Below are 144,179 nucleotides of genomic sequence, written 5' to 3'. Positions count from 1 at the left end.
ATGAGGCATCACTTAGGGGTACAGAGGGTGCAACCCGGGGCAGAATGAGTGAGGTGGGGACAAAGGGAGAGCAAATAAAAGGTGGACAGCAAATACTTATTGCATACCTCCTTGGTGCCAGGCACTGTTCTTTTTGCCGAGAATATAGTAGGAACCAAAACAAAGTCCTTATCTTCCTAGAACTCACATGCTAGTGGGGAGAGGCAGATAAACAAGATGGTGAAATATATAGTATGTCAGGTACATCCTGGTAAGTGCTACAAGAAAGAGCAGGGAAGGGAGGTCAGATTCGGGGTGCACAGGCAGGTGCCGCAATGTTAGGAGAGTAGTCAGGAAAGGCCTCTGAGGGGGAGACATTTGACTAACGACCTGAAAGAGCTGCAGAGACAAACCCTTTGAGTGTCTGGAGGAAGAGTTTTCTAAGCCAAGGGAGCAGCCGGTGCAAAGGCACAGAGGCCAGATCATGTCTGGTGTTATTAAGGGACATTAAAGAGCCTGGTTTGACAACCCCGTGGTGAGTGAGGGCAGAGAGGGAGGAGGCGAAAAGGGGGCAGGGGAAAAGGGGGCAGGTCAGGTAGGGCCTTGTAGGACGTGTATGGACTTTGGCCTTTACCCAGAGTGAGCTGGATCCACTGGAAGGTCTTGAGCACATGTCAGCTTACACTTTAGCAGGCAAACTCTGGCCGCCGTGATGAGAACAGGCTCCGGGGAGCAAGGGCAGGCACAGGTCGGCCAGAAGTCCATTCCCACGATGCAGGAAAGAGATGGCAATGGGACGGGCCCAGGTGGGAGCAGCAGGGGTGGGGAGCAGTGTTCAAATTCTACATGTATGTTGAAAGTAGACCCTCTGGATTTGCAAATGGATTGGGTGCGGGGTGTGTGAGAAAGGGTGGAGAAAGGCTCCAAGATTGTGGCCTGAATATCTGGAAGGACAGCGATGCCACTGGCTGAGGTGGAGGAATGGGAGGAAGCAGCTTGGGAGGAAGATCAGGAGTGGAATCTGAGCAGGTTAAGTTTGAGCTGCCCTTTAGGGATCTCCCTTCCCTCTTCCTGCTCAAAGGTGCTCCGGCCCATGGTACTGAGGATGCCCAGAGGTCACTGCTCACCTGTCCACACTGGGCAGGGCACAGCCCCACAGCCCCTTAGCTGCCATGCTGTGCCAAGAGTGGGGCTTGGGACCCTCTGGTGGGTTTTGGGCTTTCGAGTCCCCAATGCACCATGAGGCCATTCCTGCCAGCACCCTGCAGAGCTCCAGAACTGGTCTCCCGGTCACCATTCCCACCTCTGCACCCCACCCCAGGCTGGGTCTACCTTCCACTCATCCTGCTGTCCCTGCATTTGTAATCTTTTGAATCCAGATGCCGGGAGGCCCTTCTGAAACTTTCCTGGACATTGTGCAGAGCCTGTGCCCTGCACGAATGCAGAAGAGGAGAAAATACAGGGAGAAAACACACCCAGATCTCTGGCCACATGAAAGAGAGGGGAGACTTAGATTCCCAAAGCTCGGAACCGGCTCAGTGTAATCGAGCTTCAACTTGGCGGCACGAGCCCTATTTTGGACGGGGTGGTTATGCCATAAAAAGCTCAAGGTGGGAAGACGGGGTGACAGTTTTCTTTCCATTTAATTGATGTAACGTTTAGGATTAATTTCAGCTGCATGTGACAGAAAACCTAAAAAAAGCAATGGTTAGATACAGTGAAAGCTTTATTTTTCCCTCTCTTAAGAGGGAGGCGATCCAGGCTTGGCATGACAGCTTTCCTGTCCTTTCCTCTGGCCCCAGCGCCCTTCTGGCTGGGAGCCAGAACATCCCTAGACTGTTGTCCTCGCAGTCCAAGTGGTGACTGTACATCCAGACAACACAGGCACATTCTGTGCTGCAGAGTGGAAGAGGCAGTGATGGGCTGCCCCTGCCTCGGGAGCCTCCCAGGAGAACCACACATCGGCTCTCATCTTGTCCGAGCTAAGACACTGACCACAGCTGCTGTGGAGCCAGGAAACGTCCTACATCCCAACACTTGGCTAAATGAATTATGAATGAGGCGGGATGTGGGTTAGGACAGGCAGCTAGCAGCCTGCCTGGCATTAGCCTAAGTTCTGGTGGTCTACGTTGGGCCGGATATGGGTCGCTTGTTCCTTAAACACACCTGCAGAGAAGGAATGAGATCAAATCTGTCCTCCGAAGGAGCCCACCCCGGAGCTGGAGGAAAGCGATGTATGCAGAAGGCAGCTAGCATTTCTCGAGCACTTTCCCAGGCGTAGGCTGTGCATGTAATGAGTTTTGTGGTGGGCGGCTGGTGAGGCTGGAAGGAAAGAATGAATGAAGATAGTGTGAGCAGAGTTGGAAAAGGAGCCTGGGGCCCCTGGAATCTTCCTTCTGTGTTCCCGGGGGTGGCCCCCAAGAGAATGTGACCTGGGGTGTGAGGTCCCCGGCTGCTCTGGCCAGGGCTCACAGACACCCACAGGCAGAGAGTGGCCGCCAGGGTTCTGGTCTGAGGTCCACGTCCTGCCACAGGGAAGAAAACTGGACGGGAGAGCTTCCTGGGCACCCTGACCCAGGGGTCAGCTCTTTCAGGGCCTCAGACCAGTCCCAACTTCCCCAAGCCTCAGTTCCTTCAACTGTGAAACGGAAATCATGACAATACCCCACTGTGAGGACCGAAACGAGCTACTGTATATAACAATACCCAAGAAATGACCCGAGCACAAACGCTCATATTCCTAGATGAGCATCATTCTTTCTTTCCTTCTGAACAGTCTCAAAGCTTAGAACCCAACCCCCTCTCCCACCCAATATTCATCATTTGCAGACTTTTCTGTGCCACAGCCATAACCCCGGAAATGTCTCTGATGGCCGTGAATTTTCTAGACAGACAGTAGCCTTGCCACAGTGCAATCCTCTCGGGCCTAACTGCTGTGCTGTGGCATGAAGGGTTGGAACGACACGTGGAGAGGGGCCCACTAGGGCCAGCAATGTGAGAGCCCTTGTGTGACGTCATCTAGCCCTTCTGGACTAAAGACTAAGGAAAAACTAGAGGCCGAGTGTCGTTTTTAATCTGATTCATATAGGTAAATTGTATATTTGGGCCTGGGGGTGTTGAGGTGGGGAAGGTTAGCTTTCAAACCACTTCGGTGCTATTTTGTGTAAAATTATTTGCTAAGACGTGTTAGCTCAGTCCCCAGAGATTCTGGGCGGATCTCAGGCAATGCCAGTGGGGGGATCTTCCGCCAGAGATGGAGCCTTGCTGGGACCGGGGACTGGAGCCTTGTCCATCCGGGCACAGAGTTTCATAAAACCAAGCGCACAGGGAGAAACGCTAAACCCAAACTATGTGAGATAAAAGGCTTAAAAAAACAAGTATTTCCAATATCTGTCACAGACCAATACTTTTATAAAACACAATAAAAACTAATTACCTAAAAAATTGAAATTAATAATGACATAAAAATGCAAATCCCAAATATTTATCATTAGACTCGGTGTACATAAAATGACACTGTTAACATCCCCGGAAGGAACTACCTGCTTGCTCTCAACGTTTGAACTTACCTTGTAGAGGCCCAAGGACCCACAGCAGCCCAGAGGCTGCATTTTCAGCGGCGTTTCCTTGAACCACCTGCACTTTCTACCTTCTAAAGGGAAGTTATAATTTGTTTTTGTTTTAAGGCAACCAGAATAATTATTAATTATATATTGTGGAGAAGTCACTACTTCTCTAAAATTCCATGTCTTAGCTCATCAGTTTATTTTCTAATATTATTTTCAGTTTGTTCTCCAAGGATGTGAAGCACTTGCAAATATGTGGTCCAATTTTGTTTTGATGATATACTTCCAAGGTTCACAGAGGCATGTGATAGTTCTTATTTTACTGATGGTATAACCGGACCAAGAAAGGTCATTTGATGATGATGATGGTGGTGATGATGATGGTAATGATGATGGTGATGATGATGATGATGATGGTGGTGATGATGATGGTAATGATGATGGTGGTGATGATGGTGGTAATGATGATGGTGGTGATGATGATGGTAATGATGATGGTGGTGATGATGATGATGATGGTGGTGATGATGATGATGATGATGGTGGTGATGATGATGGTAATGATGATGGTGGTGATGATGATGGTAATGATGATGGTGGTGATGATGATGGTAATGATGATGGTGGTGATGATGATGGTAATGATGATGGTGGTGATGATGGTGGTAATGATGATGGTGGTGATGATGATGGTAATGATGATGGTGGTGATGATGGTGGTAATGATGATGGTGGTGATGATGATGGTAATGGTGATGGTGGTGATGATGGTGGTAATGATGATGGTGGTGATGATGATGGTAATGATGATGGTGGTGATGATGATGGTAATGATGATGGTGGTGATGATGATAATGATGATGGTGGTGATGATGATGGTGATGATGATGGTGGTGATGATGATGATAATGATGATGGTGGTGATGATGATAATGATGATGGTGGTGATGATGACGGTAATGATGATGGTGATGATGATGATAATGATGATGGAGGTGCCGATGGGGTTGATGGTGATGATAGTGATGATGGTGATGATGATAGTTACAATGGTAATGATGGTAATGATGGTGAAGAAGATGGTATTGATGGGCAGGAGGAGGTACAGAGGAGGGGCTCTCACTGCAGCACATTCTTGAGGCGGCTGACACCAGAACAGGCCCACCCCCACCTTGCTGGGCTTACCAAATGCCCTAGGAAGTGCCTGGTGAATGAATCACAGGAGCTTTATCCCAAACAACATTAACCAGTCAGCTGTGAGCCTCCTTCACTGAGCAAAGCCCTGACAAACAGGCCAGCCTGCCACTAGAAGAATTACTCCTGCCAGGGGAAGACACTGTCTAGGGCCTGTGGCTTCTCCAGATGCAGGAGGTTTTGCCCAATTGTCTCACTGGACACAGGTAAATGCCTGGCTTCACTAAGCTGGCATCTTCCAGCATCATCAAGGCACCTCGTCAGGCAGGACTGAATGAAATCGGACTTCTCCCCACATTTTAAACACTCAAGGAGCTCTGTACACAAATTGGGGTGGGGTGGAATCCCTAAACATCCTCCTGTGTACAGCATGTGGAATGGGAGCCAACGAGACAGGTGTTTTACACCTCTAACGAGAGATGGATACCCCATTACACAGATGCTGTGGGGAAATAATTTGCTTTTCTAAATCTATCAAGACGTAATTTTCGCTTTTACTCTCTGTGTGATAAAGGGCATAAAAATCTAGGCTTTCCTCCACCTCCCCTGAACGTTCTATTATTCGTATTTTAAAGTCATTATTAAAAGCCAGTTCGTCCCTGGATCCGAGGGCCAGGTAGATGTGGTCTCTACCTCTGTTAGGGGTAACAGTCACTGACTTCAGTGGCTTCGTCTCATAGGGTTTCATTTTCTCCAACAAGCGATTGAAGTAGGTGGTCCTGAGGGGCAGTGGCACCGTCAGTGTCACAGATTTCTTTTATCCTCTGTCTTCTATTCTGCTTTCCCCTGATGGTCTCTTCTGATCAAAAGATGGCCTCTGTGCCCCAGCCTAACATCCCTGTGCCAGGAAAATAGAAGGAAACCACAAGGAGAACATGCAATAGAAAGTCCGGTAGACTTTCACAGACGTCCCGCTGCCCAGCGCTGCGGGGCATGGCCACCCCTGGACTGCAGGGGAAGTCGGGGAGTGCAGTTCTGTAGTGGGGAATATTGCTGCCCTCTAGGAAAAAAAAATATCCTTTGTTAATAAAGAAGAAAGGGAGTGAATAGTGGGGAGGAAACTGGTAGTGTCTGCTCCAGTCTCTTCTTGTTCATTTTGGGCAATGGGGTTACTTCATTATTTTCCCAGCAGGACACCTAATAATAATGACCACTTATTAAATAACTATTATAACTATTGATGTGTATTTTTACCTTCAATCCTTGTGATGACTCTGAAGGTAGATTATTACCATCCTGTTTTATATAATATATGAAGAAAAGGAGGCTGAGCTTGTCCGAGGCTGCACCCAGGGAATAGGTAGCAAGGTCTAAATTCTAACCCTGATGTCTGTCCCTAAAATCTACCTTTCCACGATAACTCAATGTACATCTTGATCACTGCCTAAGAGGAAGGGCTGGTGCTAAGAGATTTTCACACTGAAGATTCTTCTTCCAAATCCAGCATCCTTGGTAATTTAGTTGTTCCTCTGATACTTTGTCTCAGGACTCAGCTCGTCAATATAAACAATGTAGTATCCAGACTCGGACGGCCTCTGCTTCATTTTGGACTCTGAAAACAGTTTTATAGCAAAAGTCCTATAAAAACAAGTGCTGCAAGGCTCAGCTTTCTCTCTTTCTCTGGGTCCAGTGAAGGACATTCATCAGTCAAGATTCTTAGTTCCAAGCAAGAGAGATGGACTCTGGACAATTAAGCAGAAAAGAAATAAAAGGATATCTGTAGGGCACTTATAATGCTAGGGGTTTCTGTTTGTTTATTCTGTTTGTATAAAAGCTATAAATCCCCCCCAAAAATAAATTAAATAAATAAATAAAAGGATACAGGATCGCCGAATTGCAGGGAGAGGTGGGCAACCAGACTTGAGATTTTAAAGCTTTGCGAACAATACCCAAATCAATGAGAAAATCTCTGCAGGGGTCCTGCCCCACCAAGCCCCAGGGAAAGCCTCCAGAGCCACGCTTCTGTTGCCCCTTCAGCACCGAGAGTTCAACTTTGGGAACTTCTAAAGGTGTCAACATGTGCTCTCACCATGTGATCCAACAATCACGCTCCTGGAATTTACCCAAGTGAATTGAAAACTTATGCCCGCACAAAAATTTATACCTGAATGGTTATAGCAGCTTTATTCATAATTGCCACATTTGAAAGCAATCGATACGTCTTTTAGTAGGGGAATAGCTAAACACCTGTGCAATGAAATATTATTCAGTGATATGAAGAAATGAGCTATCAATCCATGAAAATACACAGAGAAACCTTAAATGCATATTGCTAAGTTTAAAAAGCCAGTCTGAAAAGGCTACATACTATATGATTCCAACTATATGACATTCTGGAAACGGCAAAACTATAGACTGTAGAAGGATCAGTGGTCACCAAGGTTCCCTGGGGAAGGGTGAACCAGCAGAGGATTTTTAGGGCAGTGAAACTATTCTGTCTGAGACTGCAATGGTAAATACACATCATCATGCCTTTGTCACAACCACTAGAACTATACAACACAACAATGAATGCTAATGTAAACTATGGACTTTAGTTAATAATAGTGTATCAATACTGGTTCATTAATTGTACCAAATGTACCACACTGATGCAAGATGTTAGTCATAGAGGAAACTGTGTGGGTGGAGTGTACATTGGAACTCTCTGTACTTGTGGAATATTGTTCTGGAAAAATGGTCTGGTCTCTCTAATAGACTGATGATATTTTAGAAAGTGGGGGTGAGGAGATGTTACAGGACAAAAGAGACTTAAGAGAGCGACAAAAGAGACTAAAGAGAGTGACAAAAGTCACTCATTGAACACCCCATGCACAAGGACTCTCATTCACTTATTTTAGGTCTGGTAAACCAGGAGGGAATCCATAAACTTCAGAGCCGCAAGCTGGGAGCTTGTTTAGGAATTTTCTTCATCACTTCATCACTTCATCACTCAATATAGGTTATGGAACAGTGGTATTCAGCATCTACTGACTGTGTTGGGTCTGGAGAAAACAGATGAATAAGATATTATTTCCCCTTTTTTAAAAGATCTTGTAGTCTGGTGATTTAATTTAGACCAGATTGAGGACAGAAATATGTGTACTATTGATGGAAAAATAGCAGAGCTGTCCAAGACCAACTATAATGCTATTATTTCTGATTACATACAAAATTCTGAATCAACAAATTTCTACCTGCTTTGGTCTAGCAAGCAAACCAAAAGGATGGAGTAAATATTCTAACTTTTTAACCACAAAAATTTATAACAACAGAAATTTTGGGTTTTTTTTTTTTTTTGAGACATGGTCTCTCTCTATTGCCCAGACTAGAGTGCAGTGGCATGATCATAACTCATTGTTCCCTCAAACTCCTGGGCTCAAGCAATCCTCCTGCCTTCAGCCTCCTGAGTAGCTGGGACTACAGGCACACATCACCATGTCATTTTAAATTTTTAAAAATTAAAAAAAATTTTTTTGTAGAGATAGGGTCTTGCCATGTCACCCAGGCTGCTCTCAAACTGTTGGACTCCAACTCCCCCCTTGGCCCCCCAAAGTGTTGGAATTACAGGAATGAGCCACCACACCTGACCTTATAACAACGAAAATATTTCAAAGGAGAAAATTCCATTAATAATAACTTAAGACATACACTATTTTAATTTTTCTGTTTAATTTAGTCTTTGTTTTATGTGTGTATAATCTTTATAAAGCTTAACCAGAGAATACATATAAAAGAAAAATTCTGAACTATTTGGTCCAAGCCTCCCCTCTTAAGCATTTTTCCATATCTCTTTATAGACTGTATGCATATTTTAATGGCTATAGAATATCAAATCATTCTAATACCATATTTTGCTTACTCACTTAATATTTATTATTTAGGTTGTTTTGAATGTTTGACTATTATAAAAAAAATGCTACAATAAACACCTTCATGAATTTAACTTTTTTCCTTCTGGATTATTTCTTAGCAAAAGCACCCAGGAATATTCCCATTTCAAAAGAGGGATTCTTTTTATGTTTCCTACCAAGTTGATTTCCAGAAGGATACCAATTATCATTACTATGAATATAACGGTTTCAACAGAACTTCATCAGATTTGGGCATTACCACCTACATTTTTGGGGTTAATTTATAAAATATATTTATAATATAATACCTTTTTTCTTTGCCTTTTTAAGATTACAAGTGGGGTTGACCTCTTTGTTTGTGAGTTGGCTTCCCCTGTATGAAATACAAATGTCTTTCATACATTGCATCTATTATCTCTTTGGATTTTAATAATGTTTTCTATTATGTATATCAGTTGCTTTCAATCACAGTGCAATTTTTAGGAAAACTCTTTAATAACATTTTCTAGCAATTTATAGCCAACAAGGCTAAAGAGGACAAATGAGTCCCATTGGCTTTTAATATGCTTAAGCAAAACAGCGAGAGCTGATTAATAACTGCCAAAATGTTAATAATTTCACATGCTATATGAAATGCAGAGTAGATCACAGTGAAACATATAGCTCCATCTACTGTAAATACTTTGAATTGGATATCTCCAGGTTTTGTCTTTATGGATTTACTTTCATGATGAATTTAGTAGTTCTGTGAATGATGTCAGGCTCAGAGCCTGTTGGTAGATGCTGAGAAATATAAATGGAATTAACAGAACGTTGCTGCCCTCAGGGAGCTCCTAGTGGGACAGTTTGAAGGCAGCCCCTAGTCTGGGCTGACGTTTGGTGAGCTGCTGACTTTATGCTGCCTCCGAAGAGCCAAGGTTTTAGGGTGTAAAAGAGTTACCTCATTTTACCTAAAACCACTATCATTGGAGTGGGATAAAATTAAGTGATGAGAGGGGGAAAGACTTTTGGAAATTGAAGGCAATGAAATGGCATGTCGGAGGTGACGGCTCCATGACAGACCTGGGCATTCATTTATGGCAGTTGTGCCTAACACAGGCCAGACATCATTTTCCAAACTGTGAGACTCTTCAAGGAACTGTTGTCTGACAGATAAAAAGGGCACGCAAGAAAAACCATATCCTGTGACAAGAGCTTAAATAAACGCATATGCAGAGTGCCTTGGAAATAGAGAGGAAGAAACCCTTCCTACTGCAGAGGGTAGGGTCTGGAGCAGTGGAGCATCGGGGTGCAGAATGGTGCGACTCCCCAAAGGAGGAGACACTTGAGATAAATACTGAAGAAGGTAGGATTTCTAAGGGCACAGAAGGAGGAAGGGCATTTCAGGCAAGAGGAACAGCATGAACAACTGCATAGAGGTGTGAAATTTCATCGTGTTTGGGAAACAGAGCAGCCCAGTGTGGCGAAAGTGTAGTAAGGTGGCAGAGCAAGAAGTTACATAAGCGGGGACTGTCTTCTGAAAACCTTGAACTCTAGGTGGAAATTTTGTAGACACTGGGGAGCCATTGAGAGGTTTGACCCAAGGCAGGACAGGAGAACCATCACCAGGAAGCAAAGTGGAAGGTGGATCGTAGCAGGTTCAGACTGCAGGAAATAGAGAAATAGAGGACCAGAACCAGGGCAGTAACGGTGTAAAGAGGAGAAAACAGAATCACAAGAGCAAGTTCAAATTCACCTGTGGAATGTACAGCACTGGGCCACTAACTGGACTTTGGTGGCACCTTTAACCAAGACAGGACATTTGGGAGAAGAAGTGATCAGGTGATTATGATCCACCTGTTGATACACTAAATTGCACAAGAAGAGTGCTCTGTGCTCTGTCCACTGGGCATGGTGGCACCTGCCTGTAGTCCCAGCTACTATGGAGGCTGAGGCAGGAGGATCACTTGAGCCCAGGAGTTCAAGGCTGTAGTATGCCTTGATTGCACCTGTGAATAGCCATTGCACTCTAGCCTGGGCAACATAGCAAGAGCCCTTCTCTAAGAAAAAAAAAAAAAAAGTCCTATCCATGTTATCTGTCAATGCTGCATTACTACTCTTGTTATTATTTATCTCAAAAACTAAGTCATCTTGCCTGTAATCCCAGCTACTCAGGAGGCTGAGGCAGGAGAACTGCTTGAGCCCACGGGTTTGAGACCAACCTGGGCAACATAGTAAGACCCCATCTCTAAAAAAAAATAATTAAAAAAATGAAAAAACTAAGTCATCTTCTGATTTTTTTTTTAGGTGTTCATCTTCTCAGATAACCTTTAAGAAAGTTATAAAATTAGATTTCTTCATATTAAGCAAACTACCAGAGATACTAGAAAAATTGGTTTATTGCATTTGTGATCATTAACCCTTAAAACAAAACCTCTGTAACTTATGTCTAAGATTCCCCTAGAGACTGTGGATACAATGGCGAATAAATCTCAGTGTCTGGGACACTCAGATTCCAGTGGGAGGGCAGGACACGGAGGTAAACGAGGTGCAGTGAAATCCCACCATTCCTCTGGACTCTGAGCTTCCCAAACTCAGACACTGAGACTTATTCTCCGTCGTATCCCCAGTCTCTAGGGGAGTCTTAGAACATGGTCGGTACTCCAAAGACATTTGCTGAAGAATGAATAAGTTAATGAATGGAGGATGGATGGAATAATAAAAAGTATTAAATCCTTTTCTAAAAACCTTTCTTTTGAATTAAATGTAAGGTGTTTCAGACTTGGAAAGTGGCTAAATGATCCAGCCATAGGATGAGCAGAACGCACCCTTGACAAACACTCAGAGTTCCGGGAAGCCACAAGGAGCGAGGGTGAATCAGCATCATACCCGGGGGCAGCTCAAGATAAGCTGCTCACCTTCTCCCTCTCCAGAGCGGCTTTCTCAACTATAGACTCATCAAAGAGATTTTGGTTGAAGGATAGTTTGGCTAAGTAGATACCATGGGAAGTCTCAAAATTGAAGTTCAACTTAAGCGTAGGTTCAAATATTCATTCTGAAAAATGTGTAGTAAGGACTGCGGGTGGGTTTTATATTTTGCAAACCAAGAAGATAGGCAACCTTTCAGAAGAGGGGATAGGATGCAAAGTCCAGGTTAGCCTCTTATCAGGTAAGGTGGAAGCTTGGTAGCTTCCTGCTTGCCTTGGCCAATCTTAAAAAACAAATGATAATTTACAAAAGTAAAATGTATCTTCCTATTAATACTGTTTCCTAATGGTTGATTGAAATAACAGGAAAGCTGCTAGTGTTTGAGGCCAGTTTGTACATGTAGATCATAGAAGAGCAACCAAACCAATTATAAAATGTGTCCTTTAGGGCATAAATGTAGGGTTCATGTTTTTGTGAACAAGTCTCTAGAAATAGATTTGTAAGGCAGAGGTTGACAGAAAGGTTAAATTGCAGGTAAAATAACAAACCCAGTGTTATCTTGTGAAAAAACGACTACAAACTGTATTCAAGTGTGGTGAAACTTTCATTATGTGCCAGGCACTGTGGCCAGAATCTCAGAAAACAAAGTTCACTATGAAAGACACGGTGCTGGCCTTCAAGGAGCAAACAGTAGCGGCGGGGAAAGAGGGTGAACCAAGATCCAGGAGGGCAAGGAGGGTGAGCAGGACTTTCCACAGCAGTCCCAGCTCCTGGCAAACGCAGTGCCTGTGAATACCAGGGCTTCAGGGAGTATCTGCTTGGATGAAACATGGCCCAGTGCAGCAATGGCTGAGGAACTCCAGATTTGGTTCACAGTGGTACTATCCATCGTGAGTCCTTGGGGTGCAGGACAGAGAAGGACTTCCCCTACTGGGGTCCATAGCCGGCCATCCAAATCAGCATTACTTGGGGGCTTCATATACCCACAGAGTCCCAGGTCCTGCCCCAGACCCACTCAATCAGAATCTCTGGGATTTGTCTTAAGAATCTGCCCTTTTAACATATTCAGTTTGCTAGTATTTTGTCGAGGATTTTGGCATCTATATATGTGAGGGATACTACTGGTCTATAGTTTTCTATTTTTGTTGTGTCCTTTCCTGGCTTTGGTATCAGGGTGATGCTGGCTTTGTAGAATGAATAAGGAGAATTCCCTCCTTCTTGATCTTTTGGAAAAGTTTTAGTAGGATGGGTACCAGTTCTCTTTGTACCTCTGATAGAATTTGGCGGTGAATCCCTCTGGTCCTGGGCTTTTTTTGCTATTGTTTTGGGGAGATTTTTTATTACTGATTCCATTTCACTACTTGTTACTGGTCTGTTGAGGTTTTTTTATTTCTTCCTGATTCAAGCGCGGGAGGTTATATGTTTCCAGGAATTTATCCATTTCTTCTAGGTTTTCTGGTTTGTGGGTGTAGAGATATTTATGGTAGTCTCAGATGATCTTTGTATTTCTGTGGTATAAGTTGTAATGTTTCCTTCTTCATTTCTGATTGAGTTTATTTGAATTTTCTGTCTTCTTTTCTTGGTTAATCTAGCTAGTGTTCTATCTATTTTGTTTATTTTTTCGAAGAACCAACTTTTTGTTTCATTGACCTTATTTTTTTTTGTTTTGTTTTTTTGCTTTTTGGTCTCAATTTTGTTTAGTTCTGCTCTGATCTTTATTATTTCCTTTATTCTGGTAGCTTTGAGTTTGGTTTGTTCTTGTTTTTCTAGCTCCTTGAGGTATGACATTAAGTTGTTAATTTGTGATCTTTCAAACTTTTTGATATAGGTGTTTAACACTATAAACTCCCCTCTTAGCATTGCTTTTGCTGTGTCTCAGAGGTGTTGATAAGTTGTGTCACTCGTTTTGTTCATTTCAAAACATTTTTTAATTTCCTTCTAGATTTTGTCATTGACCCAGGGATCATTCAGGAGTAGATTTGTTTAATTTCCATGTATTTGTATAGTTTTGAGAATTCCTCTTGGAAATGATTTCTAGTTTTATTCCACTGTAGTCTGAGAGGATACTTGATATGATTTTGATTTTTTAAAATTTATTGAGACTTGTTTTGTGGCCTAACATATGGTTCTATCTCGGAAAATATTCCATGAGCTGATGAGAAGAATGTTGCTCTTCTTGTTTAGTTGATTTCAATTATTCATGCCACATGTCTCTATTATTAGTGGTAACTACAGTGTATTAAATGCTTATTATTTTCTCATTATCTTACTATTAGAAAAGAAAACTTTTATCGGAGGGATGCAAGTCTTTTTAAACTATCAGGCCCAGAGAGACATTAAAATGAGACAGCAATCATGTCCTATTCCCTGCTTTGAGCCAAGTATTCATCTCTTAAAACTGCTTGCTGTTGCCATAAGTAGCTATAAATCCACCTAATAATGCCGTACCGGACACTATATCCCACACCCTATAGCTTAACAATGTATAGACAACCACTGATCAAAGTTATTTCTGTAAACCAATGAGAATTCCTGACAAACAACTTTCTGTCAGGCCACTCCCTATTCGCTTTTGGTTTTTGCCTTTAAAAACTTGCTTGTAACAAAGGCCAAACGGAGCTCATATCCAAGGTTACTGTGTCTGGGTCTTCTGGGCAGCTGTCCTTACTTTGGCTCAAGTAAACTCTTTAAATCATATTTTGTGCTTCAGCCTCTTCCTTTTAGGTCAAGAACTGAGTCTTTCAACTGCACGCAATGGGTATTACTATTCCCACTTTACGAAGGTGACAGCTGAAGCTCAGTAAGGCAATCTAGTAAGAGACAGAGCTGGAATAAGATTCCGACTGCAGAGTCTGACTCTTTCCCACCATATATACTATCTCATGACCACAGTTTATGGAAAACGATTATTTATAATCATTTTACTTGCAATGACAGAAAAGCAATACAAATAGCTTTAAAAATAATGGGGATGGGAATGGGCGAAGCTGTATTTAAGGATACCTTAGGTCAAGGACTTAAACGTGTTGTAGTGCAGAAAATAAGTCCCCAAAATGTGGCGCTTGGGCATGCTGAGTGTTTCTGAAAATTGCAAGGCCTCAGAAGTAAGCTTCAGAATCAAGTTTCCTCTAACCTAGTCTTTTCACTCCCCCACCAAACACAGGTAGGGACTCTTGAATTTCCCTATCTCAGCAAGAAAGCTTCTTACCAAAAGAAACACAATTGCTTTTAACCCTCCCCTGTTATCTCATTATCTACTGCAGAAAACAAGACTGAAAACACACGAGATAAAGTTGATTAGTCTCTCTCTCTCTCCCCGCCCCTTTTCCTCCTCTATTCCCAGTCTCCGTATCTCATCTCTCTCTCTCTCGGTTTCTTGGCTTCGTTTGCTTCTACGGCAATGGGCTCTCTTCATGCTTAGGGAACACGGCTGCCAGCAGCTTCCAGGTTGCTGCCTTGTGCGGGAGCTGGTGTGCTGTGCGACTGGCCTGGAAACTACATGGAGAGAAGGTATTTCTAGCTAAACTTTAAACAGACGGTAGTATCTTCCTACTAGTGCTGTGATGAGAGAATATATGTTTAAGTTATATGGAATCATACAAAACCTTAGGTTGCCTTCCTTCCTTCCTTTTCTCTTTGCTATGTGCTAGACTTTGGAGACAGAGAGATGAGTGAGACACGAACTCTACCATCTGTGCCCTTGAGGAACTCTGCTTAGTGGGGAAGTAGGATTGCGAGTGAGGCCAGGGAGGCAGGGACATGAGTAAACACAATGGGGCCAGGCGTGGTGGCTCATGCCTGTAATCCCAACACTTTGTGAGGCTGAGGTGGGAGGATAGCTTGAGGCCAGGAGTTCAAGACCATCCTGGGCAACACTGAAAGACCCCATCTCCAAAAAAAATTTTTTTTAAAAATTAGCCAGGTGTGGCGGTGCGTACTTATAGTACTAGCTACAGGTGGATCGCCAAAGCAGGAGGATCGCTTGAGCACAGGACTTCAACACTGTGGTGAGCTATGATCACACCACTGCTCTCCAGCCTGGGCAACAGAGTGAGACCCTGTCTCAAAAAAAAAAAAAAAAAAAAAGAAAAGAAAAGAAAGAGCAAACACTATTAAACAGAATGGACTCAGTGCTACAATCAGGGCTGAAGTTGCTGTGAGAAAACCAAGGAGGAAGCATCAGCTGTCTTTGGAGGCGAGGAGAATGGGAAGGTGACATGATGAGGTGGTACTCGGGTGAAGTTTGAAGGACAAGTAGCTGTGCAGACAGAGACAAGGGGAGAAGTCTTCCCAGCAAATACCAGTAGAATAACTACGTTAACCCAAGTCAAAACATAGAGACCAACACATCCTGTCTCTGGAAAGGAGTGTGCCTTCCTAGCAGCATGAGGAGATCAGGGTTGGCAGAACATGGAAAGCAGAGAGATTGCAAAAACAGAATGTGAGGCCAGAAATCCAAGTGGAAGTTGGGTTGCGGAGGGCCTTGAATGCCGTGCTAGAAAGTTTGGATGGGGTGCAATTGAAGATTTTAAGCAGTGGAACCATTCAATCAGATTTGTGTGTTAGAAAATTTGGTCTAGAAGCAATGTGGTCCAAGAAATGGAAAGAGGTGATACTAGATATGGAAAGAGTTGAGTCTCAAGGTTAAGGAGATTTCAGGGAACTTATGCCAAATAGTCTCTTTTTTCCTCTGAATCGTTAGGCGGGAGGGAAGGTCATAACTGGACAGTGAATAAGCAAGGGAGGTGCTTCCACCAGCGCTGAGGTTCGGATGCCATTCCTGGGGCCAGTTACGCATCTCCTGAGAATCCAGTCATGGCGGACGCTTTGTACTGTGCTGGGGGACTCACCTGTGTCCTCACAAAGTTCATACGTTGAAACCCTAACACCCAGCACCCCGGAATGTGACTGTATTTGGAGACAGGTCCTTTAAAGAGGCAATTAAGGTAAAACGAGGCCATTAGGGTGGGCCCTACCCAATATGACTGGTGTCCTTATAAGAAGAGGAAATTTGGACGAACAGAGATGCCAGGGAAGTATGAGCACAAAGAAGAAGCCATCTGAAAGCCAAGGAGAGAGGCCTCAGAAGAAATCAAACCTGCTGACATCTTGATCTTGAACTTCTGGCCTTTGAGAACTATGAGAAAATACATATATTTTGTTTAAGTCATCAAGTCTGGTGTTTTGTTGTGGCAACTTGAGCAAACAAACTAATACAGCCCATCAAAGTACTCCCACACGCTGCACATGCAGAGGGAGCTACCCTGGCGGTTGCCTCATTCTGATTGCCTGGCTCATGTCACATGGGGAAAATGCTAGAAACTGTATGGAAGAAAGTCAGGAGTGTGAGAACCTAGAGGCAGAAATCAAAAAAAGCTTCACATGTCTAGGAAAACAGGGGCTGGTGAATGGTAGTAAAGAGTGGAGGAATAAATGATAAAGCTATTAATACTTAAAGTCAATTTAAAAGTGTATAGTTCTGTTTAACTACATTTAAAAAATCTGGCAAACTTGATTTTTGTAATCACAAGTGCCTTTAAAAATTGGTTTATAGGAAGTATTAATGCTGCATGAATGTTGTTTACTGGGTAACAATTGAATATAAACTAAGATTACACTATTCTCTTTTCAAATGAGAAAGAGCTGATCATAAGATCTGAGAAAATTATTATATTCCAATTAGGGAAAAGTTGCTCAAAAACTGTGACACTGATAGGATTCCCACACGGTTGTAATCTTTTGTTTTATTTTCCGCTGTGGGAGTGAAAAGATCCTGAATCTCTATAGGAGAGCTATTCAGAGGACTGGGATAAGCAGAGAGTAGTTTTAGATAACTTTTGCTGGTAAAATACTGCACAGTCTGAAGGTCAGGGTTCTTTGGTTCTAAATGGTGTAAGCCTCAGCGATTCAGTACTGACGTGAGGGCAGAGGCTTCGGATGGAAGTAGAATTCTGAGTCGCGTTACGGAAAGTTCAGCACTTGTTCCTGAGGCCACATCAGAAGAATGAGGACAAGTGGTTTGAGGAGAAGGAAAGAGGAATTGGCCGAGAAATGAGGAGGCTGGCAGAGTCCTGACTCAAAGTACCGGTGTCTTACTTCTGAGCAGAAGTACAGAGCTTTTAAAGGTTCTGATCAATCCCATCTTTGGCTGAGACAATCTCATGACCTCCGCCCAGATTCTTCCCATCTTCTCGGTTAAGACAAGCTAGTGACTTCTGCCTGCATTAATCCCATCTTTGGCTAAAATGATCTGTGACCTCTGCCCAGACAATTCCCTTGAGCCATCTCCTCTGAGACAAAGAACAAAAGACATTCCTCCCTCCTTCTGACCGCTGGTCTGAGGCAGGGATGCAGGTCCTAGTTCTCCAAAAGGAGTGGGGGATGCTTTAAAGAGACAAAACATTTTTGCCGTTTTTTTCAAGCCATTTCTTCTGTTACATATTACCCCCCATCAATATTTACCCTTCCATATCCATGGGAGGAGGGGCAACTACTGTTACAGTCACTCTGAAAAAAAGATGCCAAGAAATATTGAGTTAATTTTACTCAAGTCTAAAGAGTGGCATGATACACTTTGTGATCTGGAACAGTAAAAAATGCATTAAATGTGTCTGATTGCTATATTTTTCCTACATTTCATTTCTAACCGAAAATGCTATTTGAATAGTTTAAGGTTCATGTTTAGCTGTTTTAATTATTTTGTTAAAAACAGAACAAAATGATAACAAAAGAAGTTTAACCCTGTGGCAAAGACTGTTAATTTTTTTTTTTAAACTCACTGCTACACTAACAAGACTGTTAATCTTAATCATAGTTAAGAAGACTGTTTGGTCAGATCTCAAAGCTCTAACGGCTGGCAATGTTCTACCCTAATTGAACCTTCTACTTTCTAGAAAATAAAGCGTCTTGGTGGCCTTGAAACCATAGCTATGAAAAAGGAGAGCAAACCATTCACACTTTTACCTCTCAAATTTCTCTGATTCAGCCACTTCTCTTTCCCATTAAGACCATCCTCAAAGCCACTGCATCTTTTTCATTATTGCAAACAAACATTTCAATTTTGATCTTCTCCATTTTCCACAGTGGCTGGAGTTAACTTGTACAAATGTAAATCTGATCACAGTATCTTTTGCTTAAAGCCTTTCAATGGCTTCAATGGCAGCTTTTAGATGAAACAATGAATCCTTAACATGATACACCAGTTTCTTTGTGTTTTGGTGCTATTTTCCTGTCTCTCCTCATCTCTCCCTACCTTGGATAAATACTGAACGTCTTTTTCAGCTCCTTACTTCTGGACTTTGGGAGTCCTGTTCCTTCTACCTGGAACACCCCTTACCCTTTACCTGGCTACTAGTACTTTAGGTCTCAGCTTATAGGCAGGTTCCTTACTTAGGAAGACTTTCCTTGACCCCCAAGGTCTAACTTAGGATCCCCGAATTATGTGGCCCCGTGTCTATCCATATGCATTCAGTAGTATAGCAGTCGTCAAACGTCATTGATACTATTTGTTATTCATTCCTGCTGGACTATAAATTCCATGAGCATAGGGACCACAGCTATTCTTTTCAACTTTATAGCTCTCGCATCTAAAACAGTGTCCTATACAAAGAAACTGCTCAATGAATATTTATTAAATAAATGAATGAGAAAAAATATCGTAACAGCTGACACTCTAAAGAAAGGAACTGTCTTGGGGGAAACACTCTAATAGAGCTGATTAGGGTGGGTAAGTCTTTGGTAGTTATGGATGTCAGCAAGCTCTAAGGCCTGTCCAAGGAAGAGGCCATCACTCAATATTCTAATAAAAAAGGTGAATTTATTGTTTGCTTAAGAAAGGGAGAGCTGTACCGTTTTGTTTGTTTGTTTGTTTGGTTGGGTGTTTTTTGATACAGGGTCTCGCTTTGTTGCCTGGGCATGGAAGCAGTGGCATCATCATAGCTCACTGCAACCTTAAAACTCCTAAGCTCCAGTGATCCTCCTGCCTTAGCCTCCCGAGTAGCTGGGATTATAGGCACATGCCACCACACCAGGCTAATTTTTCTATTTTTTTTGGTAGAGATGGGGGTCTCACTATGTTGCTCAGGCTGGTCTTGAACTCCTGATCTCAAGCAATCCTCCTGCTTCGGCCTCCCAAAGTGCTAGGATACAGGTGTGAACCATTGCGTCTGGCCAAGAGCTGTACTTTCAAGGCTTAATCTTTCTAATCAAAGCAAAATGCTGATCATAAATAGGCATTATGGAAGTTAAGAGTTCAGGGACTGGTGGACTTTCAGAAACAGGAGTGTGTAAGGATGGCTCAATCATTAGCTATGGGAGCATGATGGACTGGGACTTGTTAAGCAGCTGTGTCAGAATGCAGGAGATGTCGCTGGCTGGATTTCAGAAGCATGTGTACTGGCTGGAGTTAATCCATCCAGACTGTTTCAGGGGGTTACTTGTTACAGCGAAAGAACAATTGGTTGTTCTGGGAGGGTGGAAGGTGAGGACTTTTATTTTCAGAACCCAAGAGATGAAAAACAAAAACCAACCAAACAGAAAAAACACCAAAGAGGGGAGAGGGAGGCAGAGAAATCAGGTGAAGACACAGAGAAACTCTACAGTGACAGGATCCAGAAGACATTTTGAGGACAACGATGACTTCTGTTTAACTGATATGAGGCAAACCCTTCTCTTTCTCTCTATTCTGCCTGCCTCCCTTCTTCCTAACAGTGTCTTGCATTTTTGGCAAGTGTTGTCATGCTTAGAGAGAATGAGCTTTTGGGGGAAATGAAGGAAGACTGGGTTCCATGTCCGAGTCATGTGATGTGAGTCAAAGATGGTTGGTGCATTAGTTGCCCAGAGACTAGGGTGACCCTGAAAGTAAATGAGCTCCACTGGGGAGTCGTATATTTTGTTTTAAAGTCAGGATTATTGAGGTACAATTTAAATTCAGTAAAATTTAATGTATAGTTTAATGAGTTTCAACAAACATTTACAGTGTGTAACCACCACCACTATCAGGATATAGACCACCCCTAAAAGATATCTCCATCCATGATCCCTTTTATGGTCAATTCTCTACCCCTCACCTTTATTCCCTAAAACTAAGGATCTGATTTTTTCCCCTACCATTTTGCTTTTTTCAGAATGTTGTAGAAATGGAATCTTATGGTATGTAGCCTTTTATGTCTGGCTTATGTCATTTGGCTTACAAGATTCCACAATGTTGTTGCATATAGCAGTAGTTCATTCCTTTTTAATGGCTGCATGGTGCTCCAATGCATGGATATATCACAAGTTGTTTTTCCATTCACCGATTGATAGATATTGGGGTTGTTTCCAGTTTTGGGCTATTGTGAATACAGTTGCTATAAACATTCACATATAGGACTTTGTGTGGACATTTGTTGTCATTTCTTTCCTTTTTTTTTTTTTTTTTTTGAGATAAGTTCTTGCTCTGTCACCCAGGCTGAAGTGCATGGCTCCATCATATCTTACTGTAACCTCAAATTCCTGGGCTCATGTGAGCTTTCTGACAAGTAGCTGGGACTACAGGTGCACACCAACACACCTGGCTAATTTCTTTTCTGTAGCAACAAGGTCTGGCTATGTTGTCCAGGCTGGCCTCAAAATTCTGGCTTCATGCGATCCTTCTGCCTTGGCCTCCCAAAGTGCTGGGATTACAGGCATGTACCACTGTGCCCAGACTGTTTTCACTTTTTTTTAGCTAAGTATCCAGGAGTGGGATTGCTAGATGTGATGGTTAATATTAGGGGTCAACCTGACTAGATTCAGGGATGCCTAAATGGCTGGTGAAGCATTGTTTCAGGATGTGTCTGTAAGGGTGTTTCCAGAGGAGATTGACATGTGAGCCAGTGGGCTGAGAGAGGAAGACTTGCACTTAATGTGGGTGGACACCATCCAGGCAGCTGGGGGCATGGCTAGAACAAAGCAGGTGGAAGAGGGGGAATTTCAGCTTGTTTGGCTTTCATTTTTCCTGCTCTCTCCCTTCTGGAGCAGGATTCTGTCCTGCCCTTGGACATTAGACTCCAGGTTCTTCAGCCTCTGGACTCTGGGACTTGTACCAGTGGCCTCCTGGGGGCTCTCAGGCCTTCAGCCTGACTGGGGACTGCACTGTTAGTTTCCCTGGTTTTGAGTCTTTTGGACTTGGACTGAGACATGCTACCCGCTTCTCTCATCATCCATCCTTCAGATGGCTTATTGTGGGACTTCACTTTTGTGATCGTATGAGCCAGTTCTCCCTAATAAATTCCCTTCCATATATGTGTATCCTATTGGTTCTGTCCCTCTGGAGAACTCTGACTTATATGCTAGGCTGTATGGAAAGTATATTTCAAAAAACTTTCCAGCTATTTTCCAAAGTGGTTATACCATTTGCATTCCTGTCCACAATGTAGGAGAGTTCGAGTGCTCTGTATCAGCACTTGATAAGGTCAGTGCTTTTAATTTTAGCTATTCTAATAGGTATACATTGTGGTTATAATTTACATTTTTCTAACAATTAACAATGTTGAGCAACTTTTTATATGTGTATTTGTTATTTGTATATTTTCATTGGTAAGGTATCTATTCTAATCTTTTGTTCACCTTTTTTAGGGTTATTTTTCTTTTGTATTGAGTTGTAAGAGTTCTTTGTATATTCTTGATAAAAATCATTGATCAGATATGCATTTTGAAAATATCTTCTCCAAGTCTGTGGTTTGTTTTTTTATGTCCTTAGCAGGATATTTTTCAAAGAGCAGAAGTTTTAAATTTTGAGGTTACAATTTGTCAATTTTCAAATTTTCTTGTTCATACTTTTTGTTACTATCAAAGAAATCTTTGTCTAACCCAAGGTTACAAAGGTTTTCTTCTATCATTTCATTTAGAAATCTTACAATTTTAGGTTTTACATTTATGTCTATAATCCATTTTGAGTTAATTTTTGTATATACCATTTTTTTAACTTGTCAACTTATACATTTCTACAAAACCAAAACCAAAAATGTCTGCTGGGATTTTGATTGGAATTGCATAACATCTAAAGCTCAATTTTGGTAGAACTGACATCTTTATGATACTGAATCTTTGCTCCATGAACATGGTATACCTCTTCATTTATTTAGGCCTTCTTCACTTTCTCTCATCACTTGTTCTTTAGTTTTCATCATAAATATTGCACATATTTTGTTAGATTTATCCTAAAGTATTTCATGTGTTCTGATGCCATTGTGATATTTTAAAATTTCAATCTCTATTTATTGCTAGTATATAGAAATATGATTGATTTTTGTGTATTGACCATACATGCAGTGATCTTGGTAAACTCTATATATTAGTTCTACTAGCTCTCCTGCAGATTCTGTAGTGTTTTCTACAGTTGTACTTCTTTTTATTGCTTTTAATTTTCACTTCTTATTTGAAAACAATTCCAAACATAAAAGTCACAAAAAATAAAATAAAGAACTTTCTTATATATGCCCTTCACCCAGAAATCCCCTTTGCTTTTGCCACCTATACTGATAATATCTTTCAGGGCAAAAAGATCCAAACCAGCATTACACATTGCACTCTGTTGTTTGTTATGTATATTCAGTCTTTCAGTCTGAAACTGTTTATTAGTTCTTATTTGACTTTAATACTATAAAATTTTTTAAAATTGCAGTTTTGTAGACTAATTTGGGTCTGTCTGATGTTTCCTCATGATAAGATTCAGATGCATTTTGGGCAGAAATACTACAGAAGTGATGCTGTAGAACCTGATGCTGGTTTGTTTCATTGCTAGTGATATTGATGATGAATGATAAATCTGGATGGTTCTGGAGGTTCATTTCCTTCCCTCTTTTGGTAGCAGAGCTGAGAGCTGGCTGAGCTGGAACAAGCAGCTCTATGGAAAGACAAGATCTCGGGCCAATGTTAACATTCCTGGTGGGCAAGGCTGTTCCTGGGGCCCTCTGCATATAGACTTTGGCTGTCAGTATGCCTACTCCTTTTCACTGTTTGTGGGGTTTCCCTTAATGTATTTCCAATTCCTTAGAGAAACTAGGAATTCCTTAAGCCCAGTTAGGCCAAAGTATGTAACACAGTATGGGGCTAAGACTGTGTCTGTTGCACACCATGCTGCTGGCTGAGGCAGGTCCTGTTCTGCTGGAACCTTGGCCATGGTACACACACATCTATGCTCAGCCTATGCTGTGTAATAATAAAAGTTCAGGGAACAGGATGCACGCTGCCACTCTCTGCATGTAAGTTTCCCCCAATAAACTCCATGTTATAGCTGTACCATGTGACACTAGTGGGATGTGTCTATGACGCCTCACATGACAGTTAACTTTGATTACTTGAGAGAGGTGGTATCTGCTAGATTTCTCTTTTGTAAAATTTTCATTTGTTAAATAAGAATTTCATGGGGAGATGCTTTGAACCTATGTAAATATCTCATTCCTCGTCCAACTTTTACCCACTAGATTTAGCAAGCATTGATATTTCTTATCTGATGATTGCAAAATGGTGATTTTCTAATTCCATCATTTCTTCTAAATTTGTTAGTGCATTCTAAGGAAGAACTTTTTCTTTTCATTTATTCATTTCTTTAAAAAAAAATCAGTGTTGACTCGGATTCTATTTTATTCCATTGGATATAACCTGTCCTGGTTTATTCTGATGTCCAAATTGTTCCAGATTTGGCCAGTGAAAGCTTCTTCCAGCTGATTGGTTTGTCCTTTTAAAATGTCTCCACCATTCTTTGGGCATTTCCATACTTTCTGGCACAAAAAGATATTCTAGGCTCATCTTATACTTCCTCTGTCCCAATCCTGAAATCAACCATTTCTCCAAAGAGCCTTGATTATTTCTAGTGGAGAATGGTAGGTAGATCTGAGCGTGAGGTGTTCTCTTGGCTTTTGTGGTGTTGCTGCTCCAAGACCCTCTCAGTGGACAAAGGAAATTTATGTATGTACATAGATATACATGTACATATAGACACACACATTTTTACATTTATATTTATTTCTACATGTATTGAAAACCATGAAATCCTATCAATACCTCCAATTCCAATCCAACCACACAAATTTCTTCTTGCTTTTCCTTTCTGTATCTATAACCCCCTCTCCAGTAATGAGAAATCTGGCTCCCATTACTCTCAATATAGTTTTCCTTTGTACAGACCTGTGTGTAACCAGCCGCCTGAACTTGTAGGGCTGCTGCCTCACCTTCCTTGGTTAGGCTCCCACCCCTCACTGAGCTGACTTCCCAGATGAATATGGGAGTGCATATATTCTTCTATGGAGATGGAAAAGCAGACAGAAACAGTAGAGACAGAGCAATCACAATCACAGAGGAGGGGCACAGAGAGTAACTTTTGGTTTCCTGGAAGCTTTCCAACTACTGGCTCTAGTCTTTTGCTAACATATGACTATATACCTGGCTTTTGTGAGAAGCTCCTACATCACTATGATAAATTCTCTTCTTTTGGTTAAGCTAGTTCAGGTTTGTTTCTGTTACTCGCAAACAGAGTGCCTTAAATAAAAGTATATTTGTATCCTGGCTTGTTTTACAAAAAATAAAACAAATTGTAGAAATAATCGGGGCTAAGGGAAAATAAAAATTAGCCACAGAAAATGCATACCACATGGTACTGTACAGTTGCTTAACATAGGCTGAAATACTAGCTCTAAGATTTCTAGTGATCCCAACAAAGTGTGAAACAGTATCCCTTACAAGATTTTATGTCTACAGATTTAAAACAAACCAGTAACTAGAGCATGAATAGATAGCCCACTGGAACAAATACAGAGTTCAGAAGTGAACTATTCAATAAATGGCCAACTGTGTAGCCATCTGAAAAAAAAATTAATTTGGATCCATACCTCACCCCATATAATTAATCAATTCAAAATGAATCAACTTTTAATTGTAAAAGACTGAAAGTCTACATGTCCATCAATAGAGAACTGGTAAATTATGGTATGTATATCCCTGTAATAAAATGCTATGGGAACTGAAAAGAATAGCAAGGAGCTCTGTATATATAGCTACAGACATTTTCTGGATATGTTAGGTTAAAAAACACACCAAGATATAGTACATGAGTATGAAATGCTGGCAGTTTTGTAAACCAGGAACACAAAGAATATATGTCAGTCTTGGCTTGTATATGCATACACATTTTGAAGACTGAGCTAGAAACACTAGTCACCTGTTTGGGACATGAGGATACGTGTGGCGGAGGGCTTTTTTCCACTGTGTATCTTTTATATGCTTGCTGATGGACGAACTATATGTATATATTACTTATTTTAAAAATAAAAATTAATATAAATCAGACAAACCTGCTGATGGAGAAGGCCAGCTAGTCTTGACAGGTTGTGTAAGAACAGGAGGGGCTGAAAGGTTTATCCTCGCACAAATTTCCACTGCCCACGTAGCCCAGTGCCACCCCCCACACTGAGATGCCATTCTTGTAGGGAAAGATTATCTCCAGAGCCTGGCCTGACGTCACACCCTATAATCCCAGCTACTCAGGAGGCTGAGGCAGGAGGATCATCTGAAGTGATCACTTGGATAACAGGAGTTCGAGGCTGCAGTGAGCTATGATCATACCACCACACTCCAGCCTGGGTGACAGAGCTGAGACCAGGTCTCTAAAAACACATACACACACACCACAAAAAGATTATATCCAGAAAACCTTTACATGTATTCCTGGGGAGATTTATTTTTCAAAGTGCTTGACATATAAGAAACAGTATTTTTTTTTTTTAACATGTAGGTGTGCCAGGAGCATTCTACTTCCTAATTTTGCCCATGAATATGCTATGTTTAGGTGAAACTTCCAATTCATAGTAAATATGTGATCAAAATTTGAGCACAGTAATGACTGAGCACACCCAGCCCCCAAGCCAGACGACCTGGGTTCAAATCTCAGTTGTTCGCTTATCAGCTGTTAGTCTGCTGGAAGTTACTCAGTTTCTTCATCTGGTAAAATGGGAAGCAATTACAACAGCGACCTCACAGCATCCAGGTAAGGATCACAGGCACACAAGCCCCAGACCAGTCTGTCCAATAGCAATACAATGCAGGCCACGGATATTTCAAATTTTGTATTTACTTAAAAAAAAAAAAAAAAAAAGAAACGAGTATTTATCTTAACATATCAAAAATATTATCGCTTCAACATGTAATCAATATAATAAATTATTAGTGAGGGGTTTAACCTTCGTATTTGGTAAAGAACACATACATCTCAATTCTCACTAGCCCTATTTTAAGTGTTCAGCAGCCGCGTGGGGCGGGTAGCAGCGGCACAGCACAGGGCAGAACGCACGGTGTGCTAAGTGCTAACTCCTAGGGGCAGACAGAAACGTGGTAACTACTGCCGTACCTCACCTGGAGTAAATCGGTCTGTCAGAGGTGTCCAGTGGAAGAGATAACTACATTTTGGGATAAGTCAAGACGATTTTCTTTAATACGGACACTTCCTTCACTTCCATCCATGTTTTATTAATAATGCACAGCTACAAGGTTCCGACCTATGCAAATGAACAATGTACATAAATAGGGCGGCTGTCTATCCCAGGTGGTGGAGGGGCAGTGGATGTTTATTATTATTTCCTCAAATGCGGAGGCCCCCTGGAGAGGGAGGCGGTCAAAGGGAGCTGAACTCTCCAGGGAACAATTAAGGTCGTGGGGAAGGGCCACGTTTGGGGCGCGGTGGGTGCCAGAAAGTGCAACAATGGAGACAGGAGCATTTCGAAAGCCAGGAGAGTCTGCCAGGCTTAGCCAGCACCCTAGCCCCGGCATGCTGGTTCCAGAAGGCTGCAAAAGCCCCGAGCCGCAAGGCGTGGAACTCCAGGGTCCCGTCCCGGCGCTGGGCCGCAAACGCCGCCTCGGCCTCCACAGCCTGTGTCCGCTGTCTCCCCGCTCCTGAGTGGCTAGAGGGCCGGGATTAACCTTTCACCGCCGCGCTCTGTCCAATCACAGGCTCCCTCTCATGCCGCCGCGGGGCGAGCGGAGCGTGGGGGCGCGGAGGGGCGGCGCGGGCGCCGGTGGGATTCTCCAAGCGGCTGTGCGCCGTTGCCGCGGGCCGTGCGCGGGCTGCGGGCCAGCCGGGCGCTGCGCAGTCTCCGCAGGCACCGGCAGGAGGGGTCGAGGCGGAGGCGCGGCGCGGCGCGGCGCAGGCTGCTCCAGGCCCAGGTGAATGGAGTAACCTGACAGCGGGGACGAGGCGACGGCGAGCGGCAGGAAATGGCGGCGGCGGCGGCGGCGCCGGGCGGCACTGGGAGGCCTGGGCTGTGACGCGCGCGCCGGAGCGGGGTCTGATGGTTCTCGAAGGCCCGCGGCGCCCCGTGCTGCAGGTGAGGCGGGCTCCCTTGGAGTCGCTTTGTGTCCCGGGCGGGGAGCTGCTCTGTCCGGCCGCGCTCCCGCGTCTGCCCCGAGGCCTGCGTGCCGGCCCTGGGCCCGATCGCGCGTTGGGGCCTGGCCGGCGCTGCCAGATGGCGCGGCCTTGCCGGGCCTCGTTGTCCCCGGGCAGTGCCGCGCGGCCTGCGGATCGGGCGTCTGCGGGTCCGGGCTGTGCCCCGGGGCCCCGATCCTGGCGCCTGCCCCCAAATCAGCCTTTGGAGAGAGTTTCTGCGGCCGCGTTGGCGTGGGCGGGGTATTCGGCCGCCTTCCCACCCCAAGTCGAGCCGGGTCCTCGCGGCTCACCCCCCGGCCCCAGGAGTATAGGGTTTTTGACAGGTCCAGCTGCACGCCAAAGTGGTGCGGAGCTAGCCAAGGTGGAAACGGGTGCCCGGCGACTCGGAAGCATCCGGGGGCCCTGCTCTGATGTTGGGGTCGCTGCGCGGGGGGCGGGAGGGGACGAAGCCGGGGCTCCCGTGCTGGCAGGAGAGCGCGAGTCTCCAGTCCCTCCCAGGAACGATTGTGTGTTTATTGGCTGGTGACCAGATCTGTACCCCAGGGGGCGGGTGGCCGAGGCCATCTTTTTGCCCCTCCTCTCAGATGTTTTTGTGCTGAAATGCCTGGACCCTGCCAAGGAAACTTTCTTAACGGGTTTTTGATTTTGGAGAAATCAGTATATGTTTTCAGTTAGCGTATCAGATTTATGTAGATTGTGTGGAAAAGCTGAGCTGCCCCGATGGCTTTGCCTGCAGGACAGATTTCGCAAACCACTTAATGTATCCTTAGTATCCTGAAGATTTGCAAAAACCTAGAGATGCGTGGGGAGTCCTGACTGTCTAGTGTTCAGTCAGTGCTTTTGTGAAGAGAGTTGTGGTTAAAGGCGTACGTTACTGATGTGCACGATAAGCCTAAGTATTCTTACTACTTTCAGGTTTTAAAAAGCATTCATCTGGTTAGAGCATCACTTAGAAGTCTATGCTTCTGTCTTTGAATATTCTGAATCTTTGCAATCCTGATTGTCAGTTGTCTTCGTGGTACTTGCTTTCAAGGGCATCAGGCTCAGTCAATGGAAAAGGGCTCAAGTTAGGAGTTAAGTAACTTCGAAAATATTGTTTAAAATGTACTTTAAAAAGTTTAAATTGAAAATGTATTGGTAAACATTAAATTTTCCAAATAAAAATACCCATCCTAACTAAAAGCTCAAATAACTTATTAAAAGATGGATTCTGGATGAGCCTCCTAGCAAATAGTAATTTTTAATATTATTAATATCTAATTAGGCTCCGGAGTGTTCAGTTTATTTTGCTGTGTTTTCTTTAAAGCTAGCTGTGGCACGTGTATGCTATATGTAATATATGTTATATACATACACTTATATACATATGTAATTATTTCAGAACATATTTTGTACAACTCTGTAGATTCAAAACACTATTAAAGATTGTTTTTAGTATGGTCACTATAAACATTGATCACAGTAACATAGATTTATAAATTTAGTCATGGCACCAAAATGTTTTAAGAAAAGATGAGTTAGTCAATTTTGAGGAGAAAAGATCTTTTCCTGCAGTTATTTTAGTAAGTGCTTGCTTTACTTTTTATGTTACCGTCTCATCATGAAAGGTGAAGTTCTGACTACTGTGTTATGCCTGTGTCTGAGTTGTTAGAGCTGGGTGGTTTTGCTATTGCTGGGCTTTATCGTCTTGGTTTTAGAAGACATTTTATTATGATGTGGCTCATTATTCTTATTTGATAGTGATTTTGTGGTGTTATATAATGGATATTACAGTACTTGTGATGCTGCCTTCTAGGGAGGATGACTTTTGTGGCATTGAGATATTTTATTCTCTGCCCATCTGACATGTGATTTGCTTGTTTCATTTGAGAAAGTCAGTATTTCATAGACATTCTCTCACTTGTGACCTTAACGTTGTTTCCACTTGTGGCAAAGGAGATAAGGGAAACATTTTATTGAGTGCCCCCCTATTATGTTCTAAGATGTTTCAGGTTCTTTTACAGGCATTCTCATTCAGTCCTCACTGTGACCCTGAGACAAACTCAATATTGTCCTTATTTTACAGGCAAGGAAACTAAGACTCTGATTATAACCCTGAGTTATGAATCTAGAAGTGGCAGCAGAGCCAGGATTGAATCATGGTTTGATTTCAGAGTCCTTGCATTCATGTTCTTTACATTGCATTGCATTGCTGTTCCAAGTGGATTGTAGGAGCAAAGTCTGCATAACGCATAGTAAGTCCTCAGTAAATTCTTGTGGAATAAATGAAGCTCTGTCTAACCTTAAATGTTCAGGTGACCTCTGGTTATCTGAGTATTTCACATTTTTTTTTTTCCGGGTGGTAAAATATACATAACATTTATCATTTTGACCATTTTTAAGTGTACAATTAAGGGGCATTAAGTACATTCACATTGTTTTGCAGTAGTTACCACTATCCATCTTCATAATTGTTCATTTTCCCCAACTGAAACTCTGTCCATTAAACACTAACTCCCCATTCCACCCTACCCCCACCGCTAGGCACCCACCATTCTACTTTACATCTCTATGGATTTGACTACACTAGGAACCTCATATAAGTGGAATCATACAATGTTTGTTCTGTGTCTGGCTTATTTCACCTAGCATAGTGTCTTCAGGGTTTCTCCCTGTTGTAGATGTGGTAGAATTTCCTTCCTTTTTAAGGGAAAGGTATTCCATTGTATTTATACACCACATTTTCTTTTATCCATCCGCCGATGGCCATTTATTTGGGTTGCTTCTGTCTTTTGGCTACTGTGAATAATGCTACCGTGAACATAAGTATATCCATTTGAGTCTCACCTTTCCCTTCTATTGGGTATATACCCAGAAATGGTTAGATTGTTTTTTGATCAGCAAAACACTAGACTCGGGATTTATTGTAATATGAGTTTTCTCAGGGTTCTTCTAAACAGTGGTAATTTTCTACAAACAGTTCCTCTGTGTCGATAAAGGATCATAATCTTCTTGAAGCCCAGGATTTACTCATTTTTATGGTCTTGGTTCCTATCACAGTATCTGGCAAGTGGGTATTCAAGTAACTAAATTCATTCAGTTGATCAATATGGAGTGATGTGCTTTGTTGAATGCCAGAGGAAGATATTGATAATGCCTGTGTTCAAGTTGTGTAAATAGAAAGTTGGAACCAAGAGATTCCTTTTGTTTACCTTGTGCTGTGCTTTTTGGACATTTAGCTCATCCTGAACGCTCAGTGGTTGCATATGTGTTACACTACTCTTATTCACAGGTTTCTTTTCAATATTTTGTTATGCACTTATGACTTGCCAAAGTAGATTGTAATCTTCTGAGGCAGCATTATTTCCTTGGTATTCTACCTCCTTTTCCTGTGGGGCTTGGACCTTTTAGTTCTTAATTTCTAATTCTTTGATGTTAACCAAATCGTTTGCATGATAAAGCTGGTTTTCAGTTCTTGCTAATTTCTGCTGAAGAGACTTTAGTATTAGTACATTGTATGCAGAGACAACCATGATTTAATAATTTATAATCTGTCTACTTTGGGAAAGGGTTTGAAATGGTCTTATAATAATAGAAAGGTATTCAAGAGGACTATGAAAATAATGGTAAAGGTTGGTTGGGGGTGGAGTGTGGAGGGAGAGAATTAGTTGAGAAGCTTAGGACAGGGATAACTCAGTGCCTGCGTGTAACTAAAGTTGGCATTGATTAATGACAGGAAGTATACCAATTAGGAGAAGCAGATATTTCTCATGTATGAAGGATAATTAATCATTTGGATTCTTAAGTAAAATAACATTAACAATTTATGGAGAAAATGTTTTACATTTTACAAACGATAAAGGTACATTTTTCACATGCCATTTTAGAGAAACTGGATAAAAGCCTAAGGTATAAAAGAAAAGCTGTGGTAATATAGGTGTACACCATTCCAGTGATTTGATTCATTAGAGTTTAGTTAATTTGCCTCTCAGGTGGTATCCTTCAAATGTCGCTTGTCTCATTCAGGCTTTTGACAGATGCCAAATAACAATCCATTCACGAATGAGCTCTCTTCTGGACATTCAGGATTTTCCAAATAGTGATTCTCTGCCAGTCTTTAGGAATGTGTGTTGGTCTGAAAAGTAGGACTGCGTGTAAGGTGGTGTGAACTCAATAAATGAATGAACGCAGAGAGAAAAGCATTATTTTTGAGGCATATCTTATGAAATTGAAATTTTCAGTCATGTAAGAAGGCCTTTGTTAAAATAAATTCTGAGTACAAAATGGCTTTCTCATCTAAAATTACCAATGAATTGTTGGTATTCCTTTAACATATAGTTACTGTATTACACATTTTAAATAAGTGACTAAGAAGATGCCCCAAAACATTGTCTGAGGATGTCAGTAGGGCTGTAACTAGAAATAAGACATGACAGGCTTAAATTTGGCCGTAGGGTTTTGATTTTTGAGATATTAAAATGCTCTTGGGTGTGTTAAGGTTTATAGACTAGTAAGGATTAAGTTTTTCATGCTACCAGACATAGTGCCGGTCATATAGGAGGCACTCAGATTTGTTGAGTGAATAAAGTAGTTTATACTACTTTTTGAAGTGTTCAGAAGCTAACAGAGTTGTATGGAGAATAATATTGCTTACATATTAAGGCTTTTAAAAAGATCATTACTATTTTGATTTTGGATAAGTTATGTTGGTTGGTCCTTCTCCATTTGTGAGGTGTGTATGATTATGTGCGTAGAAACATTGCAGACTGAGGAAAGTGTTAAGAATCATGGAAGGAAATTGCTGTAAAAATTGGGAGTTTTACTGGTATTGCAGACTTTCTAATTGTTGAAGCAGGCTAACCTGATTGTTGTGATAGTCCTTTCTTGAAGTGACAGCTCAATGTATGCAATAAAGTAGGGATTTTTTAAAACACATTTGAAAAATCCTTTTTGAGGTTTAGAAAATAAGGGCAATTAACCATTTTCAGAATTAAAAGAAATACTGTACTTATAAAACTTGAATAATGAGAGAAGGATCTCCATTTACAAACCGATCTTTGAAATAATATAGGAAGGTTCTTTGATTAAGAAGTTAGATCAGTAACCCTATTCAAAGGGAAGAAGGAGGGCAGTAGACATAGTGAATCATCTGAGATATTTTGAGATTCCAGGATTTCTGCTTTCCCTCTTTTAGTAACAGCCTGGGGAACAAGATTAATGGGATGACCCTGCAGCCTCTCTGCCTCTTATGCATCCTGCTGCACAGCCATCACTTGTGGGTGGCACCGATTCTTGGTATTGTTGAGCTTTTTACACTTTGCAAATTTAAATATTAATATTTTATTGTAGCATTGTAGGGATGCTTAAGAGCACGTGTTTGGTGTCAGAGAGACTAGAGTTCAAATCCTGATGCTTCCACTTTGTAGCTGAGGAACCCTGGGCCCAGGGCAACCTCTCTGAGTCACAGCCTCCTTATCTGTAAACTGTCATCATAATAGTGTGTACCTTTTGAGGTTTCGAAGAAGAAAGGAGTCTCCTAACACATTGACTGCCATGTGAACTGTATTTAACTCATGCTAGTTTTGAGCCCAGGGCCTCGTGAAGCATACATAACTCACACGTCTTCTCACCCTGGGAGCTGCACAGTGGGCAGGCAACTCACGCTGCCATGCTGTAGCATGCATGTTACGTGATGGGTGGCCCATGGGCAGAACCCTGCAGTTGCTTGGTGAAAATCTTACTTGTTGGTGTTCTTATTATTACAATTAATATTGTCAATTTAATTGCATGTAACTCAAGCACAGAAAACAATAAAAAATAACAAATTTTTCATTAAATTAGAAAGGATCATTTTTTTTTCTACGCTTTTATTCTATTTTTGTGATAAAACACTGTGACTCTGAGGAAAAAATTTTTTCCTAGTGTGGCAGTGGGTTAAACTCTCAGCCCAGTTCTGGCACCTAACAAGCATTTGATAAAATTTAGATGAAATTATTTTTCCTTTAAATATGTACTCTAGAAAAAACTTTGCTATATTCTTAATGTGATTAGATTATATTGTGATTTTTCCCCCAAAATTATTAATGTTGAAATATATATCTGGTTTTATAATGGAAAATGAAAAGGAAAAGAGAGCTTGAGGCCAGCACGTCACAGACAAGTTTTCTATGAGGAGTATCCATACTGGTTTAGCTGTCTTAGTGGGGTCTCTATAACAGTGAAAGCAAGGGTAATAGTGCCTTAAATATCTTTCAGCTTTCCTTAAATAACCCATTATTTATCTGTTATCCTTGAAACTATACTTCAAACCAGCATAAGCTTTTTACATATGTCATGTCTTTGGTATATGTAGACTAATGGTTCTTACTTTTTGGAGACTACTGATTTGATGAAAGATATGAATCTTATCCCCAGAAAAATACACATGTACATACTCGTAATTTTACAAAAGATTATAGGAAGTATAGGGACCCCTCCAGAATCCCATGTAAAGGTGCTTGATTTAGGCTGTGTCTACACATGCAAAGACAAGCACTGTAATAGGTTAGTTTAGGAACAATACAATTCCAGATAACTGACGCAGACATGATTATGGAACTGAATGAACAGTATAAAACAGAAGAAATCTGTGTTCTAGTTTGGCTTTACTTCTCACTAGTGATTAAAGGCCAATCGCTCTCGACTTTCTAGATGTAGTTTTAATTTTCTCACTAGTAAAATGAGAACTTTTCCTCAGAAAATTTACTGAGTCTCCAAGATATTTTATAGTCAGTGATCTTTGAAATACCCACATAATTTAGAGACGTCTCCACTTCAAACTGAGACTATGAGACATGGAAAGGAGAGACTGCATTAAGGTTTTTCCCTAATGACCATAGGAAAGGAGATGATGGAATTGTAAGATGTTCTGAGCAGGAGATATAAGACCAAAAACCTTGGGAAATAAGGCTTGAAAACTAAAGTCAGGTTCTGCCTAGACTGGATGGCGTTGAGTCTTTTCACCTTCTATCCCCACATCTAGTACAGCTTAGTAAACATGTTTTAATGAATGAGAATCTGACAGAAACTCTTTGAGGTTTTGGCTCTGATCTATGTAGAGAAGAGCAAGTAACCCATTGAGAGGCCTCTGGCACGGTCAGTGAGGAAAGAAGTGTCTGATGGGCATCTTCGTATTTTAATTTTAAAAGTTTATTATATTTTGCATGTAACTCTGTACTAAGAGTACCTATTTTTTTTTTTTTCAGGCTCATGTATATAGTACAGCTAGCTAAACATTAAAAAAGAAAAAAAACCCAATTTCTAAATCTTTATATATACCTGTTAACATATAGTAAACTCAACTAATTTATTAATCATAGACCAAACATAATTTTGAGTGTTTTACGGACAGTAAAGAATTGTGTCGATTAAAAATACTAATATGTGAACAAATAACAGAACAATCTAAATTAGCATTTAAATGCAGGATGTAAGTGAAAATTAACATTCAACTGGAGTTAAAGCAAGCTGAAATTTCTTAATGCTATTAGTATCTTAAGAGGAGTAATTCTTTATTGCTTATGTAATATATGGACTTTAATTTCCATCTCTTCTTCAATAAAATATGTGAAATAAAGCATTGTCAAACATTGCTTTCCTTTTGGGATATGTTTATAAAAAAAGTTTTTGTGGACATATAACACATTTCTGAAGGAGAATATTATTTTTACAGAGACTATAGTGCTAAGTCTTTGTAAACCTCTAGCTTTTTTGTTGCTGAACATTAGATGTCCAGGAATTTTTTTTTTTTTTTCCTTAATGTATGAGTTGAGTCCATACTTTGGCCAAGAGTGTGGAGACAAATAATTTTCTTAAATCCTTTTTAGCATAGTTTAGTATCTTGGACGTTAAAAAAAAGAAATATATATATACATATATATATATAGTGTGTGTATATATTCATATATAATAGATATAAAATAATTACAATAAACTATATAAATAAAATGTGTAATATATAAAATATGTACAGCACACTTAGACACACATTTGAAATCTGTGTCTTGTCTAAGCAGTAAATGCTCTGGCAAATGTTTACCTGTGTTGTTTATATTGTTTGAAGAAAAAGTTACATAGTACGTTATAATTTCTGTAGTATAACCTTACCTAGTTTATTTCATTTTTTGTGAGATCCCTTTATGTTACTAATCTCTCTTAAGGTAGCACTTTTCATTTCACTAGAGAAATAAGTCATTCTATAGATTCAATCCAGGATTGTACATCGCATTTAGCTGTCATATCTCTTTACACTTTTAATCTGAAAGAGTTTTTCAGCTTTTGTCTTTTGTGATACTGACATTTTGGAAGATTACATGTCAGTTGTTTTGGAAAATGAACCTCAGATTTGGTTTTTATGTATACTATGATTGGATTCAGGTTTTACAGTTTTAGCAGGAAAACTACATGAGGTATATATCAGTTTGTCCCAGTATTGATTATTTTTTAAAGAGAGTCTCTGTCTCCCACCCAGGCTGGAGTACAGTGTCGTGATCATGGCTCACTGCAACCTGGAATTCCTAGGCTCAAGTGATCTTCCCACCTCAGCCTCCCAAGTAGCTGGGACTACAGGCGCACACCATTATGCCTGGCTAATTTTTTTCATTTTTTTAGAGACAAGGTCTCTCTGTGTTGACCAGCTGTTCTCTGACTCCTGGACTCGAGATCCTCCCACCTCAGCCTCCCATGGTGCTGGGGTTACAGGCTCTAGCTCTCCTGCTTGCCCTAATATTGAGGATCTTAACTTTGTTGTTGGGGTTAAGTTGGTATCTGTCAGGTTTTCAGGTTTTTCCACTGTGTAAAAATACCAATTTTCATTTATAATTAGTCGGTATCTGTGCAGATATACTTTCAGACTACATAAATATTCTTCTATAATCTTCATCCAGTGGTTTCAGCATCCATGAATGATTCTTGCTTCAGTTACTAATGTGGTGGTTAAAAATGGTGACTGTTCTGTCATTCCTTCTACGTTTATTGGTTGACATTGAATAGAGTTTTACCTGAATTTTAAAACTAACAAAATACAATTTCTAAAATGAAAAAGTTGATAAATATTATCTGAGTCTTTGGGTTTTCCCAGTTAAACCTGTAACTTTTTTCTTTTTCTTTTTTTTTTTTCTTTTTTAGACTAATCAAGTGCACTAGTGAGAAGGGGGGAAAGTAGTGGAACAAGGGGTTCAATCTGTAACTGACTGTGAACAATCAAGTGAAATAACTCACTACCTTCGAACCAGCCTACACCTGTAACTTTTAAGAACTTTAAATTGTTTCTGAAACATTTTCAAGGTTAGTTTCCATTAATGTAGAAGAGAATTTTGTAGTGATTCGCAGTCATCTGAGAAGGACTAGGATGGGAATAGGTATAGTTGGATGATAGCAAAATTATCTTTATACAAACTGATGCCTCTAGCTCTGACAATTTCTAGTGAGCCCACAATTATTCTTTGGAGCTTGGGGTGCCAAGGATGGGATCGTTAAGTTTTTAAAATAATATGAGTTGTTTAATGTATTTTATTTTATTTTATTTTTTTTTAAGACAGAGTCTCACTCTGTTGCCCAGGCTAGAGTGAGTGCCATGGCGTCAGCCTAGCTCACAGCAACCTCAAACTCCTGGGCTTAAGCAATCTTCCTGCCTCAGCCTTCCGAGTAGCTGGGACTACAGGCATGCGCCACCATGCCCGGCTAATTTTTTTGTATACATATTTTAGTTGTCCATATAATTTCTTTCTATTTTTAGTAGAGACGGGGTCTCACTCTTGCTCAGGCTGGTCTCGAACTCCTGACCTTGAGCGATCCACCCGCCTCGGCCTCCCAGAGTGCTAGGATTACAGGCGTGAGCCACCGCGCCCGGCCTAATGTATTTTATTAATTTTTTTTTTTTGGTAGAGATGAGGGTCTCATTATGTTGCTCAGGCTGGTCTTGAAATCCTGGCCTCAAGCCATCATTCTACCTCAGCGTCCTGTCGAAAAGGTCTAACTTGAAGAACTGGATGCTGTGATACATGCCTGTAATCCCAGCTTTGTGGGAGGCTGAGGCTGGAGGATCACTTGAGGCCAGGAGTTGGAGCCTAGTCTGGAGTTTTATATTTGACCTACAAAAAGCTGTTTTTGACTCAATAGATGTTAATTTAAGGTTAGATCAATAAGGCTTATTCTCAACTTAGAATTAATTGATGAAAATGTAGTTATGAATATTTCTTCACCTACATTCCAGACTACCTGGTCATTATGAATTTACAATAAGTTGAAAAACAAATTAAATCACAAACTATGATATATAATGTGAATATGAATGTAAGTAAAGTTTGAAGTTATCTTTTCTTTCAAAGGTCTTTTGAGGGAAATGGCAATAACAGCTAATATGGGGCAGTAATGTAACTAAGTCCTGATTTGGGTGGTGTAGACAGCCCATGTGTGCTGAATGAAAGGGAAGCCAAGTGGTAGGGGCTTTTAGGGAAAGCTTAGGGGTGGGGTGTGTGAGAGCTAGGGGCCAGGAGCAGAAGCACATCTCTTGGTACACACTTGGTTTGGTGTATAGGGAAGGCAGATAACATGAACTGTTGCACAGAAGCTCTGATGTGGTGCTTTAACCCCTGCCTGGAACTTTTAATATGTTTGCTTTCCTGTCTCAACATTTATTAAAACATCCATCTTACTCAGCAGTCTCTTAGGTTCAATTTTGTCTGTGGATTGATCTCTCTTTGGTATTTAAATATTCATGTTATATGGTCTTAAAATAGCTTGTTGTATAAAAAACTGTGGCTCCTTTTTCCTCATGGATGTTCTTACTTGATGTAAAAGATAGGCAGAAGATAGTCATGAATTGAATAAAATTTTCACATGTTGCACAGTGCTGAGAGTCAAGTATTAATACATGTCTGTAGACCCAGCTATTCAGGAGGCTGAGGCGGCAGGGTTGCTTGAGCCCAGGAGTTCGAGGCTGCAGTGCCCTATGATGGTGCCTGTGAATAGCCACTGCACTCTAGCCTGGACAGCACAGTGAGACTCTGTCTCAAAAAGCATAAAGTACAGAAACTTGGAATCAAATATTAACCTTAAAACTCACCTTGAAAGCTAGTGGTATATTAAATATTTATGTCTCTTGAAACAAAACTACAGGGTAAATGTCATTATAGGCAACTTGAAGGGGATGGTTGGGTATCTGTGTTATTTTGATGTGTTGGAATGTCTTCTGTCTGAGAAGTACTCCAAGTAAGTGGACCATTGGCTGGCAGCCTAGAGATACTTTTTATGTGGAGATTTTGGTAGGTGGAATTTGGTAAAATGGTATTTGACTTGTGTTCAACTTCAATGTTGGACAAATCTAATTTTAGGCATGATTATATTGAAATATAAACATAATACATTTATGTTACAGATTTAGAGAAACCCAGAAATTTGTTTGGTTCATAGAGTAGTGCATGAAATGGAGACTAATAAATTTGTGGTTTAAATTATAGATACTGTGATATCATAAAATATATATTTGGTCTTCTACCTCTTTTCTGGGTATGTAACTCCTAAAATCTTCAGAATCTCCAAAGTGGTATCTTTTTGTATGCTAATGTGACTGATAGCTGACAGCTATCAGGTAGCTTCAGGATGGGGGATGATCATTGGAAAGACCAAGGCAGGATTGGAAGGTTTCCATGCCCCCACCCCCATCCTCTGGTGGGGCAGTGAGGGGCTGAAGGTAAGTTGAATCACTAAGGTCAATGGCATAATCAATCATTACCTATGTAATGAAGCCTCTATAAAAACCCAAAAGGTCAGGGTCTGAGAGCTCCAGGTAGCTGAACATGTGGGTGTTCTTACAGCATGGCTCGTCCAGAAAGGACATGGACCCAGGCATGGAAGCTCCACACCCCTCCCCCTGTACCTTGCCCTGTGCATATCTTCATCTGTATCCTTTGTAATATCCCTTATAATAAACTGGTAAACATAAGTAAATGTTTCCCTGAGTTCTGTGAGCTGCTTTAGGAAATTAATCGAACAGGAGGAGAGGATTATGGGAAACCCAATTTAGAAGCACAGGCAGAATAATCTAGGGCTTGTAATTGGCATTGAAATGGAGGACAGTCTTGGACTGAGCCCACAATCTGTGGGATCTGATGCTACCTCTAGGCAGGTAGTACTGGAATTGAATTAGAAGATATCCACCAGCTGGTGTCTGCTGCAAAATTGATTGCTTGCTGTTGGTGTAGAGAAATCGCCACGTTTGGTCACAGAAGTCTTGTGTGTTGTATGAGAGCAGAGGAAAAAGAGTTCATTTTTTTTCCCCCACTCATATACCTGGGTAAATTTTACCACATTTAGTGGCTTAAGAGGGGAGGAGATTTTTATTACTTAATTTGTGTCTTCATACAATTATCCTCAGTGTAAAAGTTTTCCAGTTCTAGAAGGAATACATGTTCAAGTTACAGGGAATTTTAAAAGGCAGAAACATTTGAAAGAAAAAGAAATTACTCATTGTAGTAATCCCATCATCAATTTTTGGGTGAATTTTCTTTCTTCCCTCCTTCCTCCTTCCTCACTCTTCCGTTGTTATCCTTTGCTTAGTTTTTAACTAAGACATGATCATGGTTTTATTATAAATAAGAATGTTCTGCTTTTTTCATTTAATACCATAACAAAGCATTTTTGTTCATTATAAACTGCCGTCATTTTAAATGGCTGAATTGAATTGCGTCATGTAAAATGAACCATGGTTTACCAAACCATCCCCTCATTCATTGTTAGACGTGGAGGGGGAATTTCTTTGCTATCATAAATGGTAATGGTGAAGGGATCATTTCTGTATGAAGTTTTTTTGTTTGTGGTATTACTGTAAGCTAAATTAATGTGCAGGGATTTTTAAATTAATAACGACAGATATGACAAAAGTAAAAATGTAAACATTTCTCTTATGTTTTCTTTTTCTTTTAGCGGTCTAAATTTATCAGTGTTTAAATTTTTGAAATTATTATCCCTTTTCTCTTCTTTTTAGTCTCTCAATTTTTGGTTTGTTTGACCTTAGTCTATTCATAATCTATGTTCACTAAGTAATAGTCGATAAATCCTTGAAGTATTTATTTTATATACTATGGATATTTTGGATATTTTTCTATCTTTTTATTTTCTCTTGTATTTTGTATTTTCAATGCATCCACTTGATTGTTATCATTTCTTGTCCATCTTTGAAACATTTCATTGTCTAAGAAACAGCTTAGTGAAATAATGTTTTCAGTGATGTCTGTGTAGCCTGTAAATAGTACATAGTATTTTTTATTTTGCCTTTAAAGAGAACTAGTGAATACAAAGCTATTTATTAATAATTTTATTTCATGTTGTATACCATATTTTGTGATTTAAGTTGTTTGATTTTCATCTTCACGTAAATTCATAATTACTAAGTTGTTTGGTATGTAGGGGAGGAAAACTTTTTCTCTACCCTTATAGGTTCTATCCCTGAGGTTTGTGAATTAAACCGATAAAAGATTAACAGGAGAAAAGGCTTACAAATTGTATTGATGTTAATATTTTTACGTGGGAGGGCTCAGCAGTGGAGGAAGTCTTCAAAGAAAAGAAGTAAGACCCCAAAGAAACACTTAGATCAGAGGCTCATATATTATACTAACAAAGGGTGATAGGTAATGAAATGACAAAAGAAAGGGGGTTTGGGTTTCCAGGGCAGAAAAATTGTGGGAAGGCTGTAGTTACCATAGAGGAAACTAATGGTAGGGAAGGGTTATTTAGTAAGGTTTTTCATGCAGAAAGTCCTGGTGCCACCTGTCTGCTGTGGTAAGAGTTGTTCTCTTCCTGATGTAGAAGGGGGGGATTTATGCCTTACTTTTCGGTAGAAGATGGGAGAGCAGAGAACTTTAACCGAATCTGTTGATTCTTAATTGCCTTCAGCTCAAAATAATTAGTATACGAAAATGGTATATTGGGAGATAGCATGTCTTGATCCTCTTCAGGAGTTTGTGGTTCTTCAAGTTAATCTGGCTAAAAATACTTGTATACTTTATATGAAAATGCATTTTCTGTGCTGAATCTTAGGATTAATAAAGCATTTAGGTTTTATCGAAGGGGGATTTCTTAAAATTTCCAGAGTTTAAGAATTATTTGTAAACAGTGGTTCTAGGTAGAGGTGGTAGTGTGGTTTTTAAAAACTACCAATTATTGAGCATTTTCTTGTTTTGAACACTTTATTTTCTCTCTACTAACTTTAAGTTGTCCTAAGGCGGAGGATTGATTGCATGAGGTCAGGAGTTTGAGACCAGGTTGGGGAATGTAGTGAGACCTCGTCACTACAAAAAATAATACAGTTTAGTGGGGCATCACATATGGAAGCAACATTCTTCAGGTGTCAGGCAGGTGGGAGCAGGGAGGAGGGGATAGGTAAACGCACACTTAATGGGTGTGGTATGTGCCGTCTGGGGAATGGGCACACTGGTAGCTCTGACTTGGGTGGTGCAAAGGTAATTTGTGTAACCAAAGCGTTTGTACCCTTGTAATACTCTGAAATTAATAATAAAAATGAACAGAATGAATATAAAAACCTGGATAATCATAACAGATACACACACACACACACACACACACAAAATTTAGCTGGGCATGGTGGCACATGCCTGTAGTCCCAGCTACTCAGGAGGCTGAGGCAGGAGGATTGCTTGAGCCCAGGAGTTTGAGGCTGCAGTGAGCTGTGATCATGCTATTGCTCTCCAGCCTGGGTGACAGAGCAAGACTCTGTCTCTAAAAAAAAAAAAAACAAACTTAAAAAAGAGAGAGACTGCTTTCTGTATGCCCAGTTGCCTTACTCAGTGCCTCCTACATAGGAGAGTATTCATGAGGAGGGAGTGACTGTATATTATTAACGGTATTTGAGGCGAGAGCATCAGCTCTGCTTACGAAGTTAGCTAAAAACATGAGCTATAATCTGTGTAAGGGGGGTAGGTCGGAGTTGCTTTCAAACAACTTGGATCCTTTATGTGGCTTCATTTTTAACGTAGCTAAGTGTTTGCCTACTTGGCTACATCTTCATTTTTAAAATTCCTCTCCCCAATGTAGTTGAACAGCATATTTTAGGATTTCTCTAGTATTTAAATTCCAAGAAACGGAATTTTGCTATTTGGCATGAATACTATTTGAGAAATGGGTTATGTTTAAAAAATAAAAAAGCCAGTGTTTGGGAAATATAATGAACAAAATCTGTCAACCCAGAAATTCTCTCCATGAGAGTGGAGAAAGAAAACAGTTTTATATTAATAATTGAATAAGGATTATATCAGACTGCTTTGCACATCACAGGCAGTCACTAAAGAGTTGGCAAAGACAGAAAGAAATTGTACTCTTTTCTGTAGCTAAGTGGTTACAATCCCTAATATCCATGTTTTCAATATAAAATTGCTAATTTTATCTTATTTTTATGACTAGAGGTAGGTTTTACAATTTGGAGTCAGGTGACAAATTAGGAAATTAGGAGATTGTGTATTGTCTCCCTTGATTACATTTCAGTGATGGCTTTCAGGGTTTTTTTTTTTTTTTTAGGAAATATTGTCAAGTTATAAGACTAGAGACTTAGATTTACATACATTGAAAGGGAAGGAGAAAGAAATTCTGAAAAAAGAAAAGGGGGAAGGGTCTCTTTCATTTTGTTTTCAACAGGGAGAATTTTGCCCCATATAAATCTGTTATTTTGTATCTGTTCCATGGCTGCCTTTAGTGATTTAGGTTTGGCTGCAGTTAAAATTCTCATAGCACTTTTGTTACTAGGAACTTAGAGCCCTTCAGATCTTTTTTGTTTTCTGTGTTAGCTTGCCAGTATTTTTGATAGTGTTTTAATGTCACAATGTTTATATTTTTTTCCTCTTGGTTTCCCTGGGACTTTATGGAAATTGTGCACTTCGGGCTTTATGAGAGTAGGAATGAAATCTGGACAGTGGTATTTGTAAAATAAATAGTATCAAAATCTGTGACTCATGATAAAATGGATGAATTGGGAGTTTTCTGTTACCGGTTTTGAAAATTCAAACCAGGAAGCTCTAGGTGCTCTCATTACTACTAGCCTGTGGAAGAATATAGCCTACTACTACTGCATTTAGACCTTAATGCAGGTTAAGTTTGCTGGTTTGAACCCAAACTTGATTGAGTGTCTGATATGTGGTGGCATGTCTATTTCAGAGTTACCTTAAAGGTGCCTATGAAACAGGATTTCACAGGTTTGTAATTTAAGTCATGGACATCAATTAAAATTAGAAAATGACTTAGTGGCTTTGTGTTGTCAGCATAAAAGCTGCCATTGTACTTGGCATATTATTACCTTTCTAATGTATATACAGAATTATCTAGGGAAATAATTTGGATACCTTAGCAATAATTTTGTAATAGTTAAGTTCATTGAATTTTAAATAATTGTCATTTATTATTTTGGTTATTTGTTACCAGAAAAGGTGACTCTGAATCAGGAACAATCTAGAGTGTGATGATGTGTGTGATGTTTCATCTTGTTTAGGTAGCAGTATAGAATGGAATTAAAAATCAGATGAAGTCTGAGGTAGCCTGAGAAAACACAGACTCTGACATATTGGGAGATGGGAAGATATCGTCATGTAACACATGATACTGACTTACCTTAGAGTTTGTTAAGTATTTTTAAAGTCATATTTTACCAGGGGAAAATGTAATTTAATGCCAAGAGTTTTCCCTTATATCTAATCAGATTGTACTAAGTTTTTTTTTAGTTGTATAAGAACATAATATACTCATTTTAAAGGGCAGCTCTTTTAGTTTTAGACCATGTATTTTCTTTTTCCTTTTTCTTTCTTTCTTTCTTTTTTTTTTTTTTTTTTTGAGACAGAGTCTCACTCTGGTGCCCGGGCTAGAGTACAGTGGCGTCAGCCCAGCTCACAGCAACCTCAAACTCCTGGGCTCAAACGATCCTCCTGCCTCAGCCTCCCCAATAGCAGGGACTACAGGCATGTGCCACAGCACTCAGCTAATTTTTCTATTTTTCAGTAGAAGTGGGATCTTGCTCTTGCTCAGGCTGGTCTTGAACCCCTGAGCTCAAGAAGTTCTCCTGCCTCAGTCCCCCGGAGTGCTAGGATTATAGGCGTGAGCCACCATGCCCAACCTGCGTTTTCTTGTTTCCCAATAGATAAATGCATTATTTTATGAGGGATTTTATTCTGATAAGTTGAATATGAAAATTTTGTCAAGTAGCGAATTTCTTAAAGTTGGTTTTTAAAAATGAGTTATCTCTTCTAAAATATTCTCTCTGATTGCTTTTAGGTTACCTAGGGTATGAATTAATACAGACTTGGAAACTCTGAAAGAACTTAGAATCAGCATTTTGAGGTAAATATGTACATACTAAAGTAGTGTTAAGGTTGACCCTTCAGTTTTATTAACTTCTTAGTAAAACAAATTTGTGTACGAAATGAGAAAGTGTAACCTCCATGTGAATGTCTCTTAAAAGACTGGAGTATTCATAGTAGGTGAAAGGAGACCTCTGATGGTTTGTTCTTCCTGAGCTTATGGTAGTGGATGCATCACAGCAAGCTAATGAGCACAAACTAAACCTGGTGTCAAATCTAACAAAATCACCCTTTTTGATTAAATCAATCTTTTCATATCTATGCTTTATGCCTTCTTAGTTTTTGGTTTATAATCTCTTTTAGAGAGCCATCCCAAATTAAAATTTTTCCCCAACATTAATATTGTTAACTATGTTCTTGAATTCTTATATTCACAAATGAATTCTATAAAAGTTTGTAGTATAGGTTTAACTGTTCTTTGAGTTTGTGTTTTTAATTCCATTTTGAGAAATTGGAATTGCTGAGGGATTTTATACATGTATTAGAGCCTTATTACTAGGTTATTTGGATTTCTCAGCCAAGTACTTCTTCTGGTGACCTTTATTTCTTTTGTCTATGTAAATTTGGGAAATAACATGTGATTTTTTTTTTCATTTTTCTATAAAGCACTATCGTTAGAATTTATTTACTTTGACTACAAGGAAATCAAACAAAGTAAACCATTTTGAAATCTTTTCTTGAAATTTTCCGTAGCTTTTTATTTCCCCAGATCTCTGGGAATTAAACATGCTGTTGTTGTAGCTCATTCTCTTGTTCTTTGTTTTAGGATAAGATTGGTGTCCTAAAATAACCCAAATGTCTATTGTTTAAAATTTAATAAAAAATAATGGCCTTTTATTCAACTCTTCATATCAATAGGGCTCTCTTGTTTATATTCAGTTTACAGGAATCTTAAACTTGGCTATTTTTGCATTTATTTTTAGAGCAGAAGCTTGGGCATGCTGTGATTTTCCAATGAACTGCTGTCACAATGTCAAAATGCAGTTCAGACAACAGCAACACAGAGATCTCAAACATTAAAACGGTAAATCTGTGATTTATCATATGTAGAAAGAGGAAGAGAGTTTATTCTTTTTTTCTTGTCTATTACTAAATTATAGTCATGGGTCACTTAACATCGGGCATACATCCTGAGGATACATTCTGAGAAAGGCATCCCTAGGTGATTTCATTGTGCAAACATCATAGGGTGCACTTACACACACCTGGGCTATATGGTATGGCCTGTTGCTCCCAGGTGACAAACCTGTGTAGCACGTTACTGTACTGAATACTGCAGGCAGTTGTAACATTGTGCTATTTGTGTATCTACTCATATCTAAACAGAAAAGGTAGTGTAAAACTATAGTGCTATAATCTTGTGGGACTACTGTTGTATATGTACTCCATTGTTGACCAAAATGTCGTCATTCAGTGCACGGCTATATTTCTAAGTGAATAATTTGTGGAAGCTATGAAACAACCTTACTAATTTTATGTGTGTAAATTGTTTGATGAGAAATTTAAAACCTGTAGTTGAAAAACAGTCAAATGGAGTTATTCTTTTGGCTCTGCCAAAGCAGTTAACTATAAGCATCTATGAAACTATTGAACTTTTACTTACCAGCAGAGATTCAGAGCTTTTCCTTAAGGCCAAGTTAAAAAAAGTCTACTTAAACATGCCAAAGAAAGTTAAAATTGGCAAAATTATAGGTTCTTCTGTTTTCACATTATTATATTACCTCTTGGATTTGCTTTCCCTAAATAGAAAGTATGTTACTGGGGCTAGCCACTGTCTACTAAATGAATGAAAATTAATTTATATATTATAACCTTATGGAAAATATAATTGGAAGGGCTAAATTGGTGTCTTTTATTTCCTTGTTTATTTATTTATTTCCTTTAATTCTCTCTCTTGTCAGAGCTCGTAGGAGTGGGGTTGATGTGTGTTTGCAAACCAAATAGAAATACATCTTGACCTATCCATGATTCTGTTGTGGACATTATTGTGTGGACACTAATGAATTTCAGATTCAGGTTATGAAATTGTTAATTTAAATATATTTCATATATATAGGACATTGTAGCTGGAAATTTAAGAGATGCAAAGAATGAGACACACATCTTGTTCTTACGGAGCATGTGTTCCAGTAAAAGAATAAGGTGTTTATGTATGTGTCTGTGTGAACATATGTAATATGATATAAATTATGAAAGACAGATGGAAGCTGTTTGAGGTTTTTTTGTCAGGTGAGTGCATTGTTTACCATGTCCTGGATATGGTTTGGTACAGTGGGTAATACGAGTAAGTAAGACATACAGTTCCTATACTCAAGGAATCCTATTAATAGTTTAATTGGTCATATTTAAATGAGAATGGAGATTTAAGAGAAATTATCTAAATAGAAATTGTTTAAAAATTATAGAAGTATACTTTATTTTATGAATATTAGGCAATATACCCCAAGCCTCCATAGTATGACTGTTGAGGTCAGTTGGGTTTAGCACATAGGTTGAAAATGCAGCATTAAACACTTTTAGGTGGCCAATTAGGGAGGATGTATAATAGGTCATAGGCATTCAGCCAGCAGAGATTTCTCTTCACTTGTGGAAATTCTGGTGAATGGTGATGAGGCAGTGATAGGATAGCATTCTAAGCTAGGTGAATGAGCCAAGTGAAAGAATAGAGGTGACTCAGGTCAGGCCATCTTGTATAGGGGACAGTAATGGTCAGAGCAGCATTTGAGACCAGATATCACAGAGAGATGTGATTTGATTAATTTCCTATTTTAATATTGAATTTTTTAAAACTTTTTAAATTGACACATAATTATACATATTTATGGGGTACATAGTGATGTTGTGATACATACAATGCACAGTGATTAGGTCAGGGTGATTAGCATATCCATCATCTCAAAGATTTATCATTTCTTTGTGTTAGAAACAGTCAATATCTCCTTCTAGCTGCTTGAAACTGTTGTTAACTATAGCCATCCTACAGTGCTACAGAACTGCGATCCCCAACCCCTGGGCCATGCATGGGTACCGGTTGGTGGCCTGTTATGAACTGGGCCGCACAGCAAGAGGTGAGGGGCAGGTGAGCAAGTGCCCCACCCACTGTCCGTGGAAAAATTGTCTTCCATGCAATTGGTCCTGGTGCCAAAAAGGTTTGGGACTGCTGCTGTAGAACACCAGAACTTATTCCTTCTATCTAGCTGTAATTTTGTATCCTTTAGCAAAGTTCTCCCTATTCTCTTCTTCTCCCTACTCCTCCTAGCCTCCAGTATCCTCTCTTCTACTTTTTACTTCTGTGAAATCAACTTTATTTTAGCTTCCACATGAGTGAGCACATGCAGTGTTAAACTTTCTGTGCCTGACTTATTTCACTTAATATAGTGTCCTCCAGTTTCTTCCATGTTGCTGTGAATGACAGGATTGTGTTCATTTTTGTGGCTAAATAATATTCCACTGTGTAGATATACCACATTTTCTTTATCCATTCATCTGTTGTTGGACACATAGGTTGAGTCCATATCTTGGCTGTTGTGAATAATGTTGCAGTAAATGTAGGGGTGCTGCTGCCCCCTCAGTATACTGATTTCCTTTTCTTTGGATAAATGCCCAGTAGTGGGATTGCTGGATCAAATGGTAGTTTTATTATATGGTAGTTTTTTGAGGAACCTCCATACTGTTCTCCATAGTGGCTGTACTAGTTTACATTCCCACCAACAGTGTATAAAATTTCCCTTTTCTCTGCATACTCACCAGCATTTATTGTTTTCTGTCTTTTTGATAATAGCCATCCTAATTGAGGTGAGATGGTACCACACTGTGGTTTTGATTTGCATTTCCCTGATGATTAGTGATGTTGAGCATTTTTTCAGCTATCTGTTGGCCATTTGTATGTATTTTTTTGAGAAATATCTGCTCAAATCATTTGCCTGTATTTTACTCAGAGGGTTTGGTTTTTTGCTGATTTGTTTGAGTTCCTTGTATATTTGGATATTAATCTCCTCTCAGAGCAATAGTTTGCAAATATTTTCTCCCATTCTGTAGGTTGGCTTTTTACTCTGTTGATTATTTCCTTTGCTGTGCAGAAGCTTTTTAGCTTGATGTAATCCCATTTGTCTAAATTTGCTTTTGTTGCCTCTGCTTACTCAAAAAATCTTTGCCCAGACCACCAGACCAGTGTCCTGGAGCAGATCCCCAATGTTTTCTTCTAGTAGTTTTATGCTTTTGGGTCTTAGGTTTAGGTCTTTGATCCATTTTGAATTGATTTTTGTATAGGTTGAGGATTAGGGGCCTAGTTTTATTCTTCCAGGTATGGAAATCTAGTTTTCCCAGCACCATATATTTAAGAGACTGTCCTTTCCCCAGTGTATATTCTTGGTGCTTTTGCTGAAAATCAGTTGGCTGTAGATACCTGGATTAATTTCTGGGTTTTGTATTCTGTTCCATTGTCTGTATTTCTGTTTTTATGCCAGTACAATACCGTTTTGGTTACTACAACTTTGTAGCATATTCTGAATTCATAATGTGATGCTCCCAACTTTGTTCTTTTTGCTCAGGATTGCTTTGGCTATTTGGGGTCTTTGTGGTTCCAGACAAGTTTTAGAATTTTCTTTTTTAATTCTGTGTCATTGATATTTTGATAGGGATTGCATTGAATCTACAGTTTGCTTTGAGTAGTATCAAATTGCTTCTTTATGAATTCCCTTCTGATAGTTTGTATTATTTTCTTTTTTGCAAAAGCTGATAGAATCCTTATCTTTTGACAGTTAAGCATTTAATTTCTGTATTCTCTTATTTTTGACAGTTCTTTTTACAATGAATGTGTATCTATTTTCCCTTTATTTAGAGCCTAAATGCTGATAAATACATACCTTTCATTTCAATGTTTAATGTTTTCTTTACTTTTATTCTCAAATTGATACCTAGAAGCCAACCACCTATCATTTTTTCCCAAACTCTGTGCAAGTTTTAGTGTGGAATAGGGAAAGTTATAAGACATGTCTTGTTTTGTAAGAAAGAAATTATCTCTGTTTTGAGATGCCAGGAACATAGCCCCGGCAATGAGTGAATTTGTGACTCCTCCTTTCCCAAGCTCTTCATCTGCTGGTTTATAAGAATAGGCTTGTCACACCTGGATGAAGTTGGTGTCTTAAGGTGACACTGGGCATGAGGAACAGTGGAAGTCTAGGACTTCTTTTCTTTTCTTTCCTTTAACATTTTTTTTTAGAGACTGCATCTCCCTCTGTGGCCCAGGCTGGAGTGCAGTGGCATGATCACAGCTCACTGTAACCTAGAACTCCCAGGCTCAGGCTATCTTCCCGCCTCAGCCTCCTGAGTAGCTGGGACTCCAGGCATGCACCACCAGGCCTGGCTATTTTTTAAATCTTTTATAGAAATGGAATTTTCACCATGTTGTCCAGGCTGGTCCTCAAACTCCTGGGTTTAAGCAATGCTCCCACCTTAGCCTCCCAAAGGGCTGGGATTATAGACGAGGCCCGGCCAGGGCCTTCTTTTCCAAATAGAATTTGGGTGTGCTTTGTTAGTCTTGGGTCAGCTTCCCTGGCCTTCCTGATTTCCCTTGGGCTCTTACTATCTTGTACAGAGGGAAAACTGCCCAGATTTCCCCCCACTTTGATTGTTTCTCAAATAAGCATCTTTGCAGTTTTAGAAAGGATTTCTTGATAGCCAAAAGTGAAAAAAATACTCATAAGGACAACTAAGGAGAAAATTTCTAAGTTTCAGATGTTTAGAAGCTTCTAGATAGAGAAGCTTCCCTGGTTTCTTGCAGTGTGGAAATGATGATAGACTCTTGACTTTTCTCCTACAAAGCTTTGTCGTGATCTGGCAGCAACACTTCATTATCTCCATATTTCTGGTCTGATTGTCTTTTTCTCTGTTTAGTCCCCGACTTTCTTTTCCTTTTTCCTTTCCTTTCCTTCCTTTTCCCCTTTCTTTTCTGTTCATTTCTTTCTTCTTTTTTACCTAGACCTTTTTCAGGAAGAGATAATGGTGATTTAGAGTATCATTTCATTTTCTTTTATTCATGAGTTGCAGAAAATTTAACTCAAGCTAGCTTGGACAGTGAAGGAATTTGTCGGCTTAGGTAGTTGGAAAGTCTGTTGTTAGGCTGGGCTTTGAGATTGGTTGATCCAGTGGTTCATTGATGTCTATAAGGACCCAGTTTCTTTATTTTTGCCATCCCATATGTAGACTAGTTTCATCCTAAGGCTAGGTCTTTTCATGGTTGTAGGGTAATTTCAGCAACAAATGGGGCTGATCATTTCTTGAGCATGTTCTGAGGGAAAGAAAGAATTTCTCTCAACCATCAAATGAAAGTCCTAAACTTCTTACTGTTGAATTAGCATGAACCAGTTCCTCTGGCCAAGGGAGAGCTGTGCACCCATCGATTTAGATCTGGATGACTGGCTCACAGCAGAAATAAGAAACGGAATCCTTGATGACTGTAGTGAGCTACCATTTGGCTGGGACCAAGCTGAGTTGGACACAGCTGTTACCCATGGAAGAGGTGGAGAGTGGATGTTTGAGAGAGAGGCAGAGAGTCAGCTGTTGTTGTGTCTTTGAACACATAAAGGATGAAATGTTTATTTGTATTTAAGTAGGAAATGAAGAAAAAGGTTTGTGTTGCAAGAATAAGAATAGGACGAAGGATATGTGCTTTATAAACGTTTGCTCCACTGGCTTTGTCAGCACATGTGCACGTGTGCTCGCTTGCTCGCTTTCTCTGTGGGATTCTTTTTCTGAACCATTTAAGTTGCATACATCATGGACATTTACCCCTAAATACTTTAGTGTATATTTCCTAAGAATAAGAATATTCTCATAGTGCAGTTATGAACTTCAGAAAATTTTAGCATTGCTATTATCTAGAGTTTTGAAAATGGACTAATGTTCTTTATAAGTGAGATTAGTATCTCTTCAGAGATACCTGCACTTGCATGTTCATTGCAGCATTATTCACAGTAGCCAAAATATTGAAACAACGTCAGTGTCCATCTGCCCAGCTGCCCATCAATAGAGAAATTGATAAATTGTAATACACACACACAGGAATATTTTTCAGCCCTAAAAAATGATGGAAATCCTGCCATTTGTGATAAGATGGATAAACCTGGAGGATATTATGCTAAGGGAAATAAGCTAGCCACAGAAAGATAAACTCTGCATAATGTCACTTATATATGGAATCTAAAAAAGTAGAATTCTTACAAGCAGAGAATAGAATGCTGGTTACAAGGCAGGAGAAAGGAAAATTGGGACATGTTGGTTAAAGGGTACCAAGTTTCAGTTATGTAGGGTGAATAAGTTCTAGAGATCCAATGTACAGCATGGGGTCTGTAGTTAATAATATTGTGTTATATACTTGAATTTGCTAAGAGAGTAGATCGTAAGTGTTCCCACCACACCAAAAAAATGATATGTATGTAAAGGGATGGATATATTAATTAGCTTGACCATAACAGATCACTATATATATGTGTATCAGAGCATCACACTGTATGCCTTCACTATCGCCAATCTCAACTTTAAAAAATGTCTTCTATGGCATTGTTTTCCTCCAGTACAGGATCTAGTCTGATATCAAGTATTGTGTTTGTCATGTCTTTTTAAAAATTTTCCTTAATCTAGAACATTTTCATAGTTTTTCTTTGTATTTTACGACATTGAATTGTTGAAGAATATATTCCCCCCCTTTAAAAAATAGGACATTCCTCATTTGTTTTTTAGATTATTTTTCTGGAGTTATTAGTTATTGTTAATAGTGTTATCCATATAAGAAGAAACAGTGATGATCTTAGGGAGGGGTGCTGCTAGTTCCTGGATATACCTGGTTGTACTGTAGTTATAAATTTAACATGTCAGGAGATTCAAAAGGTTTGGTTGTCAAGGCAGGGGGAGATGGATTGGTTATTTATTAATACATCACTGCCCTCTTTTCTCCTTTGTTTTCTATTTCTATCCACCAGCAGGATTTATGTTTGTTTCCTGATGCCTTCCACCATGTCTTTGATAAATCTGGGTGAAAAGGGAGGGGTCAGGCTTTGATTAGTGTTTGGGTTGGGTGAAAAGGGAGGGGTCAGGCTTCAGGGTGAATAATCTAATCGTAGACAGTCCGCAGTCTGTAGCCAGGAGGGAGAATTATAGAGGTATTGTAAGAGTGGTGGTGGTGAGGGGGGCAGTTCAGTGCAAGAGCTTGCAGATCTTAACCTAGGGCCTTCAGAGTGGCCTGTTAATCTAAGGAAATTAGGCAAAATAGACGTCCACATAGTATTCTTGGCCATTGTGTTGAGAAAAAAATTTGCCTGATGGGCCTGCAAGTCCTGGGGGCCTGAGGAATTTGGAAAAGTGGCTACTAGTTATGGGGTAAAAGGAATGGCTATTGGGGCTTTGGTTCAGTAGAGAATGAGCAGATTATTTCTCATGAAGAACACAGTTCTCTTTGATCCAGGCAAAATAATGGCTTGATAGTTTCTCATAAACTTTGCTTGCCACCTTCCTCTGAGAAGGAGTATGAGAGTGATTGTGCTCCCTGGTCCATAGACTTGCTGTCTTGCCGAGGTCCTTAGCTCCTGCAGTGGTGTGCCCTTGCACAAATTACTTGAGATAGCACTTTGTAGTAGCTGGATGTTGAATTCTTGTCCACTGAATTAATTTCTGTAATTAGAGTTCAGTATTGTGCTTCTGCATAGAAGAGACTCTAAAGATTTTTTGTTGAATTAGATGCAACGACTTAAGTTATGTGTTGTACTGTGGTTATAAATTTAACATGTCAGGAGATTCAAAAGGTTTGGTTGTCAAGTAACAAAGAGTTGTATTCTGTCTTCTGGTTTCATAGAGTAATAGCAATGAATACTGTAAAGCAGTACAAGGGAGAAAATTCCCTACTGGGGGCAAGTAAATTCTGCTGATAGCCAGGAAAGCTGGTGATAGACTTTTACAAAGAGATTGGAAATCTTAACCCTCTGCTCACAGGTTAGGAATTCAATTTTTGTCATTTTACCCAATCAAATTTATGTATGGGAAAAACTATATGAAATACAGAAAAGTGCTTAGATACCATGAAAAAAATTTTCATTTCATAGAATGATGTACTTAGTTTTAATTTATCTAAGATATATATAATTTTAAAGATACATGTTTAAATAGTTGGTCAGCTGTGCAGTTGTCATAGGTTGTCAATTGAGAAAAAAGACCTTCTGTGTACATGGTTTTTTGATAAAATGACATAATTTTGGCAGGCATTTGAATCTTTTCTATGTTGTAGGCATAGTGCTCACTGCCCTCCATACATTGTGTCATCATTTTTTCAATAATAGTGTCATATAACAAAGAATGTTTGAAATATATTTATGTACATATTTATGTATTTTATATATATACATATATATTTAATAAGGCATCATACTATACATATTTGCTTTTAAAGTGTATATTATGGACACTGTTCTGTATCAGTAATTATAGATATGTATTATAATCTTAATGGATTCAAAGCATTCTATTATAGAGCTATACCATAATTTAGCTAGTTTTTTACAAATAGGTTTTAAAGTTATTTTTAAGTAATAATGCAGCAACAAATATTTATGTACTTATATCTTTCTGCAGCTTTCTGACTCCTTTAGACAAGTTTCTAGGTATAGAATTGCTGGGTCAGGCGTAAAATGCTTGACTTTTAAAGCGATCCTCTTACATCAAGAAAAAGCTTAAACAATTATAGGAAGAGTTTGAAAAGGCTCATAGGAGTGATATTCTGATGTTTCTCTTGTTTCTGTGCTTTCTTTTGTTTTTAACCCTGCATGGTTGTGTAATGGTATTCTTTTTCCCTTTTGTAGTAAGCTGTGCTAGAACAAAAATGCAATGAAAGAAACACTGGATGAATGAAAAGCCCTGCTTTGCAGCCCCTCAGCATGGCAGGCCTGCAGCTCATGACCCCTGCTTCCTCACCAATGGGTCCTTTCTTTGGACTGCCATGGCAACAAGAAGCAATTCATGATAACATTTATACGCCAAGAAAATATCAGGTACTAATGCGAACACTAATACTGGAGCACTCTTCACTAAAATGGAATATATTAAACTTATATAAAACTCATTTATCCTTTCAAGCCTCCCTCTTCTGATTAATTTTCTCATTCAAAACACTTTTATTCTTAATAGTCCTTTTCTTTTCTAACATCTGCTGGGTAATTGGATTTGATAGTTTTATTTGTGAAGTTCCTTATTTTTTTCTCCTCTGAAAACCGTACTGTTCCTTAATATACACTTAGGTGTGTTTGTCCTAATGAGCTGGGTAGGAATCTAGATTAGTTTGAAAATGCTCAACCGATGAACTGGTAGAACTACTCGTACTCTTAGTTCTTCATAGTACTCCAGAGAAGTATTCTGTGTGGGCAAAAATAATTTTTAAAGAAATTATAAATTCCACTTCAACATATTTTTACACGGGATAGCTATATATAACAGACATTTTATTCCTCTGATAATATTCTTGTATAAAGATGTAGAAAGTATGTTTTTGTGGTAAATTTATTGGAGGAAGATTTTAGAAAACAATGAAATTCCCTGATTTAAAACAGAACCCAGTTTTCTAAATTTTGTACTAAGGTAAGAAGTGTATAATCTTTTTTTTCCACCATATTTCCAGGTTGAACTGCTTGAAGCAGCTCTGGATCATAATACCATCGTCTGTTTAAACACTGGCTCAGGGAAGACATTTATTGCAGTACTACTCACTAAAGAGCTGTCCTATCAGATCAGGGGAGACTTCAACAGAAATGGAAAAAGGACGGTGTTCTTGGTCAACTCTGGTAATAAAAAGTTATTTTATCAAATTGTGGAGGAAATTTGATGAGATTTTATGTTTAAGTAGGTTTTCTCTGTGGGCACTAAGTTAAATTATTGGAAGTGAAGAGAGTTTGACAAATACTGTACTTGTTGAAGCTCTGCTAGCAGAAATATAATTTTGTCCTATTGCTTTATAGTATTTCTCTTAAATGTTCTAAATTTGAATTTCTTTTGAATGGATTACTTTTGGAACATAATCCAAGTTGTTGCTGTGATTTTTGTTCTTGATGTTTTAGCTTGACAAAGTATGTCAAAAGGTGCTTAATTATGGATAGGTAACTTTTGATTTATGATTTTGCTATACGATTTATAGAAAGAAAGCTAAATATGTTCTTAAAAGTTAGATATTCAATAAGACTTTAAAATACTGATTTTCGTATGTTTGGGATTATATATTAAAATAAAAAATATAAAATGTGAACCTAAGCTAAGACGGTCCTAATATTTCCATGTCACTCCTCTCCCTATTTTTAGACTGCCTCAGCATAGCTATGTGCATTAAATATGTATCAGAATGTCTTATTTCTTGGTGAAACGATCTGGTTTTATTGAATAAAGCAGGAGGGTGGGTCTGGAGTGGTTGCCATTCTAGCCTGGAAGGTATAATCTTAGATTAGAGGAAGTCAACTGTAAAGAAGAAAGGAGGTGGTATAAAGTTCTCTGAAATGAGTGACAAAAAAATGAGTTGGCGAGTCTAGTAAGTACATTTTGGAGGGTTACTTTGGAACTCTGATTTTAAATTGGCTACTTAAAAAATTTGCGGTTAGGACTAATGTATAATAATGATTTCCATAGCTGTTAATCATTAGTAGTCCAGAGAGCCAACTAGGTAAGATTCCTTTTATTTACATGGAGTGTTATATTTGTAATCAGCAAACCAGGTTGCTCAACAAGTATCAGCTGTCAGAACTCACTCAGATCTCAAGGTTGGGGAATACTCAAACCTAGAAGTAAATGCATCTTGGACAAAAGAGAGATGGAACCAAGAGTTTACTAAGCATCAGGTAAGACTTGTAGAGAAATTTCACTTTATAAATCCCTACAAGTCCTTGACGTGGTTTGTATATAACCTTGGTTGTCAGAGTTAGGGTTTGAAAATTCTACTTTTCCTATACTCTATCAGCCTATAAACTAGCCCTTAGGCACTCTATTTTACTAAAAATTCTCATCTTAAAATCAAATAAACTTACTAATTTTTATTGCCGTTACTTTGTAGAAAAGAAACAGTTTTCAGTGTGATCTACTTGCTTGAAAAACACAAATTCATATGACCTATTTCCAACTTGCAGTAAATTTCACAAAATTTACTCTTGAGTTAACGTGCTGAAACTGGAGAAATTTCGTGGTTGAGGTCTTTGGGTCTTTGATGGAGACTTTAACTCACGTTTCCATGTAGCCAGTGAATGTTGAGGGCTTTTTGTGTGTTGGTGTTGGGGCATATAAAGTGTTTGAGAAGAGATGCTTTTTAACTAACCTTAAATAGCCCACAGTCTACTAGTCTGTCTCACATACTGGGTTAAGTTCATTAATAAAGCATTTAAATGTCCACACAATGATAAACTAGGAAAAGAACATTTAGTCTGTGTCTTCTTCCAGAAAACCTTGTTAGTTTGCCAGAAAAAAAAAAAAAAAGAAATTAAAAACAGTGTAAATTATTCTTTGATTTGTCTAAATTGACAGGTCTCATCAGTTAAAATATGGCTGTGGGAACCAAAAATCCTAAAGTAGATTTAGTAGATTTATCATAAAGACATAGTCTCCATTGTCAAGAATTTTTTCCTGTAGTCTTTCTCAGTGTTTTCTGAATTTTCTTCTTGGTTTCAATGTATGAAATTATATACATTTAGAATTTTTATTTTAATTTTGACTAATGAATTTCTTAGTCCTCACCTACAATGCAATGGTTCATAAAAGTATATCCAGGCAGGTGGATGGGATGTTTGTATACTGATGCCGATTTTGTTTTAGGTTCTCATTATGACTTGCTATGTCGCCTTGAATGTTTTGAAAAATGGTTACTTATCACTGTCAGACATTAACCTTTTGGTGTTTGATGAGTGTCATCTTGCAATCCTAGACCACCCCTATCGAGAAATTATGAAGGTAAGTTTTTAGACTTTATCAGTCTTAATAATTTTACTTAATAAATTACTGAGTAAATGCAGGGTTTTTTAGATTTCAGAAGCAATGATATTAGTTACCAGTATTGGGAACTTGGTTCCAGCGTATGAATGAATGAATGTTAAATTTATGTTCCTTTAAATCTGTAATAAACTTAAATATACTAAAATAAATTACATATAATAATCTTTTGTAGTATATCTAGTTGTGTCTTTTTGAAAAACAGAACTTTTAAAGAAATTATAGTAATTCCATGAGTACTGTTATGTTGTCCTTGGTATGTTGATGTACTAAAAACAAATCGTTTTTTAGTATTTGTTAGTGATTTTGTTAGGTCTGGCCCCTTGGTGGACTGTTGTCCTGGTTCTTTGGCTCCTTGCTTGGAAAATTCACAAACAGGGCTGGTGTGACAGAGTGACCACAGGCGGGGAGCAATTCCACACAAATAGCTTTTATAGCAGAAAATAAGGGAGCTATACAAAGCAAGAATACGTTCCAGAGAGGAACGGGTCAGTCTCCATGAGTGGAGAAAGATGTTGAGGGCTTCCAGGTGGTTTCCTTTTATTGGCCTGATCTGGAGGAGGACTTAAAGGAGGTGTGGGATTTTACCAGATGATTGATGTACATGATTGACAGGTGTTCTTGTAACAAAGTTGCAGCTCCACCGGTGGGTGGGTGGGTGTGTCTTAAAAACCTCACGTTCCAGTGCGTGTGTGCGTGTGTGTGTCTTAAAACCTCAAGTTCCAGTGTGTGTGTGTGTGTGTGTGTGTGTGTGTGTGTCTGTCTGTCTGTTTGTCTTAAAACCTCAAGTTCCTGCTTGCAGTTGCTAGCTGTGTTTTCCTACAGTCCCTTCCCCTGCCCGGCGTTTCCACTCCTAGGAACTGCCCTCCTGGCCTGTATCTGGTGCCTGCAGATTTGGCCCCTGCCTAAGAATTTTGATTTGTTTTAATATGGTGATGTCTCTCTTGTGACCTTGCAAAGTTAAGTCATTACTGTCAGTGTCTTTTATTTTGTTAGCTCTGTGAAAGTTGTCCTTCATGTCCTCGCATTTTGGGACTAACTGCTTCCATTTTAAATGGGAAATGTGATCCAGAGGAATTGGAAGAAAAGATTCAGAAACTGGAGAAAATTCTTAAGAGTAATGCTGAAACTGCAACTGACCTGGTGGTCTTAGACAGGTATGCACTTACAATTGACTTGGCTTTAATGAGATTAGTTGTAACCAATATTTTAGCGTTCAGTATCTTTTGTAGTGCCTTGCAAATAGTACCTGTTTAAGTGAACAAATGGCTGTTTAAGGAACGAGCAAGACTAAGAATTCTTTATGAGTATAGTTACCTGCAAGTTCAAGAATCTAACCTTGTTTCCACAGAGAGTAGCAGATGGAGGCATTTCTGCCTTAAGAGATTATGTTGCATAAGGTGTCAGCTTTTCCTATTTGCTGATACTGCCAAGGGCTGGGAACTTTGACAGTAAATTTGTGGGGTTTTTTTGTCAGTAGGCATGCTTTGTTGTTTTGACCTAAACGTCAAAACATGTGAGCATGAAACTGAAAAAAACATCGATTTATTTAGAGAATTTGGCAATATACTTTAACATATTTGGAAATACCCTGTTGTTTTGGAAATGGGTTATAGATTTCTGAGAAAGGTACTGTTTATGATTTCCATGTTTGACTCTCTTCGAGGGGGTTACTATTTTTGAGTTTCATTGAAACACACACACACATACAGAACCTTATTCATTTAAGTTGGTAGAAGGAACCCTTCATAAGTTAGTAGGAAAATGGATTTTTAAATAAATGTAATTCAGTTCGTATCAAAATAGTCTTCTATATGTGTAGTTTTAAACAAGGCTAAAGATTACCAGGTGATTCTTTTTTTTTTTTTTTTTTTTTGAGACAAGAGTCTCAACTCTGTTGCCTGGGCTAGAGTGCTGTGGCATCAGCCTAGCTCACAGCAACCTAAAACTCCTGGGCTTAAGTGATCCTCCTGCCTCAGCCTCCCGAGTAACTGGGATTACAGGCATGCGTCACCATGCCTGGCTAATTTTTTCTATATATATTTTTACTTGTCCAGCCAATTTCTTTCTATTTTTAGTAGAGACGGGGTCTTGCTCTTGCTCAGGCTGGTCTCATACTCCTGAGCTCAAATGATCCGTCTGCCTCTGCCTCCCAGAGTGTTGGGATTACAGGCCTGAGCCACTGCACCTGGCCCAGGATAGTTATAATAAATAGAGAAGACCGATTCCTTAGGTTATGGAGTTGAGTTAGACATGGATTTGAACACTAATTGTAAGCTGTGCAACCTTGGGTGAGTCTGTTCCCTAAACCTGTAAAAGGGCGTTTACACTGGTTTCATGGAATTCTTTGATGATTAATTACATTGACACATAGAGAACTCCTTGACATTAGTAGGAATTTGGGAAAAGTTCTCTTTGTGGAGTGAGAAGAAAGGTAACATTTTGAATTCATCAAACATAGGTATCCAAATGCCATATGAAATACAAATCTTGTGACCTTTAGGACATACTATTTCTGACTTACCTGAGCCAACACTGTGATGTAAAAGTCTATACTTGTGCTTTTGTCTGACCTGACTTAGAGTGCTTGGCCTATATTACTTGAAGTTTTTGGGAAGAAGTAGAGGTATTAGAACATTTAAGTAAAACTGGTGAGTAATCTGTTGGATAAGCATTACCTAATTCTCCAAATGTGGCTCTTTGGTTAAGTATAAATTCTGATTTGGGTTAAGAAAAATGAAAACTATAGTATTTAAGTGTATTTTTACTATATTTCTTTTCCTTAATTAAAATCATTGTATGTGCTTTTACAATATTATTGGCCATTCTTGTCATCATATTTTATGGAAGATATGAAAGATCCAAGGAATCCATGAAAGTTGGAATTATCTTTATGAGAATATTAAAAATACATTAAAAGTAAAAGTGATACTTGCTAAAAATTTCAAGTGGTATGGAAATGGATAAATTTAATGATACCCTCCCCCCCCCCGCCGCCACGTCCACGATCTGTCCTCCCATCTTTGTTTCTGCTTCTGAGAAGTAATCATTGAGTTTCATGAATATCCCTGTTCCTCATTCTGGCTGATGCCTAAGAGGCCAAAAAATGGAAGTCTAAACCTAAAAAACAAAACAAAGAAACATGGGATAATAATGAAATCTGTTTACAAAATTCTTTGAGTGTCAGCTCGCAGCTCCATGTAGTCATTCCTTGAGACTTGATGGGCAAACAGTACACATTATGTATCCTAATCAGAAAATCTGAAATTCAAAATGCTTCATAAATCACAACCTTTTGAGTGCTGACATGATACCACAAGTGGAAAATTCCATACCTGACTTCATACGATGAATTGAAGTCAAAATGCAGTCAAACTTGGGTCATGTACAATATTACTAAAAATATTATATAAAATTACCTTTAGGCTATGTGTACAAGGTGTATATGAAACATAAATGAATTTTGTGTTTAGACTTGGGTCTCATCCCCAAGATATCTCATTATGTATATGCAAATATTCAAAATCTGAAAAAAATTTGAAATCCAAAACACTTCTGGTCCCAAGCATTTTGGATAAGGGGTACTCAACCTGTACAGATAAAAGTGAGTACCACTTTAGGAAGACATTTGTGAGTCTGCTTTTTATCCTGATTTAGGTATACAAACTGAAACTAGGGAGGTTGTTTCTTTTTTTTTGTTTTGGTTTAGATACGTAAGTGGATCATAATGCTGTAGTTAGTTTTTAAACAAAAGGTATTCATGGAGGCAGTGGGGTTTGGCTGAAAGAACCTTCAGAGGAAGGCAGTCCTGAGTTTTGTTTAAACAAAATCAATGTCTTTAAACTTTCATAATCCTCCCTGTGTGAGGATTAAGTTAGGAGGTATGTAAAGTTCCCAGCATAATGATTTGGAATGTGGTAGATGCTCAATTTGTATTTTCTTCTTTCTCTTCTTCTCCCCTTTCCTTTTGAAAACATCTTTTAAATAATGCTTTACTAGTTTATAAAAAATGTTACATACTTACTGTGGAGAAATTTGGTAATATAGAAAAGTAATAATTAAACACCTAAAATCCCACCCCACTGCTAAAATTTTGACATATTTTCTTGGTATCTATACTCTTTTCCTTGGTTTTTAAAAAACTTTTTTCTTTTTTTTTAAATTAAAAGTTAGGTTTTCACTCTTAGCAATATTGACAACTTTTGTTGCTTATCTTAAAGGTATACTTCTCAACCATGTGAGATTGTGGTAGATTGTGGACCGTTTACTGATAGAAGTGGGCTTTATGAAAGACTGCTGATGGAATTAGAAGAAGCACTTAATTTTATCAATGACTGTAATATATCTGTACATTCAAAAGAAAGAGATTCTACTTTAATTTCTAAACAGGTAAGCACATACAAAGTAAGTACAGTAAGTATATTAAAGTTTGTTTATTTTTAATATTGAAATGAAAATATGCTTCTACTGGGGCTTTTTTAAAAATACATTTTAGTTTAAGGTCTTATCTTTTTATCTCCTTGGACATTTCTCATTGAACATACCATATTAGGTTGGGTTTATTGTCGCCTGACAGACATTTTTATTATTACATATAGACCTCCTTTATTTAAGGAGATGAGTTAGGATTCATGTCATGGCTATTTAAGTGTAAAGACTGAGACCAATTTTTTTGTTTTGTTTTTGGCCAGGTGAGTTAGTGCCTGTTCAGACCCTTGGACTAAGTGAATTCTTCCGCTATTTCCTAGTATGTGTAACTGGATATGGTCCTATTGTCCCTGAGTGAGCAGCTTTGATAAGTGATTCCTTAGGACAGTAGCTCTCACAATGTAGGTCCCACACCAGCAGCATCAGCATCTGGGTAGGGTCCTCAGAACTGAGTTAAGAGATTTCAGAAGTCCTGAGCTTTGAGTTTTGACAAGCCCTCCAGTGACCTGATGCAGTAAAGCTTGAGAAGCACTGCCCTAGGACTTTGCGACCCTTTGTGAATGTTAACACGGTATTAAATGTGGGTCTCAATTTCTCTCCTGCTGATGTTTTCTTTTTTTGGTAGATACTATCAGACTGTCGTGCAGTATTGGTAGTGCTGGGTCCCTGGTGTGCAGATAAAGTAGCTGGAATGATGGTAAGAGAACTACAGAAATACATCAAACATGAACAGGAAGAGCTGCACAGGAAATTTTTGTTGTTTACAGACACTTTCCTAAGGAAAATACATGCACTATGTGAAGAGCACTTCTCACCTGCCTCACTTGACCTGAAATTTGTAACTCCTAAAGTAATAAAACTGCTTGAAATCTTACGCAAATATAAACCATATGAGCGACAGCAGTTTGAAAGCGTTGAGTGGTATAATAATAGGAATCAGGATAATTATGTGTCTTGGAGTGATTCAGAGGATGATGATGAGGATGAAGAAATTGAAGAAAAAGAGAAGCCAGAGACAAATTTTCCTTCTCCATTTACCAATATTTTATGTGGAATTATTTTTGTGGAAAGAAGATATACAGCAGTTGTCTTAAACAGGTAAATCTCTAAGATTAACATCTTTTTCCAAATGAGAACAAGGCAGCTTTTTGTTTTGTATAGTAATATACTATAACAGCTTTAAGAGCTAGTATGAGGGTTACATAAGTATCTTGGAACCATCGTAGTGCATGTGTGATGCTGTAGTGGAATTGACAGAGAGGATGTTTATAAATACAATAGCTTTTCCCAAAGGCTAGTTTTGACAGAGACTGAAATGTTTTTTTTTTAAAGGATGCAAATCCATTCTAATCCATTTAAAATAGAGAGCAAGTACAGTATAGAAAAATTGTTACATTTAAGTAAAGCATTCCTTGCTTTATATTCAATTGATAGATTCAGTTCAGATTTTTATTAATCTTTAATTACATGTTAGGCATTGTGTTAAGCATTTCACACCAAGCTTTCTCCTTCAGGTAATCTTAGGATAAATTTTATCTGAGTATTATGGCTAATTCCTTTATGTTAAATTTTTGTCTTAAAAACTATTGATTCACATTCTCAAGGCTATAGTGGAAAAAGTCTGTAACAGCTGGATTTGCGATTTGGATTGGTTCATAGGCTATGGGATTAACATTTTCCAAATCAGAAGAGAATGAGAATGTTAGGGAAGAGTTCTGAGAATATTCGCAAAGGTGACAGTGAATCTGACGTTTAGATTGTAGATTCCACCTCTTTCCCCCTTCTTCAGTGAAAGTTTATTTTTCGTGAACGTAGGCCCAACCAAGGAGCTACGCTTCACATTTGTGTCAGGTGGTACCTTAATGTGTCCATTTGGTTTGTGGATAGGTGCTCTACTATTTTCTGCCAAAAAAGGGTCCTTATTTTGTACTTAGGACAATCTACTTTTCTACGAGATCCATTAATTGGCCAAAGTTGATCCCTAAGAGCCTTTTCTGCAAGTAGTGATCTCTGAGGAAAAATTAAGCTTTGTTTCCTGAGGTAATTTGGGATTTTTTTTTTTCTTAACTGCTTCTGAATGTTTAGGGGTTTTAAAAACTTTTTTGAGTAACAAGAAATTGGACTCGAGGGTAGTCATCTGGCAGTTTTTAGTCTGGTAATTTTCATAGTCATTGAGCCTGATCCTTCTGATGAATATGAAGTAAAATAACTTTAGGTACTGAATTACATTAAATCAGAAGTTTAAGGTTGGAAAGGGACCTCACTATCTAATCCAACCCACTTATTTTTATAAGAACGAGAGAGTGCCTCAGGAGGAAAAGTGATTTGCTGTAAGTTAAATTGCTAGTCAGTGGCAGAGACAATTCTAGAATCCTAATATCCTAACTCCGAGTTTCCAGTTCTTTCTACAATTGTAATGCCCCTGGGCATCACAGAACGCTAAAAACCAGTGCTTTACAGTGGGAAGACTGCCAGGAGACAGAGCCGGGAAAGCATGCACGACGAGGGATTATTTCTAAGAATGGGGAAAAGGCATTTGGGGAGTCAAAAAAGTTTAACGCTGGCGCAGTTCTAATCCTAGTTGTGGACATACTCTCTGCCTCTGTGTAGGATGGTATAAGGATTAAATAAATTTTCTGGGGCTTGGAGAGAAAAAAATGGGGGTATATTTTCTGCCTTTCCCCTGCATTCTGCATGTATTTTGGTGTAGATATGTGCCAGTTTTCATTGCAGGAATATTAGCCAGAAAAGGTTTATCCAAAATCAATCAGTTACTTCCTGTTGACTTTAAAGATCAGATTAATTGTGATCAACTTTCATAAAATGTGGCTGGAATTTAGTGTTGTGTGATGAATCAAGAGTGGTCTGAGGGCTGACTTTATGAGCAGCTAATTAAATGTACAATAGGAGTCTTGTTCCAGTAGGCTTTTTAATAAGCTTAGAAAAACTTCCTGAAATCCAAATTCTTTCCTTCCATCAGTTTAATGGGAGGAAAAACTCTTCTTCAGTGAACAGTTTCATTGGAGTATAAGCTATTGTAATGCACATGCAGTTTTCTACTCTCCTAATTAAAAAATAAATCACAGCTAATTCTATATGTAGTGTTGGCATGTACACAGTCTTATGTTTACAGTTTTCCCTTTACCATATATATATATGGGTTTATAGGTTACTTTTATATATATGTAAACATTTTTCACAACACTCCATCAGGGAGGAAGATAGATGTTCTTAACATATTACAGACAAAAGAAACCAAGAATCAGTTTGTGACCTTCCTAAAATTACACAGTTATCAAGAGGCAGAAAAATGGCTTAAATGGCTTCGAGTCTCCAAGTCTAGTGTTCTTTTCACCACGTAACTTGCTAGTATTTTGTGATAGGTGTTGGACAAACCTGGGTTTACATCTGTCTCTGCTGTCCCACCCTTTTTTTTTCCTAGTAACTTTTTATTTTGGAATAATTTTATTAATAGATTTACAGAACAATTAGAAAGATAATACACAGAGTTTCCATATACCCCTTACCTAGTTTCCCCCATTGTTAATGTTCTATATCACTATTTGTCACAACTAAGAAAACTAACATTAGTGTATCACTATTAACTGAACTCCAGACTTTAGTTAGATTTTGCCAATTTTCCCACTAACGTCCTCTTTTTAATCCAAGGTAATATGTATTGCACTTAGTTGTCATGTCTCCCTGGTCTCCTCTGGTCTATTGCAGTTTCAGGTCTTTCCTTGTTTTTGATGACCTTGGCAGTCTTTAGGGGCACTGGTCATGTATTTTGTAGAACGCCCCTCCATTTGGGTTTGTCTCATGTTTTTCTCAGGGTTAGACTAGAGATTTGGAAGAATACCACAGAGTTGACGTCGCCATCATATCATATTGAGGACTCTCAACATGAAACATCCCTGGCGATGTTAAATTTCATCACTTACTTATGGTAGTGTTTGCCAGCTTTCTCCACTGTAAAATTACTATTTTTCCCTTTTCTTACTCTATTCTTTGGAAGCCAGTCTCTTAAGTCTAGCTGTCCTGGGAGAGCGGGATTAATCTCTACTTTCTAGAGAGCAGTATATCTGTACAAATTATTTAGAATTCCTTGTGAGGAAAACTTGTCTCTTTTATCCTATTTCTTTGCCTTTCTGTTTATTAACTGAATCATGTATTTCTATCAGTATAGATTCATGTTTATATTTACTTTGAGTTATAATCCAATACTATTTATTTATTTTGTTGCTTACATTGTTCCAGCTTTGGCCACTGGGAGCTGTTTGCAGTTAATTCTTGTGTCCCTTTGACATACCCTCATCATTTTTGTTTGAATATTTTCTTACTTTTTGGTACCACAGATGCTCCAGGCCCTCATATTTTTCCCTGCCCCAGCCCTAGAATCATCCATTTTGCCAAGGAGCCCTTGTTTCTTTTCTTCCCACTTTTTGGGTATATATTTTATGAAAATTATTTAACTTTTCAAAGCCTCAGCATTTTCATCTGTAAAATAGTAATAATACCTCCCTCTCTTATTGGTTTATTGATAAAAGACTAGGTATACAAAAATGGCTTTTATCACCTGGCACACAGTAGATGCTAATTCTTAGGTTCTTTATGCACACATTTAGAGGGTGCAGTATCAATATGCTGTAACTATCGGTGATTTTTGGGTAAGATCATAGAGGAATTATATTTGATTTTCTCACATTACCAAGAAAATATAAGGAGTAAGGGATATTGATTTTCTCACATTACCAAGAAAATATAAGGAGTAAGGGATACTATTAAAGATATTTTTGATAATATACTTCAATTACCTGGCAGAAATTTCAAATGATGTGTTTGTATCTTTGGATTTTTCTCCTCTCATGGTTGTCTTCATTAATTAACATGTTTAGTGAAATCACAGTTGTCCATAATACATCTGTTAGTTTTCTGAACCTACCATACATATTTCCTGTTTCTGGTCATGTTATTTTCAGTCTAATTGGGGAAGCAATGTCCATATACACACACAGTGTGTTCTGTGGACTGGTTAACTCTGCAGTGGGTTAAAGTATAGGGTCTGAAAGTAATCATGCAGAAACTCCTATGGCAGTATAACAGTAATTTTGTCTACTGAATATAATAAAATTGGCACCTGGATTTTAATGCTTTTTAAAATTAAATCTTTTTTTTTTTTTTTTAAACTAGTCAAGTACAGTAGTGAGTAGGGGGGAAGAGTAGAACAAGGAGTTACATCTGCAACTGACTGTGAACAATCAAGATAACTCACTACCTTCAAATTTTAATACTTTTTAAGTTTCATTTTCTTCATTTTTATGGAATTTTACAAAAATATTGGTCTCTGATGGATTAGAAATTTAAAAAGAAAGCCTGGTTCTTTGCTACATATAGCTTCAGAAGCACTGTGCTTTGGGGAACAGTATTATCAAGTAGCTTGCTTGTGGAACAACTCCTATAAACTCAGTGTAAAAATCAAAAGAAACAAATACAACTTTGTCTCATCCATTTTGTAGTGTTATGAAATCTTTAAGCAGTCTGTGTTAGTCACTTGTATACTCCCTGAGAACAGCAGACACTTGTTTTGTTTCCCTTAGAGCCTGTAGCTTTGTTGTGGGAACATGGTTAGGCATCCCTTAAATTCATCAAGTAGAGAAATACATTTTTGTCTCTAAACATTATCAGCATAGATGTATAGTAGTATTGCTTGCAAGAGGTTTTATTAATGTGCATGTTATCTCTTCTGTTCTCCGCTGTTTTGATGTGGGTTTCATTTAGGAGAAATAAATTGACTATTAGTCCTTCCATTTCTCAGCTACTTGGTCTGCCAAATTGATAATTTTGGCAAAGTAAAATATATTCTTTGCCTAATTAGGAGTAACTTGAAATGCATTTTTTTATCTCTATTACATGCAAATTGATATAAACTAAAATTTGGAAGTAAATATTATTTCTAAGGTAATTTATTTCATAATTTAGACTTTTGGGCATGCTATTTGTTTGCATGTAACACTGCTTTCTGTTGCTGCCCTCACAAGTTTATTATAATAGTTAAACAAACCTTGGAACATAATGAGGGAGTTTCTGATTCTGGACATTTTAAGTACTTGAACTGTAGAATAGATGTTCAAACTAACCTAGACATGCAGTTATTCTGCTGGCTGGGAATGGCAGATATTCTAGATGACTACTCAAGGTTTCTTCCAGCTCTTTGATATTAGTCTGTTTCATGTATTTTAAGAAAAAGAATGATTTGATTTAAAAATGCAATTTTCTGTTAGGAATTTATACTATGTAGTGTGACTTTAGAGGAACCATATGGAATCACTTATGTCAGGTGTGGAACCATTTATCCTGTGTGCTGAGTTTTTGAATGTGAATATTTCCAAAATAGCTGTAATGGCAATAGTAACTGTTAACCTCCTGCACCCATGTAATGTGATCTCATCCTGGAGCTCTTTGCCATTTCTTAGCTAGAAGGCCAGCATTTAGGTTACTAGCACTCTGGGTTAATACCAAGAAGCAGGAAGGAAGAGGGACGGAGCTCAGGAGTGTCTTCTTTTTCATGACAGGATGGTGTGGGGAGCTCTTTGGCATTGCTGTGCCAGTACTCTGCCATGCAGAACTTTGGTCAGCGGCGGGGGATCAGAAAGTGTTGGGAATGGAGATGACAAGGCATTTCTTTCCCAAGACCTCTAATTCTAGTGATACAGGGTGGCGGGGTGAGAGGAAAAGAAATACAGCTGGAACCCTTTTGTTACATATAGCGGGGCAGGAGGTTTCCTTTGGTGTCAGGCTTGCTAGTCCTTGCTCCGTGTAAGCAGAGGAAAGAGCAGGCCTGCCACCGAAGCTGCGCGTGATGTAGAGAAGGGAGCTTTTTTCACTGGAAGTCTGATCCCGAAGCCAAGATGTATGAGGACCCGTATTTCTCTCTGACTAGCTCGGTCTCATCCAGGGCCACATTTCTATTAAGTCATCGTCGCCAAATCAGCAGCTGGAGGTAATGTGACCACTACATTTGTCAGTATAAACCAGCCTTGTATTTGGTATTATAAGTACTGTTTTACAGATCTATGTGACAAAGAGTGACAGTGATTTCTGTTTAAGCTAGTTGGGAAAAAAAAAAAGACCCCAAGACTACTTTGTTAGATATGTTGGCAAAAATTAGATGTATTTCCATTTTAAAGGCGCCCTTACAAACAAAAGTTTATTTTCTCTCAAAAACGCTTAACTTCCAAATATGCATAATTTTCTTAGATTGATAAAGGAAGCTGGCAAACAAGATCCAGAGCTGGCTTATATCAGCAGCAATTTTATAACTGGACACGGCATTGGAAAGAACCAGCCTCGTAACAAACAGATGGAAGCAGAATTCAGAAAACAGGAAGAGGTAACTTGAATCACAATAATTGTACAATAACAATTTTCAGAACAGATGCAGACAAACTGCCTATAGGAACTCCCTTTCTTCATAGTTCCCCAGCATTTTTTGGTCATAAAGAATACTTGTTCATGTATAGACAAGCTGTCTCCCCTGAGGTAGCTGCATAGTGATTCATATGCTTAGAATTAGAATAGCTGTCCGGCAGATCAGTTTTGTGTCTTGATTGTCATCAACCAGTTCATTTTCCTTTATCAGATTGATGTCACACGACTACATTTCATAGAAAAATAAAGCACATACAACCGTAACTTCTGTTGACTCCGTATGACAGTGGAGTCAACAATGAAGCAACAAACTGAAATCTTTTCTTTGAAGATGTTTCCTTTTCTTTTTTCATTTAAAGTCCTACCTTGGTTGAATACTTAAAAAAAAAAAAATAGCACTATATTTTTTGTAGATTTTTGTTTAAATTTTTTCATGCTTTTTAACATCTTAATATGGGAAATAGCATTGTTAAAGATGCTAAAACCTAAAACAGTGTTTTGACTTGCAAACAAAAACCTTTTATTTAAAGTTTATTATTTAACTTAAAATTAGCAGAATAATTCCTGTTAAAGGCATCTTCTACATCATAGCTTTTTGATAATATGACAGGTTTGGGGAGTCTAGGAGCCAGTCTGACGGATCTAACTATCTGAAAACCAGCTTATGTTATCATTTAATTTATCTTGGATTGGGGAGTGACGTGCTTTTAAATCTCATGTGAAAAATGTTTTCACTTTATGTTTGAATCAGTTCTGACTGATTGAATTGAAAATTTCCCAAGATGCCAGAAAATAGTAATGTCTTGCTTGTAATTCTTAATTCCAAGTCAATTTTAGTGATAGAGTTTCGACATCTTTGGAGGGATGTTTGCACAGTCTCAAAGACTTAAGATATCATTATGGAGGGTAAGAGTATTAACTGAACTCCAGATGTGGACTCATTTGGTCACTTAGTTAGATCCACTTGTGATCATTAAAGAAGCCAGCCCCTTCAACCTGAAGGCTTTCTGTGATTTGTGACATTGAATACTTCTGTAAAGTAGAAAGCCACTTTGATTTTCAAAACTATCGTCATTGAGTCAAAGTTTCTTTGTTCATGTATTTTGAGTTTTCTGTGATAGTGTCATCTTTAGCTGGGCCTTAAAGATTTAGCATGGAAAGAGTAGGTGTCAGAAATGACTTTTGTCATTTATTTTTACTATATTGTTTTCTTTGGAAATTTTCTTAGAATTGCTTTTCTTGGTGGATTTTTTCCAGGTACTTAGGAAATTTCGAGCGCATGAGACCAACCTGCTTATTGCAACAAGTATCGTAGAAGAGGGTGTTGATATCCCAAAATGCAACTTGGTGGTTCGTTTTGATTTGCCCACAGAGTATCGATCCTATGTTCAATCTAAAGGAAGAGCTAGGGCACCAATCTCAAATTATATAATGTTAGCAGATACAGACAAAATAAAAAGTTTTGAAGAAGACCTTACAACCTACAAAGCTATTGAAAAGGTAAGGTCAAAAAATTAATATGGCATCTGTGTTATTCTTTGTGTGCATAGAAATAGAGAAAAGGTTTCATTGACAGAATAGTTTCAAAAGGGCTACACATTATAAGGAAGTAGAGAATGATTATAGAGACCCAGCAGTGTTTTCCAGAGTTTGAAAGGTCACAGTAAAATAGCAGTGAAAATGGTCATACGGATTATTGGGGAAGGATAACTGGGAAAGTGTACTATAAATGTAAACAGCAATAGTGACTGTCGATTGCTTAAGTTGTGGAATGATTAGAGAGTGATGACATAGTAGTTGGACTCATGAAAGACTGACCGTCACGTGTGTGTGGATATGATACAGTGTAGATCATGTACTGTATGGTGAGTGGCTCAACATGACTGGGGCTGGGAGGGATCACTGGGAGACGTTTTCTGCAGGAGGTGACTTTGGAATATTGAAGTATGTTTAGGAGAGAGAGATTTCATGTCAAGAGAGCTTTTTCTATGGGTGCAGAGGACGACAGCTAACATATGGCAAGGAAGACATTTTTTTCTCATCATAAGTTCTGTTTTTAAAATGTTCAGATATTAAGAAACAAATGTTCTAAGTCAGTTGATACTGGAGAGACTGACATTGATCCTGTTGTGGATGATGATGATGTTTTTCCACCATATGTGTTGAGGCCTGATGATGGGGGTCCACGAGTCACAATCAACACGGCCATTGGACACATCAATAGGTATGACAGCAAATCATTTGCCTGGAAAACCTATGAGTATTGCAAGATTTAATTCTAAATCTATAAGTGTTGTTTACATTTTACAATCACTGATTTTTTTCATTAAAGTTTTATGATATTTTGATGAAAAAAATTGCTTTTTTCGTTTATTCTTTTTGTCAAAAGGCAAAAAACATTTATTGTACAGTAATAAGTGTTTAATACTCATTCACAGGGCTGGCATAATGAAGGCATGCTTATTTTAATTAGGTTAAATTTAATTTTATAATCCTAATTTTTTTCTGAATTCTGAAATTTGTTGTTTTGTGCCATAAATGGTGGGTAATGTTCAATTTTCCCGTAGCAATAAAGTAAGATTATGATAAACTAATTTGTATTTTTGAATATATTCTAATTTACTTTGCCCCTGAGCTGATGATAACATTTCTAAGAGCTAAGAAAAGCAGATACATACCTAGATTATGTATCAGGATAATTTTCATTCAGAGGCAAAATAAATGAGCAGGTATAAAAGATTTTCTTTTTAACCTTTTATTTTGAAACAATTTCAAACTTTAAGATGTTGGAAGAATGCTACAAAGAACTCCCATGTGCCCTTCACCCAGAGAGACCTGTTGAAGTTTCACAAGAATGTTCTTTGTAGGTAGAGGATCCACTCCAGGATCACGAGTAGTAGTTATGTCCTGTTGTCACATCTCCCTAATGTCCTTCAATCTGGAGCCATTCTTCAGTCTTTCCTTGACTTTGATGACCTTGAAACTTTGGAAGATGACAAACCAGGCATTTTGTAGTCTGACTCTCAATTTGGGTTTGTCTGATATTTTCTCATGATTAGATCCAGGTTATACATTGGTGACCAGCACATCACTGAAGTGATACGGTGGTCTTCTCATCCTGTCTTATGGGGCAGCCCACCATGTTGATCTGTGCCTTTACTGGTGGTAACTCAGATTATTTGTGTAAGGTCTTGCCAGTTTTCTCTACTGCAAAGTTAACCTTTTACCCCTTTTATAATTAGTAAATATTTCATGGGGAGATACTTTGAGACTATATAACATTTATTCCTCTTCCCTAGTTTGATTCATTACTGTAAGTATTCGTTGATACTTCTTGCCTGAATTGATTATTAGTGTGATGGCTACTAAGTGGTGATTTTTCTAATTCCATTGTACTTTACATATTTATTAGTTGGCATTCTATCATATCTCCATTTATTCTTTTATCTCAGTGTGAATTTATGGACTCCTGTTGGGTTATAATCTATTACTATCATTTATTATTTATTCTGATGTTAAAATTGTCTCATATTTGGCCAATGGGAATCCCTTGCTTCTGCATCTTTTTAACATGTCATCATCATTCTTTGACTACTTTCTTGCTTTATGGCACAAGACATTCTAGACTGAACTCAGATATCTTCTCTGCCCCAACCTTGATGTTAGCTATTCATCCAAGAGAGTCTCGTTCCTTTTAGTGGAGAATGAGTTGTGGTCAGAAACCAAGATCAGACACTAGGTATATTTATTGCCACTGGGGTATTGCTACAGCCAGACTTTTTAGTGGACAGAGCTAGAAAGTTTATTTATGTTGTATATTTATATTTATTTATATATATTCACATATACATTTATATCTTTATTTCTGTGTCTGACTACCTGTCTGTTGATACTTCCATTTTCTGTGTGACACTAGAGGATTCATTCTAGATTTCCTCTTTTCTATCTTTCTACCTCCCTTCTCCAATAGTGAGAAGTCTGGCTCCCATTGTCCTCAAAATAATCACTTACATGTTCAGTCTTCTGTATGTAGCCAGCCTTCCTACTCTGCAGGGCTGCCACCATGCTTGGGTGCCCTAATTGCACAGGCCCTAACCTGGCAGGGCTGCTGCCCATTCCCTTGCCCTCCTCACTTCGGTCCTGTCCCGGTGTCCTCCTTACGCAGTGGGCTCACTTCCTGCCGTGCACCTGCTCTCTCCTGGTGCTGTTGCTCAGTGAGCTTCTTGCTCTGATGCCTTCCTTGTGTCAACACTGGACTGTCCTTCTGCCCTCTGATGCCTTCTTTACACATGCCCAAATAGTTGCTGGCAAATGTAAGATGATTAAGGAACAAACACTGGCAATATGTTCCCTTAATGGAATCAGAATGATACTTTGTGAATTGTAACACTAGACACATTGGCTATTTAAATTCAAAATCCAATTTAAAATAAAATAAAATGTAGTTTCGTAGTTGCACTTGTGACATTTCAGGTGCTTAGCAGTTGCTGCCCTGTTGGACATCGCAGATACAGAACATCTTTGCAGAAGTTCTATTAGCGCTGTTCTATCTTATTGAAAGTTTGAAGCAGTGATGTTCAGATTTCATCTATAAATACCAATCCAGTAGAGGGGAAGAGAAACATAAGAAATCAAACTCTAGGTTGTGAATATCAACACACATTTTTCCATGTCTTTTCCCAGTTATAGATTCAGCCTCAGAATTTCTTTTTCTTCACAGATACTGCGCTAGATTACCAAGTGATCCATTTACTCATCTAGCTCCTAAATGTAGGACCCGGGAGTTGCCTGATGGTACCTTTTATTCAACTCTTTATCTGCCAATTAACTCACCTCTTCGAGCCTCCATTGTTGTAAGTTTAGAAAAAGACATGATTGATCTTTTAAAATATGTTCTTAATGGATTTTTTTTTCAGCTTCTCTAAAACAGAGTTTTATAGGTAAATTTGATTTTAAAATTTACTTTAAAAAGTAGATTTATAAATCTCTTTTGTAGTCATCTACATGTTCAGATTTTTTATGGACTGTCTAATTTACAAACTCTTAGAATTGGACCAGATAACCTCTGAAGTTTCCTCCCAGGTATTATTAATGTGTACTTTTTTTTTTTTTAAGGAATCTGTAACTGCTTGTGAAATGTATACATTTCTGAAAGAATCATTCAGTTGTGACTTAGGTACAGTGACACAAAATTCATTAAATGTAGTTGGGCTGCTCTAGTTATTTTGTTGGTGACTCAGAAATCTGCCTTTTGTAACTACTATTCTTGGTCCCAACAATGTTGATTTCCAGATATTTCAAGATGACTCATTTCTATTGTACATAAAAAGCTGCTCAGTACTATAATCTGTGCTATAGTTATATCCTATTATTTTGTTCTTTTGCTACGTATTTGTAGATTAGTGAAAATAAGATACTTTAAAATCTTACTGAAATTTAAATTTATCAAAATTGTAAAATCTTAGTTATGAGTTAGTTTTTACTGGGCATGATTTTTAAAGATGGATATTTCAAAATGGAGATTAGGATTTTAAAAAACTTGCTGGTATTTTTTTAAAAATAAAAATCTTTGTTTTGGTAAATTGAACTTTAAAGATGTTGGCAGAGGTTTCATAGATATTTTATGTGCTGTTGATAATATAGCTACATGCGTATATAATGGAAGGTATTTCTGTTATTTTCAGGGTCCACCAATGAGCTGTATGAGATTGGCTGAAAGAGTTGTAGCTCTCATTTGCTGTGAAAAACTGCACAAAATTGGTAAGGAGGTTTGAAAAGCATATACAAATGAAAATAAATTACAAACACCTTAAAAAAAAGCATATTGAGGACTCTGAGGAGTTTGTAGAGCTGTGAACTTGCTGTTCTTTGGTGAATATAAATTTAAGTATCATATAACTTGAAGATCCTACAATTTTGGGGGACTTCTTTTTTTTCCCCACAGCTTAACTGCAAACAGCTGTCATTTATTTGCTCTCTTTACTGATTCCTTTTAAATAAATCTTCTCATAACCATTGAATCATGCATGAGCATTTGTGTTTTACTATATCAGCCTCTCAAATTAGTCTATACTAGTGTAAAAATTAATCCTTTTTTAAATAGGAAGACTCATTTTCCATGTCCTTTTAATTTAAAAGTGGTGTGTGCTGATGTCCTGTTTAGATGTTATTTTTGAACCTTAGAACAGAATTTGCAATCCTGTTCATACTGAATATATGAATGCCAAAATACACTTTGCCTGAAATATTATGTCTGATTACTTTTACATTGTTAAAGGCAAAGATAGTTTAGTTTTCCTTTTCCAGCTGCTTCCTAACATAGTGCTCTTCTAGATTCTTTACTAATTTGGGTTTATCTGATATTTTCTCATGATTAGACTCGGGTTATACATTTTTGGCTAGCACATCACTGAAGCTATTTGTGTTCTCCTCCTGTCTTACTGGGCGGCCCACCATGTTGATTTGTGCCCTTACTGGTGGTAACTTAGATGGCTTGAATAAGGTTTGCCAGTCTTCTCTACTGTCAAGTCACCTTTTACCCCTTTTATAATTAGTAAATATTACACGGGGAGATACTTTGAGACTACATAACATTTATTCCTCTTCCCTAGAGAGGCAAAATCTGGATTATGTTAATTCTTTTTAAATTTCTTAGGTGAACTGGATGACCATTTGATGCCAGTTGGGAAAGAGACTGTTAAATATGAAGAAGAGCTTGATTTACATGATGAAGAGGAGACCAGTGTTCCAGGAAGACCAGGGTCTACAAAACGAAGGCAGTGCTACCCAAAAGCAGTTAGTATTGGTTAGAACGAATAAAAATCTAGCCTTTCTGACTTATTTCCTGCTGCATCAAATTTAAATTCCTCTGCTTGGTTGGCTTCCCAGATCCTTGTTATTTGGCCCATTTTGAATCTCGGCTCATTTCTCCAATTCACATCTCCTCTCCTCTCCTTTTGTCTGCACACTGTGTGCTCTGCCACTTCAGATGGTGCTTTGGTTTTTCTTCTCAAAAAGATTCTTGGGCCCATCTGTCATATTCTGTCCAGAATGAGTTTATTTCACTTAAAGAGACATTCTGTGTTTCATTCATTTTAGAGGTATGATTCTTGCTTTACTTATGATTTGGGGCTAAGACAAAAGAGGATTTGTGTGATAAAATTGGCAAGTGAAAAGATGGCCTTTAAAATATTTGCTACTATTTTTACCTCATAAGAATCCAAACAAAGCAAAATTTTGCTATGTATAGCACTCTCCCCTTATCCTTGGGGGATATATTCTAAGACCCCCAAGTGGAAACCATGGATAGTGCTGAACTCTGACAACAGGTCCTCAAATAGCTTAAGGTTATTTCATGATAACATTGATGAGGAGAAAAAAAAAAATTGATTCCAAGTTGGAGCTACGGTCTAGGTGGAGTTTACACGTTCTCCCCACGTCTGCGTGGGTTTTCTCTGGGACCTCCAGTTTCCTCCCACATCCAAGAGCTGTGCACGTTAGGTTCACTGGCGTGTCTGCTCTGTCTGCATTGTATGAGTGAGTGTGTGTATGGATGTGAGTGTGCCTTGTGATAGGATGGTGTCCTGTCCAGGGCTGGTGCCCGCCTTGTTCCCCAAGCTGCTGGGATAGGCTCTCGTCACCCACCACCCTGAACTAGAATAAGTAGGTAAATAATTGTCTCATTTTTCTTAACCTTAATTGCATATGTGGCTCACGTTTATTTCAATGTTTAATATTAGGTGTGTTTTGGACTTTATTTAGAAGTTTGGTAATGTTTTTGTGACCAGAAATATGCCATAGGAACTTAACTCTTGTTTATATCAGTTAGCCTATGGTAAAATTGGTTTCATTCCAGTCATTTCGCTTAAAGTCACAGTTTCCAGAACCTATTGACTATGTTAGGTGAGGGCTTGCTGTACATGTTAGGTTGGTACAAAAGTAACTGTGGTTTTAGTATTGTTGACATTTGCCATTTGATATTGGAATACATTCTTAAATAAATGTGGTTATGATATACATCATTTTAATGCTCATTTCTCACTTTATGTTTTTTTTGTTAATGACTTACTACTTGCTGTTTACTTTAGACTATGGAAATGATGTTAGACAAAAGGCAAATTTGAGTGATTTTCTTATTTGAGTTCAAAATGGGTCGCAAAGCAGTGGAGACAACTGGGAACATCAGCAGCACATTTGGCCCTGGAACTGCTAACAAACATACAGTGCAGTGGTGGTTCAAGAAGTTTTGCAAAAAAAAAAAAAAAAAAGTTTTGCCAAGGACCTTGAAGACGGGTGCAGTGGCCAGCCGTCAGAAGTTGACAATGACCAATTGAGAGCAATCATCAAAGCTGATCATCTTACAACCACATGAGAAGTTGCCAAAGAACTCAACATCGACTGGTCGTTCAGCATTTGAAGCAAATTGGAAAGGTAGGTGAAAAAGCTCTGTAAGTGGGTGCCTCATGAGCTGACTGAAAATCAAAAGATCGTCATTTTGAAGTGTTGTCTTCTCTTCTTGTACACAACCACAAGCCATTCCTCTGTCAGGTTGTGATGGACAACGAAAAGTGGATTTTGGACGACCACCGGCGATAACCAGCTCAGTGGTTGGACGGAGAAGCAGCTCTAAAGCACTTCCCAAAGCCAAACTTGCACCAAAAAAAGTTCATGGTCACTGTTTGGTGGTCTGCTGCGGTTCTTATCCACTGCAGATTTCTGAATCCCGGCAAAACTATTCCATGTGAGAACTATGCTCAGCAAATCAATGAGATGCACCGAAAACTGCAAGGCCTACAGCTGGCATTGGTCAACAGAAAGGGCCCAATTCTCCACTACGACACCCGACTGCACGTCACACAACCAACGCTTCAAAAGTTGAAGGAATTGAGCTATGAAGTTTTGCCTCATCTGCCATATTCACCTGACGTCTCACCAACCGACTAACCACTTCTTCAAGCATCTCGACAACTTTTTGCAGGGAAAATGCTTCCACAACCAGCAGGATGCAGAAAATGCTTTCCAAGAGTTTGTCGAATCCCAAAGCGGGGATTTTGACACGACAGGAATAACCAAACTTATTTCTCATTGGCAAAAATGTGTTGATTGTAATGGTTCCTATTTTGATTAATAAAGATACATTTGAGCCTAGCTATAATGATTTAAAATTCACAGTCCAAAACCTAAATTACTTTTGCATCAACCTAAGTTTTTTCCTATGTGTACATACATACTTATGATAAAGTTTAATTTATAAATTAGGCACCCTAAAAGAATAATAGGACAATTGTAACAATAATCTGTAATAAAAGATATGTGAATGTGGTCTCTCTCAGAAAATCTTCTTGTACTGTACTCTCCTATTTTTGGACTACCGTTGACCTCAGGTAACTAAAACCACGGAAAGCAAAACCTCTGATATGGGGGGACTACTGTACTTTCACCTTAGCCTACATGTGTGATTGTTTTTGCAGTTTTACTAAGTTTTTACTTTAAAAATATTTGCTCCCAGCTAAGCATTTCGAGATTCAAAATCATGTTGGTTTTTTTTAACAATCATGAATGTTACCCAATTTCCCTAAATGCTTGTGTCTCTCATACTGTTGGACTAGTTTTATATGATAAAGGTCACTAATGATAACTGTTCCAAATAGCATAATTCTGCCTTACATTCTGTTTAATTAATAGATACTTTCTGTATTATCAGATATTCTGCTAATCATAACTGTGTCTTAGCCAGCATTTCTTTACCTTTTAATTACAGATGCAGTTGTTTGTCATTGAGCCTCAGAAATTGCAAGACCCTAATATGAAGGGTTGTGTTAATATTGAACGCTTAGTAATAATCTCAATTTAATTATAGTTCACTCACATAATGAGATAGGCATTAAAAATGATGATATTAATTCATATTGACCCTTAAAGATATTCTCATTATAATAACTGGGGATAAAAATCAGATTCTCTTCTCCCTCCCCCCCCTTCTTTTCCTCCTCCCCACACCAATGTTGTGTGATTCTATTTGTAGGGAAAAATATGAATGTATGTGTTTATATTTAATTATACAGTATATCAAAATGTTAATGGTTATCTTTGAGTGATAGGATTGTATATAGTTTTAAAAATTTTACCTACCTTTATTTTTTGATACTCTAGAGTGAGTAAGTACTTACATAGCCCAAAGAAGAAGAGTTTTCTTATTAAAAGAAGTAGATCAAATGGATAATATTTTTTTAAAAAGACCTTACAGTGTCTGATTATAAACAGTGCATTATAATGTACATGAGCTTGGGCCACTATCGGCAGCCCAGGCCTGAGATACGCTGACTTTCCCAGGAGTGTTAAGTAATTAGGAGGTCTCACGTCCTGCGTGTTTTCTTAGCTTTTTCTCATAAGCTTTTAGTAAAGATAGGAATTAGTTTTCTTGCTGACATCTGGAAAAGAGCCTATTATACTTGAGCATGATGCTTAATTTTTTTTTCCAATTCTAGATTCCAGAGTGTTTGAGGGACAGTTATCCCAAACCTGATCGGCCCTGTTACCTGTACGTGATAGGAATGGTTTTAACTACTCCCTTACCTGATGAACTCAACTTTAGAAGGCGAAAGCTCTATCCCCCTGAAGATACCACAAGATGCTTTGGCATACTGACAGCCAAACCGATACCTCAGGTAGATACTTCATAACGATTGTTTGTGTTAAAAATATCTTGTTTTAAAAAGAAGAGAAAGAAAAAGAAAATTAGTAGTAAGTGCCTTTTGTTACCTCAGTGTGTTTCATATTTAAAGATTAAGGTGCCTCTTCTGTTCCTCTAGTAGAAAGCATCGTTCCTTCTGAAGTTAACTAAAATGGAATAAAATGCTTGTTAACTTTGGGCGGTGCCTTATTTTTCTTTTTGCTAAGATTCCACACTTTCCTGTGTATACGCGCTCTGGAGAGGTTACCATATCCATTGAGTTGAAGAAATCTGGTTTCACGTTGTCTCTACAAATGCTTGAGTTGATTACAAGACTTCACCAGTATATATTCTCTCATATTCTTCGGCTTGAAAAACCTGCACTAGAGTTTAAACCTACAGACGCTGATTCAGCATACTGTGTTCTACCTCTCAATGTTGGTAAGAAGGACCCAGACCTTAAAGTGCTCATTTATTTGTAATAGCTACAACTTAAAGTTTTGCTTGGCAATTAGCTTATTGTATATACTAAAAAAAGCTCTTACTTTGAAAACTCTTAATTAGACACATAGACAAATATGTAGCTTAAGTAAGAATCTTTTCTGCATTACGTTTTAACAAGCTAAAGAGTCTTTTTTCCCCCAAGTTAATGACTCCGGCACTTTGGATATTGACTTTAAATTCATGGAAGATATTGAGAAATCTGAAGCTCGCATAGGCATTCCCAGCACAAAGTATTCAAAAGAAACACCTTTTGTTTTTAAATTAGAAGATTACCAAGATGCAGTTATCATTCCAAGGTAGGCATTTAAATGGATAGGAAAATGGTGGTGATACTTTATTTCAGAAGATGCACCTATTAACCTAGGCATGTAAGTGGGCTGTGACTTTAGCATTGTTATTACTACTAGAAAATTTAGGTATCTTGAGGTGGACTGTTCTCTCCAGTTTACTTGCTTTAAAAGCAAAACCCAAAACACGGCAGGTAAAGAGATTTTTACTTTGTGAAGGTTGGCTAATCTAAAAGTATTGATAGGCTTTCCTCTCAAGTCTTATTAAAGAATTTGGTCATAAATAATAGTTTAATTTTTAAAAATTTTGTAAGGAATAATATTATTAAGCTCAATGAAAATAATAAGTCAGAATGATTGTTTTCCTTATTTTATAAAAATTTAGGGAATGAAGTTTTGGGGGAATAAAATTACATGCACTTTTCAAAGAAGTAATTCAATCTTTCTTTGATCTTTTTTTTTTGGCACCTTACAGCCATACTTTAAGTTATCATCAAGACTATCACCATAATAGATGATGCATTAATACACTTTATGTGGCAAGTGTTTTTATGTTTAGCATTAGTAATGTACAAAATATTTATTCAGTTATTTGGGTATTATAAATTTTCTATACTGTTATATTGATGAAATAGATATTTAAAGGTGCCACGTAGCTTCATGTATTGTCAAAGTATAATTAGAAAAAGAATAATAAAGTAGGGGAGAATAGAGAGTCAGTTTTTACTTGATAAATATTGTTCTTACTGTCTCAAATACAGTTGAAACATATTCTTTGGAATTGAAGTTTTCGTTTGTGTTATTTACTTCCAATGTTTTGAATTCTTAATCATAATTTGTTTCCAAATTAAAAAATAGTTTTAAGAATAGTTGATTTAAACCAAAAAGCAAGTGATTATTTTTCTTTTTTAGATACCGCAATTTTGATCAGCCTCATCGATTTTATGTAGCTGATGTGTACACTGATCTTACCCCACTCAGTAAATTTCCTTCCCCTGAGTATGAAACTTTTGCAGAATATTATAAAACAAAGTATAATCTTGACCTGACCAATCTCAACCAGCCACTGCTGGATGTGGACCACACATCTTCAAGGTAAGGAGCTTCAGAAATGACATTTAGATTGCACTTGAGACATTCTTTTCGGATGTTAGTAGGCACATGCAGAGGTCACTGTCCACCTTGCCCACCTATGGACTGTCTGAAATCAGGGGACCCTTTGCACACAGACTTGCCCAGGGGATGACCGAGGAGTCTGCACTTTAATGGGCTCTTCAGGTGATTTTCAGGCACACTCAAGTTGGAGAAACACCGTGAGAGTGTACTTATTTTTATCTGTTTGGTAAAATTGTTTTTGAATTTTTATAGACTTAATCTTTTGACACCTCGACATTTGAATCAGAAGGGGAAAGCTCTTCCTTTAAGCAGTGCTGAGAAGAGGAAAGCCAAATGGGAAAGTCTGCAGAATAAACAGGTAATGAATTAATTGTTACTATCATAACTTAATATTTGTTTGAATTTTGTATTATCAAGTTAACTGAGTGATTTGTGAATCTTTTTAGAAGTTATCCAATCCTTAGATTTTTGTTTTGTTTTAATCAATATTATGTTTGAATTTTATTTCAGCGTTCTTTTTGATAAATATTGAGAGTTTTAGTCTTTTAAGTTGGTCCACTGATGTAACTATGTCATGAAATCATCCTCTCAAATCCTAGGATAAATCCCATTTGGCCTTAGAGGATTATTTTTACAAATGTTTTTAAAAATTAGGTTTTACTAGCATGTATGATTTTCTTTATTCATTAGTGAAATTGGTCTTTAATTTTCTTTTTTTGTTCTTTTGTGAATGGACAAATGGCAGAGCATGTTACTGCTCAGTGAATAAGCTATGTGTGCTTTATATGTATCAACTTCTTTCCTTACTCAAAGATACTGGTTCCAGAGCTCTGTGCTATACACCCAATTCCAGCATCACTGTGGAGAAAAGCAGTTTGTCTCCCCAGCATACTTTATCGCCTTCACTGCCTTTTGACTGCAGAGGAGCTAAGAGCCCAGACGGCCAGCGATGCCGGCGTGGGAGTCAGATCACTTCCTGCGGATTTTAGGTATGCCTCTGCAATCACCAGAAAAAAACAAAGGTTTGCGAAAGAATAGAATTAAGTTAAAAATGTAATTTTGTATAAAATCCTAAAAGATTAAAAAGAAAACATGGATGCGTAATACAGGAAATAAATACATTAAATATTTCCTAAGTGAAAATCTGTATGTTGGGTCGTTGAGTCCTATGGTCTTGTCAGTTCTGAGAGGGAGATGCTCTCTTAGAGCCAGAAATAATCATTTCTACTTTAGTGATAACAGTGGAAATGAGAATGAAAATAATTCTTTGTTAGTATGCCAGCATTTTAAAACTGCTTTCTCTTTCTAAAAAAACCAAATATATATTAGAAAATAGTAGCTGCCTGAGCATGTTCTTTGTCTTCATTAACTTCTTCCCATTAGTAAAGTCTCTGCATTCTAAAGAAATTGTTGATTTAACTACTCAGATTAATTTTGGTTATCCAGTTGACAATACCAAGATGGTTCTAGGCATTGAAGGAACTTTAAAATATAATAGTAATAACGACAATATTTATTGAGTACTTATTGTAGTGTCAAACACTAGTTTAAATGCTGTACCCTGTATTAACTCACTTAATCATTAGGACAATCCTATGAGGTGGGAATTGTTAGCCCCATTTTCAAGTGCAGAAGGTGAGGCACAGAGAGGTTATGTAAGTTGCCCAAAGTTACTCAGCTAGTTAGTTGAAATGCCTAGGATTCCAACCCATGAAGCCTGTGGTTCCAGGTCCTGCAATCTGTTTCCAGGCTTCATGATCTTCTTAACTACCTATCCTCTAGGGCAAGGGATTAAAGCAGTAGAGTAAACTGTGTCCCACTTTATAACTTACATTGTACAGAATTCCAAATAACGGTAATTTCTGGCTTCAAAACTTGTTTCTCTTCTACAGTAGGAGTATATCTATAGGGATTTTTTTTTTTTTAATTCAAATTGCTATTGCTTTGAGCCTAGCCCTTTTGAAGGATCTGACAAAAAGTTATGAAAATGTCTTTGCAGATACCCTAACTTAGACTTCGGGTGGAAGAAATCTATTGACAGCAAATCTTTCATCTCAATTTCTAACTCCTCTTCAGCTGAAAATGATAATTACTGTAAGCACAGCACAATTGTAGTCCCTGAAAATGCTGCACATCAAGGTGCTAATAGAACCTCCTCTCTAGAAAATCATGACCAAATGTCTGTGAACTGCAGAATGTTACTCAATGAGTCACCTGGTAAGCTCCAAATTGAAGTTTCAACAGATCTTACAGCAATTAATGGTCTTTCTTACAATAAAAATCTTGCCAATGGCAGTTATGATTTAGCTAACAGAGACTTTTGCCAAGGAAATCAGCTGAATTACTACAAGCAGGAAATACCTGTACAACCAACTACCTCATATCCCATTCAGAATTTATACAATTATGAGAACCAGCCCAAGCCCAGCGATGAATGTACTCTCCTGAGTAATAAATACCTTGATGGAAATGCTAACAAATCTACCTCAGATGGAAGTCCCATGGCAGTCGTAATGCCCGGTACGACAGACGCTGTTAAAGTGCTCAAGGACAGGATGGATTCTGAGCAGAGCCCTTCTGTTGGGTACTCCTCGAGGACTCTTGGCCCCAATCCTGGACTTATTCTTCAGGCTTTGACTCTGTCAAATGCAAGTGATGGATTTAACCTGGAGCGGCTTGAAATGCTTGGTGACTCCTTTTTAAAGCATGCCATCACCACGTATCTATTTTGCACTTACCCTGATGCTCATGAGGGCCGCCTTTCCTATATGAGAAGCAAAAAGGTAAGGTAGGATTCTTTTATTTTGAGCAGTTAATTATCGAGTATGCTTGAAAGTGGTTTGAAGTATTGGATAATCTCAGAGTATGGGAAGAATTCCCTGCAGGGATTGCTGCAGCGTCCAAGCACAGCTGTTCCATCATTCCCCGAGGGCCAAGCTGAAGCCTGCAGTAGAACCGCCTGGTAGTTAATGTGGATCTACTTTACAGTGATGACACACGCAGGTTTTGGGGCTTAGCTGATCAGTGTGTTCCTTATGTATTGGTAGAAATTCAGTTCAAATAAAACTATTTGTGCAGGTGTGTGCACCTCTAGATCCTAAGAGGGATATAAAGAAATATGCAACATAGTCATTCAAGGAACTTGTGCTGTAGGTGAATTAAACATTTATTTGAGAGGGTACTGCTTTGGCTTTTAAGGTGTGCAGATAGGAGTAAGACATAGGGCTCTCGTGAAGGATCTACTCTTCAAGGTTTTGGAGAGTCAGGAAAGGGAAAGTAACAGAGTTCGCACAGCTCAGTCACTTTCCAGTGTGAAGAGATGATACTAGAGTTCTGAGTGATCATCACTTGACGGCCCAAAGGAAGAGCATGCTCTTAAACTTAGTGTGGAATTAAGACTCGGGGAAGAGGCCGGGCGCGGTGGCTCACGCCTGTAATCCTAGCACTCTGGGAGGCCGAGACGGGTGGATCGCTGGAGGTCAGGAGTTCGAGACCAGCCTGAGCAAGAGCGAGACCCCGTCTCTACTAAAAATAGAAAGAAATTATATGGACAACTAAAATATATATATACAAAAAATTAGCCGGGCATGGTGGCACATGCCTGTAGTCCCAGTTACTCGGGAGGCTGAGGCAGTAGGATCGCTTAAGCCCAGGAGTTTGAGGTTGCTGTGAGCTAGGCTGACACCACGGCACTCACTCTAGCCCGGGCGACAGAGTGAGACTCTGTCTCAAAAAAAAAAAAAAAAAAAAAAAGACTCGGGGAAGAAAATTAATGAGGGTAAAATATTTAAATGGTGATTTAAGAAAAGAGATGTCACAAGACAATATGAGCCTCCTTGACAAATAACTTACAACACTGCTAATTACCTTCTACACTCAGAAGGAAGGAGTGTCGCTTGTGAATCAGGGAAGGCATTCGTGGAGGAGGTGAGTTTGCAGTGCACAGACAGAGCGGACAAATGGCAGAGCATGCTAGTGCTCGGTGAATAAGCTATGGCAGCGGTCGGAAGTGTGGAGCTACCTGAGAAAAGGCTCGAAAAGCAGGTGGGGGTGAAGCTGTATCGTGGAAGGCCCTCGATACTAGGCTAGGGAGTTTGCACGTGTTTGGAATGTCATAGGCACAGTTGAAGGAATTTTGAGTAAGGGACTATTAATATTAATAAAGTGGTAGTTTAAAATGAATTAATCTGATAACAGAATGTAGCGTGGGTTGGAAAGCAAAACCACACCAACAGCAGAAACAGAAAATGAGATAGAACTGGGGTTGTGGTAAGGAAGGGGCTGAGGTCAGTGATAATTTAAGAAGTGGTAATAATTGCTTACTCTGCCAGATACTACTCTAGTCACTTTATATGTATTACCTAATTTAATTCTTACTATAATTTTATTATCCCCATGTCATAGATGAGGACAATGAGGCAGGAGAAGTTAAGTCAGCCTGCGTAAGGTCACATGGCAAGTAAGTGGCAGAGCTGGGATCGAACCCAGACAGTCTAGTTTTGGAGACCTTGCCCTGTACATTACACCAGCTGCTTCAGACAGTACTCTGTTGCACCAGGCACTGCGCCAAGCCTTTTCCAGACGTTATCTTATTTAATCTTCTCAGCGAGCTTCTGAGAGGGAGCTAACACGCCCCCATTCTGGAGATGAGAGTCGCGCCCAGAGAGTCTTGTTAGCTCCTGTGAGCTCATCTGGCTTGTCTGTGTGTCTGAGACTGAAGGCCACACCCCTGACCATTCTGTTCTGTCCCCTCCCTGCATGATCTTGAGGCAGACCAGAGATGTCATCCTAACTACCATATAAACGGGGCAGTTGGGACAGGGCAGTGGTGGTGGTGGGGTGGGTAGAAATGTGGGCAGTCAGGGTGAAGGTTGGCAGTTTTAGACCTCGTGGAATATGGGTAGAAATGGTCAGTGAAATGCTCAGATAATTGAGATGTAGGCTTCAAATTTAGTTTTGGAGAGTAGTCTCCCGAAGAGTGATAACTGAAGCTCTGAGAATGGGTGAGATTTCTAAGGGGTGGTTGCAGGAAGAAAATATCAGAGGCTGAGAATGAGTGTGAAGTAAGAAATAGTATACTCTATTAGATAAGAAAGATTATTTTGTATTGCAAAAATTCATCCATTTGTCTGCTCAGAAACCTTTGACTCCTTATTTCCTGCAGGAAGAATGATCACTCCCTCAGCCTGACATTCAAGTCCTTTCAGCGTGCCTTGGACCCTAGGCAGGCTGAAGCCCCCTGCCCGCTCGTTGTGCAGACTCACGCCCCAGGCCCCTGGGCTTTTGCTCTGTCGTTCCTTCTCTCGGCATGCTTGCCCCCATGCCCACCTGTTGAACTTGGCCTGCCTGAATTTTGCCCCATCTCTGAGTCCTTACTTAGTTCTTTCTTCCTTCTCTATCCTGCTGACCATTTCTGTCCACTTTGAATACGATTTCCCTCCTCTTTAAGTCCCCATCATACTTTATCCTTCTCTTGGCTTTTGTGACGCTGTGTTCTCGTAGTGTGGAAAGGGAAACTAGCATTCATTTCAGCCTGTAGGTTTCAGGCAGCACAGGAGAGTACTTCCACGCGTAGATTGTCCTATGTAGATTCCGTTCCCTGCCAGCCTGTGCAGTTTGCAAGGACTGCTCCTCTGTCTTGCTGACTCGGCTCCCTCGGGGCTGCCTGAACAAGTGCCTCTTACATGGTGGGTACTTGTTAAATAGTAGTTGAGTTACAGGGAAAAGGGTTCGTGAAGTACTTAAGTAATAAGGAACTCAGTTTTTAGAAAAGGAAAATGAGATTGACAGTTCTAGCCCTAGTTTCCAAGTTAAAACTAGACAGAAGTGCAATGATTTGTGCAAATTAGAAAGGAGATAGAGTCATTAGGAAAAACAGATAGACCAGAGGGTAGACAATAAAGCTGTTTTATTGATGTGAATAAACAAAAACCTTTTGCTTCATTTTAAAATAGTTGAACAAAAATGTCTTGAAATGCCTCCAAAACAGAAAGAATATTTGAGAGAACATTACCATTGAAATCACATTTGTGGCTTAGATTCTAGCAGTATAAAATTGTTTTAGTTCTGTTCAGTGTCAATTTTTATTTTGTAGCTAGAGTTGATGGCATTTCTCCCCCTATTTCATTGACAATATTGTGACATCTTTAATTTTTATATGGATTTTTTTCTACTCTGATAATTCCAATTAGCAATTTGCATTTTGTATTAGCAGATTGTGTTTTGAAAACTGTGAAATTGTCTGAACTATTTTTTCTGACTTACAGGGAATTTATATGTTTATATACATTAGTTTTTTGTGCTCTGTATTTCATGTTCAGAAATATTTAACTGTACTAAAAGATATAGAATACTCAGGAATTTAACATTCTTTTCCTATCATGAATGGGTAGGAAAACTGTACGGCCCTTATAATTGGTGACTAATGTGAAGCCGTTTAGCTAAGGGTTTATTAATATGCCTTGTATGAATTCCAGCAGTGATCATTTATGGATAAGTGTCTTATAAATATTTTCTGCTAAAGGTCAGCAACTGTAATCTGTATCGTCTTGGAAAAAAAAAGGGACTACCCAGCCGCATGGTGGTGTCAATATTTGATCCCCCTGTGAATTGGCTTCCTCCTGGTTATATAGTAAATCAAGACAAAAGTAACACAGATAAATGGGAAAAAGATGAAATGGTAAGTTTTTGGTAACTGGAGGGATTTATTTTTTGGTGAGGCAGAGATTTTTGTTCTGTTCGTTTTTTGTTTCCTTTCCCTGGTGTGTTTAGATATTTGATATATTGAATTAATTCCTTTGTATAGACTTTTCCTTAAATTCAGAAATAGTGGTGTAATTTTGATGGAAGATAATTTCTATTTTTATTATCTTCCTTTTCCAAAGGCAGAAGAGTATGTGATTTTTTTTTTTATTTTAAAAAGGTAAAGCTCCTTACTTATCGTTTCACTTTGCTATTATGTGTTACAGTTTATCTTAGATCCTTAGCTCTGTTCAGTGAAATGACTTTTCATTGACTTATGATCTCCAGTCTATCTGTGAAATAATTAATTTCAGTAAAATCCTGCTTTTGCAGCTCAGGGTTTTCCCAGTTAGGCTTATTTCTCCTCCCATAAATGTAAATAAAATCATCATACATAAAGGTTGTAGTTTTCTGGAAATAATTTAAATCTCACCAGTGACTTACGAGGACTCCAAATGTTAGCATCATCTGCTTTGTTTTGTCTTGTCTTGAAGGCCACCAGAGGGCACCTCGGAGGGCCTGGGAGCTGGAGAAGCAGTCAGTGCAGTGGTCGCTGGCTGGGAAAACTCTCCAGCGTCTTCCAAAGTTAAAGGCAATTCTTCAGGCAGTTTCATTTCCCGGAGATTTGTTTTGCATCAAAGATAAATTGGTTCCTTGTTACTTCATTTTTAGTTCAGGCCAACAATGATAATATCATTTCTTTCACAGGTTATATTTTCTAAATATACATTTTCTTCATGTAGCATGCTCTGTGACTATATTCTGATTTTTGTCTGTTTATTGGGTATATTTTTAACTCATGTAGTACTTGACTTTTTACAGAAATGGAACATACCTGGAAAAGCTAAGAGAATATTTTAATGCAAGTTAGGTCAGAAAAATTACATTTGTTATTTAGAAATATGTAGAAGCTTAGAGGACATTGTGTAGATTTTGAGCTTTAGAAAAAAAATGTTGCATTTCTATGAAAAACATTCCAGTAATAGTCATCCTTCTTTGTAAATACTGTTTCATAATATATTTGGCTCTTTTTAAAAGCTTGCAGCATAAAGGTGGCATTGGCATGTAATTTTGACCTTTTTTTTTTTTTTAAGATAACACCACAAAGTTCAATTTATTTTTCTTAATGTTTCTGATGACTTGGCACTTTGGTTCTTGAAATGCATTAAAAATACTATTTAGATTTTTTTTTAATAATTTATTTTTATTGCAATAGGTCCTTACATGATATTGGCAAGAGCATGCGTTTTGCGGTTTTGGGTTGTTCCATTCCAGTACTCCTCACCTGTCCCTCAGCAAGTAGACTTAAGTGAAACTTTTGCATACAAATGCCTCTTAGAAGAGAGTGAGGTAATAACTCAGAAAGTTGACTTGAACTGTCAGAAGACAGGGTTTCATGCTGGTATTTTTTCTTAAAAGGCGGAATGCTCTTGGAAAACGTTTTATGAGATAGAACTCCACTATTTTGCAGATGAAGAATCTGAAACCCAGAGTCATTAAAGGACTTTACCCAGGATCATGCAGTTTATTTGTGGTAAAAGCCAGTCCCTGTGTTTTTGTGCTCTGCCAGTTTTAGTATGGTAGCACATTACTGGAGATATATAAAGATTGTTTTTTTTTTTTTATGTTTAAAAAATTACTAAGTCTGATTTTTTAAAATTACAATTTGGCCTTTTTTGTCTTAAGGGCCAAATAATAATCAAAATCATCTCCTATTGCCTTGGAAAAGGGTAGGGTTTTTAATAGGAAATGGCTCGTGTCTGGAACCAGTGGTTCTGCCACTCGAGTTTCATTTGGTGTTCTTCCTTATTCTTGAAAAGGTATATTTAAAAAATTTTTTTTAAATGAAAGCTACATAGTTATAGATACCTGGCTTGGCTCACTGCTATTATTTCTTTTCAAACAATGTTTGTATCTGAGTCTGGTTTAAAATTAAATGTTTGGAGTATTTAAAAACTGCTTGACAGTTTGAAAAACTTTTGTCAGAATACTGTGGAAAATTGTTACACTCAAAATAGAAGTATGCCCTCCCGCCTTTCCCCCCAAATAAAGTTTTTGTTTTTTGTTTTATTGCGTAACAGAAATTTGGCATCTTTCTAGCCCTGCAAAAAAGTTACGTCATTGCTGAATTCTGGCCCATTATTAAGACTGTCATTCACAAATAAGCTTTTGCCAAAGAAATTGGAATTAGCAAAGGTCTTTTGACAGAAATTGGATTGTTGTGTTTCATGTTAGTCTAAATTTTCTTCTATTTTTGTCAGTTATGCTATAATCTGTTTCCCTGATTACTGTAGCTCAGAACGGAGGGGGAAAGCATAATTCCTCAAATTCGTAGCTTAGTTCAGTGATCACTTTTATTTTCCAAGCAAAGAAATTTAGTTCTACATTGTACAAATCATTGTAGCTTGATTTGAAGTAGAAATAGGGACAAAAACTTTATTATAAAAACTTACTGTACATTTTTTGTTTTAAAATTAGTTTTATCTCTTTTCATATTCTTAATTGCAAAGATAATGCTTTTTCTAGATTTGGGATTTCATTTTATTAATTTGAAAATCTTTTTAAAAATCAAGTTTCCACATTTTAAAAACGTCAGCGAAATTGAAGATCTCTGTGATCAGCATTTGAGTGCTTTCATTGTGTGTGCTGCTGGAGTTAGACTTCTGAGAAGAGTTGAAGTTTTACATTGTGGACCTTAATTTTAACTTTATATCTGTGTTCAAAATCCTTAACTTAAAGCTTCATACTGGGTAAAGGTCATTTTTTTAACTTGGAAAATGAACATTCAAAGAACATGTTTTACTTTGTTTATATGATTAAATAACTTATTTTATGTTAATTGAAAACAAATGGCTATGATTTTAAAGTTGCCTTTTAGTATTTGTGGTTGTCATTTGAAATTATCCATAACCCTTGCTTTTATTGAGTTTCAAACCCTTTTAAAAACAGCAGCTATGTCTCCCCTCCTTCCCATTCCCCCTGTTTCAGACAAAAGACTGCATGTTGGCTAATGGCAAACTGGACGAGGACTATGAGGAGGAGGAAGAGGAGGAAGAGAGCCTGATGTGGAGGGCTCCAAAGGAGGAGGCCGACTATGAAGATGATCTCCTGGAGTACGATCAGGAACACATCAAATTTATAGATAACATGTTAATGGGGTCAGGAGCTTTTGTAAAGAAAATTTCTCTTTCTCCTTTTTCAACCACTGATTCTGCATATGAATGGAAAATGCCCAAAAAATCCTCCTTAGGTAGTATGCCATTTTCATCAGATTTTGAGGATTTTGACTACAGCTCTTGGGATGCAATGTGTTATCTGGATCCTAGCAAAGCTGTTGAAGAGGATGACTTTGTGGTGGGCTTCTGGAATCCATCAGAAGAAAACTGTGGTGTTGACACAGGAAAACAGTCCATTTCTTACGACTTGCACACTGAGCAGTGCATTGCTGACAAAAGCATAGCGGACTGTGTGGAAGCCCTGCTGGGCTGCTATTTAACCAGCTGTGGGGAGAGGGCTGCTCAGCTTTTCCTCTGTTCGCTGGGGCTGAAGGTGCTCCCGGTAATTAAAAGGACTGATCGGGAAAAGGCCATGTGCCCTACTCGGGAGAATTTCAACAGCCAACAAAAGAACCTTTCAGTGAGCTGTGCTGCTGCTGTAGCCAGTTCACGCTCTTCTGTGTTGAAAGACTTGGAATATGGTTGTTTGAAGATTCCACCAAGATGCATGTTTGATCATCCAGATGCAGATAAAACACTGAATCACCTTATATCGGGTTTTGAAAATTTCGAAAAGAAAATCAACTACAGATTCAAGAATAAGGCTTACCTTCTACAGGCTTTTACACATGCCTCCTACCACTACAATACTATTACTGGTAAGGAGCCCCAGGACCAAACGTCATTTCTCTGAAAATGAGGCTTTGTATTGATCGCATTGTTTTGGCCTTGTGAAAAGTGATCTGTGCATGTACAGTGTTCGTGCTTGATATGCATGGGCGGGGGTGGGGGAGCAAAAGGAAAAGAAGGAATCCTTTATTTTCTTCATTATTGGAGGAGCAAGTACTGCTTCGTAACTTTGATATTTGGGAGTATAGCTATCTCACATACTCTCATAAATGTCATCTTAAATGATGTATAATTAGAGAAGTTTGAGCCTAAGTATTTTGGTGTGTTTTCCCCATTTTATCCTACCAGAATACCTTTCTGATGCCCATTCAGTGCTGTGTTTGGTTCTTGATTTATTCATATCTTCTGAATGTATTTCCACATCCTTTTTATTGTTCTTCCTGGACAAAAAGGCCACCCTCTTAGGGTTTTTTAAAGTGTAAAGATGGACAGGTTAAAGGAACTGATTTCATAGGAAGGTTGTGTGGTCCTTGCTTTGCCTCTGCTGTCACTTCTACTTTTCACTGTGCTCTGTGTTTTTCCCCTCCTTTATTTAATAGACTCTCAATCCAGTAGATTAGAAGGGAGAGCAAGTCCCACAAACCAAAATCAGCTTCAGCTTGTGAAACACAGCTGAAGTTCACAGTTTGATTTCTGTATCAGTATAAGTAGTGTGTCCAGAATACCAAAGCAAAGTATAAAGTCTGTATAATAAAAACAATGTAGGTTAGGATGATCAGCAAAATGTAAAACCAGAAAGTCACAAACTATCTGACTGTGTACTAGAAAGACTGATGAAACTAAAACGTAGTTTTCTTTATGGAGAAGAGACAGTGTGTGGCTTTCTGCTACACTCTGCTGGAAGTTATGAGACCTGGATTCTAACCCATCTCAGCCTCTGCCTGTTGATTCCTGGGGTGTTCCAGGACAAGCCACTTCATCTGTCTCTGCCTCAGTTTCCTCAGCTGAATTGATTGCTTTAATCACTGGGAGAAAATAGAGATGTTGGTTAGCATTGATAATTTTCATATTTTCACAAACAACCATTTTTTGCCTAAGATTTGCTCACTTTCACAACTTTTTTCTCATTCTCTGGTTTATGGCAAATTCAACATTTCGAGCTCAAGGTGAGAAGAGGGTTTTCTTTTCCTGTGACCCTGTGTAACAAATACAACCCAGGAGTGGCAAGGAGTGGTGCCACTTTTACACAGACTCCAGAGTGTGAGTGAGACAGTGTGTAACGATGTCAGCAAAGCGTGGCGCGTGTGGAAGATGTGTGCGCGGGGTCTGGTTCTACTGAAGTGATGATGTGTGATGGGGGCTTGAGAGTAATGTCTCAGCACCTGCCGGCCAGCTCAGTGCCAAAGGAAAGGGTTCAGTGATAATGACAGCACCTGCGAGACTTTTTTTTTTTTTCTTAGCAAACATTCATCTTTTGGCCACTTGAAGATTTTATGACCCCAATTTACATATAAGAATTGTGTTTAATTTGCCATTAAAATTTAATTTCCGTATTAATTTAATATGTCGAATAATTTTCTCATTGAGGAATATATATGAATATGATCCTAAATAAAAATCTTTTAACTAGGTTAGAATATCAGATCTTTGTATCAGTTGTGTGTGTGGAAATAGTGGAAATGCAGCACAGCTCATGCTTCCGCTCTGGATCCTCTCTCAGATTGTTACCAGCGCTTAGAATTCCTGGGAGATGCGATTTTGGACTACCTCATAACCAAGCACCTTTATGAAGACCCACGGCAGCACTCCCCGGGGGTCCTGACGGACCTGCGCTCCGCCCTGGTCAACAACACCATCTTCGCGTCCTTGGCTGTGAAGTACGACTACCACAAGTACTTCAAGGCTGTTTCTCCTGAGCTCTTCCACGTCATCGATGATTTTGTGCAGTTTCAGCTCGAGAAGAATGAAATGCAGGGAATGGATTCTGAGGTTAGCACATTTAAAAATGCGTTGAGTTCCATATTGAAGAACGCCGTGCAGCTAGAGGTGTCAGTAGTTTCCGAGTTCCGACTTCACAGCTATCTAAAGGGACAGTGGAAGGCCAGGGCTGTGACACCCAGCGAGCTGTGTGTTCTCTGGGAGCACTGTGAGTGAACCGCAGTTGCAGGGAGGCCTTTTAAACCTGACGGCCCACCCTGTGGACCATGTGGTCATTCCGGTGAAGAGCAGGTCTTTCATCAGGGCTTCCCGTGTTTAGGCGTGCCAAGGGAGTGCGCTGCTTCCTCCTGCCCCCAGAGCAAGTTTTAAACCACACTGTAAATGCCCAGTGCGGTTTATTCCGTCCTGTCTTTTAAAAATGGATCAGGAATATTTGCTAATATCGCAGGTAAGCTCACAGATGCACGTTCTGCTTCTACTTGAAGTGGGAAAATCTCATCTAAAAAACAAACTTCTAAATTTTTAACCATTGGAATTTGGGAGGCTTCTACTGTAAGTTCAGCCAAAGGTTCTTTGGTGATAGACCTAATTGTAATGTGTTTGTGAGCTCTTTTGAATTTTGGTAGGAAAGGGTATTGCTTAGATCTTTCCAGTCTCCTGTAATCCTTCACTAACGTTCATCTGCATACCTGTGTCCCCAGGAGAGCACTTTCATTTCTTGTTCTTCCCATTCTGATTCCTTTGATTTTCTTATGTTTGTAGATTTCTTATAAGGATTCAAGGAATTTATTTGTAACCCTGGTAGCTGTTTCAACTGTCCCTGCTTTAATTTGTACTTTCCCTTTTTAAATTGCACTAAACCATTGTTGGGGAGTAGTGAATTTCTTTGACTTTCTATGAGAAAAATTAAGAGTCTGGGTTTTGAAGTTTAGCCCCAAGGCAAAATGTCAGAGCCTGCCGGCTGCCTAGATGTGTGCTGAAGGGGCGTGAGAAGGCAGTGGCTTTCTCTCTGCCTGTGCCTTTGTGCACCCTTCAGAGATTAACGATCTAGTTGGAGCACAGCAACCAGTGAGACGAGGAAGTGGAACCATCTAATGTACATTCAAGTACTATTTCTAGTCTCATACTTTAGAAACATTTAAGCATAAAATTTGAAAAATTAGCTGAAATTAGATTTAAGCTCTCTTTTGATGCCAGGGGGCATACTGGTTCTGTGAGTTTTTGTTCATTCTTTTCCTTACCTTTGTTCATATAAACATATGTATAAAAGTTACAAAAACTGATTGGAAATGTCATAGTCTGGCTTTTCTAACTTACTGGTTGATCTTAAGAAACTTTCTTTAGCTCTCTGGGCCTCAGTTCCCTCTGCTATAAAAAGAGAATTAATCCTGATAAGTTCTAAAATTTCTATATCAAAACCCTGATACATGAGCAATAAGTGTCTTGTTTTTAGTAATCAGCATTATTATATGGAACTTTGTGTGGCTGAACAGTCTATTTAGAAATTAATATTTCCGCTTCTCTTTTTCACAAATGATTTGTGTTTATTTTAGAAAAATTAGAAAGTACAAATAAAAAGAAAATTAAAGTTGCCCAATTATGCTACCCCAGAAATAACCAATCTTAACATTCCAGGATGTGTTGTTAATGTGTATAGATATAAACATATATAAAATATAAAATGGAATTATATTAAGCACTGTTCTTTTCACTTAATGTATTGTGGATAACTTTCTTGTGTATTGATTGGTATTTTCAGTAGCCACGTGCTAGTCAATATGAGGCTAATTTATTTAAATGGTTCTTTATGGCTGACTGGTTAGGTAGATTTTTAGTTAGGATTTTTTAATAACCATGGATATGGTTAATATGTTGTATATCCAGTTACCTCCTTAAAATAAATTTCTAGTGATGGGATATCCTAAAAATTGGAATTGCTCAAAGAATTGTGAACTTTTAAAAAGCTTTTGATATGTATGTAACATTTTATTTTGCTAATTTGAATACCTACTATGTGTCAGGTACTCTATTATAATGAATATGTATTAAGTGGCTTCATGAAAAAGGAGATTGAAGGAAAATCTGTTCCAAATAGAATTTCCCTACCAAAAAAGTAGCAATTTCCACTCCTCAAAGCAGTGAACACCCTTGCCAGCAGCACCGTACTAATTAGTATTCTGTTTAATCCTTGCCAAGCTGCAGGAGTAGAACTACTTTAAGCATAGTCCTTTGATTACTAGTGAATTTGAATTTTTTTTCCCATACCTTTATTGACTATTTTTAATTCTGTGTTAAAGTTGTTTTTGTTTTAGAAGTAATATTTTTTCCTTTGCTGGATATAAAATACTAAATGGGGTAGGGTTTCTTTTCTTTTCTCTCTCTCCCTTTCTCTGTGTCTCTCTCTCTCTTTCTTTCTCTTGAGAAGTCTGAAAAACTTTTTTAAAGATAATGTTTGCGGAGAACCTGTGGCAATGTAATAGGCATGCTATAAATGGTTGGTATTGGCCCCCCTTGTTAAAGAATAAAGTCATATCCAGGAAAAGAAACACATGTCTGTGAACTGCCTTTAAAAGTGGGCTTTTTGCTTACAATTCACTTTTCTCTCTGTAATAGCTTAGGAGATCTGAGGAGGATGAAGAGAAAGAAGAGGATATTGAAGTTCCAAAGGCCATGGGGGATATTTTTGAGTCGCTCGCTGGTGCCATTTATATGGATAGTGGGATGTCACTGGAGACAGTTTGGCAGGTGTACTATCCTATGATGCGGCCACTAATAGGTATTGTTGGCTCTCTTTAGAAAGAATAACAAAATTAAAAACAATTTCAAGGACATTATTCACATTGTTCTTTCATTTTGATTACAGAGAAGTTTTCTGCAAACGTGCCCCGTTCCCCTGTTCGAGAATTGCTTGAAATGGAACCAGAAACCGCCAAATTTAGGTAAGCAAAAAGTGTACGTGGAAGAAACTTAACTTGCTCAAAAACAAAGGAAAAAATTCTCAACTATCTCATAAACTAATGATCCTGAAAAATATTTACACTGGGGCATGCTATTATCCAATTTCCATTTGTAATCTGATTGACTTCTCTTTTTTTTCTTTTTGTTTTTACAAAGTAATGCTGAATTAAAGAAGAAACAGCAGCCCTGTCTGTCGGTGGTATGCAATAAGTCATAATGCACATTTCCTTTGTGTGGTGTCAGCTTGTACATGGGACTCTCGGCCTGAGACTGCATACTGGATGCTGATTGACAATAATAATAAATACTTCTGACTTCTAATTCTAGCTGTTTGGATTTTTTACAGCCCGGCTGAGAGAACTTATGATGGGAAGGTCAGAGTCACCGTGGAAGTAGTGGGAAAGGGGAAATTTAAAGGTGTTGGTCGAAGTTACAGGATTGCCAAATCTGCAGCAGCAAGAAGAGCCCTACGAAGCCTCAAAGCTAATCAACCTCAGGTTCCCAACAGCTGAAACCCCTTTTTAAAATTAAAAACAAAAAAGAAAACAAAACAAAATTAAGGGGGAAGATACTTAAATTGAAAGGGTGATTTAAAGTTGATATTGAGTGGAATGAATTGAAGGCGGAATTTAAAGTTTGATAAACCAGATAGATAACAGAATAAAACATTTAACATAATGTATAAAAATTTTGGAACTAATTGTAGTTTTAGTTTTTTGCGCAAACACAATCTTGTCTTCTTTCCTCACGTCTGCTTTGTTTAAATCACAAGAGTGCTTTAATAATGACATTTAGCAAGCGTTCAAAATAATTATTGAGTTTTGTTTTTATTTTTTATTTTTTATTTTTGTTAGTTTAATTTCTGTCAGCTTTGCTTAGTGTTAGAAGGCCATGGGGCTTACACCTCCAACAGTCCCTAGAGCTGCGTAGAGTCCTCTTACCACCCCTCAGTGTGTGCGTTAGTGCCAGTCCTACAGTAGTGGGTAAGCCGAATAGAAGGATAGGGTTCTGAGAGGAGAAGTGCACCAGTGTTGTCTTTCTTTCCATATTATATTGTGTAAGATGATGTTCCTAGTCGCTATTGCACTTGATAGTAAGGGACAGATTTTTAATTAACATTGGCTGGCATGTTGGTGAATCACATTTTAGTTTTCTGATGCCACACAGTCTTGCATAAAAAAGGTTCTTGCCTTAAAAGTAAAACCTTCATGGATATTCTTTAATTTCTGATGTTTTTGGAACAAACTGTTTTACATTCCCTTCATTTTATTACGCGTTAGATGTTGAGACAGCGTGATATTTACAACTCACTAGTATAGTTGTAACTTATTAAAGGATCATCCTAGAATTTCTGTCATGTGTACCGAAGACATTTTGAAAACCAGAATGTGTAGTCTATGGATATTTTTTATTATAATAAAAATGATCTTTGGCTAAATACTCAATTTTACTAAAAACCTCCTGTTAGGTAGTTTCACTGATGGAAATGTTTATGGCAAATAATTTTGCCCTCTAGGCTGTTGCTCTAACAAAATAAACCTTAGACATATCACACCTAAAATATGCTGCAGATTTTATAATTGATTGGTTACTTATTTAAAGAAGCAAAACAGAGCACCTTTACCCTTAGTCTTCTCACATAAATTTCTTACTGTACTTTTCAACATTGTTGCATGCGTATTTCACCTACCAAAGCTGTGCTGTTAATGCCATGAAAGTTTAACGTTTGCGATAAACTGCCGTAATTTTGATACATCTGTGATTTAGATCATTAATTTAGATAAACTAGCTCATTATTTCCATCTTTGGGAAAGGAAAAAAAACCATTTTTAGGCATTTGCCTAAGTTTCTTTAATTACACTTGTAGGCACTCTTCACTTAAATACCTCAGTTCTTCTTTTCTTTTGCATGCATTTTTCCCCTGTTTGGTGCTATGTTTATGTATTATGCTTGAAATTTTAATTTTTTTTTTGCACTGTAACTATAATACCTCTTAATTTACCTTTCTAAAAGCTGTGGGTCAGTCTTGCACTCCCACCAACATACCAGTAGAGGTTTGCTGCAATTTGCTCCATTAATTATGCTTGAAGTTTAAGAAAGCTGAGCAGAGGTGTCTCATATTTTCCAGCACATCATTCTGAAGTTGATGCTTCATGTAATGCTGCATTTATGTTTTAAGTTACAATTGAATACTGTACTTTTTGCTTTATCTGCACCATCCGCCCACAGGGAAATGCCCCTGTGTGTGTCACCACAGAAACCCGTCAGCTCTGCTTTCTAAGGAACCCTGAGTGAAGGGGAGCTTCTCCAATGTTATTTGTTATCTCCAATCTCAAACTGAAATTGAAATCTAAATTATTAAATGAGTTTTTGAGCGAATAAATTTAGGTGACTCATCTTTAAAATATTTAATTCTGATGTGGAACCTTAGATGTCTATTTGATTTTTTTTTTAATTTTAAGATATCATGGCCAGTTAAAACAAAGCAATTCTTGAATTATATAACTGTAAAAGTGTACAATTAACAAGTAAGGCTGGATGTGAATTTTGTTTGTGAGCGTGATTTGTGATAAAGTTAAATCACGAATCTCTTGATAATTTATAAACTACCTGATGCCGGGAGTTTAGGGCTTTGCATTGTGTCTAATGCATTTATCCCCGTGTTGCAGGATTCTCTCGACTCCTGGCACCAAAACCAGATTGTTTCACAGTTAGGATTCCCAGTGGGAGAAAAATGCCTCAATATATTTTGTAACCTTAAGAAGAATATTTTTTGTTAATACTAAAAAGTTCAGATGTGGACATGATTAGGTCAGACATTCTCAGGGGTTCAAATTTTCTGCTACCATTCAAAATGTTTTATCAACAGCAAACTTTAGCATTTCACTTTTTGTTGGAAAAACGCTGATTTTAATTTGACTCACAGTTTGAAACATTCTGTGATCCCCTGGTTATTAAGTTAATAAATAAAAAGTATGAGTTAGACATATGAAATGGTTATGAATGCTTTCATGCTGCTGATTTTTAATGCTGTACAGTTTTCCCCAGTTATCTTGTTGAAATGTTTTGCATCTGTCAATTAAGAAAAAAAATCACTCTATGTTGCCCCACTTTACAACCCTGTATGCCATTCTTTTGTTCCTGTGATTGCAATGTGAGACCGAATGTAATACGGAAACCTATTGTGGGGTGTAGCTGTGCTGCGAGCACGCGTGGAAAGGACTGAGGAGGCGTATCTTGAAAAAGCAACTGCAGAAATTCCTTATGATGATTGTGTGCAGTTTAGTTGGCATGAACCTTCATTGTAAATGTTTTTTATTTCTTTTTATAATATACTTTCTGCAGTCCTAAACTATGCTGCATTTTTATAATAGCTTTTTCCCCTCTGTTCTGTTCACATAGCACAGATGAGCATTGCACTTGGTACCATGCTTTACCTCATTTCAAGGAAAATGTGCTTAACTGAGAGGAAAAAATGTGGTTTGGCCTTGCTGCTGTTTTGATTTACCGAATTTGAAAAAGATAATTATAATGCCTGCAATGTGTCATATACTCACACAACTTAAATAGGTCATTTTTGTCTGTGGCATTTTTTACTGTTTGTGAAAGTATGACAAAGATTTGTTACATTTCTTTTTTTCTTTTACATTATGTGAAGCGATTAAATTTAGAATGACCTCTAACACTCCTGTAATTACTTTTTAAAATACTGATATTTTTACTTCCTTAATAATATCTTACCCTCAAAAATTCAAATACCCTTCCTAGCCAGCAAGAGACTGGAGACTGCTTTGGTTCTGTTGGGTCAGTTCATGAGTCCAGGCCTGCACCTGGCATTTGGCTCCTGCAGTCACTCCCTGGGGTCCGGCGGTGGCTGCGGAACTCGGAGTCACTGGCGTCCAGACCTGCTGCAGCTGGCATGTGACGCCCGGCTGATTGAAACAGCTTTGTATCTTGCTCTGTTCGGGCAGCTGATCCTTTCCCACAACATTTAAGCCACCTAACCAAGACCTCGAGATCTTTATTTAACTGCATCTGAAATTATGTTAGCGTCCTTAACTAGTTTGTGTTCTCTGTGGAAGAGAAACTCATGTTTATTACCTACATGGTTTTTTTTTTTAATTACATTTAAATAAGTATGTTTTTCCAACCACTGATTACTTTTCAGGAACTTAATTATTTCCAAATAAATTTCTTTCTATTGTAAAGTTTTAAAGATATGTTTAAGAGCAAGAATATTAAAATGAATTTAAAGGTTTTTGGAGACGCCAGTAACAATATCTAGGAAATTTGCATTGAGACCATTGTATTTTCCACTAGCAGTGAAAATGATCTTTCACAACTATCTTGTAAATATATTTGAATCATTACTTTTTTTTTTTTTTTGTAGTCCATTTTTATTTGGACATCAACCACAGGCAATTTAAATTTTATAGGCACACTCAGAATTCACTGCAGCAGCAGGTACATAGCAAAAATGCAAAGGGGGACAGGAAGTAAATTTCTGGCTTTTCTGCTGTAAATAGAGTGAAGGAAAATGACTAAAATCAAGTAAAATTAACATGTAATTTGATTGACAATAAAATATTTACCATCACATGCTGCAGCTGTTTTGTAAGGAACATGCTGTAACTCATTCACACGGCAATCCTGCTGCAGAGATGTGCAGTCCGCACCTTATGGATCATAATTACCTTTTTTTTGTAATAATTGTAGCCGAGTAAATCTCCAATAAAGTTATGGTCTGTTCACTTTGTGTCCTTCTATCATTTTCCTTTCTTGTTTTGATTCAGTTCAAGTGGGTGGGTAACAACGCTTAAATATAGTGGTAGCAGACATGATCTTTAAAATGTTTTCATTCCATGGTGAATCATGTGGAAATGCATATTTTAATACAGCACAATTTTGTTTGCCAAGTTCTTCATGTATACCTGTAGAATCATATAGTAGCAATGTCCTTTTTGAAGACTTAAATAATACCAGTTCGTTTTTGGAAATTCTGTCACATTCATTGATGTGTTCTAGGTGTTGGATTATTTGTGCTGTATTTGACACATTCCTTAAGTGAGCTTGGGTATTCTGAAATTGAGCGTACAGAATGTTCAGCTTCCAGGTTTTTAGGACATTATTTGCAATATTGTTGGCTAAGAAAGAATTCTATTATTTTAAGCTTTTGACCAACCCTTTTGTAATTCAGTAAACCAGTTGCTAATGGGAATTACTTGGTAGTAGGAATAAGGTGGTAAGCAGAATTTTTTTTAGAATGAGAAGAAATTGTGGTTTTCCTTTGTAAGTTTAAATTAATCCCTTCCTTTCCTCTTCCTCCAACTGCTCTAAAGGAGAAAAAAATATGTATTTTAATCCTGAGGAATATGGGTAAGTGCTACATGCCTGTGTGTATTGGTGTTACTGCCCAGAATTCTGTGGATAGTTAAGGCCAAGCCTCAGGGCCACAAGTCCTTCCTGCCACCATTGACCACACCCTCCAAGGCAAGCAACTGCTCATGTCTGCATCTCCCAAAGCCAGCAATAAAGGGCACAGCCGGGCAAGTGTATCATTTCACAGATTGTGATGTGTGCGAAAAGAATCCAGATGGAACTGAAGTTTTGTGTGTGTGCAGATCCACGAGCATAATGCACGTTTTAGGTGGAGTGGTGGATCCTGGGTCACAGCAGCTCAGGTGTGTGCCATCGCTTGTCTTCGCAAAGACGCAAGGAGCAGATAGATGTGCAGGCCGGGAGAATGCTTCCTAACTTGTCTACAAGGCAGTTTGTGAACAACCCTTAGATATTTTGTGTGTGTATGAGGGTAAAATATAAATAAAATTTACCATTTTAATCATTTTTAAGTGTACAGTTTAGTAGCAAATTTTGTACAACTATTACCTTCTTCTGTCTCCAGAACTTGTTTATCCCACACTGAAATGTACCCATTAAACACTTAACTCTCCTTTCTTCTCTCTAATGCAGGACTTTCTGTCTCTGAATTTTTCGAAGTACCTCATGTAAGTGGAGTCAGTGTCCTTTTGTGTCTGACTTACCATAATGTCAAGTTTCACTCATGTTGTAGCATGTGTCAAAATTTATGTATATACCACGTCTTGTTTATCCATCTGCCAATGGACATTTGGGTTGCTTCCACCTTGTGTCTATTGTAAATGATGTTGCTGTGAACATGAGTGTACACATAGCTGTTTGAGTCACTGCTTTCAGTTCTTCAGAGTATACACCTGGACGTGGAATTGCTGGGTTACGTGGTAATTCTGTTTAATTTTTTGCGGAGCCACCATATTGTTTTCCATAGTGACTGCACTGTTTTACTTTCCCACTGGCAGTGCACAGGGTTCCACTTTCTTCACATCCTCACGATCTTTGTTTTCTGTGTTTTTGGTAATATCCATCCTAATGGGTGTAAAGTACCTTACTGTGGTTTTGATTTGCATTTCCCTAATGATCAGGAATACTGAGCATCTTTTCATGTGCTTATTTGCCCATTTCTCTGTCTTTGGAGGATTCTGTATTCAGGTCTTTTAGTTATTTTGAATTGGGTTATTTGTTTGTTTGTTGAGCTTTAGAAGTTATTTATATATCCTGGATATTAAACCCTTATCAGGTCTGTGATTTTTGTATTCGCTCCCATTTTGTGGATAGTCTTTTTACTCTTAAGAGTGGCTTTTGATGCACAAAAGTTTTTCATTTTAGTGACATCAAGTTTATCTGTTTATTTTTTCTTTTATTACCTGTGTTTTTAGTGTTTTATCCAAGAAATCATTGCCACATACAATGTCATGTAGCTTTTCCCCTGTTTTCTTAGAGTTTTATAGTTTAGCTCTTATATTGGGTCCTTGATCCATTATGAATTAATTTTTACTTGGATGCTCCTCAGCTTATGATGGGGTCATGTCCTAATAAACCCATTATAAGCTGAATATCCTAAGTCGAAAATGCATTTAATACACCTATCCTACCCAACATCATAGCTTAGCCTAGCCTAACTTTAAACATGCTCGGAACATTTTTATTAGCGTACAGTTGGGTACAATTATCTAACGCAAATCCTATTTTATAATAAAGTGTTGAATATCTCATGTAATTTATTGAATACTGAAAATGAAAAACAGAATGGTTGTGTAGGTACTGGAAGTATGGTTTCTACTGAATGTGTATCGCTTTCTAACCATCATAAAGTCAAAACATCGTAAGTTGGACACTGTTGATCTATGGTGTAAGGTAATGGGCTAATCTTTTTCTTTGACATGTGAATGTCTGGTTTCCCCAGCACCGTTTGTTTGGACACTCCGGTCTTTCTCAAATAACAGCTAAAATTTAATATTAAATAGTAAAAAATATACGTCTGAAGCTATGAATTTGGAAGCTGTTGCTGGATAGTTGCAGATGTGTGGATGTCTCTTTCATTTGGGTATTGAAATTTCTTGGAGTCATTATAGGACTGGGATTGGAGAAGAAAATTATGAATCTGGTAGCAAAATTGGTCAAGAAAATTGGACGATTTATCATGGATTGGGAACAGATATGAGTAGATGATAGCATGAGCCACCAGAGAGGAGAAATCTAAAATATTGATGGTTCTTAGATTCCTGATTCAATCCAGGGCATTTCAATCATGTGAGCATGGATGATGTATATAAGGAGATGTATAAACATGAGGGTACATTTTACCAAGCCTGTATTTGCCTGGTGAGCTGTATGTACCCTTCCACAGCCTACACTGTTCAAATGAGGAAAGCTTTGAGTCCACAGAATCCAGTGTTCCTCCTTGTTACGGGTCTCATTTGGGGGCCCTGTTGTTGAAGTGGTGCTGAGCAATCTGTCCCTCCCCCCATGTAACTGCCCAAGCTGAAAGCTTCCCAAGGTCACCCTTGGTTCCTGTCCTCGCCTCGTGACCTGCATTCTATCAGTCCGTTACCAAATCCTGGCGATTTGTCCTTCCTAGATAACAACCTAATCCCATTTCCACAGCCACCACCCTGATGGAAACCACCATGGCTTCTACTGGGACTGCGTCACAGCCTCCTGACTGATCTTCCTGCTTCCACTCTGTAGCCGGAGTAATCTATTCAAAATAGGGTAGATCTGAACTCCTCCCGTGGCCTACAAAGCCCCCTGTGATCTGGCCCCGCCATGACTGAGCCCCCCTCCCGCAGGGCACTGTAGCCTCGCCGGTCCTGCAGGTTTTACTACGCACTAAGCTCATGCTGGTGTAGAGTCCCTGTAGGCTCTGGGGTCAGACTGGCTGCATTTGACGTCTGCTCTTTCACTGACGGTGTGACCCTGGTTGCTTCCTGTTTCTGTGTCTGTCTACTCCGCCACAATAGGCATGATGATAAGGAGGTGGTCATGAGGATTAAGTGGGAGAATGCAGGGAAGGCGTTTAGTGTGGGCCCGGTGTGCAGGACATGTGGACATTGAGTGGCAATGCCCATGGTTGGCTCCTTGTCGTTCAGAGAGGACAACCCTTATTTAATATAAGGTACTCCCACCCCCCAATCACTGTCGTGGTTTAGCATGGCGTGTAGCACCACCTTGCATCTAGCTGTCCCCCACACCATACGAGGGGGGACGCTCCGGGACAGTAGGACCTTGTCTTGCTTCCTGCTGTGGGTCCAATAGCTGGCAGCCAACTCAGACTTGAGGAAATGAATGTGTGTTCAGTTGTCTAACCCGTTGTGGCTAAACCAAACCTTAAAGTAAGGAGCAGTATGTCACCACGGAACCAAAAATGATTTGCATTCCCTTCTCCTCTCACCTTAAAGCCAGCTGTTGGCGGTAGTTAGCATGGAGGTTGGCATTCACTTTTGGGGTGCTGGGAGGAGGGAGTCGGGAGCAGTGCACGCATGCACACGTGTGCACACCACCCCTGTATGCATTTGTTCAAAAGCTACACTGAGCTCTTTGCTCCCGCTTGGTTCATACCTCCCTGACCACGGTCTTGGGTCCCTGCGGTTTGGATTGGGTGTTCACGCCTGCTCATCCAGATCTTCAAGCCTGAGCTCCTAAAGCTCCAGCTTATCTGGATGTTCTCCACTCCATGTCTCCCTGAAACAGACCACAGCCCTTGTGCCACTGAGTCAACCTTGTCCTTCCCTGGATCAGGGAGAGAGGACTTGGGGAATTACATAGCTCAGTCTCAATAGTACAAGTAATAAACTTTTTTTAAAGAGTATTTTTACACTAGGAAGAACAATCACATGGTTAAAAACACCTAAAAATGTATTGAATATAAAAAGGGCTACAGTGAAAAGTCTGCCTCTTTATGCAGTATTTTCCCCCAAAGGCAACTAATAGTATTTAGTTTCTTTGAGTATTTTTTTCGGACATTTTACACAAATAAGCAAATGGCTGTGTCCCTACCACGTTTATGCCGTAGCATGCTAACCACAGTTACACGTTGCTTTTTTAACTAACATATTTGAGAATGCTCCTATCAGATCTGCCTTTTTCTTTATAATTGAGGTAAAACAGTAATATGCACTTAATACAGCTCAATGCGTTTTTACATATATGTATGTGAGTGTTGTGTGTGTGTGTGTGCATACTGCTGGGGCGTGAAAGCTGGTGCACTCAGGTTTCGAGAAAGATTTCTCCAGGCAAAGATTAGGATAGAAAGAAGGAGTTTATTGACTTTTCCTTGGGCAGAAAAGGGCCAACACGGAAGTGAAGGAGGTAGAGAATGTTGGCAGAGAGAACCAGGTGCTCAGGCCTTTTATTTAGGGGGTGAGGAAGGGCTACGGCTGTAGCCAAACCGACAGGGTACTGCTGCATCCAGTCCGTTCCTTTTTCTCAGCGTCAGGATGTCAAAGTCCGAGAGTTGTTCCCCCTTTCCTTGGAGACGGACCGTCGCAGATGTGACTCTGCCCTAGAGCTACGCTGAGGCCCGAGGCTCACACTCTGCCGTTCACTCTGGAACTTTTCAGACGGTAAAAAAAGCAGATTCTCGAAGCCCATTTTGAAAGAGCAGGATTTACATCTTTTCCCATCTGTTCAGCTCTTCTCAGAAGTTGTGCAAAACAGAACTCCCATGGAGTGCCTGCCAGAGAACTCATAGGACTGATCTTTAACTGTTACTAGGAAACTGTTGGATTAGACATTTTCCTGTTAGTTTTTGCAAGGCCGCCCCTTTCATGTAAGCACTTGTATAGCCACCCGTTTCTTTGTCCCGTTATACTATTCCGTCGTATGGAGGTGCCCGTGTTGATTTAGCCCGCTCCCTGTTAGACATTTGTGTTGTTCCCGATGATTTGTTAGAAACAAAGGTGTAGTTCATATCCTCACACATACTTCTGCGTATGGAAAGACAGCACTTATCTTAGGCACTAACACGGGTTCATAATTCTGATGTCCAAAAAGCACTGAAACGTTTTTAGAACTATTTGACAGCAAAACCTATTTGATCTATACTGAGTTGAGCCTGTGTATAGCGTGGCCCACTCAGTGCGTCTAATCCTAGGTTTTGCAACAGAAATACTAACATGTCTCATTGCCTGTCTTGCTGTGGACCCTGCTAAGGGAACTGTGTAACATACACTGTATGCACCAAATTACCTTCCTAAATTCATGAGAATGCTGAATTGCAAAACACATTGGCCTCAAGGCAAGGGTTTCAGATAAGGGCTTGTGGACCTTATCCTAAGATTTGTTAATATGTAATAGATACCAAGGCTGCACGAACTGTTTTACCTATTTTATGCCATCCACTCCTCAATGCAGTTATCAAAGTGGGTTTTGGTGGGAAGTGGATTGTAGAGATTCAGACTGAGAACCTGAGTCAGACCTCCTGGTCCCCAGCACTGTGGGATTTGGGCACGTTATTTAATCTGTCTTAGCCACATGTCCTTGTCTGTGCTCTGAGGAGCCAACAGTCGTTAGGATTAAATGAGAGTGTGTGTAAAATGCTCAGTGCGGTGCTGACACTGAACTAAGACCACGCGGATGCTAATGGTCACTACAGTCTTCGTTTTACAGATAAGCAGAGTGAGGCCTGGAGAAGTGGAGTCATTTGCTCGAGATCCCAGTAAGAGTCAGGACTGTGCCTTGAACCCATGGCCGCCTAACACAAAAGCGTTTCAACTCTCATGCAAGAATTCCCTGGTTTATGTGGGTCTTTTGAAACAAAGGTGGAATTAAAATATGTTTGCATCTGTGTTATGTAGACACTTCATGTTGAGAAGAAAAACAGATGGCCACTCCTCTAGCCAACACAGGTAGCAATTGCGGGCCTTATTTCTTTGTTCTAGATGTAACCCTTGTCGCTCATTTCCCTGTTTTTCAAAGGAGGAAAAGATTGATTCTAATCATCCTCGTTAGAGGAGAGCTGGGGTTGGAACCTACTGTCCCTCTGCTACCCAGCCCACATGGGCCTGGACGGCTGGGGCAGTCCCAGTGCTCTTGCGGGGGCCGTGTGCACAAGGCCAGTCTTGGGAAGATCAGCCCTTGGTACCTACCTCATTTTAAACAGTGCTGTGCCAAAGCCCACAAAAAGCAAGCATTTGCTTTAACTTCTTTGTTCTTTTTCCCTCTTATTTTGCCATTAGCTCGTTTTTGAAGAAATAGAAGAGCCCCCTTACCTCAGGAAAGCCACCCCTGTTGAGGTGTTACTGTAACAGCACAAAAAAGGAAAGAGGTTTATCTAGTCATGCAGTCAGTTGGCAAGGTGACTTGGCGAAGGTGGTGATCTTTCCACTCAGCGGGTGATGTTGAGGCTTCCACTCCAGAGTGGGTGCTCTTTACACACACGCATGCGCACACGTGCTCACGTGCTCAGACACACAGCCTTGCAGCAGCAGGGTGGCCCGTGGTGGCATTTTCGCCCTGCAAAGTGAACACGAGATGTTTTCTGATCTTGGCAACCTCCTCCGAGTTTTTCTTGGCTGGGGGATGGGGTGGTGGTGGTGGTTGGTGTGTGCATAACTGCGAATCTAATTCAGAAGTTATTAGATGATAAAGTAGTGCTATTGGCATGCTATTCGTATCTCGGAAATTTCTTACTTAGAGTGAGCGTTTTCTGGTTTGTTGTGAACGTTGCCTTTCCCTGTGAGACTCTCCCCCCCCACCCCCATCTCACTGACCTGTCAGCGCCTGAATCTGCCTTTGGGATGAAGACGTGAGTGGAGTCCAGGGAGGGAAACAGATGCAATATGACAAAAACAGGTTCTGTGTTTAACTAAGTTTGGTGATTCCTGGGTTAAACAAAATTAAAGAAGGTTCTTTGCAGAACCTAGGTGGTTTATTACGCTAAAGTGCACCGAGACTCTTTGAGAGGGGCCACGTTTTCCACACTAATGAGACCACAGGGATCTTGTGGTGCTGGCGTCCTGAGCAACGCAGTTAGGACGTGTCCTACCAAGGGCACCTGGGAACCCAGCCTGACCACGGGGTTCATCAGCCACTGGGCCATGGTCACATCTGAAGGTGACCGGCTGTCCCTGCAGTTGGTGGACTGCAAGGGAACCCTAAGATTTTCTGTTCAGGGGCTCACTTTGGTTCCCCATTCATGCTGGGAGAGTCTAGGCCTATGGTCCTGGCTGAACGACTAGCGGTCATGATCTTATGGTACCAGCATACGCTCCTACTGAAACGTGTGTTTTATGTCAAAACTAGTTTTGCCGTGTCCAGGTATGGACCCCTGACAGTCCCAGAGAACATGCTTCGTGAGTTCCCCTCCCTCAGAGGGCTTGCCCCTCACCTGTCTCAGGATGACGGGCACGGTCTCCCCAGGAGTCCCAGGTCTACCGCTTGTAGGGGGACCTTTCTATGTGCTGCCGCCTCTGCCCACGGCTGTCTTTTCCCTCTCCAGCCTCCCTTCCTCATCCAATCCTGCCACCCCAGACGCAGCACCGGGGGACAGCCTGAGCCTATCCTCTGGTCCCCACCACAGGCCCTGACACATCTCACCCCATTGTCGCCATCTCTCTGCATGTCTGGGAACCCTGGAGTGCGAACGACGTGTCTTAATCGCCACTGCATGTTCTGGGTCCCAAGGGCCACTTGACTCCAGGGGCACGTCGCTCAGCATGCTGAGCTGTCCTTCACCTGCTGTCTGCTGACGTGGGGGTGACAGGGGGCTACCAGCAGATAGGGGGTGGGAAAATTCCTGGTTTTTTAAAAATGTTTTCACCATGTGCAGTGAGCCCTGGGCCGCTCGTGAATACTGGTGTGTCCTAGTCTCGGGTGCAGGGTGGGTCTCCCGGTCAGTCTGACACAATTGGTACATGTAGAATTGGGAGGACTCAGTGGAGAAATGTCTAGAAAAGCCTGTGCTTTTCCTACAGATTTGGTTTGAATGGACACGACGAACCTTGTAGGTGACCTTTTCCCTTTTTGCTTTGACTACTAGGCAACTCAGTTCAAATATTCACTTAAATATTTGTTTAGCACCTTCTATATGTAGGCATTCTTCTAGGCGCTGGGGATGGAGCAGGGACTCACACGACATTCCTGCCCTCGCTGTAGGCACCTACATCCTGCGTGGAGGACAGGCTACAGCGAAGTCAATGGATATTTGTTTTATGGGAATAAAACCCAGTGTTTTTATTGGTAGCAGTTTCTCATTTTCCCCTTGCCCTCCTTCCTCCTCGTCCTACCTGTTACTGCATCTGTGCTGTTACTGTTGCGTTGTTGCCATAGATCCTGTTAGGAAGGAGATGGGCTATAAACAAACGCAGTGATATTCATCAGTCCAGAATATGTTTATGAAGCAGCTACTAAGTGTTGGGGATGAAGCTAACCTAGACGAGGAGGCAGAAAGCCCCCTGGGATCACGGCTTTGAACTTTGCACTCGCCTGTGCTGCCAGGTCCTGGTGGGCTGGCCCAGCTCACCCTGTTTGTGCCGACAAGCAAGATGACAGCCGGCTGGCTGTCCACACAACAGGGGACATTGCACTCTCGGGTTTCTCCCGCTGAGAGCCCAGGCTCAAATGTGGGTAGACAGTGGGACTTAAGTTGCTTTTATGGGAAAGTGTTTTTGAGCTTTAAGTTTTTTTAAGAGCCATAAGACCCACTCTGGGTTTTGTTTGGTGGTTAGTTCTTTTTACTTATATTTACCTATTTTGGAATAAAGGGCTGAATCAGTCCTCCCAAAAAGCCAGAATTCCATCTTGAGGTTGAGTTTATAAATAGAAAACCTAGGCTTTCCAGAACTGAAGCTCGCTAAAACCAGTTTTGTTGACAAAGGGGAGGCGCTGTCAACTATTGGGCTGAGCGTTCTAGGCTTCTGGAATTTCTGAGTCCCAGACACGCCCCCAGGACAGTCTGACTTTAACCCTCCTGTGCCAGGGACGCTGAAAGGAGCCAGTGGGCCGCACCCAGGGTGGCCCGGATCTGCCACTCCCCAGCCAAGCCATATGCCTCCCATGGCCTCTATCTCCTCATTTATAAAATGGAGCTGGCTCACAGGGTCCATTATCTGTGGATAAAAAAAAATAATAATAAGCTTCAAAAATTCAATTTGTGAAAGCAGAAGTAATGGAGATTTGAATCATGGCTGGTCAAGACTGTACATTCCTAGAAGCCGGGGTCATGTTCTTGCCCTTTGCTGCGCACATCATTTCTTCATCCATTCACGAGTATCAGTCCGGCATCCGCTGTGGTCAGGCCCCTTCTGGGCGCTGTGGCGTCAATGGGATTCAGCCAACAGACACGTCTATCACATGCATGGAAGCTTACATTCCAGGGGGGGTGGGAATGGGGCAGGGAGGCAGATCCTAAGAAAGCCTGATTGTCTTGGAGAGTGATACTTGCTATAAGATAGGGTGATATAATAAAGGGACAGGTGTGGCCAAGTTTAATCATGATAGATAACATTTATTGAGTGTGCAATGTTCTAAGCACTTCCCTATATTTCCTGTAAGTGTAGGTACAATTGTCATTCCCATTCTACAGACGAGTAAAGACATGTAGGGCTGTTGAAGACATCCCTGAAAGTGAATCATTGACCCCACATTTAGGGCTCAAAGAATGGTGGGGATGATTGTGTATAACTATATAATTTCAATCCAGTGTCCTCTCTGAGAAGAGTGGAGGATGAAGGGAGCATTCACAGGAAGAGTGGTATCTGAGGGTTTTGAGGGATGAGTAGGAGTTCTCCAAACAGAGTTTCTCACTGTAGTAGTTGTTGGTTCATGGTGCCATGGACATTTGCTGTCTCTTCAATAGACTGAATTCTTTAAATGATGGGTCCTGAGAAGCTCATAAGATGTCAGTTATGTAACTTGCCCATATCAGAAAGCCCTTAATATTTTTGAGGAATTATTTAAGATATGCTATCACTACAAATCTTTAAAATTAATTCATGTACTTTAAACCAAAGTTACACTTTCAACATGGATGATGACATGCTGCGAGCATTCTGAGGACAGGCTCTGTTTTTCTAGGTTGTAGTTTTGAACCTGAACTTCCTTTAGCCAATCTTTTTCCCTCTCGGAGTCTTAAGTTCCTCAAACATCAGCTGGGGTTCAACCAGACTGGTGAAGCCCAACAAAATCAGAATCTCTGGTGTGAGACCTGGACATCTGACTTTTACAAAAAGGTTTTCCAGGTGACCCTAATGCATAACCAATGTGGGAACCACTGGCGTAGAAACAAGGTCTGCAACGGCATGCTGCCCAATGCCAAGGTGGCCAGAAGGGAGGGTTGCCGTGGGAACTGGGTCTCTTCTCTCTTCCTTTTTCAGCCAGTGCTGTTCCCATTATACCTGTTCTGTTTATTGACCTTTCGTATAACATAGTGTTGAGAGAAAGGGTGCTGTCCCCAAAAGCTAATGCTTGAAAAGTCGCTGGAACAAAAGCCAGTTAGGACCACCCAACTCCACGCCGGGGGTTCTGTGGGGTTTCATTCCCCAGGGGGTTTGGATCTTGGTACCATTCCTGGGCTCTGCAAAGCAGCTGCTGCCTTCTGTCTCAGACCTGGCTACCCTTCCTTGCTAGGTGAGCTAACCCCCCACTGTGGCGGTGGCAGCCTTACAATGAGGGTTTTGATCACCGTGTTATGAATTACGGTGAAGTGCCCTGGTGAAGGGCGGAAGGTATGCGAGCTCCTTCGGGATCAAATGTGAGATATTACTAAAACGAGACTCCATTTAATAGGTGATAAATCTTGATAGTGTAAGTTTAATATAGTTTGATGGTTGTAAATCCAGCGAATCTACTGTAGGAATTTGCTGTGTGTTGCATTTATAAAATATTTAGTCAGGTGTTTTTAAAGGTATGGCTTTTCTCATAAGGTACTCATTTTTATGGGCTTAACAAAATTTCATGCTGGTTTTGAGTATGCCGCCGTTCAGGGCTGTTGAAAAAGAAAAGGTATTGTTGTCTCCTTTTTGGTATTGTAAGAAAGCGCTTTGATAATACTCAGGGCAGTAGCCAAATCGAGAAGTAGATTTTTATATATATAAGAATATATTTTCCGATAAGAAAATGGTAGGATAAAAGCAAATTTCCAGTGAGCTTATGTTTGAGGTCTAGACTGTAAATGTTGGGAAGGAGTACACACACGGCCACAGTGTGGACGCTGGGGCAAGTCTACTTGGTTGGTGGCCAGGAGGCCCTGAGTTCATCACCGGCCATGTGCATTTGTTTTCTGCTGCTACGTCGGAAATTACCACAGATTGAATGGCTCAAAACACTTTCATTATGTCACACTTTCTGCGGGTCATGAGTCTGGGCACAGCTTAGCTGGAGTCCTCTGCTCAGGGCCTCCCAGCAATCAAGGTGTCCCTGGGGCTGAGTTCTCCTCTGCACTCAGGATACTCCCAAGCTCATGTTGCTGTTGGCGGAATTTATTTCCTTGCAGATGCAGAACTCCTGGCAGCTTGCTTCTGCAAGGCCAGCGGGAGAGCTTCTCTCCCACTTCAAATTTCTCTTTTCAGGGAAGGCCTGGATTGCCCTTTAAAGGGTTCACTGGATTAGGTCATGCCCACCTAGGATAATCTCCATTTTAATGAACTCAAAGTCAACTGATTAGGGACCTTAATTACATCTGCAAAATCCATTCACCTTTGCCTTGTAAGGTAACCTTACCATGGCAGTGACATCCTGTCATACTCCCAGGTCCGGCCCACACTCAACAGGTGGGTTCTATGCAAGGCATGTAGACCGGGGAGCAGGAACCCTGGGCCATCTTTGAATTCTGCCTGCAAAACCACAGCTGTGACCTCAACCTCTTTGAGCTTTACTTTTGATGGCCGTCAAATGGAGATGTCTGGGAGGGATGTCATCAGCGGCGACGAGATGATGTGTTTGAAATCGGGAGGAAGCTGCGAAGCCTCTGGTGCAGTGTGCTACGTGCCCCGAGCAGGCAGGAAGGACCCGGATGCAAGGATAAGCGGTGGGGCTGTTACCAGGGCGGCACTTGTGCTGCATCTGAAGACACCACGGAACACACCGGGGCGATGTGAAGATGCAGGCGCCAGGGGCAGATATTCCATTGTGTTTTCTTCCACCAGAGAGCTGAGTGAGTGGCCACTGAAACTGCTTCTAGTTCACCTCTCACAACGGTTGCCTTTGCAAATCCCCACACCCCTAACAATGGCACTGACATCTTTTTTGGATTAGAAATGGAAGCATTGCTCAATCACTTGCTTTGACTCCCCAGTTTCCTCCCAACCACTCTTCAGGGTCAGACGGATGCTGTGGCCAACAGTCCCATGACGTGCCATGGGAGTGCCGTCCTGTGGGACCACGGTCTCCACTCCCCCATACACGCCTCCCCGGACCCCCCCTTTACATATTCCTCACTGATCACTTTCCACTTCACAATTAATGTGGGACCCAATTGGAGACAGCCAGGGAAAGACAATTTTTTAAACAGATGCTGTGGGTCGCCGGTAAGTTATTGGTCGAATAACATTCAGAGGACAGATAACTGCTTTTGTCATTGAAACCGAAGGCGCAGGGTGCACGGCCGTGATTGCAAATGCAGGGAAATGGGGGGAAAATCCATCTTATTTAAAAGTGTTTTAGTGTCAGCAAACACATTGCAATGCTATTAAGAAAGTTTTTGTTAAGGACACGTTCGACTTGAGGTTTTTAATTTGTTTGAAGTATTTTGCTAAAACAGAATTATGTTGGAGTTTACATAAAAGTAGAGAATGACATGAAAAGTTTTAACTTAAGCAGCAAAATATAAAGGCTAATCTTATTTAAAAGTAATATGTATGTCTTGATTGAGTGCCCAGATACGCTCAACTGGGACTTTTTAGTGGAATCGGTCTAAGCTGTTACACTGAGTTATACCGGGAAGGTTTTCCTGAGCTTATATAGCCAGACCTGAAATACTCTTGTGGCTGCATTTAATAAAGAAACGAAAGTCTTGAGTAAGGGGATATGATTTTTTATGACAGAAGGAATGCAAATAACTTTTAGTCTCATTGCCTTGACCGGGTTTGGTTTGATTTGATGGAGTTTAATAATGACTTATAACCTGTGCTGACAATATGCAGGCCCGCACAACGTCATTTAACTCATTTATTCTGCTTGCTGTAAAAACAAAGAGATGGCAAATAAATATATGGAACGTTCATTGTTTGTCAGAGGGCCCAAGCCAAGAGTTTTCAGTGACCTTTTAAAATATGGTCCCAGGCTAGTACTAAAATGTCTGTCACTCAACACACACACTTGCATGCTCTGGCCTTTTAACCCATGCATCTTGTGTTTTTCTCTTTCAAATGGGTGTATGAATTTCCAATCAGCTGCAGCGATTTAGGCTTTTGCATCGGAGGATTACTGTAAATTGCAGCCTGACAATTACAATACGCAGGGCACTGGCGAGTTATTAATGGGCTCGCCTACTGATGGCCTTTCAGCGCAACCTCAGACCCGCTGAGCCGCAGCCTAATTGGATCCAGGGGTGGAGGCCCCTGCGGAAGAGGCGAGTGGGGAGCGGGGCTGCCCGGGACCCCGCCTGCAGCAGAGGAAGATATCAATTGATTATGGATGGCTCCTGTCCGCCATGTCGGATCTCTAATTCACCTCCTCCTTAATGACTTGTATTGGCTTAAGGAGCTCCACATTATTTGACAGCGTCAAGCTCTGCTGACAAAGACCAGCAGGTGACTTTAATTGAGGACTTCTATTGCTAGAGATTTTATGCAAGACAGAGCAACAGTTCAACAGACACAAAAGAGGCCTCTAAAAAAAAAAATAAAAAAATCCCGCAGCAGTTCTAGAAGGAAACTGGGACCAGACCTGGCGTTAGCTACTTTACTTTCATTTAGTTTACACATTTTTTTTTTTTTTTTTACCCCTTCGGTGGTGGCATCAGGAGAGAGACCCCTTCTCCTACCCCCCTGCCCCTGGAAATTCTGCAAGCCGTCTCTCCTCTCTTGGGTTTCAATATTTATCTTTAGGGATGAATTATGTCCAGGCATAAATTATGTTTGACACATCTTGATGCAGGGAGAAGAAATTAAATTTTTCACTGCTCTGAAAAACATTCCGCAGAACATATCACGCTCAGAGTGCATCCTGAAAAAACCAGGCGTGCTGTTTAGTTTTATGAAATTAAATGGACAGCCTGTCTGAAGTGTCGGAAGGGGTGGAGGATAATGATCAGTGAGTGAATGAATGAAAAAAAAAAAATGAGGGCTGATAGGATCGCAGACTCGGAGCCCTGGGAAGAAATAGGGCTAAGCTGGGTCCAGCCAGAAAGCTCCTCCCTGCTGGGGAAGGTCAGGGGACTCTTCCAGACGCCATTGTCTTTCGAAGCTGAAGGCATAGTGCCCTCCAGGAGGCTGGAGAGCTGACATTTGCTGGGGCCCCTGTGGTTTCCGGCCCTGGTGGGGCTGTGTCCACCGTCTTGGGCACCATACGGGCAGTCCAGCTCGATCTAGGGCCTGAAACTCCACGTCCTCTTCAACCTCAGCCCTGCAACAGCCCACACTTTCACCCCACCCAGCCTCTCACCATTATCCAAATATGCAGAGTATTTTCGTATCTGCAGCCTTTGCCCGTGCTACTTCCGCTGCTTATGTTTCCCTTCCTCTTCTCTCCTTCATCTTGCAAACTCCTATTTGCCCTTCAAGACACAGTTTGGTCACCTCCTCCAGGAAGCTTTCCAGTTCTTCCCTCCTCCTCCCCTCCCCAACAAGACATTCTGATTCCAGAGCCCACACGCTCACCCCCTGAGCCACACTGCCTCTTCCCGGTGGTGAGGAGGCGCTTCAGCCTCCAGAATGACCAGCCAGAACACAGGTGCACCCACAGAGGTGCCGAAGTTGTCCCAACGTGATAGAGGAAGGTTCTGGGGGAGACGGGTGGGAGGCAGAATGAGAGGCACCTTGGAAGGGAGGTGGTCCCTGAGGCTGGGCAGGACTCTGGGGCCATGGTGGAGGCAGGGTGTTCCAGGCAGAGCTGGGACCTGGGAAGTCGATGGAATACCAATGCCAGATGGTTTACGGCCTGGGAATGTTGCCAAGAAGGACCTCTGATCTGAAATAATGCTGTGATTGGAAACTCCAGCGTCTCATCAGCCCAATAGCTCAGCTTGGTTCACATGTTATGAACAGGTTGTCAGATGCCCCCGAATGAGCTAATCCATACATCATCATGGCTTCAGCCTCTCTGTTTCTGCTCTGCAGAAAGGCCTCCTCCCTCCACCTGGCTGGCCCCATCCAGCTCTCAAGACAGTGCCTCCTCCGGGAAGACTTCCTGGATTCCTCACCTGAGTAGAACTGGCCATTTCCTCAGTGCAGCCATCCCATGTTATCAGCCTTATTCTTTACCTTCCTGGGGCCCCGTGGTGAGCCATTTGGGGTGGTTTTTGTGTCAGATTCATGTCTGTAGTGCCCAGGCTGGCCACAGTCTGTTGTGGGATGGCGAGAAGGTAGAACGGAGGCATTGATTGCAAAGAACTCTCTTCATGACTTTGGGAAGTTGGGTTGCTTTAATTTGTTTTTATTTATTTATTTATTTATTTTGAGACAGAGTCTCGCTCTGTTGCCCAGGCTAGAGTGCCGTGGCATCAGCCTAGCTCACAGCAACCTCAAACTCCTGGGCTCAAGCAGTCTTTCTGCCTCAGCCTCCTGAGTAGCTCGGACTACAGGCATGCGCCACCATGCCCGGCTAATTTTTTTCTATATATATATATATATGTATATATATATATATTTAGCTGTCCAGATCATTTCTTTCTATTTTTAGTAGAGATGGGGTCTCACTCTTTCTCAGGCTGGTCTCGAACTCCTGACCTCCAGCGATCTGCCCGCCTCAGCCTCCCAGAGTGCTAGGATTACAGGCGTGAGCCACCACGCCCGGCCTAATTTGTTCTTTTAAAAATTAAAACTTGGCATGTATACAGGTATCAACATATCACATGTACCTCCGGAATATGTACAATTATATGTCAATAAAAAATGAAAAGTTGGAACTGTTTTGTGATGATTTGATCTTTTATAAGGTAACTCAGCGTACTAAGTAAGGTTTTTACTTGGGGAGCACCTTGAGTGCACAGGGCTGGGGGGGGGTGGTTGCTAGTTCCTGCTGTGGAGGTGACCCTGGTCCGTGGGCTGGGGCGCACCCGGGCAGAGAGCAAAGCAGCGCGGGGGGCCGGGGCGGGGGAGCCAGCACCCAGGGCAATGGCGAGGGCTTTTTGAAGGGTTTGATCAAAGCAAAAGGGATGTGGGGCCAACGTCAGGGGCGCTAAGGAAGCCCTGGGACCTGAAGGGCGAGGCTGGGGGTGGGACAGTGGGGCGGTGGGGCGAGCGACAGGCGCCTCCTGGGTCCCTTCTCAGAGGAAGGGGAGGCGAGGACTCTGCACTCTCCACCCCGGGGTGGGCACACTCCGAACTCCTGCAGTGCGAGGACCCTTATAAAGTCACCTTTGTCTTCCTCAGTGTCTAGTCCAGATCCTGAGACAGGAGATTTTCAGTACGGATTTACGGAAGGAACGGACGGATGACGAATGTGATTCTAAACCCACGTCTCCAGCCTGGCTTTCCAGCGCCCACCTGGCTTCTCCCAGGCCCTGCCCTGCGTGGCGGACCTAGGACATGTCGTTTTCTCGGCTTCTCCTGCCTGGCTGGAGGATGCTTCTCTCTGTCTCCAGAAAGCAAACCGCAGGCCGCCTTCCCCTTCTGCCCTAGAAATGGCTCCCCCACCGTCCCGTCCCCCCCATCCACGCCCGGTCCTGCCCTTGCTCTGTGTAGCTCCCTCTCTCACACTCCCAAGAGGTCCCCAAATCCAGCTTTCCCCTCCTCCCACCCCTGTCTCCTGCAGCCGCCAGGATTTTTTGCACAGAAAACACGGCTCGGATCACGCCAAGCCCCTGGTCATGTGGTGTCTTCTCCCCTTCCTCTGCGTGCCCCCCACCCCTCTGCCCACCTCCTCGCCCAGGTCCCTGGCTGGTCCCCCACAGCTGTCCCCCACCTCTCCCCTAACCCCCCGTGCACGCTTCGTTCTAGTGTTGCTAAGGTCAGGGGTTGGCTGAAGTGAGCGACTGAGGTCAGGTGAAAAATGTAATGGAGAAACAAATAGCTCTGGAGCCAGGCAGGGCTGGGCTGGAGGCCCCCTTGTGCCACTGAGCAGCCGTGTGACCTTTGAGACTGTGTCTCTGGGCCTCAGTTTCCCTCTCACGGCCAGGTGACCATGACCATAGCCACATTGCTCCAAGCGCTCAGCACAGAGCCGGGCCTAGCATGTGTGCAATAATGTGCTTGTTATTATCGAAGTCACATTCTGGGTCTTGCAGACGATGACACGCCCCCACCAGCTGTCTCCCAAGCCCCGAGTGAAGGGAAGGGGCGCTGCTCTTGGCTGCACCCTCATTTATTTGGGGGCTGCCTTGGATTCGTTTTTCCCAGAAGTCCCAGCCCCTGGGAGCCAGGAACAACAGAGCTGCCGGAACGGCCTGGCTGGGCTGGGAAAACATCGCTTGGCCGAGGCCTGGCCAGGTCAGTTGTTCCATGACAGAGCGGGCCCTGGATGTCTTCGTGGCTTTGGCCCGGTCTCGGGAAGGGCCTCATCAGGCAGCCGTGGGGAAGGCGGTCTGGCCAGGGCGTCAGACTCGCTCTGCCAGGCAGAACTCAGGCCTTGGCCGAGTCTCTCGCCCTAGACTCACCGGGGCCCTTAGGTGGCTTGAAGTCATCTGTGTCCCTTTGCTCATCACCCTGGGGAGGGAGTGGAGGGAAGGAGAGGGGAGCTGACCTTCCTCCTTGCTGGAAGCTTGCGGAGGAGGGTTTTTGAACTTAAAATTCCTCCTAAAGACACAGCTGTGATGGATGGACATTTTCTGGCCAAACCTAGCTGAAGCTGATCCTGCATTTCGAAGTGTCAGGCGGCAAAGAGCCAGGCTGGGAGGACAGAGGGTGGGGAAGAGGACAGGCTGGGGACTTGGCGGGCAGGAGCTGGCCAAGGAGGGCACATGCCTGGAGGGTGGCACTGTCAGCGTGGCTGTCCCTACAGATACCAGGGCGCTGGCGCCTGCCATGTGCGAGCCAGCCTGGCCACGCCTAATGAGGCCCCAGTGACAGGCACCCAGATAAAGGACTGACGTGTCAGGAGAGCTGGTGGCTGAAGCCCCGATGCCCCCTGTGGAGGGTGGGGCTATAGCCCAGATGCTGGGGCTGAGCACACTTGGGGGTCTGGGGCCATGATGAGGGGTTCCTCCGCCCTCTGCAGGGAATGCCGACCAGGGGCCTCCTCCTCGGCCTCGTGCTGCCAGAATCAGGAGTGTGAGAGCTGTATGGGGCTTGCAGCTCCCCCAGCAAGGCCTCCGTCCGTCACCCAGACCGTTTTCTAAACGAGGACACTGAGGTGCAGAGAGGGGACATGGCTCGTCCCACGTGCCCCACCTGTCTCCCGTAGAAATGAGGCAACAGCCGGCTCAGGACTTTCGGACTTCGATCCACACGCAACTTTCCTCCTGTCTGCTTCCCCCCACCCCCATCTCCGTGTTGTGTATTCTTTCCCTCCGGGATCCTTCTGTTTCAGCATCCCCTGAGCACACGGAAGGAGGAAGGACAGAGGGAGTTTGAAAAGCAGTGTGTATGCGTGAGGAACGCGACAGGGTGGGAGAAGGCAGGGAATCTTCTTAGATGACAGGAGCCATCTCCTGTGTGGGGAGGGGAGAGGGAGGAAGGGGTGGTGTGACAGTGGGGGGCCTGCAGAGAGGGGGGAGGCAAAATGGGGAGGGAGGACCCCTAAGGAAGGAGTCTGGAGACCCAAGATCTTGTGCTAACTGAGATGTCCTAGGTTTGTTTGGGAATAACGTTGGATATAAACAAACAAATGAGGATGATGGTGGTGGTGATGATGATGATGATGATAGTGGTGGTGATGGTGGTGAAGATGGCGACAATGGTGGTGGTAATGACGATATTGATGGTGACGGTAATGCCAACAGCAGTGATGATGACGATGATGATAGTGTTGGTGGTGATGATCATATTAACTCACTGTTGTGACCTTGGGCAAGTTCTTTGTCTTCACTGGGCCTCAGTTTCCCCATTTATAAAACAAAGAGCTGGAACTTTAGCCTCCTTCCTCCTCTGAGATTCTGTGATTCTAAGAAAGGATCAGAAGGATGTTGAAAAATCTTTTAGGAAAGGAAGAAAAAGGATTGGGGTGGAGAACAGGGAAGTTGGGACCAAACCAGAGCAAAGGGGAAACCTTTGTCCAGTCACGAGACAAAAGAGACCTCTCCTGATGGTCTTCCGCTGGACCCTGGACCGGGGGGCTGTCCCCCACGCTGGGCTGCGGAGGCTCCCGCTGGGATGGAAACGGGTTAACAGCGCTGCCCGGCCTGTGCTGACAACACCTGATTTCCCAGCCCATGGAATCCTCTCACCTGCTAATTGCATCGGGCCAGCGACCTCCTTTGCACCATCCCCCAAAGAGTCTGGAGCAGATCATTAAAATATCAGGTTTCCAGTCCCTGGGGGATGAGTAGGTGCTAAAAAGAGGCCATGCTGGATTTATCAAAGACCAATCAGCTCTCACACACAAATATCTCGCTTGGTGCAAGCAGCTAGCCCAGCGTTCAGGGGTGTGAAAGGCATTGGAAGGGGTGCTGGGCTCTGGGAAAGTGCTTAACCACAGGCCACCAATTAGTTGCCCTATTTGGCCCCCAGGGCCAGACAGAACCATGGGGAGCCAGGGAAGGGCCCGGCTGTTGGGCAGGATTAAGGCCAGAGAAATTACTTAGGGAAGCACCTACAAACTCCGCTCTCCACTGACTGCTGAGGGCTCTGAGGCCCGGTTCAGTGGGTTGCATGTGTCAGTCCTGTGTGCCTCTCACAAGGGCCAGACGGGGCGCTGTTATGGTAGAACGTGCACGCTGCAAAGCACTAAGAAAACGCAATTCACCCGCGCAGTCCTTTCATCAAGAACGTCTTTTTAGAGCGACCACTGTGTGCGGGCCCCCGGGAGGCTCCAGGGGCCCGACGCTCTGCCCTTGGCTGCCACGTCCTCCTTTCTCGGGGTTCTCCCTCGGCCTCTGTGGCAGAAGCTCAGTCTCCCACACTGGCACGTCCTCTGCCCGACCCTGGATATGGGGGCTCCCCAGGCTCTGTCCTGGGCTCTCGTCTCACGTCCAGACCCATGTATCTGTCCTGGGCTTCTCCCCTGGGTGGGCCGCCCACTCCAGCTCACTGAGAGCTGATGTCTTTGCAGCCCCTGCAGAGCCCCTCCTCCTCCTCCTCTGCTTCCTGTCTCAGTCAAGGGCCCGCCATCTGCCCAAACTGGAAACCTGGGAGTCATGCCCGTCACCTCCGTCATTCTCTCCTCATCCCTCCGCGCAGCGAGCCTTGCCAATTCCTCCTCCGGCAGAGCTCCTGCTCTGGTCCTCCTCCTCCTCAGCCCGCCCGAGCGTGCGCCGGGCGGCCCCCTCTCTCCCTGGGCTGTGAAGCCCACTCCCTGCTGCTCTCCGGCCCCTGTCTAGTCTGTTTGGATCCATGCCCTGTGTAGTCGCCACAGTGGTCACCGCGGTGGCCCTTCCACGATGCAAGTCTCTCCCACCACTCCTCTCTCCCGGAGCCCTCTGATCTTTCTGGGCTCTTTCCTTGAGTAGGATACACAGAGGAGTCGCCCCGTAGCCTGTGTTCCATGGGGTCTTTGCTGCTGAAGGCCAGCGTCCAGTATTTTCACCTCCTTTCCAGCTTAAGCAAGTCACTTAACACCCTCGGCCTCCGTTTTCTCATCTGTGAAACGGGGATAATACATGCTTAATGCCCAAGACCCACAGGGGGTTCAAATCCGGGACAGTTTTCACAAACAGGGCCCTGGCTATCCCAGGTGTTTGTGTAGAGCAGTGTGCCAGAGAGTACAAGGAGACGCAGGGTAAACATGAGGCACTTTCTTCCAACATCAGTTTTCCCAGTTCTTGGTGGGGAGGGGGAGCCAATATACTTCTTCTTCTTTTTTTTTTTTTTTTTGAGACAGGGTCTCTCTCTGTTGCCCAGGCTAGAGTGCAGTGGAGTCATCATAGCTCACTGCAGCCTCAAATTCCTGGGCTCAAGTGATCCCTCTGCCTCAGCCTCCTGAGTAGCTGGGACTACAAGCTCATGCCACTGCACCCAACTAATTTTTCTATTTTTTTGTAGAGACAGGGTCTCACTCTTGCTCAGGCTGGTCTCGAACTGCTGACCTCAAGCGATCCTCCTCCCAGAGTGCTAGGATTACAGGTGTGAGCCACTGCTCCCGGCCCGATATTCTTTTTTATCAAACCAAACGCTGGCATACTATTGAATCAAATGCAGATTTTGCATCACTGTGAAAGATAAGCATGAGTCCAGCAGACGCTCTTGGTGCCCTGTCCAGACCTCTCACCCCTGGCACATCAGGGCTCATTGCCCAGCTTGCAAAGTCAGCACCAGCATTTATGTGCCGTGGGGCTTTCTCTGGTGGCAGAAACTCACTCGGCCCACCCCGACGCTGGCCAGAAGGGCAGGGAGGGTGACAAGGTCTGGCAGCCTCCAGCTGTTGAACACAGGGGTGGGGTGTCGTCAGTGCTGCAGATCCTTGCCCCCGGGCTGAGGTTGTCTGCTGTGCTCGCAGCTGTGGCTGTGACTTTCTTGGCTGCCTTCCCTTCTCTGTCCCATGTTCCCACTCCCCTACTGCCTCCCCAGAAATATCTGTTCTGAGTCCTGGTCTCGGGAGCTGCTGCTGGGGACGTGCAGCTAGGACGGAGCCGTCTACCAACAGCAGCGGCAAGGAGAACAAGCAGGACAACGGTGCAAACAGCCGCCGACGGGCACGCGAATTCTTTCACACCGCCTTCACTTAGTCCTCCCATTTCCCCTGTGCGGTCGGTGCTATTTATGAGGAAGATGAGGAAGATGACGCAGCTGAGGCGTAGAGAGGCTAAATGACATGGCTGCGGCCTCACAGCAAAAGCACAGGCTTAGGAGACTCCTAAGGGGGCCTGGGGTCCACACTCAAAACCCAGTGTGCTTTGGTGGAACCTTCCAGAAGCAGGGCGCTGGGAAGAGCACTGGGTGGACTGAGGTCTCTGTGCAGATGCTGGGCTGGCCGGCGGCAGATGAGGAGTCTCAGCCCTGGAGCACTCCCCGGGAGCACTCTGCCTCCCTAACTGGTCTCGCACACTTGACGGATACACGCGGGAAACAGCAGCGCGGGGGCAAAAGGGAGCACAACTGGCCTTCGGGCCCAGGGCCCAGGGCGCCGCCTGGGGAAGGGGACCCGGCACACACCCACCGAAGAGGAGGGGCTGATCCCAGCCCCGAAGGCAGTGCCATGCCCACGCAGCCGGTTACGATTTTCAAGAAAAGCTTGAAATCCAGATTTTCATATGAAATTCCCCCTGTTTAAATATTGGCCACTACTTAAAAGCATTTCAAATCCACCCTTTGGTAGCCCAACTAACCCCCGCTGGGGACGGAATTTCTTCCCACAGGCTGCCACCTTGTGACCCGGCTGGAGAGTGAGAAAGGCCGGACGCCGCAGAGGATAAATCGGCTGTCTTTTCAGAAGGGGAACTAAGGTCCCCTGACTTCCATTATGGCAAAGGACGGGCCCAGTCCCCGGCCAGACCAGCTGAGGGGATGAAATCTTTTCATTGAACTATCCCATTACAGGACTGAACCGGACCTCCCTGTACAACGTGGGGACACTGAGGCTGGCCAGGGAAGGATGCCAAGCTCCCGCCCTCCAGGCAGTGTCTGAACCAGTAGAGAAACATCCCCCTCCCTGGCTTCCTCGGCTGCACCCCCACGGCTGGCCTGGCCCTGGCAGGGTGGTGGGAGGTGCCCTGGTTTGGGCTGTCGCCACGGGAACCCTCCCTGTGGCCTCTGTGGGTGGCTCTGCCCTCTGGTTTGTTTTCAGGGTCTGCAACTGTGGAGTTTGCTGACAACTGCCAAAGCCCCAGTAAGTGGTGAGTCACCAGACTTCAGAAGGGCTGTGAGTGTTTATTTAAAACCTTGCAAACAGTTTACAGCCAATGGACCATGGTTTACAGGCAAGGAATTCACTACCGATGGTCCTGAGAGGCTCGGCACAGGGCAGACCCCCAGCTGGCCCAGACCGTGGGGCTCCCCGGTGCTGTGCTGGCCAGCAGGCCATTGGGGGGGCTCCTGGCCCCTCCTTGCTTTGGGTTCCCCTATTGTCGTGGGTTGAATTTTGTCCCCCCCCCCCGCAAACGATACGCTAAAGTCCTAACCCCAGATACCTGCGAATGTGGCCTTATTTGGAAATAGGGTCTTTGCAGATGTACTCAAGGTAAGATGAGGTCATAGCAGATTAAGGGGGTCCCTAAACCCACTGACTGGTGTCCCCGTAAGGAGGCCACATGAAGCCGCCGAGACACACGGAGAGGAGAAGGCTGTTGAAGGTGGAGATAGAGGCTGGAGTTAGGATCGTCTGGAGCCTCCAGAAGCCGGAAGAGGCAAGAAGGGTCTTTCCCTCCAGCCTCAGAGGGAACATGGCCCTGCCATCTCGATCTTGGACTTCCAGCTCCCAGACCGTGAGAAAGTGGATTTCTGTTGTGAGCCCCTCAATTTGTGTCTTTCTATTATAGCACCCCCAGGAAATGAATGCACCCCTCCACCTCCAGGGCCTCTGCTAGGATCTGTTCATGGAGCACCTCCCACCTAGGGCTCTCGACATACACCCAGACCCGCATCTGCCCTAGTGCCACCTGGGCATGTCCATCTGTGCCCGTCACTGCAGCAGGGCTGAGATCCTTTGGGGTGGCCTTCTAGGCCTCAGAGGCCTCCATGTCCCCAGACCTGCAGGGCCCTGGAGCAGACACGATCTGGTGGCCCAGAAGATGTGGTCATGAGAATGTCAATGACAATTTAACCGGACTCCTGGGGAGCTGAGGTCAGGATTGGGAGAGAGAAGCAGAGGGTGGAGACCGGCCAGGGGAAAACTTGGCGGTGTTGACTGTGTTCCTGGTTCTACCTTAGCTTGGAGGCTTGGGGTAGTGAAGTCTCTGACATGGTGCCAGGGAGGCATTTGCATAACCGCTTGCTACTCAAAGTGTGGCGTAGGACCGACAGCATTGGCTGATAGGCTGCAGCGTCTTGGGCCCACCCCAGGCCTACATCATGAAATCCTACATTTACCAAGGTCCCCAGGCAACTTGCATGCACGTTCCACTGGAGAAGGCCTGTGTGGGGATGGGGAAGGTGGCAAGGGGCCTGAACTCACCTCTCCAATACTCCTAGACTCAGCTGGGATTTCGACAGGCTGGGTGACCACTCCAAACGGGCTCTGCAAATGCTGGTATTCTGCGTTAATTTTAGGGACTGCCCTGTTTTCATCCTTACTCAGGCACTCCTTGTGGAAGCGCTGCTTTCACCAGCGCTGGGGCTTATCCCTCCGAGGAAGCATATTCACCACTGCATGTTCCATTAATGAGAAAGGAAAGTAGCAGGGTTGATATTTTGCACAGAAGGGGAACTCCCCCTGCCTGTTTTTCATTCTGGGCTGACCCCATGGGCTCCAGCCTCGTGAGCTACAGCAGTGGCCTCGGGCTGGGTTCAGCTTTTTCTCCAAGGTGACCTTTTGTGTCCATCCAAATGTCCACACACCTGGAGGCACAAGAGACAGGCTTTGGGCTGGGAAGAGCTGACAGTGGTTCAATAGCCTCCTGTGCCATGAGGAGACTTCAGTGAGCATCTGGGTGGCTAACTACTGACTAGGGCAGCTTCCTGCAGGAGTCTTGAGGTGGGCTAGCTACAGACACGCCCAAACCTCAGCATATAGGTTATCTGATTGGAGAGACACAGGAAGAAGCAGCCAAAGGCCCAGGAGCTTGTTTCCAGTCTCTTCCCTGCTGGACCAGCCCGTGCCGCCCACCAGTCCCCCGTTGTGAATGAATCTACCTAGTTATTCAGTCTGTCTGTAAGTAAAGGGAGAATGTGTGATTTCAAAATTCTGATCAAGACAATAAAAAAGAGAAGGCATTTGCCTTCGTACCCACAGTGTGTCACCAGCATAAGACGCCTTCTGTCACCGTCATTTTATTGTATTGAATTATTTGCATGGAGGCCTAGCTTGCAAATACTAAAGCACGCAGATCTCTGGGGGATGAATTTTTGCAGATGTAGACCCCACCCCAGGTTACCACCTCCCAGACCAAGAGGTGAGCTGTTTCCAGCCCTTGTGGGCTTCCCTCCCTGGTGCCTCCTCCAAGACCCCATCTCACCCCAGAGGCAGACACTGCTGTGGTCTCTGTCACCCCAGAGCATGTCAGTTCTTGAACTTCACGTGAATGGGCTCGTCCAGAGAGTGCTTTTCTGCCTGGCACCTTTCCCTCCACATGATGTCTGCGAGCTGCAGCCGGGTTAGGGTGTGTGCGGGCAGGTGGCTCCTGTCTGTTGCTGTGTAGGGGCCTGTCACCTGACAGAGGACAACGGCAGAATGTGGTGATGTTTCATGGCATGTCCGTGGTTGCACATCCACTAAATGATGGTCCTGGGAACACTGTGTCCTGCCAGGACTTGTGCCTGTTCTTTAACTTCCCACTATCTTTCCCGACAAGTCAGCTGATTAGGAAGCAAAGGGAAGGGTTTCCCAAGTGCAGAGGGAAGGAAGGAAGCCTGAAGTTCTACGTGTGGTGACATTGGGCACAGCAGGTAACGTCTCCAAACCACGTTCATCGCCCTGCAAAAAGTGATGGCGCTCGCTTCCTTAGAGAATTAGCATGTGCTCAGTCAGTAATATCAGATGTCTAAACAAACTCACAAATGACAATCTTGCTGTGTGATCTTGGGCAGGTCCCCTTCCCTCTCTGGGCTTTGTCACCCTCTCTGAGAAGTGAGGGGTGGGCGAGTGCCCCCAGGCCCTGGCGGCCCTCCAGGGTGCAAGGCTTTGTGCTCAGAGGCCTCCCGGGCCATGGGGAGGTTATTTAGTTTGCTGGGTCTGGTGACCTGGTCTGAGGTTCTGCTGCCCTGATGGACCGGGCAGGGGTACGCTGGGGGCTGCCGAGGGCCACATTTGTTTGATTTGAGTCCATCCCCTGGTGTCCACAAATTCACTTTTGTTTATTTTCTGGAGAAGCTAAACAAGCCAGTGAGACTGAGCAGCTCCAAGCCAGACGTGCGTTTTCACTGTAAAAATATTTTTGCGGGTCAGAAAATTGCACCAAAATGTTTTCACAGGCAAAACGCTGCTGTGTGCTGCCCAGCTCTGTGGCCGGGCAACTGCCGGGGATGGCGCCGCATACTTGCACCCCGGGAATGCATTTCAATCATAACAATAACAACAAACACGTATGAAGCTCTTCCTGTGTGCCAGGCAGTTTGCCGGAACGTTCTTTACTTCTCTGGTCAATTCTCACCCTCACCCCTCCCTGTGTGGTCAGTGTGATTGTCATCACTTCTGTTTGCACATGAAGAAAATGAGGCCCAGAGAGGTTGAGTGACTTCCCCAGGGTCACACAGCCTGCAAGGAGCAGAGCCAGGATTAGAAGCCAGGTCTTTCTGAGTTCAGAGCCGGGGCTGTCAGTCACCGTGGTGCAGCACGGAGGCCCTAATTCACGTCTGGGACAACCCTTTTTGTGTCATCTCTATATACAGGAGAGGTAGACCTGGGAGGGGCCTCAAAGATGGCCTCCCATCATCTGCTGCTTGTACAGGCTCAGAGGAGAGTAGTGACACAGCTGTCCTCACACTCCATGAGCGGTGGCCTCCAAGGCAGTCCTTGTCACCTTGCTCAGGGAGGTTAGATATTTTACATAAATGCAGCCCACGTGGCGTGGCTGTGTGGCTGAAGCTCTTTATGTGCGCGTTTACACACAAAAGCAACACAGAACACGTGTGTGGTGGACCCACGTAGAACCACATGCTGCATCATAGAACAAACACATCCCTCTGAACTGGGATTTCTGGACTTGGGGTGGAGCCTCACTCTATGATATTTTGCGTTCACATTCCACACGTGCACTCAGTGCCAAATGGGATTAAAGCCAACTGGACGAATGCAGGCAATTCCTCCCTCCCCAGGGACGATGCCTGGGACTAAGAGGTGCTGGCCATGGAGAGTCCACTGTCCGTCCCGCAGCCCATTTCTCAGGGGCTTACCAAGGCAATGGCCTCACCGAGGGATCTCCAGGGGACACCTTGTTCTTAACTTGCAGCTCCCAACACCAGGCCCACGGCTGCCGCGTTCATTTTTGTGGCTGTGGCAGATCCATTTCCCTGCCCCGTGCCTTAGCTTCCCCTCTGCACAGGTCTCCTTCCGTGCTAGATGGACTTTGGGGACCTCCCTGCCTTAGATATTCAGTGACCTTCAGAGGAATGAAGGAGAAACCAGAGCTCCGAGATGGCCCATGTCATCCTGCCACCGGCACCTTCTGCACGCAATTGCCAGGGGCTCAGGAGACAGAGCCAGGCAGGAGACCTGGGTTCCAATCCCGCTCCATCATGTACCAGTTATGTGGACTTGGGAAAACCAGTTTTAACTCAGCTTCCATCTCCCCTATCCATGGAATGGGTGCGGTGATGCTACCCAGCTGGTTCGTTCCGCGAGTGAACATGTAAGCCTGGCACTCAATACGTGCTTAAAACACACACCAGTACTGGATCTCTTGCTGAGCTCATGCAGTGGGCAGACATGAAGTGTATGACCTTGCCTTCAGTTAAGGGGCTCACGAGGGCCGTCCCCTCACAGCTGCCCCGTGAAAGCCTTCCTCTGGAATAGGGTCACCGCTGAGTGAATGGAGCAGGGCAGGTGTAAGGACCCGCTGTGGGCTGCGATATTGCTGTCCTTTATGACCTTGTCCTTCCTTCAGCAGATGTTTCCTGGCATCCTGGGCCTTGTGCTAGAAAACTGAGAGCCTGTGGTGTCGAGGGGGACATACACCCCACAGGCGGCAGCCCAGTAGGCACGGCAGGAATCTACCAGAGTGTTAGGTGGGAGCACAGAGCCGGGGACAGAACAAACCTTGTCACTCTTTTCTTCTGCCTGCAGACCTATAAAAAATGAAAAGAAGGCCGTTCTTGGGAAACAGCAGCTCTGTCACACAAGGAAATGGACTCCAGTGCAACCCGAGAAAGGGCTTTTTGTCTATGAGTTCTCCCCAGTGGCCGCAGGCTGCCTTAGAAGGGGATGAGCTCCATATCACTGATTTTCACCCATCCATCCACCCCCACTCTTCCTTCCTTCCATCTATCCTTATATCCATCCATTTTTCTTCCATCCACCCTTCCATCTATCATCCATCCACCCACCCACCCTTCCTTCCATCCATCCCTCCTTCCATTCATCCATCCTTCCTTCCACCCATCCTTCCATCTATCCTTCTATCCACACATCATTCTTTCCTTCCACCCATCTATCTATCCTTTTGTCCATCCATCCATCTATCTTTCCATTCATCCATCTTTCCTTCTTTCCATCCATCCATCCATCATCTTTCCTTCCTTACATCCATTCATCCTTTTATCCATCCATTTTCTTTCCAACCATCCATACATCCTTCCATCCATACATCCATCTATCCTTTCTTCCATCCATTCCATTGGTCTGCCTCTCCATCTCCTCATCCATCTATCTATCCAACCCCCAAACATGTATGGAGAGCCCAACATATATCAGGCTTTTTAATGGAATCCTGAAACTCCAAAGATGAAGATGGTGTCCTTGCCATCAGGGGCCTCATAGAGCAGTGGGTGAAGCTCAGCTCTTCAACCTGATGGCAGGTAGAACCTCTGCTGGGAAGAACTCTGAGGGGGTTCCTGTGCAGTTTAGGTGGGACAGGATGATCCTGTCCAACTCTGATAGTTTCTAGTTCAAGAACCATGGGAGTGCCCTAAACAACTGATTATTCAGAATGTACATCTGTCTATTCAACCATGACTGTGTGTGCATGTCCACCTGTGCCAGCCAGAGCTAGGGTTGCAGTGGGGAGAAGACAGACCGTGTCCTCTTCCCATGGAGCTCACACCCTCATGGGAAGACAGACTATCAGCAAATAAATATACAGCAGACAATGATAAATCCCATGCAGAGAAATGCAGCCAGGGAAGAGGATGGGGAAATTGGGGCCATGGGGTGGCAGCTGGAGGTTTAGGCTGTAATTTAGACAGTGTGGTCAGGGAGGAGCTCTCTGACAAAGGGGCATCTCAGCAGACTCCTGTAGGCAGAAAGGGTTTCTGGAGGGCACATGCAGAGAGACAGTAAGGACAAAGACCCTGAGAGTGGAACATGTTGGTGTTTTCCGGAAAGAGGGAAAGCCTTTAGGCCAGTGGGAGGCTCTCTCCACTCCTATGAGACAAGGAACCGCCATGGGACACGCTGCACATGGAGGAGTGACATGACCCGATCTGCATTTTTAAAGGGTCATTCATGCTGCTTGGAGGTGAACAGATTGCAGGGGACAGAGTGGAAGCGGAGTCAGCGGACAGGTGGAAAGAGGTGACGGCTCAGGAGGCGGAGTCGGAGAGGGAGGGATTGAGGATGCTGCCCGGCAGGCTCTGCAGGGAGGACGGGGCCACGAGCCAGGGAGTGCGGCAGTCTCTGGGAGCTGGAAAAAGCCAGGGACCGGGTTTTCCCCTGGAGCCTCCAAAGGAACCAGCCCTGCCAACAGCTTGAGTGTAGACCCAGGAGACCCATTTTGGACTTCTGGCCTCCACAACTGCAGGAGAATAGATGTGTGGCTGCTCCAGGCCACTGAGTGTGTGAGCTCATTTGTTACAGTGGCAACGGGAATCGAATACAGCCCAGCCAGGGGGTAGCAGGCGACAGGTGGTGGTGGCTCTATGAGGATGGGAACCTGGGAGGGGGCAGAGCGTGGCTGGATTCTGGACACGCGTGACGATGGAGCTGATGGGATGGCCGTGCTGGTGAACTGGGTGTGGCAGAGCAGAGCTGGGGACTCCCGGATTTTTAGCCTGAGCCATGAAACGTGCCATTTCTGAGATAGTGACAGCCACTAAGGGAGGAGGCTTGCAGGGGGCAGGGAGCTCAGGAGTGGGGTTTTGGTGAGCCTGGGTTGGACGGTCTGTGTGTGTCTCTGTCCTAATCTCCTCTTCTTACAAGGACGTCAGTCATATTGCCTTAGGGCTCCCCCGCTTGACCTCATGTTACCTTAATCACTGCCTTATCGCCAAACGCAGCCACATCCTGAGGTTCTGGGGTTGGGATGTCAACATACAGGGGTAGGGGGCACAATTCAGCCCAGGACGCCTTGCGAGGCACAGGGCTCGTGCTCCACTCACTAACTGGGAAATTGAGTCTCCGAGACGCAAATGCCCGGTGTTGGCCGGCACATGGCCGGGCCGCGTCCTGCTCATCTCAGTGCAGAGCTCTCCTGGCCTCACGCCCATACTGCCTGGGAGGCAGGACGCCTCGGTTCCCCACCGTGGGGTCCCATCCCCGCAGACGCACCTCATCAGGGCAGGGGCCTGGCTGCTGCCCTGTGCCCCGGCCTCCCACGACATCGTGTGTCACCCTGCTGGGGGTGGCCTCCGTGTAATCAAACACCCCTGAGTCAGACATCGCAGAATTAACAATCCTCCACACGGTATAAACAGAGTCTAAATCAAATGCCAGCAAAAGGATATTGCCTTTTAAATAGGTCCTGACAGCTGTGGAAAATATTATGCCCAAATAGAATCCTTACATATGACAGACATTAATTCTTAAAGAACCCCTAAACGGCTCCTCTGGATCGTTTGTAAGATTTTATTTTATTATGGATTGGATGTATTGAAGTAAGACTATAATCTTATTGTGCTCTGACCTCTGTTTTTATAGCTCTGTATAAACAGCAGTTACCATATTAGATGGAGAGATGTTTACAGATGGAGAAATAAAAACACACGGATTTACTGTGTTGCAGAAACCCGAAACCAGCCCGAGGCAGGGCCTGGGTTTTGTATGTCAGGGGCCCCGTCCTGATGGGAGCGGACAGCTTGGGGGGTGGGACCCAGGCGGGGCACGGGCTTTTGGCTCCTGGTGCTGGGGACACGAGCCCGCAGCTTCGGAGTGTCAGGAGTCCCTGCTGCCAAACTCCCTCCAACAGTCAAGATCCAGACACCCGAGAGGGTTTGTTTCTGTCCTGTGCTTTGGTGCTTCCTGGATGCAGGCGAGGCCAGGGCAAGGGTGCGGGCTTCGGAGCAGGGCACACCTGAGGTTGGTCCCACCGCTGCGGTTAATGATCCTGGGACCTTGAGCTTGAGCTCTCCGAGCCTTGGTTTTCACCCCTGTGATGTGGGAGTAAAAACACCTGTCTCTAGGCTCCCGCGAGGAACGGATGAAATAATAGAAAGTGTCAGGCACTCAGGAAAGTCCCCTTTCTCTGTCCTTCCCCTTTCCTTTTTAAATCCTGTTCTATTTTCCTTGGGGGGGGGGCTTAATAGTTCCCGGCGAGCAGCCTCCTCGTGACGTGGCTGCTCCGTGGAGCCCCTTTAGGGTCCCAAAGGAGCGTCCCCGCCTTTGTGGCTTCCGTACTAACTCAGTGCATGGATGCCAGCCAGGATAAGGACCAGGGAGAAAACAAGGCAAGGAGGGGATGGGGTGCTGGGATTGAGGACGTTAAGATTTTGGGAAAGGTGGCCGAGCAAGGTTTAACACAGTTAGGCTTGGAGTGAAAACTCAAGAGCTGGGGGCAGCATCCGTGAAACTACCTGGGGCCAGAGGACTCCAGGCAGGAGGAACAGCTCACCTGAGGCTGGGGGGAGCACAGGCGGGTGTGTGAGGCTGGAGCGAGGGCAGCCCCGGGGAGGTCGGGGCACGCGGGGTCAGGCGTCCGCGCAGGTGTGGCCAGCTCGCAGGAGCAGGCATGCCATCGGCCTGCAGGCTGCAGCACAGGGTGGAGGCCGGGGGCCCGGTTCTCACTGGGCAGCTGCTGGAAGAGTCTGGGGGCTCCCATGTCAAGTCGTGGCTCAGAGGGTGTAGCAGCCGTGTCAAAGGAGCCCCAGCGATTGCTAAAAACAGCCATCCATTGTTAGAAAGGTTTGCTGAGCAAACCTGGAGGGGAGGACCCCGCTGGGAGCTGGGCGCACGCGGCATCAGGGCAGGGATGGGAGACAGGTGTGGAGCTTCCTCCTCCTGCAGGGCCTCCTCCCTCCACCTTCAGTGGAGGGTGCGTGAGTCTACACAGGGCAGTTTTACCCCCCAGAGCACGTTTGGCAACGTCTGGGGACGTTGTTGGCCGTCACGCTGTGGGCGGGGAGGAGCATTGCTCACGGCATCTGCTGCGCAGAGGTCGGGGTGCTGCTCAATGCCCTGCGGCGCACAGGACAGCCCGCCACAGAGAATTCTCAGCCCATGGGATCCACAGCGCCAGGGCTGAGAACGCCGGGCGTGGATCTGCTGAGGACCTCGGACGTCCGTGCACTGTGAAGATGGGGAAACTGAGACCTAGGGAGGGAAAGGGTCATCCTTAGGGTTGGTCCCACAGTGAGTTAAGGGCAGAGCCAAGTCTAGGACCCCACTGACTCTTCACCGGGTGCTCGTTCTCTCCATCAGTCCAGTTACTCGGTTCACCGCAGACACCTCCAGTGGCCCCCAGCCCTTGCCAGTGTAGACAGTCCGTGTTCAGGGGCTAGCCAAGGGTTAAGACAACACTGTGCCCGCACAGTCTTGTCTTGCTGTAGATGCAGTTGCTGCTTGCTGTGTGGCCGCAAGTTGGGAATTGTTTTCTTTTTCTTGCTTTTCCCCACCAGACTCTGGACTGAGCTCAAACCAGACTCGCCATCCCATCCCTGAGCCGCAAACCCAAGCCGGTTTCCTGATGCATCTATCTTGGGGTCCAATGCAGCGATCACGGGCAACATTTCCACCCTTAACTAAAACCAGCGTCTTTTCTGCCTGTGGCCTATGGCACAGTTGATGGAAGAAAGGTTCAGCTTCTTTGGGACAAAACGGTTCAATTAAAGATTCCGCATCCCTGGATTGTTGGGGATGGGTCCGCGAGGAAGGTTTCCGACGTAGGCTTCCCATCTGCTGTCTCCGTGAATTCCTCTTTTGAGACGTAGAGAGAGGGACCAGCCTGGGTTTAACAGCTGATCGGAGTTGGAAACATTGTAGACTCTCCCTCCAAAGTGGTGCAAAATGAGGCTCCCGGCCTGGGCGCCTGACTCTTCCACGTGCACGGCCCCCCCACGCTGGAGGGGCTGGGGGTTGTGGGGGTTGTGGGTGCCAGTCACTCTGGCTGCAGGAGCGTGTGGGACTGGTCCAAGGCTCTGGGTTGTCTGCAGGTCATCTGAGAAGTGGCTGGGGCAGGTATTAAGGGGGGCACTGTGGTGGGAGGAGCAGAGACCACCTGGCGTCCCAAGGATGGAGGTAGGGAAGGTAGGGACAGAGAGTCTCAGCCTGGGGTGGCATGCGGATTCCGTCTTACTTTTTTTTCTTTTTCTTTTGAAATAATTATAAACTCTCAAGAAGTTGCAAAAATAGTACAAAGTGGTCCTGTGTAACCCTTCACCCAGCTTCTCTCAGTGGTGACGTCTGATATGACTCTGGCGCTTCATCAGAACCAGACATCGTTCATCACAGTATAATTAACAGGACGACAGACTTGACTTGGATTTCACCAGTTTTTACGCGTGATCATGTGGTTTCATTTTTGTGTGTGTCTTTGTGTGTAGTTCTATGACATTTTGTGCCATGTAAGACCTGTGTAACCACCAGCACCGTCAAGATCGAGATTGTTCCGGCATGACAAAGGGTCTCCCGAGTGCTTCCCCGTTGCAGACACACCTGCCCTCCCCAGGCCTGACCGCCGTGACCATTTACCTTTTCCCACCTGTACAGCCTGGCCAGGTGAGAAGGCTGTATCAATGCAATCAGGCAGTGAGCCATCTCTTGATTCCAGCTTTCTTCACTCAGCATAATGCCCTTGAGAGCCATTCGGGCTGCTGTGTGTAGCAATGGTTTGCTCCTTTTTATCACTGAGTCGTAGGCGGTGATGTGGCCATACCGCAGTGTGCTTGGGCCCGAGTTCCAGCGACACTGAGCTGGGAGTGGCTGCCTGAGACCCAGTGAAAAGGAATGACCCCCGGCCCCGGGCCACAGGGGAATGCCCTGGTGACTAGCAACGCGGCTCCTATTCATGAATTCACACATTTGCTCCAGACACATTGATTTGGCGCCGGCTCTGTCCGGCATGAACAACACAATCGTGAGCAGAACAGACCCAGTTCCAGAGATCTGTGAGTTCCTGTCTTAGTGGAAGAGACAGGCATTTAACAAATAAACAGAGAACAATACATAATTATAACTTCCAGGGAAAAGAGCAGGGATCTGGGAGAGAACGTAGCTTGGGGAGGGACGGGTGCGGAAGGGAACAGGAGGAGAGTGCTGGCTCGCGGAGGGCATGGTGGTCCTGGCCCGGGAGTGGGCCAGGCAGGGGGAGGTGAATCATTCGGGGCCTCGTAGGGTAGGGGGGATCCACTAGAGCATTCTAAGCAGAGGAGGGGCATTTTCTGGTTTGTGTTTTACAAAGAGCGAACTGGCTGCTGTGTGGAGACTGGAGCTTAGGGAGTGAGAAGGGAAGCTGGGAGCTCGTGGGGAGGTCATGGTGGGCTCCCATGACCATGACCAGGGGCCCTGTCTAAGGTCTTGGCAGTAGAAATTAAAAGAAGTGGACAGACTGGCCAGATTAGAGGGACTGACATCCAGGATGTGGAAATGCATGAGCAGCGTGCGGAGGGGGGCTGAGGGCTGGGGTGCGGGGGGTGCGGTGCTTGCCCTGTCTCGTCTGCAGACGCCTCTCTGGGCTGTGGGTTCTGCAGAAAGGGCTGCACGGGGGGTGGTGCCAGGACAGGCCCTGGGGGTAGGGGCTGAGTTAGCATTCTGGCTCCACCATTATTGGCTGCCTGCCTTGGTGGAGTGAAGTAGCCTCACCCAGCCTTTATTTCCCCATCAGTAGCATGGCAATGGTCATTATGTGGGGCAGCTGCCCCAAGGATCAGATGGGACTTCATGTACGTGGCACATCGTCTTCCTGTCTGCTCTCGTTGAGGGTTGGGTTGGTCTCATTTAGCCTTGTCATGACGGCTTCTAGCAAAGGCCGACACAGGGCTGGGGCTCACACAGGCTTGTTAATTTCCTCCCTTGCCTTGAATTCCCTTGCAAGTCTTCTTGTCCAGGGGCACGTGGGCAGTGCTGGGTGGCCGTGGGGACACTGTGTGAGGGCTTGGGGGACAGGCCGGACAGCGTGCAGCACAGAGTACTGTGGTGCGTGCTAAGAAAGCTGTCCAGGGCCGTGAGATGTGTGGGACTGGAGTGTTCTTTCTTTCTCTTTTAGAGTTGGTGATTCATGCTCCATGCTGGTCTGTGGAGCTTTGCACAGTGTGCCCAGGGAAAGGGGCCGGAAACGATGGCTTCGCAGGTCTCGAGGGGCAGGAGCCCCCGTGTTTGCTTTGTGCAAGTGGATGTTCTTCTCTTCCCTCCTACTTTTAACATTTTTGAAGTCAGAATCCATCTTACATCTGAGTGCATATTTAGCATAGTGAGTTTTTTTTGTTCACTCCCCCCTCTCCAGATGCTGTTGTTAAATCTTTCGATTGCTGGTATTTCGTACCGAGGGAATCTGGCTGTGCGTGGCTTCCTGGCCCTGCCAACCCCTTCCCGTGATGTATTAAGTCACTGTGAATAGGGCTGGACGAGCCAGACAGATCCTGTCTGAAGGTTTTCGGAGTCCCCTGGCGGTCTCTCTTTGCTGTCCAAAGCTTCTGAAAGTACAGGGAGATATTTTATTATTTGGTAGCGTACAACTTCCTCAGCGTGGTCTCCTGGGGCGCTATTACTGGTGAACTCGGAGACATTTGCTACACATCAGATTTTACCCTCTGACAACACAAACCACTAAATGAGAAAGAATTCAAGCCGATAACTTGTGTACTGTAGAAAGGACACAGAAGTGACCTGTCTGCTATAAGGCAACTTTCTCTCCCACCCCTTCGCCTTAGTGACGGCCACTGCTGTGCTGTAATGTGGGTGCCGGGTCTAGATGTCGTCACAGACAGGCTGGCGGCCGACAAAACCTGACTCCACACTCAGCTCAACAGGGCACAGAGCGCAGGAGGGGGTGAGCTGGAGGGAGGAACCCTTCGGACTCTGAATGCGCAGGGCTTCAGGGTGGGTGGCAGCCGCCCGACCCTCCCCTTCCCTGTGCCGCTCCAGGTCAACAGTGTTGGACACGCCGGGTGACAGGGAGCTCACCACCTGCCAAGGACACCCATGCGTCTGTGGGCGGGTCTATGGACACAGCTGCCCGCAAGGCTGGCTCTCCTGGTCTCAGGTCTGGGGTGGGGACACACTGGAGGAGCCCCTCCCTTTGCCCAGGGTCAGCCCTTCAGAGCGGTGAGAGGTGCTGGGATAGGGTGGCAGTGCCAGGCGTGCATCTGAGTGCCAGGCTGTCACTGTCTTCCTCTGTGACGCGTGGGTGACCAGAGGGCCCACCTCATGGGATGGACAGGATTAAATGAGGCCTCATGTTCTGGCCGTGCAGTGCCGTGGGGCCTTGCAGGACAGGGAAGTGGCCCTGGACCCAAGGGCTGGGACTCTTGCCTCAGTCCCCGACAGACAGGACCCCCTCAGTCCTGGCAGGGCCTGATGTTAGCCCACAGAAGACCAAATCGCGCAGCGCAGAGGGTGCCAGACTGTGGGACCTGGGGCCTGGGGGGCTGTGAGGGCTCCCCACCCCCACAGGGCAGCCCGTCCCCCTCTGTGTTCCACACCGTGGTTCTGGGGGACGACTCCTGGGAAGCACTGGCCGCAGCCTCGGCCTCGTTACTGTTCTGAGCTTCACCCTGTCCCTCCTGCCTTAGTTTCCCCCTGGCTGGTCTCTTCACATCATTTTTGTATTACTCTTCACATGTCTTTTCATGTTGCCCCAGACCCTTTGTGGTTTCTGAGCCGGGCAGGATACACTGACCGACTGATAGCACAGGGGCTGTCCCCATGGCCTCTGAGCGGTCCCACGTGGAGGGTGCAGGCCCAGGGCGGAGAAGCAGGTCCAGTGGGCGTGGGGTGGGGTGGTCTCTGCCCTGACCCCCATGCCCCTCAGCAATCCCCCCACCCACACACACTGCTGGCTCCCAAACCATCCTAGAGGCCGAGGCTTCTGGACCCTGCTCCAGCCTGGGCTGGATTCCCTTCCTAGAATGTTTGGTTGATTTTAACTCCATCAGATAAACACTCGAGGAGCCCGAGGCCACAGTAGGTGCCTGGACTCGGGCAGAGGCTGAAACTGTCAGTGGGATTAGGAAAATGGCAGCCGTCAGTGATGAGGGTGACTCCGGGGCCGGCCCTGACCCAGCCGGAGCCGGAGAGACCACCCCGCTCCTAGGATTCCTCTCTGGGATGTGTGACGACCTGCATCCTGTCCTGGGGCATGTCCCAAGAGATGTGGGCACAGGGCTGGGGTAGGCTGGGTTCCCTGAACAAGGTCCCGGCTCTGTCCTCGAGCCCCTCAGCCCTGGTGGCATCTCCTGCCCTCCATGCAGGCTTGGGCAGCGCAGCCTGTCTTGCCTGTTTATTGAGGGGGCATCTGGGTGGCCTGTTGGTCCCCACACTGGCTTTACTTGCTGGCAGGGCAGGACTTGGCTTGTGTGTGTCCTCCTGGCTGGCCAGACCCCACTCACCGTGTGTGCACCCGGCATCACACCCAGCCTCCCCTCCCAAGCTCCCCCCCTTCCCTGACACTCACACACCCACACTAACCCACACCAGCCGTTCGAACACACCTAACGTGCTCACAGACACATGAGCTCACACTCAGGGCCACAGATTACCACGTGCTCATGTGTACTCCCACAAGTTCAGGCTCAGACCCACACACACACACACGTGTACACACGCACACACACCTTCCCCTGACTGCCACACACGCCCCTCTCCTCCCCAGGGAAGAGTGAGGATAGGCGTCCGTGTCAAACTGCCTGGGCTGTGGGTGTCCAGGTGGCTGCTAGAACATTATTTCTGCATGTCTTTGGGGTGTTTCTGGGAGAGATTCGCATTCGGACCAGTAGACAGAGTAAGGAAGAGCCACCCTCACCAATGTGTGGCCCAACGGAACAACACGGCTGCCCTTCTCTCCCGCAGAGCTGGGTGTGCAGCTTCTCCTGCCCTCAGACACCAGCGCTCCTGGCTCAAGGGCCTCCGGGACGTACACCAGCGGCCCCTGGTTCTCAGACCTGTGGTCTTGGGCTCAGTTACGCCACCGCTTTCCTGGTCCTCCCGCCAGCAGACTGCAGATGCCAGACTTCCTCGTCTCCACAATAGCATGAGCCCGTCCCATAGTAACCCCCGAGAATGTACCTGCGTATGTCCAGTCTCGAACTCCTGAGCTCAAGGGATCCTCCTACCTCGGCCTCCCAGAGTTCTAGGGTTACAGGCGTGAGCCACCACGCCTGGCCTCCCCCATGTGACTTGTATGCTTACTTCTAGGTGACATTTATCATGCAGGACTGGGGTTTTCCTGCTTACATCCTGCACAACATCCTTGGGGACAGGGACCACGTCTTATTCACATCTGTCCCCACCAGCATGCAACACTATGTCACACACATCGAAGGTGGTGAGAAGACATTCACTGAGGGTCATGGACATTTCCTAGCTGGACAAACCTGGACCAGATCTGGCCATTTCTTGAACCTCAGTTTCATTTATGGCAAATGGAGTTGATAAATACTTATCCAAAAATTATTGTAGAAGGTTCTATCGATGTCCAGCCCTGTATCTCCTTGGCCCATCTTGGAGCTCACGGGCAGCTGCAGTGGGTCCTTCAGCTGAGGACAGTTTTCTCTCTCAGGGCCCTGGGTGGCTCTGCCTGAAGCTGTTCCCTGGCTCACGGGTCACTGGGGGGTTGTCCCCAGCTGGCAATTACAATTTAGGATTGTGGGGGGGAGTTACCGCCCCAGGGGAAACCCTCCAACCAATGGGGATGTGGCCCAGTGGGGACGGGGACAGTGGATGAAAGCGCCAGCCTCCTCCCGTGGGACGATTCTGAGTTGGTTTCCATGGCTTCCCAGAGGGTCCCCCTCAACATGGAACTGCAATTGCCTACAGAGGTGACCAACTCAGCACACCTGTTACTGGCCCTTCTCATCTCTGCGCCCAGTTCCTCATGTGTTCTTTCCGGGACAATCTAAATAAATGAGTGCACCCAAGTCCCGGTCTGAGGGTCTGCTTTTGGAGGATGCAAAAAGTGACAGTTTTGAGGGCAAAATGAGACAGTCCACCTAAAGCACCCAGCACCAACGCCTGCCATACAGCAAGTGCCTTGTCAGTACGGGCCAGTGCAGCTGTCATCATTGCCTTCTTCACACCATCGACATTGTCACCTTCACTGTCACTACAGTCATCAAGGCTGTGTCCTCTCTTAAGGACCAGGGCTGGCTATCTCAGTGAGGATAGATTTCACCCACTTCTCCCCCCATCCAGTGCAGAACCTGGCAGCAGGCACCCAGACCATTCGAGTTCCAGATCAGATGCCCATCAGATGTCACAGGAACTCATCCCAGGTCCTGGCACCTGCCAGGGGCTCGGCTGCAGCTGCTCTCTTTGCTTTTCTGCCTTTGAACTGTGAGGTAGAGGCTCAAGTGTCCCCCCTTGGAGCACAGCCAGGGTAGCCCGCCCCTCTGCGTGGGCCTGGCCGTCCCCCGCGGCCGGGCTCCAGCAGGAAGATCCAGTGATTTGCAGAAGGCAGTCATTTTCCGGGCCCAGATGGCTGCACCCCCAGCCCCTCCCCCACCAAGATGCGCGTCCCTCCTGCTCCATGGTCCAGTGATTAAAGCAAACATATTCAAAGCACCGCGTTGCGCCAAATCAAAGGAAAGACGAAGAATGCATAAAACCCCAGCAGTTTAAGTTTCATTTTGAAATATCAAAGGAATATTGAAATATAGGAATATCAAATACCAATTCATTATTTTTTAAAATATTTTGCATTTACAGACTCAATTTCAACTGGATAAAGCCTGCTGTCTTTAAGAGGCTCCAGTATAATGTAAACTTCATTGGTTTTTAAAGGAAACAGATTGGAAACTTAGGGGACAGATAGGTTTTCTTTTTCTATTTTGTGCACAGCTACAAAGGGTCTAAACTGCAGGGAGACCCAGAGATATTCACTGATTTATGACAGAGGTCATTAGGCCTCGAGGAGGACCTCCTGGTACCCAACGTCACCTGGGTGCTGGGGGAGGCACAGAGAGACAGATAGAGCAGGGTGGGGTGGTTCCTGCCTTCACAGAACTGCCGTCCTCCCAAAATAAGCTGATCCATAGTGTATCCCCAGGGTTCTCCAGAGCCAATAGCATGCGTGTATCTATAGCCATCTATCGATTGAGATTGATATATTGATTTGTGTTATTGACATATAGATATACATATTTTGGGGGTACATGTGATATTTTGATACATTCATATAATGTGTAATAATCAAATAAGGGTAATTGGGATATCCATCACCTTAAACAGTTATCTTTTGTTTATGGTGGAAACATACGAATTATTCTCTACTAGTTATTTTGAAATTTACAATAGATTATTGTTTACTATAACTATTCTGCTGATTTATCGAGCAGTATTTCTCCTATCGACATGTATTTTAGCCCTATTAATCCACCTCTCTTCCTGCCCCTGCT

At 42.1% G+C, this 144,179-nt stretch overlaps 1 protein-coding gene across 1 annotated transcript; it reads left to right on the top strand.

The window, feature by feature from the left end:
• Window positions 1–27,492: 27,492 nt before the first annotated feature.
• On the top strand, window positions 27,493–99,325 carry DICER1 (dicer 1, ribonuclease III). Its single transcript, XM_069489388.1, is given in 28 exon segments — window positions 27,493–27,816; window positions 55,099–55,166; window positions 55,168–55,287; window positions 55,911–56,073; window positions 56,984–57,114; window positions 58,079–58,213; window positions 59,249–59,409; window positions 62,473–62,641; window positions 63,306–63,778; window positions 69,938–70,070; window positions 71,366–71,608; window positions 72,178–72,332; window positions 74,829–74,961; window positions 75,793–75,868; window positions 76,764–76,903; window positions 80,596–80,775; window positions 81,008–81,221; window positions 81,427–81,580; window positions 82,484–82,666; window positions 82,940–83,045; window positions 83,501–83,676; window positions 84,687–85,470; window positions 89,211–89,366; window positions 92,417–93,302; window positions 94,994–95,262; window positions 97,825–97,987; window positions 98,075–98,150; window positions 98,516–99,325. Coding segments are annotated over 27 exon segments (5,772 nt in total). The 5' UTR covers window positions 27,493–27,816; window positions 55,099–55,139; the 3' UTR covers window positions 98,682–99,325.
• The last annotated feature ends 44,854 nt before the right edge of the window (window positions 99,326–144,179 follow it).

Source organism: Eulemur rufifrons, chromosome 2, assembly GCF_041146395.1.
Source record: "Eulemur rufifrons isolate Redbay chromosome 2, OSU_ERuf_1, whole genome shotgun sequence".
In the NCBI taxonomy this organism is placed as follows: Eukaryota; Metazoa; Chordata; class Mammalia; order Primates; family Lemuridae; genus Eulemur; species Eulemur rufifrons.
This window is presented reverse-complemented; position numbering and strand designations above follow the sequence as displayed.